A 137,147-nucleotide genomic window follows, 5' to 3' on the forward strand; every position below is an offset into this window, starting at 1 on the left:
TCCTCTCAAGCACATTTTGTGACTGACAGTGAAATTCCATAATATCCCAGCAACATACATTTCACTTGTGTATATTGTACACTATCATCTACAGATCTTTCGTATGAAATAGAATAGAATGGGGCTCTTTTCCATTTTTTTTATTTTTTTTTTACAGTATATACACCATACAACACTTTGATATTTACATTGTTTTCCCAACAGCAAATCAGGTGATGATTTGAGTTGTTATGTTGGCTTTGGGACATTACCCTTGTGGCTATATGACATACACATTAAGTCCAACTTGTTAACTTCCCTTTTTTGTTGTCTTTTTTTATACAGAGAATATGTGTTGGTATCAGTTTGATACACATGCTGCCTCCTCATTCACTCTTTTGTTTCAGGAAGAAAGGGAAGGTTGGTGGGAGGAGCTGCAGAGGATAGGGTGAGCTGAGGACAAAGAAACTACAGAGGGGAAAAGAGGGAGGTGGCAGCTGCAGATTTTGGGGCGATGGCTTTCTAATACTGTATGTAACAGGGCCAAAGGTCAAACATAGAGGACTGCATGTTTTTTTTTTTTTTTTTTTTTTTTTTTGAGAGCTTCTGTAGCATTGTAGTCCAATTGTTGTGGTGTAAATAGCATAGTGTGGGTTATGCATATATTATAAAGTAATACAAGTCTCTGTGATGTTTTGTAGAATAAATGAATATAAAGGTGAAGAGAGAGTGATGATGGTAGACAAACCATATGTCATCTCAAATAAAAGTGACACTAAAGAGAGGGAACTTTAGCCAAACAGTCAGAAGATTTACAGCCACTGCAGAAATTAAGACCTCTCTGTGTCCCTGTCAAGTAAAACTGATATCCTTGAAGAAACAAGTGTTCTCCTTCTTGGGATACACAGCCACAAAATTCAACTTGATATGAATAGCAACAAGTCAACATATAGTCCTCAGTATGTATGTAATCATTTAGCATTATACAGTGTTCCTGTATGTGTATGAATGGCTGTGCATTTCCCGCCACCAGTGCAAAAAGAGTGTCTGGAATAAAACAGACCGTCCTCTGTCAAGGTTTAATGCAGTAGGATTTTCCTCTCTTGTTTCCTAATGGAATTGCTTTTTGCTGGCATCCTCCATCACTAGACATTTGGCAGATTCTTTGGTGCAGCACCAACTTAGCTGAGTAAAAAAACTCTGATTATGGCCAGTGATGTGAAGGAGAGTGAGCCAGCAGGAAAAACACAGGACCTTATGAGGACACACACACACACACACACACACACACACACACACACACACACACACACACACACACACACACACACACACACACACACACACACACACACACACACACACACACACACACACACACACAAAAACACACACACACACACACACACACACACACACACAAAGGCTTCTGCTATCTACTTACTATCCGTCAATTTGAAAAAATAAATACCAAAATGCCATTTAATTCTATCTTTGCCAGATGTTCTTTATTGTTTTACAATCTACCAAGGTGGGAAACTACCAGCAATTTCCAAAGTTTGTTCATTGTCTGTCAAAGGGCCATCTAAGAGGGCGTCTCTCAGATGACACGTACAGGTAGTAGGTACATTGTGGAGAAATTACATCATCTATCAACCAACCTATAAAGGAAACAGTTGTACTAATACACTTTTATTCTAAAAGAACATCCTGATTCGCCAATGCTATTATCTATAGACTTCATACACTTATTGCTGACTCATCCGGCCAGTCATGAAAATGAGTAGTAACTTCAAGTGTAGTGAATTGAGTAGTACAATAATACCAGCAATTCATGTTTCATGTCTTTATTTGTGTTCAGTACTGTACATCATGGATCCCACTAAGAAGATTTGGTCTAAGGCATTTCAAATCAAGTATTGAACACAAAGGTGTTCTTATAGGCATATTGTGGTGACAGAAAAGCACATAGGTTTTTCAAACAAATATTTCACAGGCTAATACAATACAGTATTTGCTCACAAAACTCCACACATGCTCTCTCTTGTTTTTCGCACCCAATAATTAAGCAATCATATTGAATTTATTTTGATGTATTTCATATACAGGTATTTGCTTTTTATTGTTCTGAAGAGCACCTTGCAGGCACACACATGCATACACTCTCATGCTCTGCTTCACTCAGTGTACAGCCATACTGTTTATTTGAACTCAAACATAAAGGCCTCTGCTGTATATACAGTGGTTTCCTGATTGATTGTACTGAACTGATCTATTTATAGAGCACCTCGATAGGGAACAATCAATGTGTCATTCATTCTTGATTTAAATATTTTGGTCTTTTGGCTTCTCTTTTTCTTCTTCTACTTCCTTTTTGCTTTCTTCCGCTTCTCCCTTATCATCCCCTTCTTCTGTTTCAGTGGCTCCATCCTCCACTCCATCTCCTCCTTCTTGGCTTTCATATTCTCCATTTTCTTTAGGCTCCCCTGCTTCCTCTTTCTCCATATCTCCATTGTCACCTGTAGAGACAATGTGATTAGTTGTTAACCGTTGTAAACACTGAATGTGACAATTCAAAACCTTAAAAAAAAAAGAAGTGAAATCACATTCATTCAAACTCTAGACAACACGGACCTGCTTTTTGCTCTTCTTCCTCTTCCTCTGCTTCCTCGACTCCCTTCTCCTCTTCTTCCCCCTCTTCTTCCTCCTCTTCTTCCTGACGACTTGACTCAGCAGGCTGTGCTTGACTGGCAGCTATAATCCCATCTGCAGAGGAGAATGATGAGCTGTACATGCGTAGGTAGGGAGCAGCAGAGCTCAGGCTGGACTGCATGGAAAACATGGGGCGGTTGTAGGATGGGGCAACACTCAGGCTTTGGGAGTAGACACTGTACATTTCCCCTGGTCCTCCAGCACTGAAGCGATTCTCCTCCCCTTCAAGCAGCTTCCTGGAAACAGAATAGATACATAGATCACAAGAGATGGCCCTGGTTGGCACTCAGTTAAATTTGTGTTACTGTAAAACACATATAATCCAATCTATGATCATATAGTAATGGTATAATTACAAACGTCTGCAGGAAGTTCCTCTCTGTGAAGTAGACACAATATGCATGTCTAATTTTATGAGTTACAGACCTGTAAGCTGCTATCTCGATGTCCAGAGCCATCTTAACGTTCAAGAGGTCTTGATAGTCCTTCAGGTACCTAGCCATTTCATTCTTAGTTGTCCTCAACTCGTCCTCCAGCTGGCCAATTGATTCCTATTTTGGAGAGATCATTAATATGATTAATGAGGTGTTTATTGTGGAATATATCTGATATGTAAAAGTTTTTCCAAACATCATGACCAAACAACGTATTCTATAGGCCAGAACTTACTTTGTTGGTGTAAAGGATGCATTACACAGCATTTCTGTAGAATATTCATTGTGCGCATTTGTCTGAAGGATTAGGCTCAGCAGAGTCTGCTACACTACTTATACTAATGCAGATATTTAGACAGGTTACATTTTTCATTCATGCTGCTCTGGCACTGACCTGTAGGGCTGCGATCTCAGCACTCTGTTTCTCCTCCACCTCTTGTAGCTGATTCTCCAGGGACTGGTTCATCCCACGGCATGCTTCAATCTCCAGGTTCCGTGTTTTGATCAGGCGCCGGTACTCCCCGGCCTCGTCTTTGGCACTGCGAACGTTGTCTGTGTTGCGGGCGGTGCCTTCTGTCATCACACTCACCTTGCTGCGGAACCATTCCTCGGCTGACTGGAGGTTGCGGTGTGCCAGTTTCTCATACTGGACACGGATGTCTCGGAGGGCTGTGGACAGGTCTGGCTTGGCCACTTCCATCTCCACTGACACCTGGGCATTGTACTGCACCTGGGCCTGCAGCTCCGCTATCTCCCCCTCATGGAGACGTTTCAGGAAGGCCAACTCATCCAGCAGTGTCTCTGTCCTTTTCTCCAGCTCAACACGGCCCAAAGCAGCCTCATCTGCCCTCTTCCTTGCATCCATCAGACGGCCTTCTACCTCTTCTCTGCTGACTACCTCCTCTTCATAACGGCCCTGTAGACTCTGCAACACCTCCTCCATCTGGTCCCTGTGGTTCTGAGCAGCCTGTTTCTCATCGCGGGCCTCCTCCACAGCAGCACGGAGCTGGCGGATCTCGTGCTCATATAGGGACCTGAGGTGGGAGGGCTCGCCATGCTTCTGCCTGAGGATCAGCAGTTCAGCATCCAGCAGCCTGTTCTGCTGTTCCAGCTCGTGGACGCGCTCAATGAAACTGGCAAAGCGGTCGTTCAGCTCCTGCAGCTGGGCTTTCTCCTGCGTCCGCACGGCCTTGAACTCAGTGCTGACCTGCACCGCCTGGCTTATGTCCAGTTCAGCAGTGGCAGCAGAGCCAGAGGCAGATAGCAGCATGGAGGAGCTACGGCTGTATGTTGGGTAATGCAGCCGGGATGACCCATGGGATGAGAGGGGGGCAGAGAGGCTGGAATACACCGACCTGGATGTCATTCCTCCTGCACTGCCTCCATACCCTCCACTGCGCAGCGTCACCCTCCTCTTGTGGGAAGAGGAAGGATAGTAAGGGTCGTAACCAATGGAACTCATGACTCGTGAAACAGGCAGCTCTATGTTTGATGGAGTTGCTGGGTCGACTGCACAGTGGGATCTGCATCACCTTGGCTTTTATAGTGCTGTAATGACTGTGACGCAAACCTTTTTTTTAAAGCACTGACAGCAGGGATCAATGACAGCGCCAGCCAGCCAAGTCTGAGCTGTTAAGAAAGGGATTGAGAGATAGGGTGAGAGGAAAAGAGACAGATGTAAGGGGCGGGGATAACCAGTGGAGAGAGAGGGAAGGCAATGAGGTCAGTCTGTAACGACAAAATGTAAATTTTGCTGTGAAGCATGTCTGTCTTACTGAAACAGGATGAGTAGGAAATGTTACTTTTAGCCCTAAAAACAAACTATAGCAATGCATCAGGTGACTGCAGTGCAGAGGCTTGAAACTACAGCGCTGGCAATTGAGGGAGCAAGTACTTTTGCCAACAATGACTCAGCACTGCACCATTTTGCCACTCCCATACAGCTGGGTAAGAGTCCAGAGCATTGCAGAGAACCTCATTCTTGTATCAATGTATCTTTTGCTCAACATTTGTATCAGTATTAGAAACCTTTGTCATTATATGTAGTCCTTAGTGCAGGCTTTATAATGACAGCACTACTGGACTCACAGGTGCACGTTTATGGGTTCAAACCTATTTGGGCTATCGCCTGAATTTGCTACACTGGTGTCACAGAGGAAAATCCCACTTATCTGGCTACTCAGACTCTAGCCTACAAAAAACACCTCTCACAGACTCCAAATCAATCTAATGCAATCTCTACATGATGGTCACAGGTTGGGGAAGTCTTTTGAACAAAATGTAAAGTTGTGAAAGCAATGGTATTCGTGTGCAAATGATTTAATCATCTAAAAACATGGATTTTGGCTACTCAGACTAGACAAGATATACTGTATCATACCAGCTTTCACAGACTTCTTACTAATATATATTTAAAGTTAATGTCTTGAGGAAGCTTTATGAAGACAATTTAAAGTTGGGAATGTAATGATATTTTTGTGAAAATGTATTATTAATATAAACAACATGAATTTTCCTGTATCTGGGTATTCAGAATAGGCACTAGATATACCAGGCCACCTCTCAAACACGCCAAACAATCTCTACACACAGTGGTCACAGCTTGGGGAAGCTTTATGAAGACAGGCTAGAGTTGTGAATGTAATGATATTTTATTTTTATAAATCATTTTGACAGTAACACCCCAAAAACTCTTTCATAAAGCTTATTCATTTCCATATGTAGTAGGAAGCTACGTGTTTGTTTCTTGACTGAAAAAGTGCCTCAGGCCTTGAAAAATAAAAAAATAAACTGATTGAAAGTAAGGGGATATCGGTGAACAAATGCCGTGGTCAAGGCTACGACGGCGCCAGTGCAATCAGTTGAGCTTACTCAGGTGTTTAAAAGCACATATCAGACCAAGAGCCTAAAAGCCGATTTATGCTTGATCTGGAATGTGATCCAGAGGCTCCATACGGAGGGTGTGACGCAATTACGGAGCCTCCAGAGGCTTGTGTTGGCCAAATCAAGCTCCGTACCACATCGCCGTGCCACTCCCAAATATTGTTACAAATGCTCTGTATAGCTACGCATTGACATAATTGTTTGACTGTAGGTGGGGGCAGTATGTCCTGTATAAGCACAAACTCACTTCTTTCAAAACAGCTCTGCTCTGCAACGCGCAATTAGTATGAATGCTCTTACTTCTGCAGAGGCCACATCGCAGTAAATGCTGTACGGCCAATACAGATGCCAGATTGACCATGAATCGGCTTTAATGCTTCTATAGTTCTTTATGAGTTTTAGTATAGAAAATGATCTTCCCGCAGAAGCGACAGTTACAGGGATGGTAAAAACGACTCGATTGCCATGGCAATATAAGGGAAACTGGGCAGAAGGGAGTGGTGCTTCAAATACAGCAGTTCTGTTGCCTGCCTCAACACATTATGGAAAGAAATTAACTGTATAGGAAGCTCTGGGGAAAGGTCATCTGGATACTGGACAGCCAATAAATTGGCAGATGCAAAGAGATTATCATCATTATCGGACAACAGTTATTGAGGGCTTGAACAAAAAAAGCAGTTTGCGATTTTGTTCATACTGGTGAACCCCGTTTGACTTGTGTGGATGCAAATCAACCACAAACAGCCCTTATCTCTGGTATATCTTGGCATGCATCATTCAAGACTAACATGCTGACCAACAGTGGCGTGTATTCATGTGTGCCAAGGGAAGCCAGGCTTCCCCAAATATTTGACCAATAAAAGAAATACAAATTATAAAATCATTAATTTCTCTTTCGTCTCCCTCTTTGTTTTCGTAATTTTACGCCAATTAGCAAGTGGCTGAATCTCACCTGAGAAATCATCTGAGCGAGGGAAACAGCGCACCTCTGTCCTAGTATATGTAGCCCATGTATCTGATGCTGTCTGGCCCAAAAGAGTATAACATCTTGAGGCCATAGCATTTGATTGATTGATGCCAGCAAGTATTTGGCCACCCTTGATAAAACAATTATAAAACAATTAACCAATCAGCATTAAGCTGGGCTCAGCTCAATGTAATTAAATACATGTTTTGCTCCATGAAGTAATCCAACAATGTGTACGCCGCCATCTTGTCTATTTCAAATCTTAATCTCTTATTGATTGAGACAGGAGGGTGTCCACCCCAAAGTGCTGCATGTCATGAGTGCAACTCCGAAATCAAGCGTCACGTTGAATGACATTCACCGTTCTCAATCTATAAGAAGATTTGAAATAGACAAGATGGCGGCTTACACATTGTTTGACTACTTCATGGAGCAAATATTTGATTTAATTTAATAACAGAAAATGTTCTAAATTTAAACGAACCACCTGCAACTAGCCATGAAAGATTAGAAGACATACTTTGTATAGCGAAGTAAAGGTTTGTAGAAAATTATCTGTGCTACACTTCACACTACCTAAATAATAACCAGTGGTGGAAAAAGTACCCAATTGTCATACTTGAGTTAAAGTAAAGATACCTTAATAGAAAAACCTCAAGTAAAAGTGATAGTGCACACAGTAAAATACTACTTGAGTAAATAAAGCTTACTTAAGTATCAAAAGTAAAAGTATAAATCATTTCACATTCCTTATATTGAGCAAACCAGATGGCACGGTTTTCTTGTTATTTTAAGTTATGGATAGCCAGGGGCACAGTCCAACACTCAGCCATAATTTACAAATGAAGCATTTGTGTTTAGTGAGTCCACCATATCAAAGGCAGTAGGGATGACCAGGGATGCTCTCTTGATATGTGTGTGAATTGGACCATTTTCCTGTCCTGCTAAGCATTCGAACTGTAACAAGTACTTTGGGTGTCAGGGAAAATGTACGGAGTAAAAAGTACAATATAAATAGTAGTGTAAAGTACAGATGACCAAAAAAACTTTACATCACTGGTAATAATGCCAGGATTGTAAACTGTCATGGTCAACACATACTACAGTAGCTAAGATGGGGAGAAGTCTGTCCATAATAAAGTGCTGCTCTGCCTTTTTAACAACACTATCAACAAGGCAGGTCCTACAGGCCCTAGTTTTGTCGCATCTGGATTATTGTTCAGTCATGTGGTCTGGTGCCACAAAGAGGGACACCAAAAAATTACAATTGGCTCAGAACAGGGCAGCACGGCTTGCCCTTAAATGTACACGGAGAGCTAACATTAATAATATGCATGTAAATCTCTCATGGCTCAAAGTGGAGATATTGACTTCACCACTACTTGTTTTTGTAAGAAGTGTTGACATGCTGAATGCACCAAGGTGTCTGTTTAAACTACTAGCACACAGCTCAGACACCCATGCATACCCCACAAGACATGCCACCAAAGGTCTCTTCACAATCCCCAAGTCAAGAACAGACTATGGGAGGCACACAGTACTACATAGAGCCATGGCTACATGGAACTATATTCCACATCAGGTAACTGATGCAAGCAGTAGAAGTATATATATATATATATATTTTTTTTTAACAGATAAAAATACACCTTATGGAACAACAGGGACTGTGAAGAGACACACACACGGCACAGACTACGCACGATAAGACACGTACGTACACATAGATGTTGAAGAGAAATTGTAGAATTAGGTTTTGACTTTGTGGCTGTGTTAACTAGCTGGTAACAATGGGGCAGAGATACCCGTCTCTGTTTTAGGTAAACTCGTTTTGCAAGCCAACGCGCGCCGGGGTCTGAACGAAGTGACGGAAAGAGAGCAGAGAGCGTGCACCAATGGCGTGCAATCAACGGAATATCAGATATTATGATTGGCGCTTTTTTTTTTTATGGTCATCCTATTCGGAATTCCAAGTTGGAAACACACACTTCCTTTTTAGAGTTCCTACTTTCTGACCTAAAGATCACTAACATAATGATATGACCAAAGGCTTCCTGAGTTCCCATTTGTCTGGAAATGCCGCGTTCAAAACAACTGGGAACTCGGAATTCCCTGACTTCAGTGCGTTCAAGACAACTGTGAACTCTGAAGAAAATGAGGTGCGACTGGGAAAAATCGTTTTGAATGGTCACCCAACTTGGAATTCCAACTCGGGCCTGTTTCTAGAGCTCAGACTTTTCGACCTGAAGATCACTGACGTCATGATTTGCCCTCGTTCCCAGATGTCTTGAACGCACCACAAGCACTATTTTTCCGCCTGAGTTCCCATTTGTCTTGAAAGCACATATTTTTGGGGGGTCAAATCATGACATCAGTGATCTTCAAGTCGGAGCTCTAGAAAGATACCAGAGTTTCCGACTTGGAATTCCAAGTTGGATGAGCTGTTTTTTTTCTTCAGTTCCCAGTTGTCTTGAATGCACTGAAGTCAGAAGTCTGAGATTTGAACGCGGCAATTCGTTCAGGGTATCGCTAGCTACCCTGATTCATAGGATTATCACAATGACTGTATAAATGAATGGACAAAGCCATCGATCACGTGACACCATTCATTCCTACAGTATATAACACATTATCTTATATATTATATTATTATATATTATATATTATATTATATACAGTATATAACACTTATATCCCTCACTAGCTTTAAGCACCAGCTGTCAGAGCAGCTCACAGATTACTGCACCTGTACATAGCCCATCTATAATTTAGCCCAAACAACTACCTCCCCCCTACTGTATTTATTAATTTATTTTGCTCCTTTGCACCCAATTATTTCTATCTCTACTTTGCACATTCTTCCACTGCAAATCTACCATTCCAGTGTTTTACTTGCTATATTGTATTTACCTCGCCACCATGGCCTTTTTTTTGCCTTTTACCTCCCTTATCTCACCTCATTTGCTCACATTGTATATAGACTTATTTTTCTACTGTATTACTGACTGTATGTTTGTTTTACTCCATGTGTAACTCTGTGTTGTTGTATGTGTCAAACTGCTTTGCTTTATCTTGGCCAGGTTGCAATTGTAAATGAGGACTTGTTCTCAACTTGCCTACCTGGTTAAATAAAGGTGAAATAAATAAAATAATATGAATAATATGAATAATAATGCTGCGTTCACGTCGTGTCGGAAACTCTGAAATGTCTGACTTGTTAACCTAGTTGGAAGAGTCGGATCCCGAGTTTCCCACTTGGGAGGTACCAGAATCAGCCAATAGGAAGCTCTACGCAAATAACTTACGTTAATTTGAACTCGCACACAGTTTCCGACATGAGGTGAACGCTACATCAATAGTGCATTTGAAGCCCAGGAAGTTGGTTAAGATGGCATCTAATGGGAGATTTATGTAGACTTGTGCCACATTCAAGACAACCTGGAACTTGCGGCAACCGACTTCAGTGTGTTCAAGACAACTGGGACCTTGGAAAAACGAGCTCTGACTGGGAAAAATTGCTTTGAAAGGTCATTCAACTCGGAAACTCGGCCATCTTCCTAGTGCTCCGACTTTCCGACCTAAAGATCACTGATGTCACAGGCTACTAAATTATCCTCATAACTTCTGTGTGCGATTAAAAGAATTGACTCAGCTAGCTAAATAAATATTATTATTATTATCATTATAGTTATTGAGATGAGCGAGATGCAAGCTTTTACACAGTCACACACAGTATCTGCGCATATGCATGGGTTCGCTTCACGCTGTTCACAGCATTGTAGCCAGCGCACCAAAAAAGTGGAGAAGTTAAGGCTCGCGCTTCAATGCTCTTAGTTGTTGTGGAAATTGACCCACTAGGTGGTTTACTTTCTGCATGTAGACTATGTCATATGACTAACTTAAAAATAATCGGTACAAGGACATACAGTACCAGTCTAAAGTTTGGACACACCACACCTCAGGGTTTTTCTTTATTTTTTACTATTTTCTACATTGTAGAATAATAGTGAAGACATCAAAACTATGAAATACCACATTGAATCATGTAGTAGCCAAAAAAAGTGTAAATAAAATCAAAATATATTTTATTTGAGATTCTTCAAAGTAGCTAGCCTTTGCCTTGATGACAGCTTTGCAAACCCTTGGCATTCTCTCAACCAGCTTCATGAGGTAGTCACCTGGAATGCATTTCAATTAACACTTGGGCCTTAAAAAGTTAATTTGTGGAATTTCTTTCCTTAATGAGTTTGAGCTAATCAGTTGTGTTGTGACAAAGTGGGGGGGGGGGGTATACAGATGATAGGCCTATTTGGTAAAATATCATATTATGACAAGAACAGCTCAAATAAGCAAAGAGAAACGACAGTCTATCATTGCTTTAAATTTCAAGAACTTTTAAAGTTTCTTCATATGCAGTCAGAAAAACCATCAAGCGCTATGATGAAACTGGCTCTCATGAGGACGGCCACAGGAAAGGAAGACCCAGAGTTACCTCTGCTGCAGAGGATAAGTTAATTAGAGTTACCAGCCTCAGAAATTGCAGCCCAAATAAATGCTTCACAGAGTTCAAGTAACAGACACATCTCAACGGCAACTATTCAGAGGAGACTGCGTGAATCAGGCCTTCATGGTCGAATTATCTATCATAATATTTTCCAGGCGGTTTCCAGGCGGTTTCAGGGGAGACAGTTGCTGTTAATATTCAAACATGTATTTGTTTTTTTGCAGTTGACTTGCTTGCTGTTCATTGTGATTTAAGGGTAAGAATGCATTGTTTTAATTGGCGAAAAGCATTTTGGACTTATTCTCAGGTGGAAGAATATGGGAGAGAGCCTCCTTGCCATGTACAGACATCAGACCACCTGTGAGCCGCCATGCCCAAGCCTGGGCCGCAGGATCAACCTGTCCCAGTAGCGCAACCCCAACTGCCTCCAGGCCTTGCCTCCTGAGCCCTGCCCTCCTCCTGTCAGTGAGATCCAGACCATCCCCAGCATCTCCCTGCCTCCACTCCCTGTCCCTGAGCCATCAGCACTGTCCCAGCCCTCTGGTTCAGATCACACAGACTACAGTGTTGGTCAATACCTTCTTTTCATCTAATTAGGCATGTCAATTCCATTGATTTGCAAGCATGAAACCATTTAGACAACATCAAATTGACTGGTTATTGTATATTCTGATAATGCGTTTTATTGCCCTCACAGCTATGGAAACCTCGCTCACTGAAAAGGAGGCCCCTGAGAGGAGACACTGCCAAGTGCCGCTCTGGTCGGGTCATAAACACCAAGTGCAAGGAGGAGAAGATCGACTTCCAGGAGCTGCTGTTCAAATACCTACCGTCCAGGTATTGTCATGAAACCTCAAGAGGAAACTATCAACACATTGCAAGTATATATTCTTATTGGATAATAACTAGGCTCTTCCGTTCCACTCAGACTGAAGAAGTTTGACCTTGAGGATGATGACGAGAGCCTGAGTAACCTGGAGGCCCAGTGTGAAATCAAGCTGGACTTCCAGCTGCTCCATGGCACAAGCTGCATGCCTTTCAGACTACTGAATATATGGAATCGGGTACATGTCTTATGTAAATGAGGTCACGCTGCTTGCTTAGTGAGTACAGCTTTCTCCTGATTCGGTTTATACTGAGGCTCGAACCCAGGACCTCTGCCTCACAAACTGCATCATGTAATCGCCCTCCTGAGGCATCTTACCCATTCGTCCCTCTGAAAAGCTAGCTATTCAGCAGCGCAAGTGGAGTGAGTTTCACAGTTCCCCATCTGCAACATTTACACAATTCTCTGACTGAAATGTAGAGTCGGATGTCGAACATCTCATGGGATTTACATTGTCTTACTCTTTCCTCATCCCCAGAACAACAGGATATCTCCTGCTCAATAATATGAGCAACGGTGGGATATTAGAGATGACGATGCGCTATCTGAAAGCGGTGGGTCAGAGGTTCATGGAGGAGTGGCCTCGTGGGCTGACTGCAGTGGTGCAGGAGGTGTATCATAGTTGGAGGAAGCACAGTAGTGGCCTGCCCAACCCTCTACTCCGCAACTGCAGTAATCAACACAAATGGGTATAGGACATCTATTCTGACTCTTCTGATTTATTACTTTATTGACAGTGTTTTTATTTGAAAAACTTACATCTCTGCCTGTGTTTTTTACATTCCACCTAATGCGAATGTCAAGCTGTCTGTAAAAGAGTTGTGATTGGTGCTTTATGCAGGAAATGTCGCTGATGAGCCTATCATGTCTGGATCTTCAGTTGGAGCAGTGGTCTCACAGCAAAGGCAAGAATGGTACGTGTCAAACACATTGGTGTACTTTGGTATTCTTTATGAAATACAGTTTTCTGTTGGTTTCTTTCTTTTACATGAACCATATTGGTATATTCCTTTCTGTGTTTTTATTGTGAAGGGTCCCCAAGAAAGTGCAGTGGGGGCCAGAGCAGTGTTGGGTGTGATGCAGAGTTCCCAGGGCAGCACTCTGAAGGGGACCTGTTACAGCTGGGGAACCTGTTTGAGGAGAACTGGGTGGCTGTGGTGGTGCGTGTTTCCTTGCTCAAGGCATGCTTCTTGGCCCTGCAAGTAACCTTCACATTCATCCTGCAACATAATTTACCCATGTTTCCTTGACTATTTACCATAACACTTGAATATTTGTTTCTAGTATGATACTGAGTTGATCTCTTTCCTCATACATCTCACATATTGGTTTCAATGATTAAGACAAATCAATCTGATCTACATTTTCTATTGACATATGTAATCCATAACCTAAGTCGTGCTTTGAAGGCTTGTGTCATCTCACAGGGAGACCTGGACCAGGCCCTGGAGAGCTATGATGTGTGTGTAGGCATGCTGCAGAGATTCACGCACGGACCACAGAGGAGGAAAGGTACACCATCTACCTGCCCAACCTGCGTACAGATGCAGCCATCTCGGTGGAGGAGGTCAGTGGAAGGGCTGAACAGTAAAACTATAGCACAAATAGTCTATTTGAATAACATGCACTTGGCCCTCAACCATCCCATTAGAGCGTGTAGTTCCCCTGTGGTTTTGAGTTGTCTGGTTCATCAGAAAGCGTTCCCTTCTCCCCATTGCATGGACAGATTGATAAGAAGCTGGTGTCTCTGGAGCGTTGTCAGTCCCTGGCGGAGATCCAGCATCTGAGTCTAGGGACTATGAGTCTGTGGCGCGGCTGCTGCAGCCCACCCTCAGCTATGGCTCTGGGCGGGTCAAGCCTCTGGAGTTTGTCCAGCTGCTGCTGCAGTTTACCTTCTGGATTAATACAGCAATAGATCATTTTGTAGATGTACTGTAGTATTTGTCTTTATATGGTTCTTTTAGTTTCAACAAGTCTTTCTCTTTGAGGCATGGCCGTCACTACTAATCAGTGTAGTACCAACGTAGGAAAGCAGTATTAAATGTACAATATGTACCATGATTACATTTTTCCTCTTTTCTTGGCATCTCTGCCCCAGAACTCCCTGTTGAAACTGAAGGACTACCGCCAGTGTCTGCAGTGCACCGAGGTTGCCCTGAATGAAGCCCTGCAGCAGCTCAACTCTGTCCCAGTCAGCTCTCACACGGCAAAGGAGGAGTGGTTCTCTACCATCACAACGCTGCTGGGAGGCTTCGAGGTCTGCTTCACAGAGGACCCTCAGCTCCTGAGCAACGTCAACCACTACACCAGCATGGCCCGGCTGGCTAACAACCTCATCCGGGTCAACACTCACACTAATATACCTGGTAGACACAGAGTGTGTTTGGAAACAGAAAATGATATATAAATGTGTGCTGTGTCCAGCTCAGCCCTGCCCTGGATTCTCCTGCACCACAGCATCAAGCACGAGGAGGCTGCCTTCAACTGCCTGCTTCGCCAGCACATATATTTGTAGGGGATGATGAAGGTACATTACATGACCAAAAGTATGTGGACACTGCTCAACGAACATCTCATTACAAAATCATGGGCATTAATATGGAGTTGGTCCCGCCTTTACTGACATAACAGCCTCCACTCTTCTGGGAAGGCTTTCCACTAGATGTTTGAACATTGCTACAGGGACTTGCTTCCATTCAGCCACGAGCATTAGTGAGTTCGGGCACTGATGTTGAGCGATTAGCCTGGCTCACAGTCGGAATTCCAATTCATCCCAAAGGTGTTCGTTGGGGGTTGAGGTTAAGGCTCTGTGCAGGCTAGTCAAGTTGTTCTTCACCGATCTCGACAAACCATTTCTGTATGAACCTCGCTTTGTGCACAGGGGCAATGTCATGCTGAAACAGGAAAGGCCTTCCCCAAACTGTTGCCACAAAGTTGAAAGCACAAAATCGTCTACAATGTCATTGTATGCTGTCGGGTTAAGATTTCCCTTCACTGGAACTAAGGGGCCTAGTCCGAACCATGGAAAAACAGCCCCAGACCATTTTAAACTTTACAGGTGGCACTATTTATTGGGGCAGGTAGTGTACTCCTGGCATCCGCCAAACCCAGATTCGTCGATCAGACTTTTAGATGGTGAAGCGTGATTAAAAATAACCAAATCAAATGTTATTGGTCACATAAACATGGTTAGCAGATGTTAATGCGAGTGTAGCGAAATGCTTGTGCTTCTAATTCCGACAGTGCAGTAATATCTAACAAGTAATCTAACAATTCCACAACAACTACCTAATAACCACAAATCTAAAGGGATGGAATAAGAATATGTACATAGAAATATATGGATGAGCGATGACCGAGCGGCATAGGCAAGATGCAAGAGATGGTATAAAATACAGTATATACATATGAGATGAGTAATGTAAGATGTGTAAACAGTATTAAAGTGGAATTATTTAGAGTGCATTGTATAAAGTGACTAGTGATCCATTTACTAAAGTGGCCAATGATTTGAGTCTGTATGTAGGCAGCAGCATCTCTGTGTTAGTGATGGCTGTTTAACAGTCTGATGGCCTTGAGATAGAAGCTGTTTTTCAGTCTCGGTCCCAGCTTTGATGCACCTTTACTGACCTCGCCTTCTGGATGGTAGCGGGGTGAACAGGCAGTGGCTTGGGTGATTGTTGTCCTTGATGATCTTTTTGGCCTTCCTGTGATATCGGGTGCTGTAGGTGTCCTGGAGGGCAGGTAGTTTGCCCTCTGTGATTTGTTGTGCAGACCGCACCACCCTCTGAGGAGCCTTGCAGGTGAGGGCGGTGTAGTTGCCGTACCAGGCAGCCCGACAGGATGCTCTCAATTGTGCATCTGTAAAAGTTTGAGGGTTTTAGGTGACAAGCCAAATTTCTTCAACCTCCTGAGGTTGAATAGGCGCTGTTGCACCTTCTTTTCCACACTGTCTGTGTGGGTGGACCATTTCAGTTTGTCTGTGATGTGTACGCCGAGGAACTTAAAACGTTCCACTTTCTCCACTGCTGTCCCGTCGATGTGGATAGGGGGGGTGATCCCTCTGCTGTTTCCTGAAGTCCACCATCATCTCCTTTGTTTTGTTGACGTTGAGTTTTCCTGACACCACACTCCGAGTGCCCTCACCCACCTCCCTGTAGGCTGTCTCGTCATTGTTGGTAATCAAGCCCACTACTGTTGTGTCGCCTGCAAACTTGATGATTGAGTTGGAGGCGTGCATGGCCACGCAGTCATGGGTGAACAGGGAATACAGGAGGGGGCTGAGCACACACCCTTGTGGGGCCCCAGTGTTGAGGATCAGCGAAGTGGTGTTGTTTCCTACCTTCACCACCTGGGGGCGGCCCGTCAAAGTCCAGGACCCAATTGCACAGGTCGAGGTTGAGACCCAGGGCCTCAAGCTTAATGATGAGCTTGGAGGGTACCATGGTGTTGAATGCTGAGCTGTAGTCAATGAACAGCATTCTTACATGGGTATTCCTCTTGTCCAGATGGGATAGGGCAGTGTGATGACGATTGCCTTTTCTGTGGATCTATTGGGGCAGTAAGCAAATTGAAGTGGGTCTAGGTTGTCAGGTAAGGTAGAGGTGATATGATCCTTAACTAGCCTCAAAGCACTTCATGATGACAAGTGAGTGCTACGGGGTGATAGTCATCTAGTTCAGTTACCTTTGCTTTCTTGGGTACAGGAACAATGGTGGCCATCTTGAAGCATGTGGGGACAGCAGACTGGGATAGGGAGCGATTGAATATGTCTGTAAACACACCAGCCAGTTGGTCTGCACATGCTCTGAGGACGCAGCTAGGGATGCCGTCTTTGCCGGCAGCCTTGCGAGGGTTAACACGTTTAAATGTCTTACTCATGTTGGCCATGGAGAAGGAGAGGGGGGGGCCTGCAGTCCTTGGTAGTGGGCCGCGTCGGTGGCACTATTATCCTCAAAGCGGGCAAAGAAGGTGTTTAGTTTGTCTGGAAGCAAGACGTCTGTGTCTGACGTGGCTGGTTTTCTTTTTGTAGTCTTTAATTGCCTGTAAACCCTGCCACATACGTCTCGTGTCTGGGCCGTTGAATTGCGACTCCACTTTGTCTCTTTACCGACATTTTGCTTGTTTGATTGCCTTGCGGAGGGAATAACTACACTGTTTATATTCAGCCATATTCCCAGTCATCTTTCCATGGTTAAATGCGGTGGTTCGCGCTTTGTTTTGTGTGAATTCCGCCATCTATCCACGGTTTCTGGTTAGGGTAGGTTTTAATATTCACAGTAGGTACAAACTCTCCAATGCACTTTATCACTTCAGAGAATGCGTTTCCACTGCTCCAGAGTCCAATGGCGGCGAACTTTACACCACTCCAGCTGACGCTTGGCATTGTGTATGGTGATCTTAGGCTTGTGTGCGGCTGCTCGGCCATAGAAACCCATTTCATGAAGCTCCCGAAGAACAGTTATTGTGCTGAAGTTGCTTCCAACGGTAGTTTGGAATTTGTAGTGAGTGTTGCAACCTGACATCAGATGATTTTTAAGCGCTACGTGCTTCATCACTCGCCGGTCCCGTTCTGTGAGCTTGTGTGACCTACCACTTCGTGGCTTAGCCGTTGCTGCTCCTAGATGTTTCCACTTCACAATAACACAGCACTGCACCGGTCCACAGCACAGTGGACCGGTGCAGCTCTAGCAGGACAGAAATTTGACAAACTGACTTGTTGGGAAGGTGGCTTGTTAGAAAGTCACTGAGTTTTCCAGTAAGGCCATTCTACTGCCAATGTTTGTCTATGAAGATTGCATGGCTGTGTGCTTGATTTTATATATCTGTCAGTAACGGGTGTGGCTGAAATAGCTGAATCAACTAATTTGAAGGGGTGTCCACAAACTTGTGTGTGTATATATACAGTGGGGCAAAAAAGTATTTAGTCAGCCACCAATTGTGCAAGTTCTCCCACTTAAAAAGATGAGAGAGGCCTGTAATTTTCATCATAGGTACACTTCAACTATCCAGAAAATCACATTGTAGGATTTTTTATGAATTTATTTGCAAATTATGGTGGAAAATAAGTATTTGGTCAATAACAAAAGTTTATCTCAATACTTTGTTATATATCCTTTGTTGGCAATGACAGAGGTCAAACGTTTTCTGTAAGTCTTCACAAGGTTTTCACACACTGTTGCTGGTATTTTGGCCCATTCCTCCATGCACATCTCCTCTAGAGCAGTGATGTTTTGGGGCTGTTGCTGGGCAACACGGACTTTCAACTCCCTCCAAAGATTTTCTATGGGGTTGAGATCTGGAGACTGGCTAGGCCACTCCAGGACRTTGAAATGCTTCTTACGAAGCCACTCCTTTGTTGCCCGGGCGGTGTGTTTGGGATCATTGTCATGCTGATATATATATGTGTGTATGTGTATGTGGTGGTGAAGTCCATCCTGTTCATAACTGCTATAATGCCCTATTTAAATCTATGCTGGAAGCCCTAAAATGTCTTGCTGTTTCCTGTGACTCTCTTCAGATAACTCTAACACCCCCATTCTGCCCTCCTCCCTGATGCTGCTCAACACGGCGAGTACCTGGGCCACCGCTCCTGGTGCTGCAACTCAGATGGAGCTCTGTTCAGGTGCTATGTGAGTCGGTCAACAGAGCTGAGATTGTGTGGACATCCTCCGTCAGCTCAGTCAATTCTCTGTTTTTGTTTTCCTATGATATGGTTTTAATTAGTTTAGGTCAAAGTTTAATCAGGATAGAACTAACCTCATTGTTGTCTTCATGTTCATGGTTCAGGTTCGTGTTCTGGAGAAAGAGCGGTCTCCCTCTAAAGCGGAGGATACTCATCCCTACAAAGAGGAGATGGAGATGGGCTTGGAGCAGTGCCTCTACTGCCTGTATGCTTACCCCAGCAAGAAGATCATGGCCCGCTATCAAGAGGAGCACTCTGCTCAACTGGTCAAACACCCAACCCTCTTAATGTCATATTACTGACTGTCAATCTTTCAATGCCATTCACATTTCTGAGGATTAGCTAATAGAGATCATGTAGTGTGTTCAACTGGCCACTAGGTGGCGGTCAATTTCACATTAGGTTGTTTACTCACTGGGATTGGCTTGTAGTGTAACTGTGATACGCTGTAATTGCATGATGAATAGACTCTGTTCCAAAGGGACAAGGTTCATTAGTTAATGAATGCAGTCCCCCGACTAATTAACTACTGGTTGGTCCACTGAGTCATACGACCCAGGAACTCCACTCGAGCAGGTCAATACAGGAGGAAGAAAGCAATTGATTCACTTTCAGGGAGTTTGAATGAGATTAATTATCTGACTGTCTCTGCATCAGAATGTACCAGCCTGTGCTGTTAGTCCCTTATCATGCTAGAGGGAATCACCAGGGTTTCACTTAGGAAGAGTTGAATCTTAGGGCAAACTCTTTGGTGGCGAGTTTTTAAAAGTGTGTGCATGCGTGCGTTAGTACTAGGATTGTTTTAACAGTACACTATAAATGTTTTGCTTATCATCATAACTAACTGTGTTTTTCTATGGAGAGCAGGTGGAACTCCTTTGGAGCCACGCCCTCTTCATGTTCCAGTACTTTAAGCCCAAGAGTGCCTCAGTTTGATAGCTACAAGATAAGCACGGTGTCTGCTGACCTGGCTAACCTGCTGAAGAGGATCTCTGGCATTGTGTCCTACAGTGACACTCCCATCCTCACTATGGATGAGGTGTCCGCCTACACCGAGGGCACGGCTGGAATCAAATCAAAGTTTATTTGTCACGTGCGCCGAATACAACAGGTGTGGACCTTACAGTAAAATGCTTACTTAACCAATAGTGCAAAAAAGGTATTCGGTGAACAATAGGTAAGTAAAGAAATAAAAACAACAGACAGTGAAAAATAACAGCAGCGAGGCTGTATACAGTAGCAAGGCTATAAAAGTAGCGAGGCTACATACAGACACCGGTTAGTCGGGCTGATTGAGGTAGTATGTACGCGTAGCTATGGTTAAAGTGACTATGCATATATGATGAACAGAGAGTAGCAGTAGTGTAAAGAGGGGTTGGCGGGTTGCGGGACACAATGCAGATAGCCCGGGTAGCCAATGTTAGCACTGGTTGGTCGGGCCAATTGAGGTAGTATGTACATGAATGTATAGTTAAAGTGATTATGCATATATGATAAACAGAGAGTAGCAGCAGCGTAAAAGAGGGGTGGAGGGGCACACAATGCAGATAGTTCGGGTAGCCATTTGATTACCTGTTCAGGAGTCTGATTGGGGGTAAAAACTGTTGAGAAGCCTTTTTGTCCTAGACTTGGCACTCCGGTACTGCTTGCCATGCGGTAGTAGAGAGAACAGTCTATGACTGGGGTGGCTGGGGTCGTTGACAATATTTAGGGCCTTCCTCTAACACTGCCTGGCATAGAGGTCCTGATGGCAGGCAGCTTAGCCCCTGTGATGTACTGGGCCGTATGCACTACACTCTGGAGGGCCTTGCGGTCGGAGGCCGAGCAATTGCCGTACCAGGCAGTGATGCAACCAGTCAGGATGCTCTCGATGTTGCAGCTGTAGAACCTTTAGAGGATCTCAGGACCCATGCCAAATCTTTTTAGTTTCCTGATGGGGAATAGGCTTTGTCGTGCCCTCTTCACTACTGTCTTGGCGTGTTTGGACCATTCTAGTTTGTTGTTGTGGACACCAAGGAACTTGAAGCTCTCAACCTGCTCCACTACAGACCCGTCGATGAGAATGGGGGCGTGCTCGGTGCTCCTTTTCCTGTAGTCCACAATCATCTCCTTAGTCTTGTTTACGTTGAGGGAGAGGTTGTTATTCTGACACCACCCGGCTAGGTCTCTGACCTCTTCCCTATAGGCTGTCTCGTCGTTGTCGGTGATCAGGCCTACCACTGTTGTGTCGTATGCAAACTTAATGATGGTGTTGGAGTTGTGCCTGGCCATGCAGTCGTGGGTGAACAGGGAGTACGGGAGGGGACTGAGCACGCACCCCTGGGGGGCTCCAGTGTTGAGAATCAGCGTGGCAGATGTGTTGCTACCTACCCTCACCACCTTTAAAGGTCAGTGCAGGGCATTTATGAGTCACAAATGCTAATTGACTGGATGTAGCCACAGCCTGACTTTACATGTCATGTAGAACTGTTTAGCAGATTTGGGGTTAATTCCGTAAATTCTATTAGAATTAAATTCCCTCTACCTGTAAATTCAATTTAAATTCCAGGTCACTCTGAATTCAATTCCCAATTCAATATTATCCACAAATCCAAATTCCCTCAGGCTTTCAGGCCGATTATGTCACTGTTTAGATAGCCTAGCGATACTAGAAATATAGTAATACAAATTGAAATGATTTTTAAACATATCCAGAGGTCCGTTTTTGTGCATTAATTCCATTGACTGTGAACTGTACAAATATTGAATTCCAAAGATGACTTTTTTAACTATTTCAATTTCCAATTCAAACACTCAGAAGTCTCATTCCAATTCCGTAACTTAAAGATTGTTGAAATTTGAATTGATTTCAATGTAAATTCTTCACTTCATGAGTAAATTTATTGGAATTGACCATAACCCTGCTGTTTAGGCCTATACATCACGTTATGACCATTCATTATAGGTGATGACACTGTACAAATCATTATGCATTGAAATATATAGGTAACTGCCAAAATAAAGGAAACACCAACATAGTGTCTTAATAAGGTGTTGGGCCACTACAAGCCGCCAAAACAGCTTCAATGCACCTTGGCATAGATTCTACTAGTGTATGGAACTCTATTGGAGGGATGCGACACCATTCTTCCACAAGAAATTACATAATTTGGTGTTTTGTTGATGGTGGTGGAAAACGCTGTCACAGGTGCCGCTCCAGAATCTTCCATAAGTGTTCAGTTGGTTTGAGATCTGGTGACTGACTGACACCTACACACTTTAAACCCCCTATGCTCCTTTTGAGACCCCGCACTGAGATCTCTTCTACCCATGGTAGCCAGAATAATGGGCAACTGGGCATTTTTTTTATACATGACCCTAAGCATTATGGGATGTTAATTGCTTAATTAACTCAGGAACCACAGCTGTTTGGAAGCACCTGCTTTCAATATACTTTGCATCCCTTATTTCCTTTTATTTTGGCAGTTACATGTCTGATTTACAAATTGAATGCACCTGCACACAATAGCTGGAACCTTTATAAATCACACATTGATCTAAATGGGAGACTTGGGAGTACTAGTCAGAACCCATCATCTCAAATCAGGATTAGAGAGGATCGCTACATGTATCAGATTCTAGTTGAATCTGTAAGACTGCTGTCAGACCTGACAGTAGCAGCATAGTAGATCATCCAGTCGTTGTGTTCCCACCCAGGAGCCGGTACATTGCCTTCCTGAGAGGGGCGCTCCAGCACCCCCTGTTGTCAATGAGATCTACCTCCTGGCTGACTACTACTTTGAGAACAAGGAGCAGTCCAAGGCCGTTAAGTTCTATGTGCATGACATCCAAACAGGTCAGTGTCAAAACAGGTCAGGAAGTCAATTGTGGTTGTGCTTTTTAAGATACTCATATTACCTTGAGTTGCTTTAAGTATTTTACCTTACAAGTGAATTTCATGTCATGAAGATAATGACATTTCCTTGGCATGCTCAATGCTGTGTGTGTGTTGGGGGGTGACTCGTGGGCTGGCATGGCTCTGGCGAGGGCCAGCCGCATCCAGGACAAGTTAAACTCTATTGAACTGAAGAGCGATGGCCCCATCCAGGACAAGAAACTGCAACGAACTGAAGAGCGATGGCCCCATGTGGAAGCACTGCTTTAAGAGGGCCCTGGAGATGGACAGCACCAACCTGGCTCTGTGGATCGAGTACGGCACCATGTCCTACACCCTGTACTCCTTCACCTCACGCCAACTCAAACAGTGGAGGAGCGAGCTTCCCTCCGAGGTCATCAAACCAGTGCAGTGGACAACCAGTGTATAGAATACTCATATGCACTGTTTTGTGTTCTACTTTTCTAAACTTAATGGATGTCACTTCTGGTCATGCTGTGTGAGTTCATTGTTCAGTAAATTGAACTGTCTAATAGAGAGAACTCACACTATAACCGCTACTGTCAACAGTGTGTGTGTGTGTATTTCAGATGGAGGAGAGAGACCATGCTGGAGACGTGTTTCCAGGGGGCTTCTCGGTGTGAGGGGGATGAGGAAGAGTGGTTCATTCACTGCATGCTGGGGAAGATGGCTGAGAAACGCAAGCAGCCACCCCTGGAATACATCCAGCTCTACAAACAGGTGCACAGCAGGGGAAACGATCTGTGGACTCAAGTGATTCATAGGTCTGCCTTGCAGACTAGATTTATACAGACAGGGGAGCCCTAGGGCTCAACGGAGCAGACATCTTCATGGGGGTCAGTACAGTGGAAGAGGGGGAAGGGGATGTGAATTATAGGGAAACTGGGAAGTCAGAGGTCCGATGAAGCAGCTCTGTCTGTATGTGTTTCCCTGTTACCTTCACTGCTTATTCACCTCCAGACCCAGTACTTCCATTCTATAGCTTACACTAGAATCACTATATATCTGTTTGTTTTTCCAGTACATTAAAGGCTGACATTTGACCATTGAAAGATATTGACCATGGCAACCAGCTTTTCAGCCTGTGTTAGTAACAGCCATCAGATGAGGATCTGATGCTCTCTCGTCTCTTTCTCTTCCCATGCAGGCAGCACATTATCTGCACAAGGAGGCTTCCAGATACACTACCACAATTCCCCTGACTTGTCTATGGAGGCCTTGGAGGTACACATGTTTTAAACCAAAGGGTTTCTAGGTCTAGTCTTTTGTTCAATAATAGATATATAGAGAGAGTATAACTCTATTAAAGCTGTGTGACTCTCTGGCATCTCTCTCCCCCTAGCTGTACTTCCATCTGAGCGCCACTCTCCTCAAGCTGCTGGAGTCTGAGGAACCGGACCTGGAGCATGATCTTCAACATCCTGGCTGAGGTGGCCACTGGACCCTTTGCCAGGGGGGAAGAGAAGGGCCGGTCCAGGTCCAATGAAAAGTGAGGGACCTTAGCCTGGGATCTATGCTCTTTCTTATAAAACTCATTCTGTGACTCGACTACAAACCAAAAGGAAACGCATGAAATTCCCCCCCTCTGGCCCAACCTTTTGTTTTCTCCCCACCCCCTCTCACCTCAGGGAGATAACCCTCTCCATGATGGACGAGGACTCCCACTGCTCTGTCATCCAACGCCGCAGGTCTGACGTCCCCACCTTACACGGCCAATCCGGTCGACCACGATTACACCAAACGTAACACCCTGCAGCAGCAGACCAAACGCAACACCCTCCGGCGGCAGCAGCAGACCAAACGTAACACCCTCCGGCGGCAGCAGCAGACCAAACGTAACACCCTCCGGCGGCAGCAGCAGACCAAACGTAACACCCTCCGGCGGCAGCAGCACACCAAACGTAACACCCTCCGGCGGCAGCAGCACACCAAACGTAACACCCTCCGGCAGCAGCAGACCAAACGTAACAGCCTTCGGCGGCGGCAACAGCAGACCAAACGTAACAGCCTCCGGCGGCGGCAGACGAGGAAACAGTAGGGGGAGCTGCAGGCTGATGGTACAGTCCCAGTCCTAGACTCTGGGGTTGGGCCGATTCTTCGCTGGGTTAGAAGGATAATCACTATGATGATTCTGGTTCCAGTAATGACTCCATTAGCACTGGGTGATTGGGATATCATGGGGAAATGGGCAATATGGCATCTCAGGTTATTTGGATATTGTTTTACTGCTCTATAAAAATGCAACAGCATTTAGTTTAGGCAAACAGAGGTGTGAAGGTAGAGTTTGGCAGAGGGCGTCCTGGCCTGTGTTAATATATAGAAGTTTGTGCTGATCACCCTCTTTTCCTTTCCCATTTCCCTTACTTCTCCTTTTGATGACATCATTGTTTTCTATTGTAACTTCAGCAGAGCTTGTCTCCATGTGTAACCAGTGTGAAATGGCTAGCTAGTTAGCAGTGCGAGCTAGTGGCATTTCAATCGGTGATGTCATTCGCTCAGACCTTGAAGTAGTTGTTTCCCTTGCTCTGCAAGGGCTGTGGAGTGATAGGTAACAATGCTTAGATGATGACTGTTGTTGCTGTGTGCGGAGGGTCCCTGGTTCAAGCCCAGGTTGGGGTGAGGAGAGTGACGGTTCTCATCACCTCTTATGAAGCCATTTAGATTGAGAATAGGTCTTCTTGGCTTTTGATTTGATAAAGTTTTGATTTTAGCTTCTAATTTTAAAGACCAATGCAGTCAACTTGATTTTCCTTTGTTTTATATATATCCACACTATTTTTATTATTTATTTTATTTAACTAGGCAAGTCAGTTAAAAACAAATTCTTATTTACAATGACGGCCTACCCCGGCCAAACCCGGACGACGCTGGGCCAATTGTGCGCCAACCTATTGGACTCCCAATCACGGCTGGTTGTGATACAGCCTGGAATCGAACCAGGGTCTGTAGTGATGCCTCTCGGGAGCACCATGAGATGGGAAATTGTGATAATTTCCTTTTTTAGTGTGAGTTGTTTAAAAAGAGCCTGCAATTTCAGGCTATTTTGGTGGCCTGCCAATAAGAAAGAGTTCCAAACCTCTCTGCCAATAACAGTTCACTTTCAGTTTTCCCCTCCCTTTTTAGACCACTCCTGGACAGTGCTAGCAGCATTCTTGCTTGAGAAATTGCTCTTTGCTACAAAGCTATTTTTGTTTCTCATTTGAATTGAACACAATCACAGTAAGATACTTAATTGTTACCCAGAAGTGATTTGATATTGAGATAAAACCGGATGCACTGGACCTTTTTTAGCTATTGATTTCATCAGGTTTTTCTGATGACTATTCTTACTCATCAAATCATAGCAGGGCAATTATTTATTTATATTATTTATAGAAAAGAATGCAAGCTTGCTGGCTATCGCTTTAGACTTGGATATCGATATGTTCTCTGTGAGATGTGGTGTCTTTTAAATGGGGTAATGGCCAGTAAAAGATGGCTCTATTCTGGACACAGCAGGCTTTTAGTGTGTTGACTCTAGACTCATATGACCAACACAGAGCCACAGGCAAGACACAGCCAGGCTTCCGTTGAGAGGTTTTACCTGATCCCAGGGAACAGTTGTTGCATTGTTCTGGCAATGACATCTCACTACAGGTTCACTTGAAACGACTGAGCTGAATTTAAGATTGTCACACTGACAGGACACTTAGAGGGAGGCAGTTTACTTGTCCCAAGTTTGTCTTGATATAAATATTATGTGTCAAGGAACGTTTGGTAGCTATTCTGACACTTTTAACTGAACGAGGGACAAGGAACTGGTTTCTGTAATATGCCTCTCACTGTGTGAAGTTTCATTACTAAACCAAAGTCTAGTGCTTGTTTTGCAGTGCTGCTTGAGTGTTACCTGTCAGTTGGGATAGTAGGGAGGGGTGGAGAAGGGGCTGCATTTAGAGTACACATTAATGTCCTGTTTTAAAATACCAGAGTGGGGTGAATCACTCACCTTGTAAAGAGTCATTTAAATTCTTCTACTTTACTAGACCTATACTGTCCAAATATAGACGATATTGACAGACAATATAAGCGCAGGGTTACAAATCCTTCAGTATAAAAGAGGTAGCTTTTCAAAATGAATTACCAACACAATATGATATCAGTTAATGCACTGATGCAACTTTGCTCTACATTTTAGCACTTAACATTGCATGATGGTAGTGTGATGAGGGACACACAGTTTACTCTTACCTCCCAATGTTTGGTGGTGAGCTGATTTTCTCCTTCACCACAGTGTGTATTCTGCATCTTTTAAATGTGCCACATCTCAGTGCACTAAACCTACGGTTCAATTTATGAACCATTTTTAAGAGCATATTTTACAGAGGGGAAGCAATCATGTAACAACACTGTACAAATAAGTGTGTTTGTGTGTCAGTTCAAACTTAGTAGGAAATGAGGCCAGATTTGCCTAATATGTTCCTGAAAAAAGCTGAAATGCAATGTATGAAGCAGTATTCTTAGTAGCTTTTCCCTTAGAAACATAGGGCTACATACAGTAATGTACAATTGGCTCCGGTTACCTTTTCTCCAGTATGTCCCATAACTGAAATTATATTCACAGCAGCATTGTGTATTGTTTACATTGTTGCAAAGACGTCAAGGGTGAACACAAATATTTGCCACAAGTGAAACGATGTCATTAAATAAATGCTGTTGTGTATATTGAATGCAAACTGACCATTCATTACAAATGGCTTTGCAAAATATTTTTCCACTATACTGTAAAAACAGCCTTTGGCATTTTGTTTTTCCCCTATGCCCTGTCTAGTTTGAATGTCTGAATAATGCAGCCATATTGCCCATGTTGCCAGTTTTTCTGTCACCCTTTCCGGATTCTTTCCTGCCTGCTTGTTTCTGCCTGTAGATCCCAAGGAATAATGCTGTCACTGGACAAATTCAGTCCTCTCTCAAACGATCCACTGAATGGTGTGCCGTGTAATTTGGACCGTGGGCTACTATTTGACTTGTGTTTTGGTGTTGGCTTACGTTTGCAACAAAGATCTTAACCTATTTGATTGTATTTGAAAACAATGCTATAGTTACTGTGTTTTCCATTGAAATTGTGTTCAGTTGATATGATGATATAACGCCAAATCAGTCAGAATGTGTTTGACACCTCATTGGCACACATCCTTTGAGCTAGATGGCAGAAATGAACCACCTTGTGCAGGCAGGTTTGCCAGTGGGTGCCAAGCCCTTCTTGCTTAATGCCTGTTTGAAACGCGTCATGGTAACAGTCAGCAATTACGAGGAGTACTATTGTCAAATCAGGAATGTAGCTTTTTTTGGGGGTGTTTTAAAACAAACTCCCGATATCTTTTAAGTCACCCCAGAACTTGACATGATTCCCAGGTGTCCAATGTGGCTGGTATCCCTGAATTGTACTGAACTTAAGTCCCTCCCACAAACTGCTCTTATATCCATCTTCAGGACATTAGTGATATGCACAATTTTAGGGGAAACAATTATTCAATGTAAAGGTGTCCCGAAATGAGTTCCACAATGTTCACAACTTCGTCACTACCCCACACTTTCTTTTTAAGGGGCAATCCTTCTTGCAACACCTCTATTGGCTACATTTTTGGGCTAATTACAGGAGGCCTTTAACAAGTCCCCAGAGCTCCTTTCATAGAACTGTTTCCCTCCTGCTAATTTGATTATTGTCTGCAGAGGACTGCAGCTTCTTGCTGAGGTTGCACAATGTGCTTAGGAAGAAGGCAGGCACCTAGTTCTTCATTGGCTTGGGTGCTGACTAAGGTCTAGTGCTTTTATGTTTGTATGATTACTAGAATGGCTCTCCTGCTGATGATCCTGATGTGTATAGAGAATTTACACTACTATACACACTTACCCCCTTTCATTCTTGGGATCCACATACCTATTTTATTCCTGAATGGTAACCTTAACAGCTTTGTGATTGATCCCTTGAGAACCCAGAGGATGGGCCATGGGTGTGACTGGCGGCCAGGCCAGGCTCAGTTGGCCACATGACCTGTGTTTGTTACTCCTGGCAGAGCGCAGTCAGGACAGCGTGGTGGTGACGCTGTCGGACTCCAACTCCACCCAGGATGCCTTCACAGACCCCGCCAGCTCCCAGGACAGTAGCCATGTTAAGCTTCAGTCTGGGAAGGGCAGTGCCTCTTCATCTGAGAACATCACCCCCATCAAGGAGGGCCAGCCTACAGTTGAAGACATAGGTGGATTTTGTTTTATCCTGAAATGCAGTAATGGAAATGCATTCTACCCGACCACCAGCTTTATTATTTCCTAAATGGGATGTTCTTTAGTGATATTGTGGAAGTCAATAAATGTTGTGTTATAGAGAGGGTAGGACATATTGAGAATGGGTCATGTTAATGTTTGATAATCTCTTTAAACCCTGAATTCCTCAAGGTTCACGTTGGGGGGAAAAAGCAACGAGGACGGGACGTAATCTTGCTGGAGGACCAAGAAGTAGTAGACACCATGTCAGTGACAGTTCCTGAGGCTGATGCGCTAAAGCCAACCATAGATCCCTGCTCTCATCCACTGCCTGTTCCATCCACCTGACCAAAGGCCTCGTCCTCTCACCAGCCCCCCCCCCCCCCCCCCCCCCCCCCCCCCCCCCCCCCCCCCCCCCCCCCCACCCCCCCCCCCAACGCCCCCCCCCCCCCCCCCCCCCCCCCCCCCCCCCCCCCAGACTCCTACAAGCGATTGGAGGAGCCGCTACACTAGGTGGCCAGATCCCCCTCCAGAGATGGTCGAGGTGCCAAAGGCCCTCCCTACTGAGCATTGCCCGCATGCTGGTGGACATGTGTGTCCGTAGTGTCTTCCTCTTCCTGAGCTGCTTCCCTCAGCACGACAAGAACCTCTACCGTCTGGCCTTCTACATCAACAGCAAGACCCAACAGGTTAGTTTGTCCACCCTCCCTCCATATCATGCATGGTTCGCTAACATTCATTCACAGAATGTTTTGACAGGAATATTCACCCCTACTCTTATCAGTGGCATTTCCTGCAATTAACTTTGACATTTAAAACCCTCAGATCTGAAACCATGAATCTAGTTTACACCATTTCCTCAGGTATGGTATATTGGTATTCAAATAGATGGTGTTTTTCTAAGAACTGTATGTCTGTAGTTTGTTTGGCTTGGACTCTGACTTCCTCTTATCAATTGTGCTAGTTTGCCTGTGGGGTTAATGTGAAACGGCAGAGTGTGCATTGGACACAAGGCTCTGTGTGCAGAGGTGTGTGTGGGTGGCAGCAGCACAGTGCTCTCTCAGCCAGGTTTGGCACAGCGAGACTGTTTAGTGTCGTGACGCCCTACAGTCAGCACTTTGCCAGTCAGACCCTCCTATGGGACTGCTGATCCCAATTCAATGAGGTTGGGTTAACCAATTTCCAGGGCAGAGTTTTGGTCATTGATAACAGATTAGTGAACTGTTGTTCTCTTTATGAACCTATTGAGACCGTTATGTAGCTGTTGTCAGAGCATGCTTTTCATGTTTAGGTTAGGATTCTTTCAGTCAGGTAGACTGACCTGGGCCCCTGACTGGCTGTAGTTTACTGCCCCAGTGTTTTAGGCTTGACAAAAATGGATGAAGAATCTCAATCACAGAGCTTGCACCTGTTTTAAGAAGTGAGTATGTCCTAAAGGTAAGTGAAATAAATAATTTCCTTTTGGAGTTGAATGAAAACAAGGAGTTGAGCTGTTCTGCTAAATTGTCAAGTAACTACCCACTGCTCAGCGTTACAGACCAGTGGCAGCATTGTGGCTGTTCAGGTCTATAGCCCTCTTGGTTAATAAGTGACAACCCTGTTTGTTTTTCACTACAAATCCTACTTCTTCTGGGGTTTGAATTACAAGCTAATGTTATCGTACGTTTCTCAGCTAATACTAAATTCAGGATATGGGTTATTATTGGGCAAATTCCACGGTAAGAAAGTGATGCAGAGTCATTTATTTTTTAAACTTTGCAATCATTGGTTTTTGTTTGGTTTACATTTTTAAGTGAAAAATCTGAGTCTCAGCATCATCCTGTTACGTTGAATTGCCCTATTGTAACAGGAATGTGTGGTGGATGGATAGTTGAGAAATTAAATAGCCTACCTCTGATTTCTTTGTGCAGAACCTTTAAAAAATTCAGATGGCTTTCATAAATTTGTCATTAAATATGATCATTTACATCTGTCCACATCACTTGACTTTGGTATGGAACTTAATGTACAAGGCCTTCCCTGCTGAAACAGATGTCTGCTGATCTTTCCTGATAGCTGGTCCAGGAGAGATGCCAAATGCCTGGACCAACTTTATTGCTATGATACATTATTGAAACACTGAAAATAACACTATGATGTGGCCCTGTGGGAGAATCACAGTTGTACGAGGGTGAACTGCACCCTTCTACTAAAGCCTCTGCATGTCTTTTGCTCCCAGAAACAGTTAGGCTAAACCTGCATTGGCTGGGACCGTCAGTGTGAGACTCATTAAGGAAGTCAGGGATTGGCAGGAGGGCCTGTAATCTCCGATCATTTGGCACTGGGTTTTTACAGCTTCACATTGTGGCTAGAGTTGGCCAGCTTTTCAAAAAAGGCAGTGGTGGAAATGTCTTGTCAGCGATTTGTTCTATCTGAATGGCCATTCCTCTGCCTAACCCAACCTCTCCACTATCTAATAAAAACATCAGTGCTGATTTAAAAGGAGTACCCCTTGCATGTCAACAAATTGACTTCAGCTACAGTCACTTTGTACTGTTAAACTACAGTTAATGGCCATTGGAGCTGCTATGACAGAACAAGGTAACAATACAGTGATGTTAGGTACTGTAGTGGATGATGCATCTGAAAATGATTGATTCAATGAAGCTTGTGGTATGATGTAACATTTTCACCTTTTTTCTTTGTCTTGTGTTTGTGGTCTCGAGGGGCATCCCCCTACGTTTTCTGATTTATTTTTGTGTTTTCACAGAATCTGCGGTACCAACGTGATGTGTTGCTAGGAAGCAGTGTCCCATGGCAACAGCTGAAGCATATGCCAGCAAGAGGACTTTTCTATGAGGGGAACAAGACAAACCTGTTCATTGTAAGTTCCACAGTTCACCAAGCCAGCTCCGCCATCAAGGTTCTGCTACCCTGGCTGGCTCACCTGGCTAACATTACTATGCACTAGTCCTGGTTGTTAGTTTGTTAATATTGTTTTTAAACAATGACTGATAGCATGGCAAAGTCAGGCGGGGGTTCCGAGATCCTTTTGCAATAAAAATCACGGTCCTTATCCTTGATATTATACCAACTATGGGGGTATGTAATCTCGCTGAGACCTACTTCCCAGGCCTCTGATAACTCTATAGGCTTTGGAAAATTGGTTGTATAATTCGAACTTTGGTTATTCATATATATATGTGCAGATGCATTACTGGGGAGAGTCAGGTAGAATCCATTGTGTTCCATGATGCACTTCTGTGTACACGGGAATGATGGTGTTTTTATCATGCCTGAGGGTTTAAGTTAACCCCTGCTGCCTCCACCACATCGTGCTCTAATACCCAACTGTTGAACTTTTGGGGCCAGTTTTTCCAACAGACCAACACCCATTTTTACATTTTTCTCTCTTTTGATCCAGAATCTCCTCCACGTGAAAGACTGTCTTTACCCATCTGTACCTTCTGTAGTTCCTTCTCATAAAAAGATCCCTCTATAAGCTCCCCGTCATAATCTTTTAACTTGTAGACAGGGGGTATACGTGGTAGACATTCGGTAACTGTGAACAACTCATTGCTTTAACCTTGCTCATATTTTGTCAAACACCCCTCAACTTGGATATATGTACCAAGTCCCCCACTATGAATTTAAAATCAATTATTTTCTTACGGTGAAGGGGGAACAAACCATACAGATGACTTAAAGAGTTTTCATAAGAGACCTCGGAGGGCTTCATCCGTATACTCTTATGGTAGTTGTAACCCTTTACTAAATCTTGAACTATATCGATATATCTGTGTTGTGAGCTGTAAAGTATTTCCACATCCTCTCCTTCAAAGTTCTGTTAAAGCGTTCCACAACTGAAGCTTTCAAATCCGAACCTGTAGCAAAATGTACGATATTCTGCATTTTCATGAGTTTCTGAAAAGTATTATTAAAAAAAAAAAATCCGCCGTCAGTCTGCACTTGTGTGCTCCTCCTTCCTTTAAGATGGTCAAAGGCCCGGGTCACCTCTGCCCCAATTTTTTTTTAAGACCCTTACTATTTTAGAGAAAATGTCTATAACTGTTAGTATGTAGCGATTTCCATCATTTTTATCTGCAAGGGCCTGCATGTCACATAGATCTACCTGAAACTGGGACAAGGCATGGGTAGAATTTTTGTTTTCGCACAGGTTTATGCAGAGTGTAAGCATCCTGCTCTGCTAGCCATTCATTCACTTGAGCAGCGCCTAACCTGCTACCTGTTTCTTTGGCTATAGCTCTCTGGAACCTCTTCTTCCCCCCCATAAGACCCTGGGTTAGAGGGGGGTATAATAAATGTTTTTCCAACATCTGCTCCGCCATCCTCCTTGCCTCTCTGATGTACAATAACATTAATGAGCCCCTTTCAAATAACGACAACTTTTCATTTTTATTTTTGCAAACATCAAGTATTACGTATACAGACAATTCAGGGTATGTAGCAGGATATTACGACCCATGCATGCAACACCTTGTATACTTGGTTTACATTTACAGGCTTGTATCTGAATTTTTAAAATGCACACCCGTTATAAGTATATAAACAACAAATATGATACATGTTACAATTTTAAATGGTGTTTCAAACAAAGTAAAATCTTAGACAAGGATGTTTCTAGTTCTTCAGAATCATCCACAAGACAGGATACCAGTTGTGTCCATTGTAGACTCTTGCACGTATGTCTTACATGATTTTCTCAATTTTTAGCACACGCTCTGCATTAGCCCATGTATTGTGGGTTGTGTAGAATGATACATTGTTCACTTTATTTTCAATAATTTGCTGCATAACATTTGTAAGTTCTCTCAAAAAAAAAACATGTATTTATTCTCTCTAACATCGTATGCATATAGTTACCCATTGCTTTACATCTAAATAAAAAATATTCATTATTACTCGTTCTCTTGGTTTATTGAGCCAGAAAGTCACCACATCCACCAAAGCTTCCTTGTATTTGTTGTCGTCCACCAGTGTGTGCTGGATTTCTTTGAGTTTCTCGTGGATGTAGATCACCTCCTTCAGTTCATGTAGGAAAGCCTCGGTTACCCCGTAAACTCTGGGAATAGATGGCACAAGACCCATAGACTCCACGGCTCTGACCATCGAAGGTATAAAGCGGCTGGACCACAGTCTTTTCACCAGCTCCTCAAAATGGTTGAAGTAGTACCGGAGTGGGTCATATAAACACGGATGTCGTCGTTGGCTGGGGTGATTGATCTCACAACCGATGCATTTTTCTCTTTTATACTCCAATCACCACGTCTAAAAGTGCGGCTAGAGGCCTTAATGGTGTCCACAAAAATAGTACTGACCACCACATCAAACACCTCCTCAGGCGGTGTACATGTCGGGGGGCTTGCCTGGGGGGAGTAGAATGGAGGGCTGTGAGGCATGGAATCCTTAGGGTCTGGTACCCATGACGTATCGGAGTCCTGGTATGGTATATGAATATCCATGGTATATGATGAACCGGTGGCTTTATGGTCACCCCTTTTATTGTTGAACCATTCTTTTGGTATTGGGGCGTGGTTCACGTAGCAGCGCGTACTTAGTTTTCTTCGGGGGCTGACCCTTCTGAGGATGAACCTTCTTGGGGTTCCTTTGAATCATAATCCTTAGGATTCGTATATATCATGCACTTGCTTAGCCGAACAATGCTCTGCCATTGTTGGCTCTGTACAAAAAGAGCATCCACTAACTAACATTTTCAATTCCATTATATCCCAACTTTTACAAGGAATAAGCATACGCAACCTAAAATCCCCAGTCACTGTTTTGGTTGAGGATTTTCTCGTTGCTGATATAGAACTCCACGCACCCACATGGAAGTCCATTCTTTCTTTGTATTTTCACCCTGTGAAATATTCTTCCTGAGGAGTCAGGGGCACCTTCCCAACGGGTCTCGTAGCCCGTGAACAAGCTATACCCCTTTGTGATAACTCTCAGTTCGGGACACACCACCTTGCGAAACACCTGCCAGTTTTCAAGCCTGTAGTCCACTTCTAAAGTCTGGTCTGTATATTCTTCTCCTTCGGCTACGGTATAGAGTTTGTCTACAGGCCGGGTAATGAAACAGAACCCCATGGCTGTCCATTAGACATCACTTGATCTTTCAGGGCAGTTGCGGGCGGTATTTGGATTCTATACATATTTAGAAACTGTTTTTTTGGCGCATCGTATATTGATGCTTTATACTCGGACCTTTCTCTGTTTCAACCGATGTCCTGCTTCCGTTACGGTCACTGAGTCACTGTGAGTCACTGATCACAAAATCCATGTTTAATTTCTTTAGTGGTTTATCGTGGTCGCTTGTTTGGTGTTCTGGGGTTTATTTATAATGCGTCTGCCCTCCAATAACCCCGGACATTCCTGTTTCATAGACAACAGCCCTAAGGTCACTACAACGGGGGGGGGGCCATACTCTTTGAAATGTTCAAACACATCCCCCAGTTCAACGAGGTCCCTACACATCAATCATCATGACAGCTTCAAAGAAACAGATGCACTATCTGGTTAAATAAACACCCTCCCCCTACCGTGAGAATGGAAGGCAGGATGTCCTGCAGGATGCCCATATATGGGCATACACACCTGACCCATCAAGTAGGGTCATAAATCACACGTTTGACGTGTGCCGTCTACTGTATTCTCTCTGAGGTAAACCGTTGCTTTAATCAGACCAAAATAGTTTTGGGGTAAGTCAAAGTCACGGTGAATAATTTCAGGATGACCCATAGGATAGCAAGAGGAACTCATTACATGAGGATAAAGGGATGTAAAATCTACATCCTATTGTCGGGTTGCGCTACATACCGTAATGTCAAAACATTGGTACAACCTCCATACAAGGCCTGTCGGGGTTCCAAGGGTTCTGGTGTGTCAAAGCTTTTTGAGTTCTGTCCACTCATGCTCCCACATCACATTCACTTTCAACCCATAAGTAGCCTGTAAAGATTCCAATTTGTCTTGGAACTCCTGGTACATATCCCCAAAAGTATTTTGGGTTAGGACACACATGGCTTGGGGCACAAAGCAAGATTTACAACCGTGGAAGAAACAACCGTTGTACTCAAACACTGTCTCAACACCGTCAATCTGTGTCTCCATCTACGTGATACGGCCCAACAGCCTTCTCCCTACTATTCAAAGCATGTTGAATATTTTTTTTTTAATCCTGGGCCAAGTACTCCAACCATTGAATGGACCCGCTAGAGTATGACTTGAATTGTTGTCAGGCGATGGAATAGCTATAGATGCTGGAGGTAAAAAGTGTGTACCATAGGTTTTCATGCATGCTGATGCAATAGTTGTACAACTCCAGGGGTCAATGCCGGCATCTTTGATTACCTCTTCTCTGAATCTGAGGCATCCGTCACAAAGTATAACCACATCATTGTCACAGTATGACTCCATCTCTTTATGGAAATCAAAGGTGTTATGACATACTGTCTCATAAGATCCAATATAATGTAGATTCTCCTCTGATGTGAAGAAATGAGGAAACCAACCTTTCACAGAGTTTTCAAAACCCAAGGCCTCAGGCATTTGAGCCAATCTCATGGGTAAGAAACTTAAACTGTCAATGTATCTCTGGTTGAAGGCGGGGTCTACAAAAAACAAGATTGTACTACCTTGCGCTATGACACTGGGTGCAACGCCTTGTATCAAGGGGTTCAAAATAAGATAGAGGCTCTAGAATTGTGAGCTATAAACGTGAAGTTTCTGTACTGGGGTTTTCTGAAGTGTTTTAGAAAGAGTAGTGCACAATTGGGTCCCTCTGCCGACCACCACCCTTGAAAGTCATGGTAGATACAAAAATAGGCAAATTAACCCCTGATTGCTGATTAGTCTCAAAATCATCTTCAGCCGAGGGCTGAATATAACACTCGTGTGGCACTTCTTGAACCACCTCAGCGTCTCTGCTTTTCAAAGGCCCTTTGCCCAATCTGTAATGTATGATTCCACACACGTGAGGTTTAGGGCTGTCTATTTTAAGATTGTAATGGCATTTTGGACATTTCTTGTTAATGTCACAACTGCTTACAGATTTAAATGCCTTGCGGTGCCATGTTTCAATTTTGTGTTTTTCATAGCAGTAGGCCGAACGACATGTGCGCTGACAATCCGCACAGGGTGTTAGGTTTAAGGGTTGCATCGGACAAGTTTCATCCAGACATACTGAACAGTTATAACGACAAGAGTGCCCCCTCTTTCGGGTGTAGCCTGTATGACATGGCGCTCCTAAAAACACTATGATGTTGGTAAGAGCATAATAATGGGCGTTTTGCACATTAAAGTACAGAATCTGAGGATGAGGTTGTGGGTTGTTCTGGAATTTCAAGAGAGCTGAATTAGCTCTACTATGGTACAAAACCACAATCTTGATGTTCAGAAATACCTAGACCGACGGCATTTTGGAGCTCCCTAGCCTTTTGTAAAGCCTCTAGATCAGTACATCCAGGGTTGAGTAAATGTGCTAGGCCTATTGCAAAGCATAACTGATTACCAGGATTGTGAATGTTTATGAGATGCCCTTTTGTTGTTTATGATTTCTGATTGCATGAGACTATCAAGTTTCCTTCTCTGACCCCTTCCGCCTAGGGGTTGACGTACGATTTGTACAATGAGCTCTAGGGTCCTATCAGCAGTGATGCTCAATCTAATTTATCCAAGTCATCCCGGGAGGGCTATACATTTTTCAAAATCTGCTTCGCCATTGGATAAAACAAGAGTATGCAAAACACTATCTCCACAAATGTCAAGTTGTAAGACATCACGAGGTTTGACAAAATCTGTAGCACTTTCTAAAAGTTCATTCAGAGTATCCAAGATCATCACATAAACTGCATAATCAAGGTTCTGATTCATCCATGTGAAATTAAAAAACTGTCTAATCTCTATTGCTGAATTTATTTCGGTACACAACACGAACACTTCTATCAATACCATCGCCACTTCTATCAATACCATCGCCATCAATACCATCGCCACTTTATTACACAATTTTCCAATTCCTCAAAAACGTGTGGTTGCTCAGACTCCTCGGACTTAGGAGTTAAAGGAGGTTTGTGTGTGTGTGGGACGGTGTTGAAGATGTTGTGCTCTCATTCATTTGGTTAATTAAGGATATGAGTTCTGGTGGTATTCTAGAAGGATCCATGTTACATACAGGGTTTTTAGCGCTTGTTTGGGCGTTTTTTAATCAGATTGTTGTTTAACAAGTGGGGAATTGTTCTATGCCAGAAGGATAGATCTTAACTCTGACGCTTTAGTAAAGCAACCATACGTGTGTGTAGCTGAACCTCTCTGGCTTTTAGAGCCCTGTAAAAGGCTGTGAGAAACATATCTCGATCTATTTCTACCTCAGAATTGGCTGTATCAAGCTGTTTGGCCGCCTCAAACATCAACACATCGTCTCCTTCTTGGGCCGTGGTGATTCTGCGCTGTGCACTTGTGCCAAAGTATTGCGATGCGCCGTAAATGCTAGATTATGTAGCGATTGGCTGGAGGTTCCAGGGGGTGTGTAGCTGTGTTAAAACGGCGCTTCTTGGGTTGTTTGGAGTTATGGTCAAGCCGTTTGTACAGAAAGGTACAATATCATCTGTTTCAGCGCCCCCGAAGTCGTTCAGCGGTAGTCCATAATGCTTCAGGTATTCTTGTTGGTTCTGTCCGCTGTAAACACAAGATTAGCTTTTTAAAATAGTCTACACACTTTTTGTTTTAATGTATAAATATTATTACGTATTTTATTTTTGGACTTACGTTGAAAATAGCTTGATGGTGACGGGCTGCGTAAAGAAGAACCGGCCGCTGTTTGCACCTCTGTTTCATCATCTAATGTTGGATGATCCAAATAAATTATTCCCGGTAGCAGCTGTGTAAATGTCGGGTGTTCTATAGATGTTTTTTTAAACAATATTAAAATATATTTATACGAAATATATACATTTGAACTTTTAAAAAATACATACAATTGACATAACATACCTGAAAATTCGATGTCCACCCCGTTTAGAATATCTGTAAAAACCATATATAACAACTGTTTAATATTAGAGTTCCAAACAGTGCAGTAATATCAAACATTTCCCACAAACTACGCACACAAAATCTAATATATTAATTCCAAATCCTCACCTTCAAAATTCTCCATGTGTATAGGCTTGCAGAAAGGCTGGAAAATACTTTTCAGATGAGCAGCTGTGTCCTAATGTATGGAATGAATTTACAGACCTGGGGAATTGTTTGTTGTTGACTGTTTTTTTTGTGTGGAGACAACCTGTGTGCAAATGACCCCTAGTGTTGGTATTGTTTAGAAAAAAACATTGTTTTTAAACCTTTTCTATGCTGGTTGGTGGGATTGACTTTTGATCCCCCCACATCCTCGGGGTAAAACTCCTGTTTTGAGAGCCTTATGTGCTAATTACCCCTTAATGTTGAATTGTTTCAAGCATAATTGTCTAGACACACACCCCCCGAAAACCCCATTGTTTTGAAACACACACACACACACCCACACACGCACACACACGTCTTTCCTGAAGCCTTTCTCTGAGACACACACACACTTAGAGAAAAACTGAGATTCCATTCGTTAAAGGTGAGATACATTTTTAAAACCCTTTATTTAATTCTAAATATTTAGTACAGACCTTTTAAACATGTTAAAACAATTTTACAGTGCAATATTTAACCATGCCAGAATGTTTTTATACACATACAAAAAATAGTTATACAACATATATATATGTGTGTATATATATATATATATCACTAGGGTATGTGGGACGGTAGCGTCCCACCTCGTCAACAGCCAGTGAAACTGCAGGGCGCCAAATTCAAAACAACAGAAATCCCATAATTAAAATTCCTCAAACATACAAGTATTTTACACCCTTTTTAAAGATACAGTTGTTGTAAATCCAGCCACAGTGTCCGATTTTCAAAAAGGATTTACGACGAAAGCACACCAAACGATTATGTTAGGTCAGAGCCAAGTCACAGAAAAACACAGCCATTTTTCCAGCCAAAGAGAGGAGTCACAAAAAGCAGAAATAGAGAAAATTTATCATTAACCTTTGATCTTCATCAGATGACACTCATAGGACTTCATGTCCTATGAGTGTCATTGTTACACAATACATGTATGTTCATTGTTACACAATACATGTATGTTTTGTTCGGGAAAAGTTCATATTTATATCCAAAAATCTTAGTTTACATTGGCGCGTTATGTTCAGTAGTTCCAAAACATCTGGTGATTTTGCAGAGAGCCACATCAATTTACAGAAATACTCATAATAAACATTGCTAAAAGATACAACTGTTATGCATGGAATTTTAGATTCACTTCTCCTTAATGCAACCGCTGTGTCAGATTTCAAAAAAACTTTACGGAAAAAGCACACCATGCAATAATCTGAGTACAGCGCTCAGAGACCAAAACAACCCAAACAGATATCCACCATGTTGTGTAGTCAACAGAAGTCAGAAATAGCATTATAAATATTCACTTACCTTTGATGATCTTCATCAGAATGCACTCCCAGGAATCCCAGTTCCACAAATGTTTGTTTTGTTCGATAATGTCCATCATTTATGTCCAAATACCTCCTTTTTGGTCACGCGTTTAGTCCAGTAATCAAAATTCATGAGGCGTGATCACTAGGTGCAGACAAAGTCAGTTCCGTTACAGTCCGTAGAAACATGTCAAACGATGTATTGAATCAATCTTTAGGATGTTTTTAACATAAATCTTCAATAATGTTGCAACCGGAGAATTCCTTTGTATGTAGAATTGCAATGGAACGCAAGCTAATTATCACGGCCGCACGCGAGACTTAGCTCATGGCTTTCAGCCAGACCCCTGATTCAAACAGCTCTTATTCGCTCCCCCTTCATAGTAGAAGCCTGAAACAACGTTCTAAAGACTGTTGACATCTAGTGGAAGCCTTAGGAAGTGCAATCTGACCCCATAGACACAGTATATTGGATAGGCAATCACTTGAAAAACTACAAACCTCAGATTGCCCACTTCCTGGTTGGATTTCTCAGGTTTTCGCCTGCCATATGAGTTCTGTTATACTCACAGACATCATTCAAACAGTTTTAGAAACTTCAGAGTGTTTTCTATACAAATCTACTAATAATATGCATATCCTAGCCTCTGGGCCTGAGTAGCAGGCAGTTTACTCTGGGCACGCTTTTCATCCGGACGTGAAAATACTGCCCCCTACACCAGTGAGGTTAAGATACCTTGCTATTTAAACGATTTCCTCTCCATGTCCCTGTTATTCATGAGCTGACCTGCTATCTGTATAATCAACTCAATTTAGCCAAATAGGGGATATTCTGTCATTTGTCGGAGGTTATATAGCAAGCTTAGTAATTTTGGTCATTTGACTTTTGTTTTATTGCCTATCTATGATCTATCTATGATTCGACAACGCTATGGCCTACTCGGGGTGTTTCGAGATGGCCTACTGCTGAAATGTGCTGAATTAATTGAGGAACATGATAACGCTCTGAGTGACACTGCCTGTTTTTCAATTCACAACAATGTCATTGGCTATCATTACTAAATATCAGTTTCACTTGCTGTGAAGTCTTTTTACATAGTGGAGAGCAGCCAAGACGGCAATGTGGCGCAGCGACAATCTTATTTGGGGAGAACCCTGGCGTAGTGACCATATCTTGGTTTTAAACGCTTTAAATGAGCACTTCTGATTTTTGCAGTATTTTCCGGGACTCTAGGGATAAATGTGAATTATTCCCGCTATTGAAACTTGGTAGATTTTCAGGAAAATATTAATCCTGAGTTGTGACCTTATTTTACAATTGGAAAGTGAAAAGTTATTTTGAATATTGAGAACTCAAAAGTGAATAACAACAATTTCACATCAAATCAGAAGTAAATGATTGGAAGGAAATGGTTAGAGTTCAAGTTCCGCATTCATTTGGCATGTCATCCAATAGACTTCCTCCTCGACTTATAGCAATAACATACTGCACCAAGAGACCCTTATTAATGGCTAAAACAATGGAGGGAGAACTGAGACATTCTAACATCGCATCAGTTGTTTAAATCTTGAAAATAAAAAGCGTACTTTTGGGAATGACATACTCCGTGTCCACCATCTCATTACATTTGTTGTAGTCCTATAAGATATTTCCCCATGCTGCAACTCTTTTTATTCCCAGTGATCCATGCAGCAAGTTTTTTTTAGCATGCTGTGGTATGGTTGCTTTTAATTGTGGAATCCTAGGTAGCACTGTCATGAATGTAAGCCCATGTGGAGGGAGGGCTTGCTGTATTGTGTATTAAGTATTTAACATCTTTGTTATGGCAAGCCTTAATAAGTTCAGCAGTGAACATTTGCTAAACAAGTCGCATAATAAGTTGCATGGACTCTGTGTGCAATAATAATGTTTAACATTATTTTTGAACCAGTGACCACCATTTCCCTCATACAGCGCAACACATCTCCTTGGCATAGAGTTGATAAGGTTGTTGATTGTGGCCTGTGGAATGTTGTCCCACTCCTCTTCAATGGCTGTGCGAAGGTGCTGGATTTTGGCGGGAACTGGAACACGCTGTCGTACAGGTCGACCCAGAGCATCCCAAACATGCTCAATGGGTGACATGTCTGGTGAGTATGCAGACCATGGAAGAACTGGGACATTTTCATCTTCCAGGAATTGTGCACAGGCCATTGTGACATGTGGCTGTGCATTATCATTCTGAAACATGAGGTGATGGCACGACAGTGGGATCTCGTCACGGTATCTCTGTGCATTAGAATTGCCATTGATAAAATGCATATGTGTTCGTTGTCCGTAGCTTATGCCTGCCCATGTCATAACCCTACCGCCACCATGGGGCACTGTTCACAGCGTTGACATCAGCAAACCGCTCTCCCACACATCTGCCATCTGCTCAGTAAAGTTGATACCGGGATTCATCTGTGAAGAGCACACTTCTCCAGCATGCCAGTGGCCATCGAAAGTGCGCATTTGCCCACTGAAGTCGCAGGTGAAGAAGCTGGATGTGGAGGTCCTGGGCTGGCGTCGTTACACATGGTTTGCGGTTGTGAGGCCGGTTGGACATACTGCCAAATTCTCTAAAACGATGTTGGAAGCGGCTTATGGTATATAAATTAACATTAAATTCTCTGGCAACAGCTCTGGTGGACATTCCTGCAGTCTGCATGCCAATTGCACGCTCCCTCAACTTGAGACATCTGTGGCATTGTGTTGTGTGACAAAACTGTACATTTTAGTGGCCTTTTATTGTCCCCAGCACAAGGTACACCTGTGTAATGATCATGCTGTTTAATCAACTTCTTGATATAAGGAAAAATGCTCACTTCCAGGGATGAAAACAAGTTTGTGCACCACATTTTAGAGAGATATGCTTTTTGTGCATGTGGAACATTTCTGGGATGTTTTATTTCAGCTCATGAAACATGGGACCAACACTTTACATGTCGTGTTCAGTGTACTTAAAGCTATTGCAAGGCCTGAAACTGGTTGTCTAGAAATGATCAACAACCAATTTCACAGAACTTTAAGAATTTTGAAAATAATACTGGGCAAATGTTGCACAATCCAGTTGTGGAAAGCTCTTAGAGACTTACCCAGAAAGACTCACAGCTGTAATCACTGCCGAAGTATTGACTCAGGGGTGTGAATACCTATGTAAATTAGATGTCTATATTTCATTTTCAATACATTTGCTAAAATGTCAAAAAACATGTTTTCACTTCGTCATTGTGTGTAGAAGGGTGAGGGGAAAAACATATATTTAATCCTATTTGAATTCAGGCTGTAACACACAACAAGATGTGGAATGAGTCAAGGAGTATGAATACTTTCTGAAGACACTGAACCTCCTTTCAAATTGACTTGAATGAAAGCCCCATGGAAGCAGCTATTAGTGCTTCTCTAAAGTGTGCATCATGAAATGGATATGTGGTAGCTACATTTTCGTCATGTTAGATTTTTGTTGTCACGTCGTAGCCTTATTATGGGAGAGGAAGACATTTGTCCGAATCCTATTTTTAAATCTGCATGTCCAATTTAACTTTCATGCAAGATCCTATTGACACACAAGCAATGTTTATTGTGAAGTCTAAAGTGTTATGTTAAATTAGGGTTTGGTCTTATTTTGGTATCTTGCGTTGAGCTGGTGTAGTAGGAGGGACCTCGGCTGTGGTATCCTCTCCATAAAGCTGTTGAGAACAGTGTGTGAAAGCCATGCTTAGGCTGATGGAGGGAGCATGCAGCACAGCCCTGGCTGCATCTGGACTCAGCAAGCTACCCTGCCTGGCAAACTGAGTGTTACAGTCACTGACAGTCAGACTCTTTTATTAAAGGGCACAATAAACCTTACCCTGAAATACTAATTGTAGCCAAAATAAGATTCTGAAAGCCACGCTGCACAGTTGTCAGCTCAGGGTGCCACACTCTTGTCGTTGGGAACTGTATGTGGATGGGGGTGTGCTCAATTTGCCAGACACTCCTCAATCATGAAAATAAGCAGGCGAGCCACCCTACAGCTGTTGTCTGACATGGCCTGCCCAGTAGTATCACTGAACCTCGAGCCTGACCGACAGATCAATCATTGTCGGTAATATGTGTTGTGCCTTTTGTGTCAGACAGAGGGGACAGTCATTGCTGTTCTGTGGTCCCTCAGTGACAGAATGGCCAAATGACTGGATGGGAAATGATAGCATAGGCCTACAGTACAGTGTGGCTAGATCAGACGAGATGGTAGGCTACATGATGGGACTTGGTCTTCAGTGGGTGGCCAGGCCACCTGAAATGAGTTTCTGTAGGTCACACTGTCCTATAGTGTAATGTAGGTCTGACTGGCCTAGTTTTTCTCTGGGTTCGGCTGGTGTGTTATCAACTGGGCCACCATTAAGTGTAGCCTAACCCATATTCTGCTGTTTTGACATGTTCCAGCTCAGTTGGGAGTGACTGTTGCATAATTTATTGCGCTGATCAATGCCAAGGTTTCTGTTTGACTGGTAAGCCTTCTAATAACTGATCATGTCAGCACAATAATCCTGTTGCACCAATTCCAAATGTTGTTCATCGAATAATGTTTTAATGCCGTAACTGAACAGGTTTAATTTTAACGGACTGGTAATGTTAATGTCTCATTTTAGGGATATCAACATAGAAGAGAATAATCTGTTTCTAGTTGAGCGTTTCAATCAATCGTGACATTTTTTCTACTTTTGTTGGATTTTTGTGTGATTTCCACTCTGTAATTTCCATGTCTTCTTTGTACATTGAAACATGATATTAGGCTACAAATAAATCAACCATGACAATGAATCGCCAGTGGAAACACAGCTGTAGATGGACAATAATATGATGGATTAGATATGGCATAGATATAAAGGCAACTGCCAAAATAATGTAAATGAGGAATACAAAGTGTATTGAAAACAGGTGCTTCCACACAGGTAATTAAGCACTTAACATACCATCATGCTTAGGTTCAAGTATAAAAATGCTGGGCAGGATATTATTTTGGCTACCATGTCTATGCCCTCATAGGATGATAATGGCCCCATCCACTTGGCACGAGTGGTCAATGAATGTCCGTCTCAGGTACCAGATCGCAACCCAATTGAAAACTCATATAGGACATTCTGGAGTGGTGCCTGAGACAGCGTTTTCCACCACCATCAACAAAACACCATATGATGGAATTTCTCGTAGAAGAATGGTGTTTCATCTCTCCAATAGAGTTCCAGCAACTTGTAGAATCTATGCCAAGGAGCATTGAAGCTGTTTTGGCTTGTGGTGGCCCAACGCCCTATTAAGACACTGTTGATGTTTCCTTTATTTTGTCAGGTACCTGTAGATATAACCTACAGTGCATTCTAAAAGTATTCAGACCCCTTGACTTCCACATTTTGTTACAGCCTTATTATAAAATTGATCAAATCGCCCCCCAGACTTGTCCCGAAGTCTCTCCTGCGTTGTCTTGGCTGTGTGCTTAGGGTCGTTGTCCTGTTGGAAGGTGACCCCTTTGCCCCATGTGCCTTTTGACTGAGGAGTGGCTTCCGTCTGGCCACTACCATAAAGGCCTGATTGGTGGAGTGCTGCAGAGACGGCCAGCTCTAGGAAGTCTTGGTGGTTCCAAACTTCTTCCATTTTACAATGATGTAGGCTAACGTGTTCTTGGGGAGCTTCAATGCTGCACACATTTTTTTGGTACCCTTCCCCAGATCTGTGCCTAGACACAATCCCGACTCAGATTCTTCCCTTTAAAATGCATGCCAAACAAAAACCAATGATCGCAAAGTTAAACCATGCAACTCTATGCACAAGGACTACTTAACAATTTTCCTTGTGCGTAGAGTTTTATGGTTTGTTTAACTTTGCCGTCATTGGTTTTTGTTTGGCATGCATTTTAAAGGGAAGAATCTGAGTTTCAGCATCACTCTGTTATTGTGGAATTGCCCAGTAATAAAGGCGTCAGTCCTCTGGTCTGCTCCCTCAGGCTGTGCTCTGCTGTACTGTGCAGGGCTTACTGCTCTGATTTGCTCTGTGATCCTGCAGAGTCAGTGTGCTTGCTAAGGCATGGTGTTGCCCCCACACGTATGTGCTTACATATTCATCCGCCCACACATGCACTCTACTGCAAGCTCCAGACAAAATGGATGTCATCTTACTGGATCCTAATTCAGAGGAATTACATTGTTTTCTAGTCTTTAACATTTTAAATAAATCTTGTGGCTTTTATCCTCACTTTAAACCGTTGTCTTCATTGCACCGAGATGCTAGCTAAGTGTGCTTGTGGCTATAAAAAACGAGTTCTTGAGCCCAGTACTTGTATAAACTATAGTGTTAATTTTTCAGATTGCTTTTGTACAGTAGTAGAACGTTGGGTATGTTTTGTTAGCCCAGGAGAACTAGCTGGTGTGAGCAGGCAGGGGGGGAGAAGTGTGAAGGCCGAGGAATATGTTGTAATATATGGACTATTTTGATGTGGTTCTTTCTCTGAGGTCCTATCTGGCATTGTAGCAGTTACTCCTCTGCAATGCCGTCTGTCTACCCTCCCTGCTGGAGAGCTCATGTCAGCAGATTTTGATGTTTTTTAACACTAACAACAGGAAGCAGGAAAAACAAGGTGTTTGCATTAGTGATGGAAGTTCGACTCTCTTTTTACTGACTCTGATCTTTTCGACTCGTTCAGTCAAAAGAACAAATCTTTTGACAAATTTTGTTCAGTTGATTCCATAATGCCCAGAGCCCACAGGACCCCTTACCAGCGAAGGATGAACTGAAAACGCAAGTCTTGTTCACATGTTGTTCACCATAAGGGGCTTAATGGAGCTGTCATTTGTGACTGACTTGTAGAAGTGTGCTTCAAACAATGTACATTTTATTGATTTATAGGCATACAACTAAGACTATTTCTTGATACATCTTGAAATGGCGTCTAGTTCTGGCTGCAACCGGACTAGATTGTTAACAACATTTGGCGGAATGCATTGCTTGACTGCGGTGAGGGTGATGAGCACAATATCGTTCAAACTGCAGCACCCAAAACAATTAGTTCTCGAGTTTGTTGAGCAAAGGCTGTGTGTATGTTTTGGTTCTACAAAGATGTATCCATGATATAACATTAAATAATCAATTAAATGCGTTCATTCTTGCACCATGCAATCCATAATCAGTTCTTAAACATGTTTCTTCTCTACGAACGGCACATCACTAGTTTCCATAGCATGTTTGTGGGCCAGCAGGAGATCGAGAGGAAGGGGAGGAGGCGAGGCTTGTTGTCAGTGTGCTACTTTGTTACACTGGCCTTGTGGCCACTAGTACCCTCCTGATGCAGGCATGCTTTCTTTTTAGTCCTGCAGATGTGTGCATTCGTTTGTATTGGCCTACACACTCATTCCTCTCTTTACTTACTCCTTCTCTATCCTCCCGCCTCAGCTCCATCTTACTCTTCCTCGCTCTCTTTTCCTGTTGCTCTCTTGCTGTTGCGTGAGCGTGCTATTCCCCTCCTTGTTGCTGCTCTCACTAGCGCTCTTCCTCCCTCTCCCTGTTGCTCTTGCTCTCTTTCTTCTCAGTGCTCTCTCTCCCTTCTGTTTGTGTATTGTGTGGGTGTGTGCTTATGGGTGGGAGTAAGTCAACCTGTCTCTGATTGGATGGGTACAGTCTAAAGGGGTGGGCACTAGGATGTGTATAGAGTGCGAGTGGAGGGAAAGAACCCTAGCAGGCTGGGGTCAGGGGAGAGAGAGTGCGTGGGTGTTTATGTTTTGAGATGGCATGGTTTGAAAAAGAGAGAGGAGCGAGTCAGCCCGTCTGTCACTGGCATGCTGAGTCTCTGGGCCCTGACGCCAGCACCGTTTCTCCTCTCCTCGTCCAGGCGGCTGCCCTCCTCCTCTCCTTCTCCAGCTCTGCCGTGCACAGCTCTTCTTCTCTCCTGCTCTCTCCTGCAGCTTTCGCAGCCCCAGCGCCTGCCTACAATCCACCCCCCGCTATCTGAGTGTGAGTTGCTCTGTGGGTGGGCGGGGGGGGGGGGGGGCTGCCAGGGGCTCTGGTGCTGCTACAGCCAGCAGGAAACCATCCAAAAGAATACACACAGACACGAGTGGAGTAGCTTTCGTTGGTGATGGTGAGTGTGTCTCTCTCTCGTTTTGTGCCTTTTCTCTCGCTCTCTTTCTTTCTCACTCTCTCTGTTTACTGGGGAAAGCGCACATGGTTGTATATTCTTGTTTATGTGAGTGGAATTCTTCCACAGTTTGTAGAGTTAGTGTAGTAATTCTACAAGGCATGGGGGGTGAGTCATTTGAGTTGGCCTATGGAGAAGAGTTGTGTTGAGCCCCCTGCTTGCAACAGAGATTGCTTACTCTACGCATGTCTTTTCTCAAGAATAGCATGGTGTTGTACAGAGAGAGAGAGAGTGATAAAGAAAATATTGATGGAGTGATATGGAAAACTCATTGTAAGAAAGCGCGTAGTAAAAGTAATTTCCTGTTGCTATTTCAGTGTTTCCCCCTAACTGTTGGTTTTGCTGTTCTGCAGGGTGTGAAGGTTTGATAGGAGCTAACGATGTGAGATGTTTGTTTGAGCCTGAGGTGATGTGTTCTGACATCATAAAGTAGGCATGTGGAGGGGATTAATGGGTTATGGCTTGGCTAGGGGGAGTGAGGGGAGCTGGGGAGGGAGTGAGTGGAGGGGAGGTACTCAACAAGCAGAAAATAAAAGCCAAACAAGGCAACAAACATGTCGTCCCCCACGAATAATGCAGCACCCCCCTTAGGCCAATCAGTGTAATTTTGTAAATGGCGGCTCTCTATGGCAAGACTCATTCATTCACCCAAATTTCCCTCAAAATCAGGCCAGTGGGTCTGAGATATTGTGTAGGTTAGCTAGACTACTATCCCTGAACATGTGCCAAATTTCGTCACTGAGTCAAACAGATCAAGAGATAAACATGTGCCTGTTATAGCGCCACCGGGTGGTCAATGTTCTTGCACATGTTGTCTTGACAGTGTTTGCAACATGTACCAAATTGTGTTACTGTAAGAATATCCTTTACTGGTTTTATATGCATTTATGTGCCAGAACACTCCAACGTGAATGTTTATTGGTCAATAGCGGCCATGTTGTTTTAGGTACTAGTCTGGAAAATATTGCATTGAGACCTTTGTCCATTGATGACCACGTAGCAAGTTTCGTGCAGGTCGGTCATTCGCTGCCAGAGTAGCATTTTAAAAGTTTTTCTCAAAATGGCCGAAAATCCACCTAATGTGTCCTTGAGGCAAATGTGTTCCTTGTGAAGAGAGGGGCCTATGTACATAATGTCATGTCTTTAGGTCAAACGGTGTTAGGGGCGTGACCTTTTTAGGTTAGCATTCTCAATTGCTTGTTATTGCACCACAAGCTGGCCAATCAGTGTAATTTTGTAAATGCCGGGTCTCTATGGCAAGATGCATCATTCACCCAAATTTAGTCAAAATCTGAGATATTGCGTGTGACGAACGTGCTAGTGTACGGAGATGGATCCACGATTTTATCGTGGAGGGGACGGACAATGATTGCAAAAATGACTGAACAGTAGGGGAAGTTGGCTGTAATATTTATTGAGAGGGTTATGAATTAGACTATTCATTTTGATATTGTAGGCTTCTACTGACTTAATCTACTTCTTAAATCTGGAATTTAAATCTGGAATTGACGCACTAACAAAGCGGTTACCCTGCCTGTGTTTTGGTCAAAAGCTGAGGGATGGAAGGACTGACCATGTATGCAAGGACTGACCATCCACGATAGCAAAATTATAGTTTTAACCATGTTTTGAGGCTATACAGTGTTTGTTTACATTTACTTTGTTTGCAAACATTGGAGTATAACAAGCTTATATTTTGGGTTATGGGGTACAACAGTTGAACTAAGCTCATGAGGCATTTATAAGTTATATTCTTCAAGAATTAATGTGTGTGTATACAGTGGGGAGAACAAGTATTTGATACACTGACAATTTTGCAGGTTTTCCTACTTACAAAGCATGTAGAGGTCTGTAATTTGTATCATAGGTACACTTCAACTGTGAGAGGAATCTAAAACAAAAATCCAGAAAATCACATTGTATGCAATTTTCCAGTAATTAATTTGCATTTTATTGCATGACATAAGTATTTGATACATCAGAAAAGCAGAACTGAATATTTGGTACAGAAACCTTATTTTGCAATTACAGAGTCATACGTTTCCTGTAGTTCTTGACCAGGTTTGCACACACTGCAGCAGGGATTTTGGCCCACTCCTCCATACAGACCTTCTCCAGATCCTTCAGGTTTCGGGGCTGTCGCTGGGCAATACGGACTTTCGGCTCCCTCCAAAGATCTTCTATTGGGTTCACGTCTGGAGACTGGCTAGGCCACTCCAGGACCTTGAGATGCTTCTTACGGAGCCACTCCTTAGTTGCCCTGGCTGTGGTGTTTCGGGTCGTTGTCATGCTGGAAGACCCAGCCACGACCCATCTTCAATGCTCTTACTGAGGGAAGGAGGTTGTTGGTCAAGATCTCGCGATACATGGCCCCATCCATCTCCCCTCAATACGGTGCAGTCGTCCTGTCCCCTTTGCAGAAAAGCATCCCAAAAGATGATGTTTCCACCTCCATGCTTCACGGTTGGGATGGTGTTCTTGGGGTTGTACTCATCCTTCTATTCCTCCAAACACGGCGAGTGGAGTTTAGAGCAAAAAGCTCTATTTTTGTCTCATCAGACCACATGACCTTCTCCATTCCTCCTCTGGATCATCCAGATGGTCATTGGCAAACTTCAGACGGGCCTGGACATGCGCTGGCTTGAGCAGGGGGACCTTGCGTGCGCTGCAGGATTTTAATCCATGACGGCGTAGTGTGTTACTAATGGTTTTCTTTGAGACTGTGGTCCCAGCTCTCTTCAGGTCATTGACCAGGTCCTGCCGTGTAGTTCTGGGCTGATCCCTCACATTCCTCATGATCATTGATGCCCCACGAGGTGAGATCTTGCATGGAGCCCCAGACCGAGGGTGATTGACCGTCATCTTGAACTTCTTCCATTTTCTAATAATTGTGCCAACAGTTGTTGCCTTCTCACCAAGCTGCTTGGCTATTGTCCTGTAGCCCATCCCAGCCTTGTACAGGTCTACATTTATCCCTGATGTCCTTACACAGCTCTCTGGTCTTGGCCATTGTGGAGAGGTTGGAGTCTGTTTGATTGAGTGTGTGGACAGGTGTCTTTTATACAGGTAACGAGTTCAAACAGGTGCAGTTAATACAGGTAATGAGTGGAGACAGGAGGGCTTCTTAAAGAAAAACTAACGGTCTGTGAGAGCCGGAATTCTTACTGGTTGGTAGGTGATCAAATACTTATGTCATGCAATAAAATGCAAATTAATTACTTAAAAATCATACAATGTGATTTTCTGGATTTTTGTTTTAGATTCCGTCTCTCACAGTTGAAGTGTACCTATGATAAAAATTACAGACCTCTACATGCTTTGTAAGTAGGAAAACCTGCAAAATCGGCAGTGTATCAAATACTTGTTCTCCCACTGTATATATATATATATATATATATATATATATAATATAATATATATATATGCTGTAGCAACTAAGGATTCTAGCTCCAAGGTTGGCTGCCAGGGACAAAACATAAGCAGAAGGCAAATTCTTTCGTGTCTGCCTGAATTATTGATGCAGTCATTATTATGTTGCGATGTTTAATGCCTGATCAAATGATACATTGTGAATTCCCTGTGATAGAGCTTGTGTTGTGCGTGGGCCAGGGGTGTAAACGCATCTCCATCTCTCACAGACCGTGAGAACAATAACATTTACCCCTGAACAGCTTGTAAACAATTGCCGCAGAGAGCAACAAATAAGTAGCAAATCTTGACTTCCATTAGAAGAAGAAAAATGTCATGTTGATAATCAGCGGTGCGGCATATGATTTCATTTTTGAAACTGGTTGTAATTCATTTGAGTCAAATATTTGTTTTCACTTCTACCAAGGAGGATTCATCAACATCAACAGGCGCACAAACAAGTGTTACTGGTTACCATTTTTGGAAAATTGTTAACCATTTGTGGCCGACCACCTCGATTATGTCTCATCTTGCTAAATTATTCCTTGCGCACCTTACGCATAGAAGTAGGACTATAGGCTATCAAAGTATTTCTGATTGACTTAACGCACCACCACTAAAGTAATGTTTTCTTCACCTCCAATGGCAAAAGTCTGTTTTTACATCCATTGAGAATGACAGTTCCTCAATGTTTTTGTAAAATCTTTCTGGCTCTCTCCCTTTCGATAACCACTTACCTTGAAAAGGATAAATGTCATGGTCTGATCCAGTGGAAACGTAATAAAATAGGCCTACCTGATTTTATTTCTTATTGGTGCTTGGCTTGGACTGAAATAGGTTCCGGTACTCATTTTGGGTGCTGGTAGTATTTATATTTAGGTGCAGGAGTCCATAATTCTTTTGAGCTAATATTCTATAGGAGGAACAGGAGCTCAAACAGTAGAACATTTGAGGTGCCGGTACTCAGCTCCAGTGAGCTCCTGCCCATCTTAAGCACTGCTTCTCATCCCTTGCGCCTACAGTTGTATCTGTCACAAGCTCACTGGTACGGGAAACTCTTGAGGGCCCAGAATATTTTATACAATAAAGTTCGCTAGCGTGAGCTTTGGGCCGGACCCAAGTTAATAGTTGATACAATGTTTCAAGTCCGTTGCAGACAGGCCATGCGTAGCCAATGTGATTTATAGGATATTTATTTTTATCAGGATATTTTCTACCTGCTGGCTGCAATGGTTTTTATTTGTTGGATTTATGTAGGCTATTTTTACATCGTTGGAAATGGCAATAGAAGTTACTTTTGTGGTTTTTCATTTTTGATTTGGATAGAATTTTGATTAAACATATGACAATGATATGAAGACGTTATTATAAATGAATTGAAACTGTTCCACGAAAATGTGCTGATGAAATCCTGGTTGATAATGAAACGACTGAACAACGAACCAGCACAGCAAGTAAGTGAAAGAAATAGGTTTTGATTGTTTTACTGGTAATGGGGACATATGTAAATGCCAACAAAATAACTTTGTTGTGTGTGTGTCTCAACTATTTAACTGTACTAGAGTGTTTAAAAGGCCGCTAAAATTGTAAATATCGGTATCGGGTTTTTTGGCAAAGAAAATTGGCTAAAACTGTCATATCGGTGCATCCCTAATTAAAACACATAGGATGTGTCTATATATGGAAAAATACAGACTACTTTCGGTCGACAATGTTTTTTTTTGTACAGCCCTAGTTCACACCCTCTTAAACCTTAGCCCCACCCATGTGAGGCCATCTGCTAAACAGAGTGAGTAAGGTAGTGTAGTAAACAACCAAAGACTTCAAGACTAAAAGTGGTGAAAGTAGAAGCCTACAATAAGGAAAAACTCCAGATAAAATACACTTGGCCACCTTGGCCTATATTCTAATGTGACTTTGGTGCAGATCATGTTGTTCTTCACATTACAGACTCTGGTAAACACACTATATCAAATAAAATTAAGTGTATTTGTCACATGCAGAGGATACAGAAGGTGTAAAGGTGAAATGGTTATTTACATATTTACATAGTAGCAATATAAAAAAACTAGTGTCCAGATAAAAATATTTTTATAATCATTAGATGATGCTTACCCAGACACACTTGTCTAAATGAATGGGTCATGTGAAAGAAATGCTATAGCCACCACCCAGCCACGTCTAGCTAAGTGGATGGGTCACTATTGTCTAGACATGTACACATGTTCATGAAATACAATAGATGGCTGTAATCACCCCCAGACACACCTGGCTAACTTGATGGGTCACGGAATCATCTAGCGAAGTGGAGTCTGTTGTTAAGACATGTAGCTAACTAGCTAAACAATGAACCAGGCATAATCACAACCCATACTACTAGCAATAAAAATGGATTGTCATAGCTAGCCACCATGTATGAAATGCAGTAGTATCAATCAAACTAGGTTCACTGTTAGCTAGCTGGAACCCCTTTAACTCCATTTTACTTGTACAGCTTGTTTGGCCCATGTTGTGTCAACTCACTCGGGTTGACACTGACCTTGTGCAGAAAGTAGTCCAACAACTTTTTCCCACTGATATTTGTCGATAGCGCCTGCTAAATTCAGGGCAGCAATGTTGTTGTGAGCAGTAGCCTCGGTTTTGCAGTTCTACATGGCTAACGTTATATCTTTCAAAAAAGCTGCGGTAGCAAGGATTATCTACACATACCGAGCAGCTCATGTTGAGCAGAAGCATTTCGCTACACTCGCAATAACATCTGCTAACCATGTGTATGTGACCAATAAAATGTGATTTGATTTGAGAAGCATGCTACATGGCAGACCAATCCCAACTCCTCTCTCGGCATGTCCAGCCCATCCATTATCTCAGCCAGTCATGGCTAGCGGAAAGGTTCCTGTCTTTTTACGTGGCTAAACCAACTAGGCTCGTCATTTCACAATATTATTCGTATTTACAGATGGCAAACAAGTTTGTTATTAAGTCGCATGAAAGTTCACATGGTCCAGAATGCATTTCTGCCCAAAACCACATTTTGATATTAAATTTAAAAAATCAAATGCTTCCTGAAACGTGTCACATTTTAATAAGAAATCTATAGGACAAATACATTATTTTAAGATGGATCTTTTTCTCAAATTTGAAACTCTACCCCACTCTTGATGCCTGAGTGACACATTAACGTTATGTTCCAAATTCCAAGCCAAAGCTCAAATTTTCCCTCGCTTTTCCCCTAAAAAAGATGCTTCAAAATCATTGTATATCTGCTTTATCTGTTGTGCTACAGCATAATCTGTGCAAAGCCATGGCTTCACATCTGCCTAAACAGATTTACTGTGCCCATGGGGGAACTCTTCCCCCCCCCCCCCACCTCCCTTAGATCTGTTTATCCAAGTGAGCAGAGCCCAGCTCACCCCCTCACCAGCCATACTAGTCCTAGACTTGGTAAACTGTGCATTTGGTAAACTGTGCATTGAAAGTTTAAAGGGGAGATTGCAGACTTAGGTTGCTGTTAAACATTCTGATTTGTTTGATCCTTCTAACTAAAAGTCCCAATACAACTCTCTCACTTCTCTATCACAACTCTATCACTTTGCATTTGTATTTTTTATATTTTATCTGAATTTTGAAAAGCGTTCGTAAATGTGATGTAAAGAGGAGCACTACACGAGCAGGAGTGAAGACAATGTCTACAAGACGGTGAAAACCCACGTATTGAGTCTGAGTTTTTTTTTTTGTAAAAGAAAAAGAGCCAATTTATCATCTGACCATATCCTGTGATTTCTTTATTCTGTATTAGCATAGCCGCTTTTACACCCCTGGTTTACCTCTACTAGCTAACCCGTTAGCGTTGAAACACATTACTTATTAGCGGTTCAGCACATCAGCATTTCCCGTACTGTTAAACAAAATCAAGATAAACCGTTGCCATCCATAGTATACATTGAATGTCTATAACCAAACTGGCTAAAACTCTGTTGTTGGCCGATGGTATTTATAGCTAGCTACATGCTAACCGCTAGTGCTACTACTAGCAGCAGTAAATCCAGGTATAATGGTTAACACAAACATGGGTTATTACGATATTCTGCAAGTTATATCAGCCAATGAAGATCAGGCAGTTCAGCCAAAATAAAAACATAACTTGAATTAAACAATGACATTTAATAAAATTGGTATTTGACCATTTTATTTGGTTTAGTATTCTGTTGGAGTTTTTGTATCTTGCTTGCTATCTAGCTAGTTTATTCCATCCCCAAACACCATGCTAGCTCTGTGTGAGTGGGCCAGTTGGTTTTGCATGGCCGGGTGAACTTAGATAGCTGGCTATGTTTTTTTTAAACGTTGTTTTTTAAAATCATCTACTAGCAACATGACAAAAGTCTTTGGGCACTAGTACCTATCCACCTGATTCACCGAAGCCACCCGCCCTCGAGCTGTTGTAACACCAGTGCTGTCACTGGACTTGGAGCCTACATTGACTGTGGAAACAGAACCGTTTTTTAACCTCCGCTTCATGGGCTGCGGTTCAATCTCGTTATTTTCACCCCATCAGCTCTCGCCCTCCACTTTCCCTTGGGGGAATCCCCGTCGAAACCGGATGCAGTTTGATTGCCATCTTAAGTGGCAGTCAAATTCACAAAAGTTGCCCCCTCGGCCCTTGATTTAGCTCGAGAGCGAATGAGCAACTTTGATCACTTGCGGGTTTGGTACGACCCACAATTCAATGCAAACTGTAATCACGTGTCAAACTCCGGTGGCCACAAAGTATAACATTTTATCAACATGCTAGTAAAAAAATAAAATAATGACTGATTTTAGCAGTGGCAAATGGGAATATGACGCTCAGTGGCTCAGACTGATAGTGAGGAGCCTATAAAACGTAGCTAGGTAGCTTCCTAAACACATTTTGGGGGATTTGGGAAATGTATTGGAATAAATGACTGAACTATGAAACTAGCTAGCCAGCTATGGCTGTAGCTAGATACCTGACAGGAGTGATGGCTACGTTAGCTTGCTAGGTACATCAATAGCTTTAGGTTGGTTGTTTTTAGGCTCAACTTCCAAGATTTCCACCAAGGACGTTGCCTCTCCGATCATCACTCTCCCTCACTTGGGCAAGGGACATTTAAGGTACACTCTGATGTGACGATGTAAAACGTCCTTCAAGGGTTGAGGGCCGAGGGCTGTCTACTTCACGTTTGGACCATAGCCATGTTGGAGCCACTTCCACTGTTGGTAGCCATCTTAATCGTTTGGGACAAAGTGAACCCTGCATATAACTGAAACGCCATGGGTTCCCCTGACCCAGTCTGCCCGCCTCATCTTCAAGAAGCAGTCACACATTCTTCCCATCTTCTCGCATTTCGGCCAAACATGCATGCCAGTAAACAGTATTGCAGTGCTGGCCGTTCCCTCTTTGACATCAAAGCCGCTATGTATTGTTGGTATATGAGTTTTTGATAAATGTAATTCAAATTGTGAAAATAGAAGTGTAGAATATATTTTTTATATAAACTTTTGCATAAAGACCATTTATATTGAATATCATCAATATGTTTTTAAATTTGTGGAAATATATTGTGCAACATGCCCTTTTAAAGCTCTACCTGATTGCACTACATACCATATAGTGATGGAGGGGGAAATCAATACAGTAACATATATTATATGGGTATTTGACTCCCAAGTATCGATTTGTAGCATTTTTTTTTTGTAGAGTTAGCTACTGCTAGTTGGCTGTACCTGCGCCAAAACTCAGGTATTTTTCATTCTCATCTTTTAAATAGTGAGCCAACATGTTTTCAGTGCTTTTGTTCCCCCTGACTAATCAAAACTATTTTTTTCATCGTCTCTTGTATATAGCAATACATATGGAATCGTGAGAATCACAATACATATTGTACCGCCACCTAAGTATTGTGATATCGTATCGTGAGGTCCCTGGCAATTCCCAGCACAAATAACATACACTACATGGTCAAAGGTATGTGGACACCTGTCTCATTCCAAATTCATTCCAAACCCTCCTTTGCTGCTAGATCAGCCTCCATTCTTCTTGGGAGGATTTCCACTAGATGTTGGAACATTGCTGCGGGGGCTTGCTTCCATTCAGCCACAAGCATTAATGAGGTTGTGCATGGATGTCAGGAGATTAGGCCCGGCTCACAGTCTGCGTTCCAATTCATCCCAAAGGTGTTCGATGGGGTTGAGGTCAAGGCTCTGTGCAGGCCAGTCAAGTTCTTCAACACCGGGCTCGAAACCATTTCTGTATGAACCTCGCTTTGTGCACGGGGGCATTGTCATGCTGAAACAGGAAAGGGCCTTTCCCAAACTGTTGCCACAAAGTTGGAAGCACAGAATTGTCTCGAATGTCATTGTATGTTGTAGCGTTTAGATTTCCCTTCACTGGAACTAAGGGGCCTAGCCCGAACCATGAAAAACGGCACCAGACCATTATTCCTCCTCCACCAAACTTTACAGTTGGCACTATGCATTCGGGTAGGTGGCGTTCTCCTGGCATCCGCCAAACCCAGATTCGTTCGTCGAACTGCCAGATGGTGAAGCATGATTCATCACTCCAGAGAATGCATTTCCACTGCTCCACAGAGTCCAATGGTGGTGAGCTTTACACCACTCTAGCCGATGCTTGACATTGCGCACGGTGATCTTAGGCTTGTGTACGGCTGCTTGGCAATGGAAACCCATTTCATGAAGCTCCTGACGAACAGTTCTTGTGCTGACGTTGCTTCCAGAGTAGTGAGTGTTGCAATCAAGGACAGACAATTTTTATGCGCTACACACTTCAGCACCTATTCTGTGAGCTTGTGTGGCCTACCATTTTGCGGCTGAGCTATTGTTGCTCCTAGACGTTTCCACTTCGCAATAACAGCACCTGCAGTTGACCGGGGAAGCTCCAGCGGGGCAGAAATTTTACAAACTGACTTGTTGGAAAGGTGTCATTTTTTAAATTTGATTTAACCTTTAATTAGGCCAGTCAGTTAAGAACAAATTCTTATTTACAATGACGGCCAAGCCCTAACCCGGACGACGCTGGGACTCCCAATCACGGCCAGTTGTGATACAGCCTGAAATCGAACCAGGGTCTGTAGTGACGCCTCTAGCACCGAGATGCAGTACCTTAGACTGCTGTGCCACTCGGTAGCATCCTATGACGGTGCCACGTTGAAGGTCACTGAGCTCTTCCCTACGGGCCATTCTACTGCCAATGTTTGTAAATGGAGATTTTATGTCTGTGCTCAATTTTATGCACCTGTTAGCAACGGGTGTGACTGAATTAGTCAAATCCACTCATTTGAAGAGGTGTCCACATACATACATCCAGCAGAGCTCTGATCTACAAAAGTATCACATCACATCGCCTGTCCTATTTCATCCAGATTGTCCTGATCATTACTGAAGGATGTTCATTAATATTGATAAATGGCTTTTGTCTCTTGACTGCACGAGGACTCAGGAATGCAATTTAATTTCATAAGTCTGTTATGTTTAGCATTTCTTTCCTGCCTGGCTTCTCACCAAAGGCTGTGAAAATGTCAACAGACAATGTGGACCTGTTTGGTAGGATGAGGAAGAGGCTCCCAGGTGTAGGGGCGGGCTAGTTGCTTCTGTGGAGGCATATCATGTGTTTTTGTTTCATCATGATATGCCCAGCTTCTCCTCCCTTTCGCATACACCTCTAAGCTGCTCATTGCAAAGTGTTTTTTTAAAAATTGCACATAGATCATAATCTGCGCTCAGCTCACATAGTCAGCTCTGCTGTGGAGCACCGAACCTTGCATGTACACACCTGCTGGCATGACGTGTGCACTGGGTTTTTTGGTCGTCACATATGCTGTCACATGATAACGTGTGTTCAGATCTGATTGATCGTTACCTGTGATACTCCTCGTGCTCTGAAGACTTACCAATCCTTCAGAGATATTGAAATTAAAAAGTCAATGTGTGTTTGATGTGCTGCTGCTCTCTGGTTCCCCGAACCAACCTGAACCCAGACAGAACACACTGCTAATGAGGCTGCTTGCCTGGGGCGGGATCTGATATGCCTGCCTGAAGTCAGCCCCCAGTCCACCCCCACCTCCACTCTTCAGGCACTCTCTCCCTACAGCAACTCTTTCTGTTTTCTCATTAGGGCTCCCATCTTCCAATTCCAGTTTTGGAGCAAATGAATTCCTCTTGCCTTCTTTTCACCTCCTTTTTCTCTTTCTTTCCAGTGGGTTTGTCAAATTTTTCCCCCTGTTAATTGTTTGCTGGTGTCAGCCCTATTAGCAGCCCAGTGCCTGAAGGAGTCTGCAGTAGCATTAAGCTGTGCACATGCTACATACACACAAAGAAATACTGTGGCGAGTTTCCATTTGAGATTTACACCGCTGGCAGCCGTGTCTCTCTGGGCCATGGCTCCGGCTGACCAAGGCACTTGGTACTTTTCAGCTTTCATTTACATAACAATTGCTAACTGTGATCTTTAACACCTTTTCACAAAGCAACTGTCTTGATGATGCAGAGGTTGTAGATTCTGCTCGCTCCAAGTCTGTAGTGTCACACTCCTGACGTGGAAACATAATTATTACACTAGGGCTTACATTAACATAAATCACTGGCGACACACTTGTGTGGGGTATGTCTCAGGTCGATGTGCAGCACAAAATATCCCATTTGCCCTGTCCTCCAGCCCGTGTCCAATGAATACATGAAAGAACCTATTGTTTCTCTGTAATAACACCTAAACCCAGAGTTTATTCAGGTTTGTGCATGCCATTACCTATAGACCTTAGCAGGGGTGAAAGTAGAATGAATTTCTTCCCGGTATGGGACCTTCTATGTGTGCATGTGCTTGTCAAACAGTCATTTCAAATGGCTCCTTTACTAGGCTACCCGTGCACGTTCATCTACTCGCAACATTTCCAGCCTCCAAACAGTAATGAATGGAAAGAGACCTCTGTTACACAACATACCAAAAAGTGTAATGACATTTGCCGATTGTCATTAGTCCACAACGTCTCGGCCACTCAGCTCTGCCTTGGCAAAATGTCAGTGTTCTTGTCAAACCACATCGCATTTTGGAGTGTAGGCTATACCACCTGTTTTTCATGCGGTAATTATAAATAGTGGTGTAGTAGTTTTTATATTTTTTAAATTGACATTCTGTTTTCGTTATTGTAATGGGCTCATGTTTTACCAGTACGGTGTACCCCCACTATTTATTTTTCCGGGACACCGGACCACATTACTTTCACCCCTGGTCCTAAAGGATATTTAAACATGGTCCTCTGCCAGCATGCCAGAATGTTTGCTTCATAATTCTCTATGTTAAAAAATGTGTTTTTTTATTAAAGGACCCATGCACGTGATCAGTGTTCTCTTTGTTGCGTGAGTAAAATGAGCACGCATTTAGCTGTTGCCATTACTTTCCTCTCACCTGCACTAATTCAAAAGTGCTTTCCTTGCCATCTTAAATAAGCATGCCCCATTCAAAAAATGTTGTACTAAGAACAGATATTGGTTCACCCCAGACTTGACTGCCCTTGACCAGCACAAAATCATCCTGTGGCGTTCTGCATTAGCATCAAATAGCCCCCGCGATATGCAACTTTTCAGGGAAGTCAGGAACCAATATACTCAGTCAGTTAGGAAAGCTAAGGCTAGCTTTTTTTAGACAGAAATTTGCATCCTGTAGCACTAATTCCAAAAAGTTTTGGGACACTAAAGTCCATGGAGAATAAGAGCACCTCCTCCCAGCTGCCCACTGCACTGAGGCTACCACTGATAAATCTACGATAATCGATCATTTCAATAAGCATTTTTCTACGGCTGGCCATGCTTTCCACCTGACTACCCCTACCCCGGCCAACAGCTCATCACCCCAAACTGTTATAGACCTATATCCATCCTGCCCTGCCTTTCTAAAATCTTTGAAAGCCAAGTTAACAAACAGATCACCGACCATTTCGAATCCCACCGTACCTTCTCCATTAGGCAATCTGGTTTCCGAGCTGGTTATGGGTGCACCTCAGCCACGCTCAAGGTCCTAAACGATATCATAACCACCATCGATAAAAGACGTACTGTGCAGCCGTCTTCATCGACCTGGCCAAGGCTTTCGACTCTGTCAATCATCGCATTCTTATCGGCAGACTCAACAGCCTTGGTTTCTCAAATGACTGCCTCGTCTGGTTCACCAACTACTTCTCACATAGAGTTCAGTGTGTCAAATCGGAGGGCCTGTTGTCTGGACCTCTGGCAGTCTTTATGGGGGTGCCACAGGGTTCAATTCTCGGGCCGACTCGTTTCTCTGTATATCAATGATGTTGCTCTTGCTGCTGGTGATTCTCTGATCCACCTCTACGCAGACGACACCATTCTGTATATATCTGGCCCTTCTTTGGACACTGTGTTAACAAACCTCCAAACGAGCTTCAATGCCATACAACACTCCTTCCGTGGCCTCCAACTGCTTTTAAATGCTAGTAAAACTAAATGCATGCTCTTCAACTGATTGTTGCCCGCACCCGCTCGTAGTGACTAGCATCACTACTCTGGACGGTTCTGACTTAGAATATGTTGCCAACTACAAATACCTAGGTGTCTGGTTAGACTGTAAACTCTCCTTCCAGACTCGCATTAAGCTATGTTATTGACTGTACGTTTGTTTGTGTAACTCTGTTGTTTGTGTCGCTTTGCTTTATCTTGGCCAGGTCACAGTTGTAAATGAGAACTTGTTCTCAACTGGCCTAACTGGTTAAATAAATAAAATAAAAAATATTCATTATCTTGAAACTGGCACTGCAGATCTTGGCTCATACATGGAGAGGTTTGGTGGTTAATATATTGCCTAAAACAATATACCGTCACACTTCTTTATCCCTCTCTCCCTTTCTCTTGCCCTCCTTCACTATCAGTCTGTGTAAAATAAATCCCCATGTATGTACCAAAAATATCAGGTACATTCACTTTTCAGTTGAGCTTTTGCACTTTTTAAATTATGCTGAAAACCCACCAGTGGGGCTCATGTCAGGGATCTGTTGGCCTTGTGAATGTGTTAATGGAAAATATGTTTTGAAACAGAACTCTAGTTAGCCTGACAGGTGAGGTCATACATAAGCCGGTCTCCATGACACGCTAATACCAAACAGTGTTAGTGAACTGTTGCCTCTTCTGCTCCTCCTTTTCCTCCTCCCCCTCTTCTTCCCCTCCTTCCTGCTTCAGGGCATCTGGCATATTCCAGTGGATGAGATTGATCGCCCTGGCAGTTTTGCATCTCATATGAACCGATCCATCGTCCTCTTGCTGGAGGTGCTGTCTCAGCTGAAGGACCACGACACACTGATCAAAGACTCTTTCATGCTCCAGAGAACCCCTGACCAGGGAAAGTAAGGATCTCTCATGACTCAACCATGTTTCTCTCAGTTTTTCATGGCAACCATTTGTTCTAGTGTTTTTGTGTGAATTTGTTCTTCTCTTTCCTTTCTCTCTCTCATGTCTTAAAGGAAGTATTTGCGGGATGTGGATCGTCAGGTTTTGGCCCAGAGAGCATTTTTCCTAGCTGTAAAAGTCCTGGAGGACAATCTGAACAAACTCACAGGGGTATGCAACCAAAGCACTCTACACACTTGGAGAGGAGCTGAAAGCAGCTCCGTAGTTTATAGTTTCAGCATGCTCTTGCTTGTGTTGTGACGGGCTCTGTTCTTTCTCAGGTGTCGGAGCAGCCTTCCAAAGTGCCTGCGCCCTCCATGGGGGAAATGACAACCACGGACACGTCCAACAGGCCCAGTGCAGAGGACAGCAGTCATGCATTGCATAAGAAGCCTGAGCTCACTGAGGAACCCCAGGTCACTGCCCCAGGCCCTGACTCTGGGTCCCGGGAGACCCCTCAGACACAGCCAGCCCTGCTGGCCACAGACAGAAACAGGGGGGATCAGCAGCAGAGAACTCCATCTGGGAAGGTGGAGGCTGCTGTGGGCGAGTGGGCCAGAGCAGGGCCAGAGGAGCCCATGGAGCTGGATGCTGGCCACTGGGGGCGTCCCTCCAAGACCACAGACTCTCAGGGCAGCCAACCAGACACTGAGTCCCCCAGAACTGTTCTGGTGCCTGGGGAGAAAGTAGCTGAGAGCAGCCGCGCACCGGAGCTTTCTCTGGAGGACCTGAGCATCAGCTCCAGACAGCAGCAGCTCCAGTGCCCGGTAGCTAAGGGCTCAGTGTTAGCCAGCGTAGCAGAGCAGGGACTAGCCCAGGGGGCGCTATGCAGGCCCAGCAGGAAGAGGAAGCTCCTGGATGACGTGGAGTCAGGCGAAACTCTTCTGCTGGATGCCTACCGGGTGTGGCAGCAGGGACAGAAGGTCATGACCTACGACCTGGGGCGCATTGAGAAGATAATGTCAGAGACATACATGCTCATCAAGCAGGTATGCTGTACTTTTATGAGTTATTGGAGCAAACTCCCCTGTTTACCTTCACGTTTACAGCCACATTTCTCTCTCCCATCAACAATTGATTTATAACTGTGCCATGTCATGCACACATAATATATACTCACTGAAAAAGGAAATGGGTTTGGGAAATCCCTCTTGATATTGATTTAGCAAAGAGACCTGAAACACAGAGGGGACTTTCCCTACTCATGCAACTGCTATAAAATACTGTCATAAGGAACCAAATAGCACACGAGACCACTTTTAGCCTAATCATCTTCACAGTGCTACATGTATTAACTAAGATATTAACACAAATAGCACTATTAATATTTACAGCTCATAATCATAAGTATAATCATAAAAGGGCAGCAGGCATCCTAGCGGTTAAGAGCATTGGGCCTGCAACTGAAAGGTCGCTGGTTTGAATCCCCAAGCCGACTAGGTGAAAAAATCTGCCTGTGCTCTTGAGCAAGGCACTTAACCCTAATTGCTCCTGTAAATTGCTCTGTATACGAGCGTTTTCTAAGTGACTAAAAATGTAAAATAAGTAATTATAAGCATTAGGACATCTCACCCTAAATTTAATTGGTGTTTTCATTACATTTTGTGAATCCTGACCTAGCTAATAGGGAACTGTACAAAGTGTTTATTATTCTAAATGTCAATTATACTAAATGTCTTATTTTCCAACAGTGATGGATTTGATCATTTCCGACAAAAGGTCTTCTGTATTACGTGGCCCAGTATAATGGCTTCCGTGGATTCAGACAGAGAGAATTACCCATTTATTATTTCTGTCTTTCCAGCAGATAACACAGATTTATTGCTCACTGACTAAATTACTGGTTTCCTGTTTTTCTGAGACAACCGTTGCCTGTTTGAAAGGTGAAGGTTGTGCATTTTATTTACTTTGGTTTGTCAAAACAGCAAAATGATTTTGTGCATTGTGATTGGGACTCTTTCTAGTGCACTGCTTGTGTAGAAGCAGTCTTATGTTCTTGCCCGCTCACTGACTCTGAAGCTAAACGTAAACTTCGGATTCAGTTTGGACTTCTGTTACCTAGAACTGACACTGTTGTGTAAAGTAGGTACCCTACTAGTTCTTGAGATTCAGTTTGATAGACTGAGCAAAAAGGGACATTTCTATTGCAGCACTGTAACCGGAATGTTGATTTAATTTAATAATTTCTTCCACTTGCAGAACTGATCAAATAATAGAGGGATTAGTTACTTTATGTATTGCATCTGAGCCAACTTCTCCTTTGCTGTTGGCTGGCATTGAGGGTGTTGTTTGAGCACAGCTCTCATCAGCCTCTAGACGCATAGCTAGTGATCAATGCTGACCGCGGGGAACCTGGTATGACATTGGCTATGTGTCAAGCCACAGAGATGGAGTGGGAGGCAACAGAGGATGGAGGGGCCACGACTAGGCTGAAGAGAGGGAGATGGCAAGCTACTACAACCCTTCCTCTATTTAGCTTCATTCAGTGTCACTTCTATCTCTTCTCTCTCTCACACGCACACTGACGGATGCTATTTTGCAAGTTAATAATATTGAAACCATTGGAAAGTGTGCTGAGACTTTGGCTGAGATTTGCTTCCCATGTTTTGCGACAAAGGAAAACTACTTTTTTCTCCTGTGGCTGGAAAGGGGTAACGTGACAGTGTGCCTTCTGACACACTAATAGGGCTTACATATCTCCTGAACAAAGTGAGCAAGCCTTGACACAACTTTCTTAGTACAGTTGAGTCAGTGACACTACATGCTTTTCCCTAACATGTTTTTAGTGAAGCAAAATTACAGTATTAGTGCCAAATTCTTCACCTTGCTTCTCACTTTCCAAATACAAGCCATCTCTTAGAAATTAGCTTCTAACCCAATTCCACAAGGCTTTTGTGCAGCACAGCAGTTTTGTTTCATGTCATTGGATCTGTTTTACAGTTCAGTGATGTAGCCAATAGCCATGTTCCTCTGCCATGAATATAAAGTACAGAGCAAGAGCAGTTGGCAGGTTGTCAAAAGTTTTAGTTAGCTTTGGCTCAGCTCTAATCTGACATGTTTGTGCCCATGCAAGCCCTCATAGGTCTCTTATGCTACTTCAGATGAAGGAAAGTTCTTGATTAGCCCACACCTCCACTCTACCATGCTAGGGGAGGGACTTCCTCTAAAACGTATCCAAAATGACAGCTCTCCAGTGTAACCAACCTCTGTCTCAGAGTGCTGCCTCTTGCAGTCCTCCCAGTCTTTGGCCCCCAGGTCTGCCAAGTCATTCCTAGAGCTGTTACGGTGACCGTATTACCGCCACACCGGTAGTCACGAGTCATGACTGCAGTCAAATTCCATGTGACTGTTGAGTCACGGTAACTAGGCTTCTCCAAAACTGCATTCTGATGCCACTGGACATTAGTAGCCTACCAAACTTGCTAACAGCCAGTCACTAATGGCCTGGTACTCAGCGCTCTATTATCCCTCTAATCACTATGACATCAATGCCCTTCATGAGAGCCATGTTATTCAGAGTTTGAGCGGAATAGGATCACCTGTTCCGCAACGAGAGCTAGATCATCATAGCTGGTTGATGCATGGAATTAAAGAAGTGTTCCTATAAGCCCATATATATAGCCTATGCAATTGCGTGAGAAAACAAAGTTTTTATGGCCTCTATTAAAAAGAGGATTCCATGAGCTTTCTATAGACTAGGTCTAGTATATTTATTTCTCAACTTTCCTAATATTAAGAACATTGGTTCACAACCTGAGTAGCCTACTTGGCTGGCATGAAAATGAACCGCGGGAAAAGCGTGCTACATTAGCTATTCAAGTGCATACGGATTACGTCTTTTTTCCCCCTGCCACTGTTCCAACAGGTGCATGATAAGTCAAAACAAATTTGTTATAAATATTATTTAGTGTACAGTGCATTCGGTATTCAGACCCCTTGACTTTTTCCACATTTTGTTACGTTACAGCCTTTTTCTAAAATGGATTAAATACATTTTTTCCTCGTCAATCTACACACTGTACCGCACAATGACAAAGTGAAACATTTTTTTTTTTAAATATTGCTAATTTATAAAAACTTTTTTACAGATACAGTTGAAGTCGGAAGTTTACATACGCCTTAGCCAAATACATTTAAACTGAGTTTTTCACAATTCCTGACATTAACTAGTAAAATAGTAGAGAATTATTTCTTTCTTTCATCACATACACAGTGGGTCTGAAGTTTTACATACACTCAATTAGTATTTGGAAGCATTGACTTTAAATTGTTTAACTTGGGTCAAACGTTTAAGGGTAGCCTTCCACAAGCTTCCCACAATAAGTTGGGTGAATTTTGGCCCATTCCTCCTGACAGAGCTGATGTAACTGAGTCAGGTTTGTAGGCCTTCTTGCTCGCACACACCTTTTCAGTTCTGCCCACAAATTTTCTATAGGATTGAGGTCAGGGCTTTGTGATGGCCACTCCAATACCTTGACTTTGTTGTCCTTAAGCCATTTTGTCACAACTTTGGAAGTATGCTTGGTGTCATTGTCCATTTGGAAGACCCATTTGCGACCAAGCTTTAACTTCCTGACTGATGTCTTGAGATGTTGCTTCAAAATATCCACATCATTTTCCTCCCTCATGATGCCATCTATTTTGTGAAGTGCACCAGTCCCTCCTGCAGCAAAGCACCCCCACAACATGATGCTGCCACCCCCGTTCTTCACGGTTGGGATGGTGTTCTTTGGCTTGCAAGCATCACCCTTTTTCCTCCAAACATAACGATGGTCATTATGACCAAACAGTTCTATCTTTGTTTCGTCAGACCAGAGGACATTTCTCCAAAAAGTACGATCTTTGTTCCCATGTGCAGTTGCAAACCGTAGTCTGACTTTTTTCTGGTGGTTTTGGAGCAGTGGCTTCTTCCTTGCTGAGCGGCCTTTCAGGTTATGTCGATATAGGACTTGTTTTGCTGTGGATATAGATACTTTTGTACCTGTTTCCTCCAGTATCTTCACAAGGTCCTTTGCTGTTGTTCTGGGATTGATTTGCACTTTTCGCACCAAAGTACGTTCATCTCTAGGAGACAGAACGCGTCTCCTTCCTGAGCGGTATGACGGCTGCGTGCTCCCATGGTGTTTATACTTGCGTACTATTGTTTGTACAGATGAACGTGGTACCTTCAGGCGCTTGGAAATTGCTCCCAAGAATGAACCAGACTTGTGGAGGTCTACAATTTTTTTCTGAGGTCTTGGCTGATTTCTTTTGATTCTTTTGATTCATGACACAATGACTTGTGTCATGCACAAAGTAGATGTCCTAACCAACTTGCCAAAACTATAGTTTTTGTTGACAAGAAATTTGTGGAGTGGTTGAAAAACAAATTTTAATGACTCCAACCTAAGTGTATGTAAACTTCTGACTTCAACTGTACCTTATTTACGTATGTATTCAGACCCTTGGCTATGAGACTTTAAATTGAGCATCCTGTTTCCATTGATCATCCTTGATGTTTCTACAACTTGATTGGAGTCCACCTGTGGTAAATTCAGTTGATTGGACATGATTTTGAAAGTCACACATTTGTCTATATAAGGTCCCACAGTTGACAGTGCGTGTCAGAGCAAAAACCAAGCCATGAGCTCCAAGGAATTGTCCGTAGAGCTCAGAGACAGGATTGTGTTGAGGCACAGATCTGGGGAAGGGTACCAAAACATTTCTGCAGCATTGAAGGTCCCCAAGAACACAGTGGCCTCCATCATTCTTAAATGAACCACCAAGAGTCTTTCTAGAGCTGGCCGCCTGGCCAAACTGAGCAATCGGGGAAGAAGGGCCTTGGTCAGGGAGGTGACCAAGAACCCGATGGTCACTCTGACAGAGCTCCAGAGTTCCTCTGTGGAGATGGGAGAACCTTCCAGGCGGACAACCATCTCTGCAGCATTCCACCAAATCATGCCTTTATGGTAGTGGCCAGACGGAAGCCACTCCTCAGTTAAAGGCACATGACAGCCCACTTGGAGTTTGCCAAAAGGCACCTAAAGGACTCTGACCTTGACAAACATTTACAAACACCAGATTCTCTGGTCTGATGAAACCAAGATTGAACTCTTTGGCCTGAATGCCAAGCATCACGTCTGGAGGAAATCTGCCACCATCCCTACAGTGAAGCATGGTGGTGGCAGCATCATCCTGTGGAGATGTTTTTCGGCGGCAGGGACTGGGAGACTAGTCAGGATTGAGGGAAAGATGAACAGAGCTAAGTACAGAGATCCTTGATGGAAACCTGCTCCAGAGGACCTCAGACTGGGGCGAAGGTTCACCTTCCAACGGGACAACGACCCTAAGCACACATCCAAGACAACGCAGGAGTGGCTTCTGGACAAGTCTCTGAATGTCCTTGAGTTGCCCAGCCAGAGCCCGGACTTGAACCCAATTGAACATCTCTGGAAAGACCTGAAAATAGCTGTGCAGCAATACTCCCCATCCAACCTGACAGAGCTTGAGAGGATCTGGAGAGAAGAATTGAAGAAACTCCCCAAATACAGGTGTGCCAAGCTTGTAGCGTCATACACAAGAAGACACGAGGCTGAAATCGCTGCCAAACATGCTTCAACAAAGTACTGCGTAAAGGGTCTGAGTACTTAAGTTTATTTTTAATACATTTGCAAAAATGTCTAAACCTGTTTTTGCATTGTCATTATGGGGTATTGTGTGTAGATTGATAAGGGAATAATCAACTATTTAATCCATTTCAGAATAAGGCTGTAGCGTAACAAAATGTGGATAAAGTCGAGGTCTGAACTTTCCTAATGCACTGTTTGTAAAGGCACGATTAAATCGAGAATAGTCTGATGGGTAAGAATATCATCACTATATCAATGCATTTTTTTAAACTTTCATGCATCATGTAGCAAAGGCCTAATATATGTTGATACGTATTTCTTATGACAACTAAAGTGGCCAAATAACTCTTAGCGTAGCCTATAGGCCTAGGGTCCCTGGAACAGGGTTGGAGAGCACAGAGCCCAGTGAAACGTGTTCTTATAAGCCCAGCCATTGCGCAATCGCGTATGAAAACAGAGTTTTGACTTGACATTATTTAAAAGAGGATTCCAGCTTTCGCATGCTGCTATATTTATTTATTTATTCATTCTTAAAATTAAGCACATTCATCCACTTTACAACCGGTGTAGCCTACCTGGCATATTAAAAACGTAACCTCCATTCACTATTTAAGTGCAGGCTATGGATGACATCAATCAAAAATTATTCCACACATATTAGTAGGCTATATGTAAAGACCAGAATTAATTCAGATGAGTCTGATGTACTTGTCAAATTGTGAATGAGAGACTGATGAAGTGTGTGCAGCCTGTGCAAGAAGCAGAGCGAGCGCATTCCTTTCATGCAACTTTTTTCAAATTGTCATTAGTTACATCATGCAGCCTTAGGCTACATGTTTTAATTTCTAATATATCCTAAGGTTTGTATCACAACTAAAGTTGCATAAATAACTAAATTAAGCATACAGCATATATATTTGTTAACCGCTCAACACAATAGCCGCATGTGTCCCTCAGAAATCATTTTGGGAAAAATATCCTTTCCATTTTATTCAGCTATCTTCAATTGTAGTCTTTGTACTATAAAATAATGCCACAGGAATTATAAGTAAATCTTGTAATTAACTAGTGTAAATTAACTAGTGTAGCCCTCAGCCATATGGCATAGCCAGATCAGGGCTTAACGTAAGGATTACTCAGAATATGCTATTCTGTTCCTCTGAAATAGGTAAAATGTTCTTCATATCATAGGTTGTTTCTTTAGACCTGCCTAAAAGAGACAATGGATTTATTGATGGTGTAGGCTGTATTCATTCTAGATTTTTTTCGACTTCTTAAATTGTAGATGTTCCAAAGGTCTGCATCAGTGGCTTGTAGGCTATGGGTGGACGCCCAGCAACGCTAAACTGGTTTATATTAATTAACGTCAATGACCGTGAGACTGGCAGTTATTTGCATGACAGTTACCGCCTGACAAAATGTCATGACTGTCACAGCCCTAGACTCATTCCACAGGCCATTTCCTGTGGCAGCAGCATGTTACAACCTATAGGGTTCCACCTACTGCGTGTGGTCAATGCAGAACCAAACAGCGTTTACCACCACACCACCACATAATAGTATAGCGTGTCTGAGGGAGAGGTGAACCTGGAGGCTAACTTTCATGTGGCTTCCTGACTCTCACACAGACTTCTACAGTTTGGCAGATAGAGAGCAGCCAGCCTTCACAGAGAGAGGCCTAATGAGGGCCGCCGCCTCCTGTTGCCACGGCCACATTCACTCTGAGAAAGGCCTTTTTCCATGTCTGTTAGCTGCCCAGAGCAGCATCAGTGGTGCTAAGGTGGCTGTGTAAACGGTGTGTTGCTCTGCTCTGATTGTCTCTGTTCTCTTCTCTTCCCGCATGGTGTGGACAGGTGGATGAGGACGTGGCGCTGGACCAAGCCGTGAAGTTCTGCCAGATACAGATGGCCACGTCAGCACAACGACAGGTATGGGGGATGACCTGGGCCACAAACACAGTGCACATACACATCAACACGAAGTACATTACATTTCATGCATATACCCTACACCTACATGGACCCCATACAAATACAACACTCACAAATGTAAACATTCAATATGTACATACCAGTGGAGACTGCTGAGAGGAGGACGGCTCATAATAATGGCTGGAACGGAGCAAATGGAATGGCATCAAAAGACCTCCCCAATTAAGGTGCCACCAACCTCCTGTGGTACATACACTCAGTGGCCAGTTTATTAGGTATACCACCCCGTTCACGAAAATGGTTTGCTCCAACAGACAGTGAGTCACGTGGCCGTGGCTTGCTATATAAAGCAGGCAGACAGGCATTGAGGCATTCAGTTACTGTTCGATTGAATGTTAGAATGGACAAAACGAGTGACCTAAGCGACTTTGAGCGTGGTATGATTGTTGGTGCCAGGCGCGCTGGTTCCAGGATCTCAGAAACGGCCGGCCTTCTGGGCTTTTCACGCACGACAGTGTCTAGGGTTTACCGAGAATGGTATGACAAACAAAAAGCATCCAGTCAGTGGCAGTCCTGTGGGCGAAAACAGCTCGTTGATGAGAGGTTGAAGGAGAATGGCAAGAATCGTGCAAGCTAATAGGCGGGCCAAAAACTGCGCAGTACAACAATGGTGTTCAGCACAACATTTCGGAACACACAACTCGTCGGTCCTTGTCACGGATGGGCTATTGCAGCAGACGACCACAACAGGTTCCACTCCTATCAACTAAAAACAAGAAGAAGCGGCTCTAGTGGGCACACAATTACCAACACTGGACAATTTAAGGAGTGGAAAAACATTGCCTGGTTCAACAAATTCCCGGATCCTGCTGATGGCAGAGTCCAGATTTGGCGTAAGCAGCGGGAGTCCATGGACCCATCCTGCCTGGTGTCAATGGTACAGGCTGGTGGCGGTAGTGGAATGGTGTGGTGAGTGTTTTCCTGACACACGTTAGGTCCCTTGATACCAATTGAGCAGCATTTGAACGCCACACATTGTAGAATTCATGCTACAAAGAATTCAGGCTGTTCTGGAGGCAATGAGGGGTACGACCCGGTACTACATGGGTGTACCTAATAAACTAGCCACTGAGTTGAATCAAAGCACGTTGCACAAATAGATCTGCCCCAGATATCATATTCTCATCTGTTCATCTGACTGGAGACGTCGTCCAAAGCCAGGACCTCTCATTTATACATCTGGGCTTTGATTGAAGCTATTCGAAGGATGTGTGGAGAAGTCACACAATTCCAATGAAACTTCAGGTTCATTGCCTCTTGTCTTTCCCATCCACGAGATGTTAAGATCTAAATGATCTGGCCAATCAGTGGTCTACTTGCGTTCATATTTTTTATGACCGGTATATGCTCACACCTATCTGTTGTTGGGGTACGCCCACACCACTCCAACACAAAGGTATTTTTTGTCTGTAAAACTACACTGAACAAAAATATACACAACATGCAACAATTTTCTAAGATTTTACTGAGTTACAGTTCATTTAAAGAAATCAGTCAATAGAAATGCATGCATTAGGCCCCAATCTATGTATTCCACATGACTGGGCAGGGGCGCAGCCTACCCACTTGGGAGCCAGCCCCACCCACTGGGGAGCCAGGAGGCGACTTATTGGAGAGAAATTAACATTAAATTCTCTGGCAAGAGCTCTGGTTGTCATTCCTGCAGTCAGCATGCCAGTTGCACGCTCCCTGTTGACTGCAGGAACTTCCACCAGAGCTGTTGCCAAATAATTTCATATTCATTTCTCTACCATAAGCCGCCTCATCGTTTAAGAGAATTTGGCAGTACATCCAACCGGCCTCACAACCGCAGACCATGTGTATGGTGTCTTGTGGGCGAGCGGTTTGCTGATGTCAACATTGTGAACAAAGTTCCTTATGGTGGCGGTGGTGTTATGGTATGTGCAGGCGCAAGCTAAGGACAACGAACACATTTGAGTTTTATCGATGGTGATTTGAATGCACAAAGATACCGGGAATAGATCCTGAAGCCCATTGTCGTGCCATTTATCCGTCGACATCACCTCATGTTTCAGCATGATAATGCACGGCCCCATGTTGCAAGGATCTGTACACAATTCCTGGAAGCTGAAAATGTCCCAGTTCTTCCTGGCCTGCATATACAGTGCGTTCGGAAAGTATTCAGACCCCTTGAATTTTTCCACATTTTGTTATGTTACGGCCTTATTCTAAAATGGATTTWAAAAAAAAGGTTTTCCTCATCAATCTACACACAGTACCTCATAAACTGAAATGTAACTTTTACACAAGTATTCAGACCCTTTACTCAGTACTTTGTTGAAGCACCTTTGGCAGAGATTACAGCCTCAAGTCTTCTTGAGGATGACGTTACAAGCTTGGCACACCTGTATTTGGGGAGTTTCTCCCATTTTTCTCTGCAGATCCTCTCAACCTTCGCCCCAGTCTGAGGTCCTGAGCGCTCTGGAGCAGGTGTCATCATGGATCTCTCTGTACTTTGCTCCGTTCATCTGTCCCTTGATTCTGACTAGTCTCCCAGTCCTTGCCGCTGAAAAACATCCCCACAGGGATGGTGCCAGGTTCCCTCCAGACATAACGCTTGGCATTCAGGCCAAAGAGTTCAATCTTGGTTTCATAAGACCAGAGAATCATGTTTCTCGTGGTCTGTGAGTCTTTAGGTGCCTTTTGGAAAAAGCGGGCCTCTATGTACCTTTTACCGAGGAGTGGCTTCCGTCTGGCCACTCTACCATAAAGGCCTGATTTGGTGGAGTGCTGCAGAGATGGTTGTCCTTCTGGAAGGTTCTCCCATCTCCACGGAGAAACTTTGGAGCTCTGTCAGATTGACCATCGGGTTCTTGGTTACCTCCCTTACCAAAGCCCTTCTCCCCTGATTGCTCAGTTTTACCGGGCGCCAGCTCTTGGAAGTATCTTAGTGGTTCCAAACTTCTGCCATTTAAATCAAATCTAATTTTATTTGTCACATGCACCGAATACAGTAAAATGCTTACAAGCCCTTAACTAACAACTAACTGTGCCTCGATACAATCTTGTCTCTGAGCTCTACGGACAATTCCTTTTACCTCATGGCTTGCTCTGACATGCACTGTCAACTGTGGGACCTTATATAGACAGGTGTGTGCCTTTCCAAATCATGTCCAATCAACTAAATTCACCACATGCGGACTCCAAGTTGTAGAAACATCTAAAGTATGATTGATGGAAACAGGATGCACCTAAGCTCAATTTCCGAGTCTCATAGCAAAGGGTCTGATTACTTATGTAAAAGTATTTCTGTTTTTTATTTCGAATAAATTAGCAAAAACATGTCAACTCTTTTCGCTTTGTCGTTATGGTGTGTAGATTGATTAGGGGAAAACATGAATTTAATACATTTTAGAATAAGGCTGTAAGGTAACAATGTGGAAAATGTCAAGGTCTGAATACTTTCCGAATGCACTGTATTCACCAGACATGTCACGCATTTAAGCATGTTTGGCATGCTCTGGCTCGACGCATACGACCGTGTGTTCCAGTTCCCACCAATATCCAGCAACTTCACACAGACATTGAAGAGGAGTGGGATAACATTGCCCACGCCACAAACAGCCTGATCAACTCTATGCGAAGGAGATATCACGCTGCATGAGGCAAATGGTGGTCATACCAGATTTTGACTGTTTTTCTGTTTTCATGCCCCTACTTTTTATTTAAGGTATCTGTGACCAACAGATGCATATTTGTATTCCCAGTCATGTAAAATCCATAGATCGGGGCCTAATAAATGTATTTCAATTGACTGATTTCCTTATATGAACTGTAACTCAGTAAAATCTTTGAAATTGATGCATGTTGCGTTTATTTATTTTTTAGTATATAAGAAATCTAAGATTATATCCATCTCAGGGCTACAGCTATGCATTTGGTGTGCTAACTTGCTAGCTAAGTGGCTAGATGTCGAAATCAAAATGGTTACAGCAAAGGCATTCAATCCCCTCCTGTATCAAGATAGATAGTTTTTTTGCATCAAAACATATCACCCCTTGTGTGCACATTGGGTAATACTGTTTACCCCGGTATGGTACAGAAACGGTATGATAGTATCAAATTTTATTGGTCACATACACATGGTTAGCAGATGTTAATGCGAGTGTAGTGAAATGCTTGTGCTTCTAGTTCCGACCGTACAGTAATATCTAACAAGTAAAAAATACTGCATAGTTTCCTAAGAACGCGAAGCGAGGCGACCATCTCTGTTGGCGCCATCTTGCCTTACTAAGATGAACATCTGGATACCGCTCAACCTTAAATATTGCAGTTGTCAATATTGCAATTTCGATGTGAATTTGATGAATTGTGCAGCTCTACTTGCCAGCCATGGATAGATGCCCTGGGTGAATGATACAGTACTCAATAAATATTGGAACAGCATTGATTCAGTGATTGTTAATCATGACATATTCTGTTCTATCGCCTCCTCTTTGCTATCTGGAAACAAACCGTTTTTAAATAAATACTTAATCATTTTGATGCATGTTTGTTTATTTCTAGATGTTAAAGCATGTCTGTTCCTCTACTCTGTTTGCAGTGCACATTCTATGCCATTTCACTCTTTTCCCCTAAGCCTGCTGTAACTTATCTTTTGACCCCTTTCCATTGTTTTCAAAGCACACGTTTGCATATGTGTCAGTTGAGTTTCAATTACTTTAGCCAAACCAAATAATACACTACTGGGAATGTCTGACTGCTAGTGACTTGCTGTATAGGAAAGACGTCTGTAGTAATAACAAAGATGATTTGATGACACAAGGCGACAGTTGTTTGGACCCTTTCACTGTAACCTTGTTTAGCACTGTAGCCTAACTGAGGGAGATGTGCTAGTTCTGTTTGCCCTTATTATTTGGGTGCTGTACTGTTTGATTTTGATGCCTGCAGAGCTACATGGGTGAGCAGCGCAGCAGTGACCGACTGCAGAAGAAGTCAACTAGATCAGAGTATTGTTTCCTAATGGACTCACTGGCATTCTTCTCCCTTTTCAAAGAGCAGTGTGGCCCATTTAACATGCAGTCTCTGTCTGTAGTAAGATGAGCAGTGTTCTCAGCCACTGGACTAGCTGGGTAAATCCCAGGGCTTTTGAAGTCTTCTCTGTACCAACCTGCCAGTGCTTAAAATAACCTCAGGTGCAGTAAGAATATTCCCTTTTGTCCTCTTCGTCTTCACACTTTGCAGAAATTTTTATTGGTTTGAACTGTATATTTCATTGGTATGCACAGCATTGCTTATTTGCACATGAAAGGCAATGCTACATTGAATTCTATGGGGAAAGTTTAACACAAGTTTCTTCTGCAGCCAGATGCAGAAACTCTAGACACAACAGTGATTTTCAATTCATTAAAATGAAAGTTATATCCAACGTGAAACTAGAAAAAAGGCCATTATAATAGCTTTGTTAGGTGTGATGCTAACCCTAACCTATAATCATCACAGCTGAGCTTTGTGTTCATCTCTCACATTCTTTATAAAATCATCAGTTATTTTTCTGTCTGTGGCAGTCACTGATTTTTGCCCCCCCACACCCCTGCCTCCGCATCCGGCATCTCTCATCCTGTTGTCGTGGTGACGTAAACCACACTATACTGGAGGGAGAAAACGATGGGTAGGTTACCATAGCTCGCAATTGAGTTATTTACCATAATTTATACAGATGAGGATTGTGGTCATGACTCATGGCCTTATAAAAGCTCAGTGTATGCGTGTGCATTACAAGTCATGATGTAGATACGATTTTGATGCTGGATCCAAGCAGGAGGGTTTCATAAGTGTGCATGAGGTCCGCTGTAATCAGTTTGTCCCATTTATCACACCACATCCAGGTTACCTATGGGTTTCTTCTCACTTCTCCATGTTTAGACCTAATTGACATTACCGTTTGTATTCAAGGTCTAGTCACTATTCTAGTGGTTATGATTTGGAAGGGATAATACAGCAGAGCAGAAAATGACTGTCTTCTGTGTGATCCTCTGCTCACTGCAACCTACTCCCTGTCACCTGTTTACACCTGAGACGGAAGATTCCTACAACGTAGCCTAGCATCCCCTAGATCAGGGTTTCCCAAACTCAGTCTTGGGGGGCCCCCGCTGGGTGCACTTTTTTTTTCTTCCCTAGCACTACACAGCTGATTCAAATAACCAACTCATTATCAAGCTTTCACTATTTGAATCAGCTGTGTAGTGCTAGGCCAAAAAACAAAACGGCCCCCAGGACCGAGTTTGGGAAACCTTGCCCTAGATCACGTGTCAAAATCATTCCACGGAGGGCCGAGTGTCTGCAGGTTTTCGCTCCTCCCTTGTACTTGATTGATTAATTAAGTCATGAATTAGTAAAGAACTCCCCTCACCTGGCTGTCTAGGTCTTAATTCAAAGGAAAACACAATAGATTTCAATATCTACCAGACACTCAGATTTTGTACCAGCCAAAACACACAAACTGATCAACATGTTTCTAAAACAATTACATGTATTACTAGTAAGCAGTGACTAATGTGGTATATTGTTTAATTAAATTTTTTGTGACCCGAGTCTTTTAACCAAAATATCACAGATGAGACAAAAATGTTCACCTGCCTGTTTATGGGCGGTAGATAGGTTAGAGCGTATGGACTAGCAACGAATCCCCGAGCTGACAAGGTACAAATCTGTCGTTCTGCCCCTGAACAAGGCAGTTAATCCACTGTTCCTAGGCCGTCATTGTAAATAAGAATTGTTCTAAACTGACTTGCCTAGTTAAATAAAAAAATAAATTGAAAGGGCGGGAAGTTACCGTGGTAGCGTGACTAGTCATGTTTGTGCCTGTCACCAACCTTTTCTGAGTGAAGAACACTTTCTGAGTCAAATTGCAAGCTGAGATCTACTGCTCAGATTTTATCTAAACACAAGCCTATGCAACATTAACCATTTAAAAGCAGTACTGTAGCAATGAAGATTGTGCAGTAAGCTATAGACCCAATACATTATCACCGCATATTCGCTTTGCTTGAATTGCCCTGCCGATGCATTGTTCCGGACATTTTTTTAAATTATATTTTGAAATTTGAGGTAGGCTATATGATCACACTGGTAATAGATCCATTGTTGTATTACTTGTGCGGCACAGCTGAGTGAGCATACATTTAAATAATGAGCTTTTTATTTTACTGGGCTGATGGTGTCTGCATCTGATGGTCAGTCTCAGCGGAGGGAGAGAGCAGCAGAGTGAGGGTCCACCCCTCAACATCCCTCCGCTCTCCCTTTCCTCCACTGACACTGACCAAAAAGGGACACCGTCTTCCAGCTGATGGGGAAACTTGTCGCACTGCTTTATTTAATGCTAAAATTTTGTTACTCCTATGAACAGAGAAAGTGAAATATTCCTCGATATTAAAAAATAACCAAACTGCTAATAATAACAGCAACGCAAGCCTATAAATACACTTGCCTACTCATTCATTACTGCTGCACTGCTTGTTGTAGAGCTGAGTGGAAATAGGAAGAATGCACATTTCATGGCTTATAAAAGTGTTGAATACAAAGTGTTGACAGTGCAGAGTTTATAACTTAAAGATCAACTCACTGGGCTCCCGAGTGGCGCAGCAGTCTAAGGCACTGCATCTCATTGAAATAGGCATCACTACAGTCCCTGGTTCAAATCCAGGCTGAATCACATCTGGCCTTGATTGGGAGTCCCATAGGGCGGTGGCTGGGTTTGGCCGTCATTGTAAATAAAAATTGGTTCTTAATTGAATTGCCTGGTTAAATAAATAAAAACATATCTTTTCTGTATTCCTTGACAGTTTCTCTCTAGTGATGGTTTTAAACGTTTTGAAATCTCACAGTATCAATTTTTCTGTTGCTTTCTTTTATGCCTTCTAAATTACTGCAGACACGGTGATCTGAACCATCCGATTGGCCAGCGGTAGACCTATAGTGCACTTGATTTGCTCTCTGGGTACGCAGGGAAGGCAGAGTTTGTACCTTCAGACACATGAAATTGTTCAAAATGGCAACAGTTTGCCTATCCGGCGCATGAATCGGGTGCACCTAATGCCAACAGCTCGAGACGAATAAAAAATATAGGACACAAGGCATTATTGTTTTTACATAAATGTTTGGCGATCGACTAGGTTGGTGACCACAGGACTAGTAGCAGCGTTGTCTTCTCTTCCCTAGCAGTTGAAACTCAAACATAGAAAAACAACCTAGCTGCTAAACAAAACAGTGTAAATAGCCAAGAAACACAAGGACAAAGTCTCACTTTAGTAGACTTTCGTTTCAAGTAAATTAGACCAACTTTTATGCTTGTGCACTTCTAAAATTGTATCTTTCACTTATTTCTTCACCTGAGTATAGACCCCATCCAGGCAGTGTTGCAGCGCAAGGGGCAAGGGGGATGCTGGGCTATATAGGATTCGTAGTTCTTTGACTGTGCGATTCATTCACCAGCTATAAAACAAAACGTCAGAAATACTTTTGAGAACAGCTTCTCCAGCATTTATTTTACTATAAATGTGATAATACTTGACTATTTTTATTCACAAATGCTCGAATTGTGGAGCTCTGACCAACCGCCAACGTAGCTGGTAAAATATTTTACCCGCCAACACTGAAAATAAATGGTCAAGCGTAAGTCTCCGACATGTTACGGGGAAATAGGATAAGATTTTGTTAGAATGCATCCTATTGCAAGATATTTCACAGCAATTTAGATGGTTCAATGATTCCCTACACTATTCAGTGCTTGTTTTCAGATGCCGCTCCGGCCGGAGAAATCAATTGGCGAATATCACAACACTGTAATACTGTGAAACACAATCATTCCACTATTTTTATTTTATTAACTAGGCAAGTCAGTTATGAACAAATTATTATTTACAATGACAGCCTACCCCATCCAAACCCAGACAACGCTGGACCAGTTGTGCGCCACCCTATGGGACTCCCAATCATGGCCAGATACGATACAGCCTGGATTCAAACCAGGGACTGTAGTGACGCCTCTTGCATTGAGATGCCGTGTCTGGGACCACCGCGCCACTCGAGAGCCCGAGTTAACTGCAGATATATTGACATTTTATGAAATTACAATTTAAAAAATAATCTATGTATAGCACCTTTTAAAGTACAGAAGTTGTTATTGTACATCTAGGCTCTTTGTTGAGTCCGAGTTCTTACCTGGGAAGAGGTTTGCATAAGGCTAAGTAACTCCCCTGCAGGGACCTGGGCGTTACTCGTGTGGGTGGGAGGATCTGCTAGTCGTGTTTTGAGAGGATTCATTATAATATCTTGCTGTTTCTGCCATTTAATTTACTTTGGACTTATTTGAACAAATTTGTGAGGGGGTATTTTGTGTCCGTCCATTGTTTTCCCTCACCTGTACCTCTGACCATTGTCTCATTAGTACTCTGCTCAGAGTTATGCCCTCCTTACCAAGAAGTCCGGTCATATCTCAAACACTTCAGTGCCACCTGCTGCATTCACAGACTAAGTCAAGGAATAATATGGAGCTTCGGCTCTCGAAGAAACAATGATAGCCCTCGAACTTATTTAGAGGGGCAATTTCATTAAAATATGATAATAATAAAAAGATGATCAGAACAGGAGATGACCTACACAGAACTGATAAGCTGCTTTCAAACCCCATCTCAGTAATTGCAGAAGGGACCATCCATGGTCTGAATCTGACTTTGAAACCAGTCTGGCAGTAAGCAGTCTTCATATGATACACAACGAATGGTGGAAACGAACTAGGCTACACGGAGTCTGTTGCAATGCTCTCAGGTACTTTTTCTCAGAGCAAAGGGTCTTTATTTTGTTCCAATGTTTTTATGTATAATTCCTGATATAAGAAGCTTTACAGCTAGTGGTGGAAACCTGTAGGAGTTGCTGCTGTTGGTCTGTGTTGAGCTGTGCTGTGTGGTGGGTCTATTGCAGTTGGAGTTTGGAGGGTTGGTTGGTTTGTTTGTTGAATCCCCCAGGGAGCCTTGTTATTAATGACTCAGAGCAGGATTTGACTAGAAATCCCTGCGGTGGGATCCTGAGAAGAAAATACCATTGTGGTGAGCTATGTTATCAGTAGATCAGCTGACTTATCCAGACTAACCGTTGTTTTGTGGCAACCTTGTAGCCAGGGTCTGAGTTTTACTGAGTTCTGGGCTTTTAGGAAAGTTGAATGCTCATTTACTGCATTTCTAAACAATTTAAAATCTATAAAATGCTATTTGGAAAACAGCAAAAAAAAGAAACAAGTATTGCAGCCATTATCACATTGGTTGCTTCATTCACCACAGTTGATCAACAAACACAGCCTATTAGCTATACAACTATCTGCTACACATTAACTCTGCACTGGGATTAAAAACTATAATTTAATAAGTACAGAGGGATCTGTTTGCAGAAAAGGTATTTTATTAACAAAAGTTTGCTTTACAAAACTTTTTGTTGTTGAAGTTTTACAGCTAATTTCCTGCAATTCTACACATTTTGCCATGACTTATGCCATGTTAATATGATATATTGAAGCCACGGAAGTTCAAGGTCGACCGCGGTACTGCATAGTCTTGTTAACACTAGCCTCTCTACGTCCTTGACTTGAGTTCTGGAACGGCTGCTTTGATGTGTCGGCACGAAGTGACGATAAGGAAGAGACTGTGCCCTCAGACTTCAAGGTTGAATGAATCAGGATCTATTGTTTTACATAGGACCGTCCCAGCCCTTCCGCTTCAAGCCAGCACTTCCAGGATAAGCAAACACACACAGTAGCTAGCACAACCCTTCGGAGTTTGGGCATCGTTTGCTGCTAACATGAATAGAGCACACAAATCATCACACACATTTTCAAAACATTATAACAACTTGTCTATACTAAAACGAGTGACATATTAGACAACTGCAACCTGTTAAACATTACGATCTTGCGGCTAGCAAGTAGCAACTAATGAAAAAAAAAAAATTGCAACTAATGTTACCTAGCATTGTTCAGCCCATAGAAAGCCAGCCAGCTAATTACCAGCTAGCTTGCTATCAACTCAAAATCGTCTAGCTAATCAAATGTATGTGTTAATTTATAACCAACTAGTTATAGGCTGAACATTTCCTTACCCCACTGAAGTTATTCATTTTCCTTTTCAGAATGTCCTCTGTTTACATAGTAGGGCAATGATGTTTACTCCACTGAAGTTATTCATTTTCCTTTTCAGAATGTCCTCTGTTTACATAGTAGGGCAATGATGTGAACTGGGCGGCAGGTAGCCTAGTGGTTAGACTAGTAACCGAAAGGTTGCAAGATCGAATCCCCAAGCTGATAAGGTAAAAATCTGTCGTTCTGCCCAGAACAAGGCAGTTAACCCACTGTTCCTAGGCTGTCATTGTAAATAAGAATTTGTTCTTAAATGAAGGTAAAATTAACTGTATGTTCAATTCTGGTAAGTTTCCTCGCTGCCCCCTAATTTATGGCAATGCATGAACATGAAGTACCCTAAACATTAATAGATCATAGTCTGGCCCCAAAATATCAGACTACAGCAAGTATGAACAACAAAACCAAAAGGGATATGAATAATCTTTCATCAAGTCAACCTAAAATGTATATCTAATGCAACATTTACTAATGTAAAGATAAAGAAAAGAGAGCATGCACAAAATGTACTTTATTTTACAGGATGATATATAATGTGTGAAGAAAATAGGGAATGACTGTGAAATGTGAAGGTGTAGACTCAGTGAAGGTGTCTCATCCCTCTCTGTACCCTGGTGTAGTGGACCAATTCTTGTTCAGCCTCGTAGCATGGTTCTGATTCACCCTGCATCCCACTGCTGGCTTGCCTATGAAGCTAAGCAGGGTAGCTCCTGGTTGGTCCTTGGATGGGAGACCAGATGCTGCTGAGAAGTGTTGTTGGAGGGCCAGTAGGAGGCACTCTTTCCTCTGGTTAAAAAAAATATATATCCCAGGGTGGTGATTGGGGACATTTCCTTGTGTAAGGTGTTGTCTTTTGGATGGGACGTTAAATGGGTGTCCTGCCTCTGGTTACTACAGATCCCATGGCACTTATCGTAAGAGTTGGGGTGTCCTGCCTAAATTCCCAATCTGGCCACCTAATCATCCCCAGCATCCAATTGGCTCATTCATCCCCCTGCTGTAAATGAGAATGTTCTCAGTCAACTTACCTGGTAAAATAAGATACAAAAAAAATAGCTGATCTCCTGTAAATAGTGAAAGGACATTTAGATGTCTATGGGACAGTTTACAAACATAACATTGTAAAACACTCAGTGGGCTATGAGGTTTCCAACTTGAGACCCTATGGAGGATGAATGACCCGTCGAATTACAGAAACCCTGCACTTGTTCATATGAATTTGAGACTAAAAGGGGGGAACAACTGCAATTGGACAATAGAACAAATAAGGCTGAGCTTGCTTTATGCAGTTTCCATCGTCTAGTAGTATGCACCTGTAATTAAAGTTATTCACAGAGTATACATGAGTATTGACCATTTTAAAAGGTTCTATGAAAATCTATATAAATCAGAATTAAACAACCGTTTGACTGATCCTACAGCCTTCTTAGACTCAACAACCCTTAAGAAATTATCAGTTGACAAAAAAGAATAACGGAGATCACCCAAAAACAAATATTAGACACTGTTAAAAGATTTGCGTGGGAAAAAAGCCCCAGGAATGGACGGCTTTCCCATAGAATTCTATTTAATATTTTGGGACAAAGTAGTGCCCCTATTTACACAAATGACAGCACACATGTCACTCAGTTCAGTGCTTCCTAGTTCTATGTATCAAACAGTTATTTCAGTTATAATAAAACCAGGAACATCTGGAGAGTCCCCTGCTGCTTACAGACCCAGTTTAATAAATTGTCACAATGAAGTTATTGTAAAGCTCGTAAGCAATACAATGGCAAAAGTCTTACCAGACCTCCAAGATGGCGTAGCAGTGGGATGTCTGTTTTGATTGTCTTGTCCGTCCCTTGTATTTATCATTTTCTTTGTATATATTTTTTTATCTCATTTTCCATCTACGGACTGAACATACTCTCCTGCAACCCGCCTCTTCTACATTTGCACACACTACATAGATTTTTCTATTTTTCTATTTTTTGTGTTATTGACTGTACGTTTCTTTTTGTGTAACTCTGTGTTGTTGTTTTTGTCGCACCACTTTGCTTTATCTTGGCCAAGTGGCAGTTGTAAATGAGAACTTGTTCTCAACTGGCCAACCTGGTTAAATAAAGGAGAAATAAAAAAAATAAAACCTGATACATATAATTCAAAAAGGGTTTATTAAGAATGGACCCAAACGAATACAAGAACATGTTTCAGTTTAATACAATACGCTAAGAAATGAGATATAGATTTATCAATAATGGCTGTTGATGCCGAAAAGGCTTTTGAACGTCTTGAATGGCCTTTTCTATTCAAAAATTATAAAGCTTTCAACTTTCCAGCTGAAATAATAAATAAATAAAACATATTATATAAATGTCCTAAAGAAGAAATATACACAAATAATACATCTGATGAAAATGCTTTAAAAAGGGGCACAAGACAGGGTTGTCCTTTCTGACCCCTCCTGTTTGCACTGGCAATTTAACCGCTTGCAGAAATAATTAGAGGATCCAAACGTAACAGGTATCAGTATTGGTAAACATGAATATAACCTAAACTTATTTGCAGATGATCTCCTGATATACCTGACCAATATTGAAAACTCGATGCACCCCTTGCTAAAAAAAAGAAATCTGAATACAAAAACAAATTACATTTACGTTGAATAAAACTAAATAATGGCAATAAGAAAAATAATAACTAATCTACAGCAATCCTTTAAATGGACCACAAAAATATTAAATACTTAGGATGCTTAATAAGTGACAACAAATATATAAAAATAACTTTATCCCATTACTCAACAATATGAAAGCAGATCTAATTAAATGGAACAATCTTCCCATAAATCTTACAGGTAGAATAAAGCTCTTCAGAATGGCTTGGCTCGCAAAGTTTTATATTTGTTCTTGGTATTACCAATTACCCCCACCGAAGACATTCTTTAAAAAGTATACTCGGTCATAAGACTTAATATTGGCAAAAAAGTCTGAGGGTGGTTTTAACCTTCCAGACTTGGAATTGTATCAGCTCGCTAAGGCTTTTACTTGCACTAAAGAGAGGAGCAACATGTGCATGCTCATCCCCAGAATGTTTTCACGTGTCTATTTTCAAAGGATAAAGCAAAAAACATTAACAGCTTAATAGTTAACAACACTATAACAATATGGAAGAAAATGACACGTTATTCTACAGGAACCAATATCACTCCCTAAAAGCACATCCCTATGGAACAATCTTTGGATATCTTTTCAGAATTCACGGATAAATTGGTCCACATGGAAAACTAAAGGCATAGAAACAGTAAATGACTTGGTAATAGGAAATACATTTATTTCAATTAAAGAATTAAAAATCAATTTTGGACTGATCAAGGTACATATTTTCAAGTACATGCAACTTAAATATTTTATATCACAATTTCGATGTGAAATCTTTTCGACATCAGAGCAATCTTAAGGGAATCATATTTGAGTCAGAGAAAGGATATTCGTGTAATAGGTAAGATATACAAAACCTTGCAGAGAGCCTATCCAACTGACAATCTCTTCGAAAAAATATAAACTATTGGAACCAAGACAAAAAATAACTGATATTGGCACAAGATGGAGGGAATGTTGGAACATAACTTACAAACTACAGTTATTGAAAATTCACACTAAATCCAGTATAAACTAATGTATATAATTGATTTTACAAGAGACAAAATTCACAAATTCTACAGCACAATGGCAGCCATGTCTTAAGTGTAAAACTAGCAATGACTCAATAATCCATGCCTTCTGGGAATGTTATAAAGTCCAAAAGTTATGGGCGGAGCTAGAAAGTTGGCTGTCAGAAGTATTACAATGTAAATGTACTTTTTAATCCGTCTGTCTGCGTATTTCAAGACATGGCATATTTCAAGACATGGCATATGAGGGTGCAGTGAGATACCCGATGGGTTGGATGATACTTTTCTCGTCAATCATCTTGAAAAAAACATAGATAGATAACTGGAAATCAACCAATCCGCCATAATTAACACTATGTATAGGTCAAATGCTTTATTATCTAAATGTTGAAAATGCGTGGGCGGAGAGACACTAAATGGTGCAGTTTGTGGCCATGTGGCAGCGAGTGATGCGGGCACTGGAGATGTGGGTGTGAGCAGGCAGTTCTGGGCAGTGGTGATGTTGTGGATGTTTGAATGCGTCTGCATGCTGTCGTTTGTATGTGTATGTATTGTGTCGTAAACAATTTAATTGCTTCTAATACACCAGATGTACACTGAGTGTACAAAACATTAGGAACACCCTCCTAATATTGCGTTGTTGTACCCCCATTTTGCCCTCAGAACAGCCTCAATTCTTTGGGGTATGGACTCGTTCAACAGTGTGCTGGCCCATGTTGACTCCCATGTTTCCCACAGTTGTCAAATTGGCTGGACGTCCTTTGGGTGGTTGACCATTCTTGATACACACGGGAAACTGTATGTCATAGAAAGAGCAGGTGTTCCTAATGTTTTGTACACTCAGTGTATGCCCTTGAACCGATTATTTTTAAATCGCAGTGATAAGGGTAATTTAGTCCGGTCGGCCTTCAACTTGATATGTAGCTACGGCCGTGATTGGTAGTCACATTGACACAACTTGGAAATAAGTCATGATACTATTATATACTTCTGTATATCATTATCAGTGCCCTGCCTCTAATTCCTCCTTCCCAGTTATCCAATGTCTCCCTCATATTCGGCTACTTTTAAAAGAAGATATGGTATTCAGTTCAATGCTCTCCTATTTCAGAGGGAAAACTGAACAGAATCTGTATTCATGCCGTTTGCCATTGGCTGTGTTCTTCCTGGTTGCCATGACAGCAGTTGTGAGAGCAGGGCGGCTGTTGTCACAGGTTGTTTGTGCAGCTCTTGTGTTTATGAGTGGTCCTCAAAACATGCCAGAAGATACCGACCATTTACACTGAGCTGCACTGGGGACACAACGTAATCATGGTTACTTTAAGACACCTTGGAGCCGGCATGAGATATGGGTCGGAAAACGTACTTCAGTGCAGGGATGGGATATGCCACTGTACTCCAAATGTTACCTTTATCTACATTGATGCATTGAGAAGGTACAATTTGGAGTAAAGTGGCATGTTCCATCCCTGCATTGAGGTACGTTTTCGGACCCATGTCTCGCACCGGCTCCACGGTGTCTTAATGTAACCATGACTGTGTTCAGACCCGGTAGGGTCGGTGTCTTCTGGCAACACAGAGAAGTAAGACCTCCACAGGACACTGCTCCAGCATAAAGCCAGTGTAATAGTACCATCTGACTGTGTAAACAGTGAGATGGTATCAGCTATGATGACTCAACCTATTTCTACGGTGGTTCTATGTCTGGGACATTTTCCCTCCAGGGAAGCAGATATGCATTTCTCAGTGTTCTATCTGCGCTCTATCTACAGTATCTGTACAGAGGAAAGAAGATTATACTGCAGATGGGCACTCAAGGTCAGGCGCTCCTCTCCTTATTACCACACTCTGTCTTTATCTTTCTCAGTCTGCCGGCGATGCCCCGACAACACCCAAGTACACTAAGGATAACCACGACATCTTCTTCCCTGCCTCTCTGCCAACCCCGGTCTTGCTCAGCCACACTGCCTGCCACCCTCTGCCCATCCAGATCCAGGACAGCCAAGCCAAACTCCAGTACGAGCCCCTGGGCAAGGTGCCCAGACCTCCAGCCAGCAGCTCCCACGAGCAGCCCCAGCACAGGAGAGCCCCCCTGCCCATCCACCCTGCTTCAACTATGGCCTTCAACCCCCAAACAGGTCAGTTTCATCCCTCCTCATCTCAGTACATTTCACAATGCACAGCAGTGAAACTGCCTGTTCTGTTTGAAAACACTCTAAAGCAGTTTAAAGTATGCTGCTACAAAGAGGACATGATCATCAAACATTTTAAATACAATTGCATAGTTCCTCTTTGGAGAATATAGTGTAATGTGAATTGATTTGTAACACCCGCAGTAATTACGCTGCAAACTGGTTGTGTTCACTGTGCTGTATCTGCAGTTGATGATTCCCTGCGTGGTACCTGCTGCTCTAGGGGAGAAGGATAAATGAGACTGTCTAAGCTGCTCTCTCTTGCTGTAATTATATAGACAGCCAGCAGGGGGCACACTTGCCCACTCAGAGCTGTGTTACGTAACTACTGTACACTATAAACTGGTTGAATGGTTTCTGTTTTAGTAAGTCACTTATGTCTCCCTAGTACATAGTACATCTGTTGACACTTACAGATGGAAGTGTATAAAATAATGATTTGTCTTTAACTTGGAACACTGTTCTCCTGATGATGCATTGTTTCTGTATGACACAACTGTGTCAAGCCTCTTTAGTTTACAATCCTGATTGTTGAGTACATTAAATATTTAAGGATTCAAGAAGGATATCATCCACACACACACACATACATGAGGTTAAGGAGATCAGTGCTCAGCATCGGGCAGCTTGGCACTGCAATCTACCAATGGTTTCCCAGGCAACCTGAATGAAGAGTTTCGGTAGAGAGGGAGTGGGATTATTGTATCTGCTGTCAGTGCTGCTATTGTACGTTGCCACATGGGGATGTTATTCTCACAGGCAGGTAGGCTGAGGCATTACCCTCCCTCATATATCCTATCTGCCTCCAGCGTTCATTGTGGGGTCTGTTATGGCAGCCTGGAACAATATTTGAAACCAGTGTTTGTATATAGAAATTACATTTATGTTCCAGTAAGTTAATGTTGGTCATTACAAACATTGTTGTTATAGTATAGTGCACTGCATATTAAATAGTCTGAAATTGATTATTCTGCTAACCCCAGAAGTATGAGTGAGAACCTGTCATCTTGTCTTTCTTCTCTATGCTGGTGTGTTTGGATGATGTATGGATTGTGACCCAGCCAGGTCATGTGACGTGGCTGTTTCTCCAGATGAACTTGAGGAGCCCGCAGAGGGACTGTCCTACAGACAGCAGGAGTCTCATCTTTGCCAACAGATGAAGCTGGCCACTGTGTCCCCAGGGCAGGAGGCTGCCGGCTGGCACCATGACGAGCCTGCTTCCTGTAGTACCACACAACCCTGCTCAGGTAAGAACATTTACAACCAGGAAATACCAAGCGGGAAAGTAAGAATTCTAGTAAGTGGAGGAGAGGATTCTTGTTAGAAGTTCTCATAATGTTTCTATATCTCTAATGTTCAGACCAGCAGCTGTATGGCAGCAGTGAGCAGTCTAAGATGTTGGACCCCAGTCGTGTCCGCTCCCGCATCCCCCCCAACATGCCAAAGCTCTATATCCCCTCAACCGTCACCAAGTTCCCCCCGGAAATTACCGTCACCCCGCCTACACCCACCCTGCTCTCCCCCAAAGGAAGTATCTCAGAGGAAACCAAGCAGAGACTCAAGGTACTTTCCCGCTTCCTCTCTCTCTCCCCTTCTATCGATTCCATCAATTGATCTATCTCTGGCCACTTTCTATCTTTTCACGCTGTCTGTTAAACTGTCTGTCAATCAGACTAAACCCCTCCTGTTCTTTGTCCCCTGTTCCTGTTCCTATCCCCTGTGCAGAACGTGATCCTGTCCTCCCAGTCGGCGGCCACAGTGAAGAAGGAGACGCTGAGCCAGCCAGCCCTGGAGGTGCAGGAGACCTCCAGCCAGGAATCCTCTCTGGAGAGTGAATCAGACGATGGGGATGAGGAGGATGATTACATGGACATCTGAGCTACTGACCAGCTGTGCCCCCCCCCCCCCCCCCCACCCCCTTGTCCCCTTCTCACAGCTACAAGAGTGAACAAACCCAGGCTGCTCATTTGAGCTAGACCTGACTACCACCAACCCTTCCACCTTGTCTTGAAACAATGGAATGGTACATGTCACTGCAGCTAGTGTCTCTGTGTTGGTGCAGTTGGTCTATCTTGTATTGAATGGGAAAAAGCTCTAGAAAGTCACACTGTGGATGACTGGGGATGTTTTTAGTTCAACAACAATTTAGCAAAGTGCCATTTTACACTCATCACACCTGCCAGGTAGCCACGGTCTCCATAGTCTTTCACATGAAAATGGGAAAGGGTGTAGAATGATGACCAACACTTACTGTAAGTTACATAGTAAGAATTTGTGGATTGTTGCTATGCAGACACATTCTTAACCTGCAATGCAATTGGCATCCTTGGCTGTGATTATGCATCTTTCACAAGTAATGGGGACAAAAATTCAGCCTGCTTTTACTATATTTCAACTGCAGCTACATCCTTGTTGGTGGGATGCAACATCCTACACTGAGGTACTTCAACATATGTGCCATGGCAACATATGACTGTTGCCAGCCAACTTTTGTCCATACACATTGATATAAGAACCTAAACTGCAAGAAACCCACATTTGTATGTGACCTGTAATTTCATGGACACTACGATTTACTGAGGACCATCAGCTGCAAACCAGGCTTTTATATGGGCCTCCTAACGCAATGTTGAGGAACCTACTTCTCCAAAGCGTATTAATAACCTGTAGCAGATTGGACATGTTTGCACTTTCACGTGTGATGTCTTTGATTCGTCTTTTGTTTGTTCTATTTTTGTACTCCACTGTATTATTTCAAGTCTCTTTTGATTTTGTCCTTTGTTTCTGTGTGGATTTGTAGCTTGGAGGAGTCTTTACCAGGAAGAGGTCTTGTCACCAGCATTGCTCAGGATAATAGACAGAGAGATGTTTTGGATTAGCCTGAATTAGCTTTTGTACATCACACTTAAAACATATTTTCCAATGAGGCAACTCTTATAGGGTTCGGGTGTTTATTTAGCATTGGGGTCAAGTACATCTCCATTCTAGTCAATTTAGGAAACAAATTCAATTTAACTTAATCAGTTGTGCTTCAGTTTATTAACTGAATTCACTGGCATTGTAAGGGAAGGTGTGGATGTTCCTAATTCAGACAAAATGCCTTCCCGATGGATCAGTTTTGGTAAATAGGTTTAAATTCAAAGTAAACTCGGAAAGGGGATAGCTAGTCAGTTGTACAGAAGACAATATAATGTTTTTTACAGATTGTTTTCTATAAAAAGAAGGATATGTACTGTATGTTTACTGTCAAAAACAAGACTTTTTAAAAAGGAAGAAATTATGAATTAATAATTGTAAAGGACATTGCCCAAACAAGTCTTGCTTGACTGCCTGTAAATGGATGTTTGTATTTTTTGGTGTAAAATACTGTTTTGTATTTCTACTGCTGAGCTTCTTATGGGAATATAGAATGGCTGAAAGGTGACTTTGGGTTCAAGGCTTTTCTTCTGCTCTTCAACCTTAGCTCAGGCTGGGGAGTTGTTCTCTACATATTGACTTGCCACATTAAAGATGTCACAACAAAAATATACTTGATACACTCATACCTGGTCTTTGCTCTTTAACTCTTATTTCCATTACTTACATTTTCTGTTTGTTTTCATATTTAGTTTGAACTTCAACCTCTGGCAGCTGTAATGGTTATGTATTGGTTGCAAAAGCTGTATGTATACAGTAGTCTAGACCAATTGGCAAGACAACCTCAATGTCATTTAGTTCTACAGACTACAATTCCAGACAAGTTTGACCTAAACAAAACAACCTGTGGCAAAGTGTCACTCTTTCCACCAACATGTCCCCTGTGTATCAATCATGTTTTCTATCTCCACAATCTCCTCTAGCTGAGACCACCTTGTCTCTCTCTGACATTTTAGTCAAAGGGCTCGTACACTTCAGTGTGAAGTCTCTGACACGAGGGAAGTCATTAGCCTTCATTAGCAACTTCCAGAAGTTTCTTATGAAGTGCTGTGAGTTTGTCATTTGCCCCTTTGTCAGGAAAGCTACATTTGAGGTTTGTTTTCTTATGAGGTGGACCAAATGTGTGATCCCCATCCCCTAAGTTGTCGTTTTGAGATCTCTCTTCTCCAAGCCTTGATAGGGCAGAGGGGGTTGGTAAGTGATTTGTTCAGTCTTTTCTGTCTTAACTTCTTCCTGTTGACAGACAGATAACTACAGTTGAAGTCGGAAGTTTACATACACCTTAGCCAAATACATTTAAACTCAGTTTTTCACAATTCCTGACATTTAATCCGAGTAAAAATTCCCTGTCTTAGGTCAGTTAGGATCACCACTTTATTTTAAGAATGTGAAATGTCAGAATATTAGTAGTGATTTATTTCAGCTTTTATTTCTTTCATCACATTCCCAGTGGGTCAGAAGTTTACATACACTTAATTAGTATCTGGTAGCATTGCCTTTAAATTGTTTAACTTGGGTCAAACATATCGGGGAGCCTTCCACAATAAGGTGTTCCGCAGGGTTCTATTTGGGGCCCACTGTTGTTCATTTTGTATATCAACAACATTGGGGATCTTATTGAAACAGCGGATGTTAATTTTTATGCAGATGATACTGTTCTTTATTCAAGTGGTAGTAGTTTATCTTTAGCTTTTGAAAATGCCAAAAGAGCATTTAATATCCTACAACAGAATCTGTATGATTTAAAGCTGGTTCTAAATTCGGGTAAAACAAAATGCCAGGCATGTTACTAATCATGTCATTGCTACATTGGCTGGACATACTATAGAGCAAGTTAAAGTGTACAAATATTTGGGTGTGTGGATTGATGATAAGCTGAGCTTCACTGTGCATGTAGAGAACTTGATAAGGAAGCTCAAGCTGAAAATAGGTTTTTATTACCGGCATAAGGCTTGTTTTTCTTTTGAGGCCAGGAAGAAGCTGGAAGAATGTACATTACTGGCAGTTTTACATTTTAGTGATGTTATATATATGCAGGCCTCAGCCACTACTCTGAGAGCACTTGATTCAGTATAACATGCAGCCCTCAGGTTCATTACAAATCAAAAATGTCTAACACATCATTGTGAGCTCTACAGCGCTGTTGGCTGGTCATCATTGACCTTGCGTAGGCTTAAACATTGGTATACACTGATTTATAAGGCCATATTGGGTAAAATGCCATTTTATCTCTGTTCTTTTTTAGTCAGGTCGGTAAATAAATATAAATTACGGTACCATTCTCTTATGCTTCTAACAGTACCAAAAATTGGAACAGGTCATGGTAGAAATAGTTTTAGTTACTTAGCTCTGTGGTCCTGGAATTCTCTCCTGAACATTTAAAAATTTGATGATCTAGTTTCGTTGGTGGAGTTTAAACACTTGATCGATGTATATATCATAGAAGAGTGTAATTGTTTTTAGGCCAGCTGTTTTTGGTCAAGACTTTCGTGCTTTAAATGTAAAATGTTTTTGTTGTATTGTATGTGTGCTTATAGTTTTCTTTAATGTTGTGTTAGTGTATGTAAGTTGTTTTGTCTGAAACGTTGTTCCCCCTGCTGCTATTGGACCAGGTCTCTCTTGGAAAAGAGATGTTATCTCAATGAGAAAAACCAGTATAAATAAAAGGTAAAATAATAATAAATAAATAAGTTGGGGAATTTTCGCCCATTCCTCCTGACAGAGCTGGTGAAACTGAGTCAGGTTTGTAGGCCTCCTTGCTCGCATACACTTTTTCAGTTCTGCCCACAAAGTTTCTACAGGATTGAGGTCAGGGCTTTGTGATGGCCACTCCAATACCTTGACTTTGTTGTCCTTAAGCCATTTTGCCACAACTTTGGAAGTATGCTTGGGGTCATTGTCCATTTGGAAGACACATTTGCGACCAAGCTTTAACTTCCTGACTGATGTCTTTAGATGTTGCTTCAATATATCCACATAATTTTCCTCCCTCATGATGCCATCTATTTTGTGAAGTGCACCAGTCCCTCCTGCAGCAAAGCACCCCTACAACATGATGCTGCCACCCCCGTGCTTCACGGGTGGGATGGCGTTGTTCGGCTTGCAAGCCTCCCCCTTTTCCTCCAAACATAATGATGGTCATTATGGCCAAACAGTTCTATTTTTGTTTCATCAGACCAGAGGACATTTCTCCACAAAGTACGGTCTTTGTCCCCATGTGCAGTGGCATTTTTATGGCAGTTTTGGAGCAGTGGCTTCTTCATTGCTGAGCGGCCTTTCAGATTGTGCTGACATAGGACTCGTTTTACTGTGGGTATAGATACTTTTGTACCTGTTTCCTCCAGCATCTTCACAAGGTCCTTTGCTGTTGTTCTGGGATTGATTTGCACTTTTCGCACCAAAGTACGTTCATCTCTAGGAGACAGAACACGTCTCCTTGCTGAGCAGTATGACGGCTGCGTGGTCCCATGGTGTTTATACTTGCGTACTATTGTTTGGACAGATGAACGTGATACCTTCAGGCGTTTGGAAATTGCTCCCAAGGATGAACGACTTGTGGAGGTCTAAAAACCCCCCCCAAAAAACAGGCTGATTTCTTTAGATTTTCCCATGATGTCAAGCAAAGAGGCACGGACTTTGAAGGTAGGCCTTGAAATACATCCACAGGTACACCTCCAACTGACTCAAATTATGTCAATTAGCCTATCAGAAGCTACTAAAGCCATGACATAATTTTCTGGAATTTTCCAAGCTGTTTAAAAGCACAGTCAATTTAGTGTATGTAAACTTCTGACCCACTGGAATTATGATACAGTGAATTATAAGTGAAATAACCTGTCTGTAAATAATTGTTGGGAAAATTACTTGTGTCATGCACAAAGTAGATGTCCTAACCGACTTGCCAAAACTATAGTTTGTTAACAAGAAATTTGTGGAGCTGTTGAAAACCTCCAACCTAATGACTCCAACCTAAGTGTATGTAAACTTCCGACTTCAACTGTACCTACCTATAGCCCGGTCCATAATTGTCACCCTTGATAAAAAATTAGCAAAAAATATTAAAATAAATAATACAAATATTGAGCTATATTGCATGCTCAAAAAAATGTATACATATTATTTTATACTAATACAACTGCTCAGAGAAGATTTTGTTTAAAAGTATATTGTTTTCAGTACTCTAGCACCCTACAAAGAAAACAACAGCCTTTTTCTCAAACGTTTTTTAAAATGTAACCTTTATTTAAGTCAGTTAAGAACAAATTTGTATTTACAATGACGGCCTACCCCGTACAACACTGGGCCAATTGTGCGTCGCCCTATGGGACTCCCAATCACGCCCGGATGTGATACAGCCTGGATTCAAACCAGGAACTGTAGTGACGCCTCTTGCACTGAGATGCAGTGCTTTAGACCGCTGCACCACTCGTTTCCAATGGGGTTCATGGTTTCCAATGGGGTTCAAGTCCAGAGACAGATGGCCATTGAAAAATGTTGATTTTTATGATAAATTAACCATTTCTTTATGGATTTTTATATGTGTTTAGGGTTATTGTCTTGCTGGAAGATTCACTTGCGGTCAATTTTCAGCCTCCTGACAGATGCAACCATGTTTGGGCTAAAATGTCCTGGTACTTGGTAGAGTTCATGATGTCGTTGACCTTAACAAAGACCCCAGGACCAGTAGAAGCAAAATATCCCCATAACATCAAAGATGCACCACCATATTTTACCATATGTATGAGGTACTTTTCTGCATATGCTTCCGTTTTTCGACGTCAAACCCACTACTGGTGTGTGTACGTGGCCAAAAAAGCTTGTTTTTCACGTCATCTGACCATAGCACCGTCTGGAGTTTGATTAACGACATTGGCACTTGGATTGGAACCGGTGCTATGCTCAGATGACATGACAATACAGCTCTTTGGCCATACACAGTAGTGGTGGGTTTGGTGTTGAAAAACAGAAGCAAAATCTCTTTCAGCAATTGTATTATTATAATATAATATATTTTCCCAAATGTAATGAGCATACAATATATCAAGGGTGACTAATTATGGGCCTGACTGTATATTATCTACTGTATTTATCTAAAGAATGCAAATGTAATTCACCAAAACATTGCATTTTAAACAAATTCCGAAGTGCCTCACTGACAAAGTTGTCTTCTGTGCTCAGTGTTTTGCAGAGAAAAAGGGAGTGTTGTCACTATGTTAGATCAATGTAATCCTTTGAGAATGTATCCTGTGTTATTGTGCAATCATCTTTAAGATTCACTGATTAAGAACATCATAGTCGTTATTGTTTATAGCTGAAACATTAAACTGCACTTGAGATGAAATTGTCAGCCAACAATCACAAAATGACTATGTAATAGCCCTGATGTCAGGTTTAACAAATGTGAGTCTTTCCAGTGTTTGAGGTGATGTAGGCTGAATCAGAAGGGATTGGAGCACCACTGACATCAGGTTGTCTTTAGCCAGTGACTGCTACCTATACAAACCCCTCAAAGTAACCAATTAAGGCATCAAAAGGGCATGCTGCATAGTTAATGTGGGCCAAAGGTGTGAGATTTCTCGTCGGCCCACTGCAGGGGCTCTTTATTGGGCTGGAGGATAGCCGTCTGATCCTTGGGCCCGGCTGTGTATTGGCAGCTGTTAACTATTCAGCACAAGGGGATCTGCACAGTTAAAACAAATGGCCAGAGACTGACACCTGGGAGGTAGAGCATCAGTGGTAAAGGTTATCAGTGAGCAGACAGAGTGGCCTGGACAGCGGCCCCGCCATACACCGCACTGAGGACCAATGCTTTGCAGGAAGGTTGGGCCCTAGTAGACTCATCGGACTTGGAGAACAGCCAAGAAACATTAGCTCTATTGACACAAACTTGGTGAGTGAGCATAGTCACTTGGAGCATAGTCACTTTAATAACTCTACCTACATGTACATATTACCTCGACTAACCGGTGCCCCCTGTATATAGCCTCGCTATTGTTATTTTACTGCTGCTCTTTAATTCTTTGTTACTTTAATTTTTTATTTTTGTAGGTATTTTTCTTAGCTGCATTGTTGTTTAAGGGCCTGTGAATAAGCATTTAACTGTAAGGTCTACACCTGTTGTATTCGGAGCATGTGACAAATAAAATTTGATTTGAGTTCATTTTTATATACTGTAAATTACTGTTTGCCTTCTCTGAATCTCTATGCCATGTCTGCTATGGCAATGGTATTACTTTCTACAACTTTATTACATCCAGTGTAGAGATCATGTTAGGGATGGTCTTTTCATACGTTATGCTGAGAATAAAGGGAATGTTTGTTGTTTGACATATTTTGTCATAGATCTACAACCCAGTGCTTCAGTGTTGATTCATTGAAATCATTCAGAGATTGAATAACAACTATTTGGGTCACTTCACTGTGATTATAGTTAGCTACACTAGTTCTTAACTCAGTCATTGTCTTCAAGGCCACAATTCCCCTGATGTGTTACCCACGTTACCCACCCTGACTGGCCTGTATCCTCTGCCACGGACAACAGCCTGGCTATCACACCTGGCTATCACCTCCATCTTCACTGCGTAATGGGATTGACACCGCCACCACTGAAATGTACACCTTAGCTCTGAAAGTGACATGCTCACATTAGCCTTCCCTGTAAGCCTTTAAATCATGATTACCTAAAATATTCCACATCAAAATTGGTCCCTTCTCCATTTCCTGAAATAGACACACTCTTGTAATCACACAAAGAGCTGCGCCATCCTTGTTTTGATAGCTCATGACATGGCTCTGATAGGACTGATGCTGGGTGACTGGTAGTAAGCCCCTGCTGGAAAGCTCTCGAGAGGGAGACGGCACAAGAGGCCCTGGGAATATGCATGTGTCCTCAGAAGTACAAAGTGAGGAGAGCAACACTGAACCTGTGATTAATAACTCCTCAGCAACAATTGGTTTCACATATAAGGAGAGTGAAACCACATCACACTTCCTAAAGCTCAGAGTGCTACTAGCAGGCTGGCCCTCTATGCAGGGGGATTGGTGGAACCAGTTATGCATGTGGCATCTGTCTTTCCCCCCTCCAAAATAGCCTTTTAGAGTCAACGTGAGGACCTGTGCTGTGAAAATCCAATGCAGGTCTCTCTGAGTGGGTCTGTTGGAGTAATGGGAGAAATATACACTGACTCAACATAAGCTCTTTAAACTAGCGAGTCAATATTCTCACAGCCCAGGCTTTCTAGTTGTAAACCTCTCCTGTGGCCTGTTTAACTGCTATTCCTTAGAGGGATGTTTCTCTAGTTGCCAGGTTTAATACAGCCATTTCCAAAGGAAACTTTGGAACTTTATGGCCCTTTTAAGGTATCAAGATCAATTTTGAATGATTCTAGTATTTCTCACAAATGGGGTCCATATGTATGGTCTCCCACATGATAACATAGGCTTCAGTAGAGGCTGCTGAGGGGGGGACAGTTCATAATAATGGCTGGAACAGAGTAAATGGAATGGAATCAAACACATGGAAACTATGTGTTTGATGTATTTGATACCATTCCACTGATTCTGCTCCAGCCATTACCACGAGCCCGTCCTCCCCAATTAAGGTGCCACCAACCTCCTGTGATAGGCTTATACAGATTCACAGACGCAAATTACAAAGACAATTGGGCTCACAATAATACTATGGAAACTTGGACCATACAATACTACCCCTGGAGGAACTGTATGCAATATGCACACATAAGCATACAATGAGAGACTGACTAATTGTATAGGGACTGTATGAAAACTGCTTGGTTTTGTAGAACAAAGCTGAGTGAGACATGTTTGTAGATCTATTGAGGGTATTTGAGGTACTTTAAGTGCCAGAGGAAGTGGAGATGAGGAGGAGCTCTGCTGAAGTGCTGCGAATGGTTCTATGTTTAGCATTTGTTTAGCCTGTGGTAACAGAGGTGAATACAGGAGGACACATAGCCAATGGACGCTTGTGGATTTGCCTGGAAGATGGCGATTGTGGAAGGGAGGGCTCCTTTGGAATGGAGGGGAGGTTGTGCCCAGCCTTCATTCTGTCTCTGCCTCTGTCTCTTTCAAGCTGTGGTGTCTTGGCCCTGTGGTGCTAACTGACTGTTAATTGCTGGCCCATACAGTGCCTCTCCGCATGGAGAAACTGTGGCCTGCAAGGGAAACTGCCCTAATGAGATTATCATTCGGAGCATTGTCCTGTCTAGACAGATCAATACACAACCCCGGGGCACTGCCTCCAGCCCCAACACCCAACCTGGCTCACCCCCAGGTAAGACTCACCTGGAGAAAGACACCGGTATTATTGTAAGTTATTACACCATTATAGGTTTATTGGTCCCTCACACACTCCTCACTTTCTCAGATGGAGAATGAGACATGGCAGAGACCCTGTTTGGACAAGATTAAGTCATTGTTTCAACCAATAGTGCAAATGATATACGTATGACACGTGTGTATTTTACAGTTATGTTATAACTGTGTTGGAAGAGTGACTCAAGATGGGATAGCATTTCTTACATTTTATTGTCGGAAGCACACAAGTTCAAAGTGAACAAGTTCATTCAACAGACTATTTTGATCATCATAAAAAAAAGGAATTAAAGCTACATTCAGCAAAAGTTACTGCTGTTCAATGGTAATTTCAATCAATGATATATACCCATTAATTTTGGAAGAATATAACTGTCTTACCCCATCAAACCCAAAATACAAGGTTACTACATTATTTGTAAACAATGTCTTTGTTAACAAGCTATATATAGCTTCAAATATGCTCAAAACTATAATGTTGATCTCATGAACTGTCACTCTATGAATTTGAGAATGGTTCAATTTCTCCAGCCCCATCCCTCAGCATTATAGTAAACAAAGTGTCTGGGCTGGTGTTTGGCAAAAACATGAATTAAGGAATGTTGCAAAGGGAGGGTATATATACACTGCTCAAAAAAATAAAGGGAACACTAAAATAACACATCCTAGATCTGAATGAATGAAATATTCTTATTAAATACTTTTTTCTTTACATAGTTGAATGTGCTGACAACAAAATCACACAAAAAGTATCAATGGAAATCAAATTTATCAACCCATGGAGGTCTGGATTTGGAGTCACACTCAAAATTAAAGTGGAAAACCACACTACAGGCTGATCCAACTTTGATGTAATGTCCTTAAAACAAGTCAAAATGAGGCTCAGTAGTGTGTGTGGCCTCCACGTGCCTGTATGACCTCCCTACAACGCCTGGGCATGCTCCTGATGAGGTGGCGGATGGTCTCCTGAGGGATCTCCTCCCAGACCTGGACTAAAGCATCCGCCAACTCCTGGACAGTCTGTGGTGCAACGTGGCGTTGGTGGATGGAGCGAGACATGATGTCCCAGATGTGCTCAATTGGATTCAGGTCTGGGGAACGGGCGGGGCAGTCCATAGCATCAATGCAATCCCTGTCTCTTATACACATCTAGATGTGTATAAGAGACAGGGGCTGTGCGGCCCCCCAAAGAAATGCCACCCCACACCATGAATGACCCACCGCCAAACCGGTCATGCTGGAGGATGTTGCAGGCAGCAGAACGTTCTCCACGGCGTCTCCAGACTCTGTCACGTCTGTCACATGTGCTCATGTGCTCAGTGTGAACCTGCTTTCATCTGTGAAGAGCACAGGGCGCCAATGGCGAATTTGCCAATCTTGGTGTTCTCTGGCAAATGCCAAACGTCCTGCACGGTGTTGGGCTGTAAGCACAACCCCCACCTGTGGCTGTCGGGCCCTCATACCACCCTCATGGAGTCTGTTTCTGACTGTTTGAGCAGACACATGCACATTTGTGGCCTGCTGGAGGTCATTTTGCAGGGCTCTGGCAGTGCTCCTCCTTGCACAAAGGCGGAGGTAGCGGTCCTGCTGCTGGGTTGTTGCCCTCCTACGGCCTCCTCCACGTCTCCTGATGTACTGGCCTGTCTCCTGGTAGCGCCTCCATGCTCTGGACACTACCCTGACAGACACAGCAAACCTTCTTGCCACAGCTCGCATTGATGTGCCATCCTGGATGAGCTGCACTACCTGAGCCACTTGTGTGGGTTGTAGACTCCGTCTCATGCTACCACTAGAGTGAAAGCACCGCCAGCATTCAAAAGTGACCAAAACATCAGCCAGGAAGCATAGGAACTGAGAAGTGGTCTGTGGTCACCACCTGCAGAACCACTCCTTTATTGGGGGTGTCTTGCTAATTGCCTATAATTTCCACCTGTTGTCTATTCCATTTGCACAACAGCATGTGAAATTTATTGTAAATCAGTGTTGCTTCCTAAGTGGACAGTTTGATTTCACAGAAGTGTGATTGACTTGGAGTTACATTGTGTTGTTTAAGTGTTCCCTTTATTTTTTGAGCAGTGTATATATATATATACTACTGGAAACTTTCAAAGTTTACCAGTAAACTACCAGAATTTTGGTATCTTTCAAGGATTTTTATGTCCTTTTTATGTTTTGGAGTTCTCGAGTGGCGCAGCGGTCTAAGGCACAGTATCTCAGTGCTAGAGGCATCACTACAGACCCTGGTTCGATCCCGGGCTGTATAACAACTGGCCGTGATCAGGAGTCCCATAGGGCGGCGTACAATTGGCTCAGCATCGTCCGGGTTAGGGGAGGGTTTGGCCGGGGTAGGCCGTTATTGTAAAATAAGAATTTGTTCTTAACTGACTTGCCTAGTTAAATAAAGGTTAAATAAAAAATAATAAAAAATCATACACATAAAATTTCAATAATGCACAAAATAATAATTGTTGATTAGATGCTTTTTTAATTATTAGGTTATTTTCTCTTGAACCATATGGTCTATCTACTAGAAACTGATGGACAATATGGACACAGATACAAAAATGAATACTATATATGGATACATTTTTTTTACTGAAGTAATTATTGTTATTATTGATAATTCTGGAAAATTATCAGTAGCTTTGCAACCCTAATTTTATCAGTAGCTTTGCAACCCTGACTCAAATGTTATAATTTGTGAGGGTTGATCTCATTTCCCTGAACTTGTATTAACTGTGTCAAATGAATTATAATGGCTATTTTACCACATTGCATGAGGACACTAAATGGACTTTCTGTGTGTGATTACGTCTGTGTGAATGATATTTACACAGATTTTGGTGCCGCTGCAGGCCCCGTTCTCCAGTGGGGAAGCCCGTCCATATTTGTTTAAAAGTCTCTTAGCAGTTAATAAAAATGCATTTCCTCCGTCCCCCTTCCTGTGGAGACGGTATCAAGGCCCTGTTAAGTCCCTTTGATTTCCACAACCCTCCAATCACAGTGGGACATTGACTCATCATTGTGCCACTTCAAAGCCTGGGAATGGCTCTCTCTTCTGGCCACTCCCACCCCTGGGATCTCCTTAAAAGTCAGGGACACCTTGTCCTCCAGTTGAACAGTTCTAGTGCCCGAAGTGATTGCTGTTAGAACACTATTGGACCTACCACCCCTCAATTTATGCTTCCGGCACCAGTGGAATATACTGAAAGCCCAAGACAGATGTGCAGCACCAAGGAGGGACTGTGAACTACTTTGGATATCACTGAACCAGTTTACTGATACATGATATTTTTTGGCGCACCTCTTCTTGTTGCACCAACTCGTCTAAAGAATGCAGTCCATCAGAGGTGAGTGTTGGTCCTCGAGCTCTTTTTTTTGTCATCAAACCTCCCTTGGACTCCCAATGGACATCACACATTCAAGTCATAAGCTCTCATTGCCTATATCAATAGTTTGGGTTGTATTCTTAGTCTACTCTGGGTATATGAAATGTTCCTCTTTATCCCGGCATATTCAGTTCTCATCTTGCTCAGCTAGTCATCCATCAGTTTTGGTTTATGACTGCGTCTTAATAATGGTTTCCACATCTACATCTTAGACATGAAGTCCAACTTTATTGCTCCACCCTCATCCTCTATTCCCGGTGGTCCCGACGCCTATCACCAAGGCAACATCAGAATGACTCTGGAGGACCCAGAACTCTGGAAGTCTTTCCATGAAATTGGAACAGAGATGATTATCACTAAACCGGGCAGGTAAGATAACCACAACTTCCAATTCTATCTGCCATGATCAATTACAATGTACTTGATCAAAAATGCTTCAAGAAGTAGCATTTTTTGTTGGGCTGTCATGATAATGATTATCCTTGTATTTTACAGGAGAATGTTTCCACACTGTAAAATCAACCTTTCTGGGCTGATGGCTTGTTCCAAGTACATCTTGCTGGTTGACATGGTTCCTGTGGATGGTTTCAGGTATAAGGTAAGAACCTTTAGCATGTTTGCACTTTAATACATATCCATTGTCTGTCATGAGCAAAATCATTGAAATCAGGGAGAATTTTACATTTAGAAATGACACAACCCTGGCTTGTAAAAAACAATCTTGACATTAGCGATAGCTTTTCTCTAATGGCCAGCATCTCCAGACGAGATACAGCTCCACTCCACCCTCTGCTCATCACCCCTCTGACATTGGACATCACAGGGCATTATCTCTTCCTGTTGTTCTATCCCCTGCTGTTTTCCCCCTTCTCTCTGTGGGTGGTGCAAGCCAAACTATCACTCTCTCTTTTAGCCTCCTTAAAGTTAGGCAGGGATCCTCTGAAAATCACCTCACCCTCCTTGTATGACAGATAAACTTTGTTTATGTTTTAACTCAATTTCTTGGGCTCCTTCCAGTGGAATAAAGAGAAATGGGAAGTGGCTGGGAAAGCGGAGCCACAACCCCCTTGCCGGACGTACCTGCATCCAGACTCTCCAGCCCCTGGGAGCCACTGGATGAAACAGACCGTGTCCTTCCTCAAGCTCAAGCTTACCAACAACACCCTAGACCAACATGGCCATGTAAGAAGGCATTGTCAAGCTCTGTAATAATAGATATAGACTTCTTCTATAGAGCACTCGCAAATTATTTAACTTTGATATTAAGTGTTGTCATTGTTCCAGTGACTAAACTAACTGTGCATCTCTATCTCTATCAGATCATTTTGCACTCCATGCATCGCTACCACCCGCGCTTCCACATTGTCCAGGCAGACGACATGTACAGTGTACGCTGGAGTGTATTCCAGACCTTTACCTTCCCTGAGACCTCCTTCACCTCCGTCACTGCTTACCAGAACACTAAGGTCAGTCTCACTGCAGTCACTGGCAGAGCAGGGCACTACCCTTTATTTCCCCAAGCAAGCATCTGGTAACAAGGCACTATGTGTTTAAAGCAACTCTTTCTCCCCTAGATAACCAAGCTGAAAATCGACCACAACCCATTTGCGAAAGGCTTTAGAGACGAAGGAACTAATACAAAAAGGTAGAATAGTTACTATAACTATTGTTCTATTATATGCTTGTCTTGAATATAAGTTCACTGATGATCGGCCCTATTATCTTTCCCGCTGCAGGCGCGCTAACAGAAACCCAGCCTGCCCAGAGAAGAAAGCAAAGAAAATTGATTGTCTAAGCAGAGAGTCAGATGAGGACAGTCCTCCTGGTATTGGATTTCACCACTTGGTGACCAAATTACTCATCCCTTCATGTAGAAATTGTTATTCCCTGAGCTTAGTGGGTCTGATGTCATGTATGTTTTTCAGACTTCCGCAGGTCATCATTTGAGGGATACGAAGGAGAGCAGGCAGAACTCCCCAAAACCAAAGAGGAGGAAGTGGTGAAAGAGGAACGCTACTCCCCCTGGGGGCCTGAGAGGGAGCATGGCCACCACGTCCGGACAGATTCACCCCCTGGACCTGACGCCAGAGAAATGTACAATGCAGAGCAGCTAGTACCAGCCCCAGCTTCATACCAGCCTTACAGGTAGGCAGCACAGCATGCTATCTGTCATGTTCATTCTGCTGTATATCTCACTGCCACATTGTCATCAAAGCAGATAACACTGACCACCACCCTGCCTTCTCTTCTTTCCTCAGGTTCCATGAATACGGGAAGTCTCCATCTCCCTCCTCCAGCGTAGGCAGCAGCAACGGGGGTTCTGGACGGGCCAGCTTTGAGTCCAGAGTCTCTGATGTAGCCACAGTCCCAGAGCATGAGGCCTCCAAGCCGTCTACCCATGAGATCGGACCATCTCCCTGTGGCCCCCAGCCCTCTGCAGGACATCACCAGGACTACACAGGGGTTCTCAACATGGCCCAGGCAGGCAAGCCAGGGGTCCTCAGCCACCACATTTACACTCCTTACAGCGCCGAGCAGACCCTGGGCCAGTGGAGCGGCCCCAGCCCTGTCCAGTACCCCCCCCCTCACCACCTGCCCTCTGACTACAGTACCCCGGCTGTGCACCACGGATATCACCATGGCAATGTGGCTGAGTGGAGCCAGTACCCACTCTTCTCCTACTCGTGCTGGTGAAACAATTTCCTCAGTTTCTCCCAAAAGAGAAGGACTGCAGTCTCACAAGTGACTCAGCGAGACCTCATAAATGCTACTATGCCGTCATACCTGTGTTTCCTCTGTCCCAAGTCCAGCACCACACCCTGCTGACTGCTGATCCAGAGCACACGGCCATGCTACCGTATGCTGGGGCTGAAAGAGAAGGACCTGGGTCAGGAGAAACGCCAACCAGCAGAGAGAATAATGGAGTGGAACAGAGACAATATACTTCAGAATGACTTGCCAGAGTAGTGGTGTGGATTGGTCTGATATCCCAGCTGGCTTTAGGCCTAAGGCCTGAAAAATGTATGTGTTCTTCCCAGTGAAATGTGTGTTTATTGCTGAATTGTCTATTTATTTCATGTTTGGATTTCGTTTCTCCCTGGTAAATATTTTTGTAAAAAATAAAAACATTTTGTGTGTAATAAATTGCTTTACTGATATGTTAATGTCATCTGTATGGAATAAAAAGAAAATCAACAAGTTATAACTGTTTTTCACTGTTTACTTCAAAGCTAATGAAGCATACATTTTTTGGGGGCCTGGTGCATTATAGTGCATGACAATACAGTAGTCAACGCAACTTTTAAAGGCATTTTCCTTAACGTTTGTGGAGATCACATTAATGGTAAACTCTGCGCAGGTCGGCTCAAGCATAAATTACCTTTAAAAAAGTATGTCATAGCGCAATAACGCGCCTTGAACTGAATCTGGGCCTTGATCAATCTCCCTTGGGATATCAGGATGTTCCACTGGCTGTTTTCTATGAGTTCAGTTATCTCGGATTTCATTATTGCTGTCAGATTTTGAGGTCAAAATGGATGACAGTTATCTCGGATTTGATTATTGCTGTCACCTGGACTTGCTGTAAAGTCCAGGTTGATAGGATATAGAATTAAGGATGGTACACTGTTATCCACACTCCATAACCTTGTTCATCTGTGTCTTTGCACTTTTGAAAATCACATAGCAACAGTTCCTACACTGGTGTTTGTATTTTACCTTTGAGACCTAACGAGGACCACACTCCGGTTTCCTTTGGCTCAGCATGCATTAAAGACCCTGCACTATTGTGCCTCTGGCCAGGGGAGTGACTTCACCTGCTGAGGTTTACCCACTTGCGTAATAAAACATGCCACGGTCATCTTTCTCCCTCTGAACGAGCGTTAAGAACATGAAAATTGGTGGCAGTTGGCTTCCTTTCACAGCAGCAAGCACAGAGCAGCCTGATGGCTCTTTTTCACGGATGTCAGCTGCTAATGACTGCCGTAAAGCCGGGGAGGGAGGGTGGGAGTCGTCCTCCAGGGGACAATGCTGCCAAGGGCTTTTACTCAGCTCAATTCATTAGTAGGCTCTTTGTGACATTAGTGGGGCAAATCTTCGGCTCCCTTTCTCCCGCCCCTCTCCTGATGAACACTCACTCTACCCAGCTGATACATGATGCACATGTTGTTTACCCTATCTGACAGTGTTGGTGTCGGAAGAAGAATAGAGGACGTTCTGTATAAAGAAGGTCCCAATTTAACTTTAGAATTGATCTCCCATCTCAGTGAGTCATGTCACAGTAGTCATCCCAGTCATTACTGATTATTTGATGTGGGGGAAATGTGGTGGCAGAGAAGATCACTGTAATGAAATTAAAATATCCTGGACAGTCATAGATCGCTGGGGCCCCAGCTATCAAATGAGATCCAATCCAAGTGAGAGCACTGTGGAGCGAATTGCAACATTATTTGATCTATTCTCTGGTCTAGTAGAGATATGCCAGGAGCATATTCCATTCCCCATCCTTTATTCTAGGAGGAGACGCTGAGTCAGCAGACTGTTGGTACTTGAGGGTGGGAAATGGTTTGGGCTATGGCTGACTGAGGACAATACAGGAAGAAGATTTAAAAAAAAAAAGTTTAACTCCCCCAATATCCTGTTTGTGTTTTTTTTGTCAGGACAGGGCTATCAGAAGTACCACAGACATAAGTACGGGTATGCACAGCTACTGGAATTAAAAACAAATACTGATTTAAGAACACCTTTTCAATATACTAAATTGATTTACCATGATGAAAATGAACTTGGAAGTCAAAATACACAATGTTTTAGGTTCAATAACCAGAGTTCATAGGGAGTGCAGTGGAAAACGAAGTGACCTAGTGTTGCATAACTGTGACCCAAATCTCCACAAAGAATTACTCCCCCAGTGTTCTCATTTTACAAATAATATTAGATTAGCAAGCAACATCTGTGATGTTAAAGAACTGATAGGGCACTTGTCTTATTGGACGATAATCTAAATACTGTTCCCATTTCTACAGCCAAACAGCTATCAATGAACCGTCATACAGAACACATGCCCTGGGCTGTATAGTCGACTGAGATAATCAGAAGACAGGCTGATGATAGTTTACATCCATGCATGCTCCTCAACATGACCTAACTGGGTGGAGAAGTGTGATGTTCTGGGGGTTGGACTTAGGCCCGGCCCACTTCCTCCCCTGACAGATGTCAAATGGTCAGCAGGACCCTTTGTGCAGAGCTGCCTCCCCAGGTCTGTCCCAACCTTCCACTTTCATCACCAGCAGTAGGACAGGACAGGGCTCAGAGCACAAACACTTATCTTATGTAACAACCCCCAAGACACTCAGGTCCAACATTCCACTCTGCATAAACTGTTCAAGACAGCATCACCCAGGCAATTTCAGCATTTTAATAGCTCTGATAATGGACAAGCAAAGAGCTCTAAATCGACCTTAACTCTAAAGTGTGTAAAGGCCTCAGCTCTCTCTGACAATGCCAAATACGTGACATATGTCTTCATTATTCCCCAGGTGGTCAGTGGTGTCAGAATGAATAGATTGCTGTTTATGGACACCATGAAAACATAGCAGTTTGTGCGAGCTGAGCTGGATGTCCAAAAGAAGAAGGCACATCAGCAGACCAAAACGACACACCAGGGACTGGCATGACAGTGTGAAATAAAGAGGGAGGCACTGACTGGGGGATGATGGGGGTTTGCAGATGCAGATGAAACAGCCTTGGAGAAGAAAGCAGCAGTCAAGCTTCATAAAGTCAATGGGCTATAGGACCAAATGGAGAGGAACTAGCTGAGACTGGGAGGGATGAAGGATATAGGCAACAACAACCACGTTGAGAGGACAGACAACCACTCAGGCCTGGTCAATACCATGTAAATCTCAGTATATAGAAGAATTCCTTTGGACATGAAGGGAATTGCAAATAAATAAATGATTACTACATGAATTAGTAGTAATTATTCACTAAATCATTCTCTACAATTATTTGCTGCTCTGTAAAAAGTCACATATATAGTCAAACGGTTGTCTTGTGGTTTAGAATATGATCTTATTTTTATTACTGAGATGCAGGGTAAAATATTCTGGATGATTTCATGTGTACCAACTGTAGTATAATCACATGTTTACTACATCTTTATTCAAATCCACTGTCAACAATTAGTGACTTTTTTCATCAACAACAATTTGATAAACTGTGATAGAAGAGGCACATTATTAAAGGCCCATTTCCAACCAAACAAGAAACCCTGTCTTAAGTGTAACAGAGAAAACAAGGCACAGTGTGGAAATAAGACAAATTAATCATTATTCATTTTAAGTGCATGATGAGTAAATGCCATTCTCATGATATCATAGTAATAACCAGTGGTTATAAGGGTCAATATTGGAACATAAACCATGAATCAGGCTCAACAGAACTAGACAAACAGTTTCGGTTTCCAAGCTGGCAAATGAATGGCCTGTTTCCTTCACAAGTGCAACATTAAACAAATGAAATATTATATATCTAATGATACTGTAATAGCAAAGGTTATTATTAGGTCTAAAATGTCAAACTAAATATGAGATTATAGATTTTGTTAACCGTGATCACTTTCGAGTACTCCTCATCAAATTATTGCATAGTCAATGAATATCCCTCTGTGCCTCATTTGAACTGGGTGTAATGTTAAGTTGAAGAGCTGTGAAACATTTGTATGATTTTGTGGAGGAAGTGTTCCAAAAAAAGGCTATTTCTTTCTTCTCCTCTTTGTATAAAATAAAGGGGGAACAGCAGTGATAGACCAAAGTGGTAAAGTCACCTTAATCTGTCAATCTGGCAGACACACACGCAGAAACGTCTTCAGGTCAAAGTGAGGGCAAGCTGCAAAGACGGGAGAAGGCCTACAGAAGTACAGATGTTGGAGCAACAACACAAGAGAAAGAGGCAAAAGGTTTTTGTTAACACTTTGGTTCAGAGGCACTCAGCGTGGTCAACATGCAGGGAGAGACTACCCTCCCATCACCACTGTATCAAACAAGCTAGGGAAATACCACATGGATTCATTCAGCCTTGCATGCAAAATAAAAGATTCAGCAAATAACAGATTCCCCTCAGATTCAGTTCAATGCCACCTCTGAACACCGCTCTAGTCTCCTCCTCCACAGTCAGGACCACGTCAGTCAGTCAGTCCTCAGAGTTGTCCAAATCCACCTCCTCCCAGGATGCCTTGGTGCGCTGCTCCCAGTTCTTGGCTTGATCAATCACAGCACGGGAGAGGAGGACCACGCAGGCTGCCAGGCCGGAGATACGGTCGTCGAATGCTGTCCCACTCTCCCAGAGGTCTGCCTCTGTGTTATACACGTGCACGTATTTCATACGGTTGCTCTTGTCATGAGAGCGCCCACCTAGTATGTAGATGAGGCTGCCGAGTACTGCCACACCGGGCTCCCCATGACCAGCTGGTAGAGGAGTCATCACAGACCAAGAGTTATCTGCTGGGCTGTAGCATGCCACCTGGATAAGAGACCAGTAACTTAGTACATTACTTTACATCTTAGCCTTTGTTGCATTACAAACTGTTGCTCAGTCACTTTGAATACCATTGGTAAGTGGAGGTACGGTACCTGGAGAACATCTCGGCGGTACCCGCGCTCATCATTGCTGCCACCAATGACATAGACTCGTCCATTGACAGCAGCCATACCATGCCATGCCCGCTCCACCGGCCCCTCTGCACACGCTGCCCACTGGTTGTGCTGGGGGTCATAACAGTATGTCTCTCTCAGGTACGCCATTCCCCGCCGCCCACAAGTGACGTACATCTTGCCATCCAAGACTGCTCCGGCGTGTGCATACACCTAGAGGGAAGACTAGACTAGTATTCAGGCATAGGATGGGCACAACATAAAAAAATAAGAACAAAGGGCCACGGAATATCAAGAATAGCTCATTCAGGGAGGAAAACCATTCTCACAAATGGTGAATTGGTCCTACTTGTTGTTTATCTCAAGGGAAGGTTCCTCATAAATCCCCTTCTCCCTCCATACTTTGATACACTGACAAATATATATCAGTGAATATCTAGCACCCTCTTATGGACAATATGAGTGCATACTTAGAGGTTTTGCTCTTTATGACGTGATTGTACCTCTCTCCTGAGGGCTGCCACATATTCCCAGGTGTTGGTGTGTGGGTCGTAGCGTTCTACACACTCCAGTTCATTGCTGTAGTCGCGCCCCCCAATAGCGTAGATGTGTCCGTCCAGCACACACACACAGTGGTCTGCATGCTGCTGCTGAAGGGGCTTGATGGAGCACCAGATGTTGTGGCGAGGGTCATATCTGAGGAGGAGACAGTGCTTGAGATCAAATATCACGTCTTTTCATTAATTCATGTCAAATGTCAAAAAGAGGACATGCTAATTAATGGCAAAAAGAGGAATGCTAATTAATTGGCAATTAGTAATATTTTGAACGTACATTTGTGATATTTGTCATGCAAAATTATTGCAAAGTTTCAACTGCAGTGATTTAAATCCAAAGAAAAACAAGATTTCTGACTGTTACAAGGACAAATTAAGTCAGCAGTAAACAGACTTTTTTGAGGAAATTAGAGTTCAAATTCAATTACATGGGAACTCAACACAGAACAACTTATCAGTCAGATGGCATTTTGAGCTGACACCCGTCTGTTTTTATACATGTAGCCTACTCTTTTATGATAGGAATTCATATATATTTTTTAATTTACTAGACAAGTCAGTTAAAAACAAATTCTTATTTACATTGACGGCCTTGGGTTAACTGCCTTGTTCAGGGGCAGAACGACAGACTTTTACCTTGTCAGCTTGGGGATTCAATCTAGCAACCTTGCCCAACACTCTAACCATTAGGCTACCTGCCGCCCCTATACTGCCCTACCAAGCAAAAAGGCAGTAACTGCACATTTGGTTGAAATTGAGTTAGTCATTTTTGCTACTTTAAATACATGCTTAATCAGGTGGACAAGTATCCTGCCTCTATTGTATTGTGTTTTGGAGAAAATGGGGGTCATTTTAGCAGTAACTGCATTACTGTGAAACCAAGGTAAATAAAAGCATTTTTCTCCACGCTATGAGCAGTTATTGCCTTTTTGCTCAGTAGGGCAGAATACAGTTTTACTTCTATACAGTGGCTTCTTTCATTGTTAGACACTGCATTCTGCTCTGTATGGTAGATAGTTAAGAGAATCACACAGTAGATCATGACAGCAGGCCTAATGATCAGATCGATACTCTGTTAGAGTGGAACTGCCTATGCTATTGGGTCTCACCTCCAGCAGCGAGTCTCTGCACGAAAGCCGCTGGTGTTCTTGTCTCCCCCAATCAGATAGACAAAGTTGTTCAGCACAGCGATACCTTGGTTGGACATGCGGGGGGCCTGAGCAGCCGCGAGTGTCCTCCACTCACCCCAGCTAGGGTGATAGACCTGGAACAATTCTTCGCTCTCAGTCAGTGAGCCAGAGGAGAACATACCTCCGAAGCCAAGGATGCAGTTGAAGTTGGAACGGGGCTGGGTGAGGGGGCCCTGCAGGATGGGCTGCCAAAGCTCCTGCTCGTGGTAACGCAGTGCAGCTGCCACAAAGTCCTTCAGTGGACACCGATTCAGCCGCCCAAACAGTCTCTGCAACACCTGTTTGTCCATGAGGCAGAAACGCACTGCCTCAAGCATCCTCAGATTGTCCTGGGGGAGGGGGAGAATGAGTAATGGTACAGAACAGTCTGTTCCACACATCCCTACACAAAGGCCCATCTGAGTTTGTTCATCTCTGATATCATGGTGCCATTCACTAGCCATGTATCTAGCCATGTACAAGCCTGGTGGTCAAACGTGACACAGCTTTCAAAGTTATTGAATTTTCATATAATACAAAATTGCCAGCGGAGGGCATGCATTCTTTTACTGCTTCTGATATACGGCAGTACCATGGGCAAACAGCCTCAAATGTCTCAAAGCGAGTGACTAACCGGCTGGCCTTACCTGGAGGGACACCTGATCTGTCTCCACCTGCTCTGGGCTGTAGTGGTAGTGCAAAGCTGCCTCGTACACCTCGTTCTCTGAGCTGACCTCCAGCTCGTCACTGCTCAGCACACTGAGAACCTTCTCTGGGGGAAGCTGGCGGTACACCTCTGTGCGAGAGAACGTCTGAATGTTCCTCAGGATGTAGGAGTGCACCTTGGCCCCCAGCTGCTGCAGCCCATACACATCAGCCAGCTTGTCAACTTCCAAGATGTTGCTGTCATCCAGCCAGGAAAAGAGGAAGTCACAGCAAAAGCCAATAACCTCCTCAATCTACAAAATATTAAATCCAAAGGTCACCGGGGGATACAGCCCAAGACATATATATGACTTTGATCCAAAGGACGCAAAAAAAAGAACATACCTGTACAAGAGTGGCAGCAAGCAGGACCTCCTGCACGTTGTCCAGGTCTAGCTCAAGCTCCGATGTGTAGATGAAGTCCAGAAGTTTGGTCATGGCAGTGTAGGTCACCCCATGCACTGGAATCTCTGTCAGCTGCGTCTCTCTGAGACCTCCAGCAAACATCCCTCTGGAGAAAACACAGGCATCGTTAGGGGAGAAATAGCCTCTCCCCAAAGCAAGACGAGGGGAGAACTGACTAAAGTCTTGCAGATGGAAAGTAGTGTCAGGCAGACAGGCCTACCTGAAGTAGTCACATGCGGCAGCCAGGAGGATACGATGGGCTTGGAGGGGCTTGCCCTCCACCATGAGCACTACGTCAAACAGGATGCCACCCTGCCTCAGGCCAAACAACCCATCCAACAGGCTGCGGGAATGGGCACAACTTCGATATGTCTGGCGACCAGATGAGCTGGTGGGGCTCCCCATTTGGTTCAGCTCCCCATCATCGGCCATTGCTGATTATTCCTTGTCTCACATTAGGCACACTAGTACTAGCTAATACTCACTCTTCCCATGATGTTTCACATGCTGATGTGGTTGGGTGAGATGAAACATGAAAGGGAAAAAATAAAGACAATCATGTAGCTACAGTTGCATAACTAGCTAGCTAACACCCCATGCACACATCATGCTAGATACTTCTTCCATTTATAATCATATATTAGGCCTATCTGAAGATCTAGCAAGACGAATGTAAATCACGAACTACACTGGTAGTAGTAGTGTGACAGACCACCAGGTTAATAGCTAGTTATCTAGCTAGTGAATAACATAATTGACTTCTTATGACTAGCTATATTGAATTCCTATGATATTCCTCTCTGATACCCATCACGACACCAACATAAACAGACATCACGTGACAAATGGTAGAGCTACCCAAAGATGGTCTAGCTATATACTGTATACTACCTAGCTAGTTCATGAGTCATTATTACACAAGCACGCTGTGTAGCAGAACTCTCGAAAAACAGACGTTTCGAACGTAGCAGCAAGCTACCTAGCTAACATGAACACAGCTCTGCGATATCAGTCTTCTGCAATTACAAGTCGGTTGAAAAATAGTTAAGTTGTTTTCACTTTCGATTAGTTGAAACTAAAGCAATATTACCATTTGAACAATGTGGTTAAATAACTAGGGGGAAAAACAAACAAAATACCTAGCTAGCCAGCCGTGTTTACTGTTTCTTTCAGGTATTCATGCGCCCATTTCGTGTGAGGTCATTTCCGTGGACAATATTATTTCTGCGCGCACTAATGTCAATGGATGATAAAGCATGACTATCTTAAATGTTTGTTTTACAGAAATAATGCATAGCGTACCTATTGTGCTGGATTTCACAGTGATTCGTGCTAATGTTGTGAAAGAAACTGAGGGGAGACTGTCACCTGTGCACTATACAGGGTATTATGTAATGTGAGTAGGCTTGTCTGAAATGTAAATTAAGCGACACAATATGTGATTGTCTCACTGAGATATAAAAGAACGGATAGCCTACAGGAAATGTACTTCTTGTTTGTGGCAGATGCGGAATAAATGTAACTTATGCCCATTAGTTGACTTACCAGAAGAGGGCGCTCTTTCCTCAAACAAACGTCCTCTCTATCAACCCTGTGTTCATGTCAATGGGTGTGTTCGAGCATTAAGCCTAGACAAAAATTGTCAGTGAAGTCGGGGGAGCTGCATCTGTGACTGCCGAAAGTGGGACACTAGTGATTTTCCAACAGCAAACCTCAAATCAGCACGGCAGTGTTAACATTGTTGATAAAAGTGCTTCTTTATAAATGTCGAAATAAACTTTTCTATCACCCCATACCACACACTCACAAACTGAAAACAATGTGTGTACAATTTATTGGTTAGAGATGATTTGTATACCTTGTAGCGTCAGAATCGGGGCAAAGTTGGTTCCTGTTTCAGTCACGTTTTTGGCCAACTTCTCATTTTGAATGGATCTTTTTGGTCAACATCCGGAAAAGAGCCATTCATTTGGTTCCCTGATTTGCATACTGCTACTACTGCTTTTTGAACTCCAGACAACGATTATCTGTGGATAAATTAGAAAAACACTGTGAAGATGTTAATTACTCACTGCAGGAACAATAGGTAGTGAGGAGAGCGACTCATTTTTCATGTTTCTTCATCCATTTCTATGCACTACTGAACGAAGACCCGTGTAGGAGCCAAATTAACTACTCTTTTAGGTGAAAGTATCTAAAAGATCCAGCTCATCGAAAAGACTTGGAATGCCCGTCCCTAAAAAACACTCTAATGATTGGTTGACAAATAGTGCACCCAATAATGCAGGTGATGGCTGCATGGTAGCGACTTGAAGGTGACTTCATCAGAATCTGCATGACCTTTGATCACATGAATTTTGTAAAGTTCATGCAGTCGACGAGTAGTCGGATGTCGGACCATTTTTTTTGTCCATAATGCAACACACTTTAAAAGGTGGCGACCGACGATGGTCAACGTCTTGACAACAGTGATCCGCTCAAACGCGCCCAATGGCTCTATTTTAGACAGGGCATTTTTGAGATTCTACCCATTTACTGGAGAATTTCCACAGAAATGTAAACAGAATGACATGCTTTTTATGATCACATGATGGAAGTCTGTTGGAGTGAACTTCTGTGGATTTAACTAATGTTTTTGTTACAAATGTAATTTAAAGAAAAAGAAAAACGGACATTTAGCTAGATCATTTCCAAAGAAAGAACCTGTTGCTTACAGCAAATATGGTGGTACAGTTATTGTGGACTGTAATCAACCTGGCAACTTTGTATGGCAAATGATATTCACATCCATGTTTACTGTGTTATGAATACCAATGTTCCCAGCTGCCTCCATTGGATTCAAGACAGAAGTTGCCATTTCTATTTCACATCCAGAGTCCAGACTATATCCCTTGAGATCTCATCAAGTTCCCACAGAGCTAAAGGTTCATTCTATATATGTCACATCCTCAATCTCTCATGACAAATATGTTCTCTAATCTCCATTTTACTGATCAATGTAACTGGAGAGAGATTTATTTATGTTTTATTTGAATGGTCAGTCAGTGGTCATGGTCAGTCAATGCAATGTTTGTAATGATAATGATTAACAATATGGCCTGTACACAATCTGAATTCATAAGTGCAATATCAATACTGCATGTATTAGTCATGTATTAGTTGGATCACAAATGTAAATAAATACTTTTAATTTCAGAAAGATTTTATCTAACTGTTTAGACATTGTAGGTTGTTCTAGCTTGATAATGAGAGCTCAGCTCTGCACAAGCTCATACAGAGGTTTCCTAAGGCTGCTTGTCCTGTTGTATCAAGGTATTATTGCTTTGGTTTTACAATCTCATTCATCTTCTGGGGAAGCTTTCATTTGCATACAGTTTACATTGTTTCCTGACATGTGAGACAGACATTTTCCAACTGATTTGGCATGATCCATCATTTAGTTCTAGCCCTCAAACAAAGTCCTCATCTGGTATATTTCTTTCTTCAGCATATGTCCCTATGCTTACTTTATTCTTAGTTTAAGCATGTATCAATGTAATCACAGCTCTTATCAGTTGTATTACCATTTATTTTCCCATGGCCTTGATTATGCCATTGCTTTCCCAGACATAATGCTATTTATACTCCGTCCTATGTCCTATTCTTGTGTGCTATGCGAGAGAGTTAGTACACTGGTAAAATTAAACCATTGTTTAATCAGAAACAGAATCACCAATGACAGAAGGGTACATGATTTTATCAACATGAGGCAATTGTAATCTGTTTGTCTGTGTGTCAATTGTCAGGTTATCTCGCAGTGAAATTAGAACAAATGATGTTTCACAAAGAGACATTTATAATGTATTTTCCAAAGATAACCATTGCTCCATTCATCCTGATTGTGAAATGTTGGCTCATTATGTTCAGCCTCTGACTACGGTCTGTGGTTTACAAAGATTGATGGCAATCCAAAGGTTTGCTGTATCAGGAAGCACAAACATTGTATGCTACATGTAAACAGTTATGATTATTAAATGCTCACTGGTTTGAAATAATGACACCTTAATTTTATTTTTGTACAACACAGTACACAACACCATACACGTTGGTGGTCTTCAATTGTTGGTGGTCTTCAACCTTATCAGCACACTGGTTGGTTCTCTGTCTCATTTGATCCATTTCCTTCCCACCTCTCATCCTCTCACTGTAACAGCTTGACACAGTCTTCTGTGTCACCATCTATAGTTGTAGGAAGAGAGGCCAGAGGTAACAGAGGGCATTGCAAAGTATCCTGTCAACCAATATTCCAGCCAATAGACCCACAGGCAATGTGGTAGATGTTATTCATAGATTCGAGATGGCTTGAGTTGGCCCACAAAAATCCATGTCACATTAATAAATGATGTTATGCTGATTGCATTGAAACTGAAAGGTGAAGCTGATGCAGCTCCACTGGATGGATCTGCCTTCCTCACAGGTGGTTGATTGAACAGTGCCTGAATAATTACTTTAGAATTATATGGGTTGACATTGGTCCTGGCTTGGCTGTGTCAAACACTTCAGCAAAATAAAGTAATTCTGAAAGTCAGACTACTAGACCGAGGAGAGGACTCTAATGTTATCATGGCGTTTGGCTTCTCCCTCGTCTTATTGTTTTATTTGACTTGTGAGAATGTGGACAGGTTGTTGTCGTCGGGCCTGTCTCAAGGTCATATGTCTGGCAGAGTCATTAATGAGAGTACAGTCCAACCAAGCTGGTAAAAATATCATCAGTTGTCAGGAAGGGCAGTTCAGCTTGTGTACAGATGCAGTTGTTGTTGGAAAATAACTGTACAAGTGAAAGCTATAGGAACAGTGAGCCAGAGATCAATTACATTCAACTTCAAGGCTATTTATTTGGCAGATGCTTTCCAACAAAATAAGCCATTGTTTGAGCTATTAACTGCCAATTGCTTTGCAAAATGTTCAACGTTTTGTGCTGAAACTACTATCTCTTGTAACCATGTGGATAATGAACACCTACTGTATAGAATGCCCTTCAGCCAATCAGATTGGATTATTTAACAAAGTTATGGTATAAGAATATAATGGCGCTATAGAGACTGTAAATCTGTGAAGTGTCTGTCACTGTTCACAAAGTGTAAATTCTGGAAATAAAGGGCTGGTTTCCAGGACACAGATTAAGCCTGATCCAGGACAAAAAAAAGCATTTTTAACGGAGAATCACCATTGATCTCGCTTTTTAGTCCAGGATTAGGATTAATCTGTGTCTGAGAAAACACCCCAGAAAGTTAATCTATTCATAATAGGCAACTACGGCATGCAAAGAAAATGATCAATTTCACATAATGATTGTCTGTCAAAATATTGCTATCATCAGGTCCTCAAGCCTTTACAAGTTCTGGTGAAAATAGTAGAGGAGTCTGCAGCATCACCTGCCAGTTAAACATACAATAGAAAGTAATGAGGCGTATTACTAAGGCTTGTTGAAAGGCGGGTGAACCAACCGCGCTTTCCTCTACAACACGGTGCGACTATATTTCAGTATTTGACTGCGAAGTCTGAGGAACTGGCAGATCTGTGGACAATACAACTGATTAGCACAGGACAGGTGGGTACCAGCACTGCCGTTCACACACAGTCTTCAAGCCATAGAAGATGGTTTCCATGCAAACTAGTCACCCGTGTACAGGAGAGTTGGCATAAGGACCCAGTATTACTGTACATTAGAACCCATGTTCAGTATCAATCAGTCACTGAACCCGCCAACCATCTCTACTTTTAAATGTTGTAACGTCTTGTGTATCTGAAGATCAGTGGAGGCTGCTGAGGGGAGAACGGCTCATAATAATGGCTGAAATCGAGTCAATGGAATGGCATCAAACACATGGTTTCCATGTGTTTGATACCATTCCACTTATTCTGCTCCAGCCATTACCACGAGCCTGTTCTCCCCAATTAAGTTGCCACCAACCTCCTGTGCTGAAGATCCATATTTGAAAGTCATTGACCTGGTCCACTGATGATTTTAGCAAATAGGCCTAGTCTAGTGCTCATTTGTTTCACGGAGTGGAATGATTGGAATGAATAAACAGAGCCCAATATGCTTTACAATGGACCAATTTTCTTCCCTGTGGTGGTGTAAATCAGAGGAATGGTTAGGTAGAGACTGAAGTATGACCCTGGCAGCTGCAATTTTGCTGTGACTGCTCGGTGATTACGAATGTGCAATCAATTCTCCTCCACAACGAGATCCTATAATACAACAGCTCAGAGGACCAGTGTTTGATGAAGCCTACTCTGTCTCAGCTGGCTTTCTCCGAGTGATACATAATTCTCTCCCTCCAAGTTATAAACTGTGGGCTTTTCCTCCTCTTTTACTGGGCCATATCAGTCTTGATTTGGACAGATGCATTTGCTACATTTGTCATTGTCATAAATCATTGTGTAAAAACAACTTCTGTTTATCACGGGTATTCTTCTGGAAATAGCTATGGTATCTGTTTAAAAAAACATTTACAGTTTTTTGTTCCGTGTTTAAACTATTGGAATTACTTATCTCTTTAAACTAAATTCACAAAAAGTCAGTTCAAGTAAATATTTGAAACAATGTCTGACCTGAGTGTTTTTGACACAAGCCATCATGCAGAACTATGGTAGCTCACAGGCTCCAGATGATAGAAATAACAGTACTGCTGTCTTAGTCTCTCTGCTGTGTGTGCTCCTTTGGTTAGCTTAGAGGTCAGTAGCAGAGGTTAGTGTCAGCTTTGGAAAGGCTAGGACATTTCCATGACTCACAGCGGAGTCAAAGCCAGGAGAGGGGCAACTGTAAAGATCAGAGCCATCGAATGTAAGAACGCACAAACACTTCTTCCAACAACAACAAGCTTGATGGCTCATGGTGAATATATTCACATCTGAGGAAGTTTGTGGGATTGTCTACTCAGTCCCCTCTTGTAGTATTTCGTAGAAGATAATCAGATTGTCAAGTGAGGAAGAAGACAAGGTTTTGACACTACTTTAACAAACCTAACACCATTTTAAATCTAATCGCTGGCGGTAGCACTATAGGTCTGGGGAGTGTCAGAAATATTTTTGCTATTTTCACAGCTGGAATTATGAGTGCAATAGCCGGTGGTGGTTGAAAGGGCTGGGTTTTGATGAATAAACAAGTAGGTGTGATGAGGGCTTGGCCACTCACTGGCCAATCAACACGCTTCATGCCTTAATACTGCATGCAAGTTCTGTAGGTTATTGATTGTCTTTGCTTTATCATATACTCCAATTCGGCCATGGGCACGGAATATTCTTGTCCTGATCCATTGTGGATTGATACTACAGTTGATTAAATAGCATAGGCTACAGTAAAGTGTAATAACAACAGTTCAACAAAAAAATCCAGCGTTTGCTCAATAATGTTTGGAGTGTTGGCAGTCAACATTGTTGTAATTGGCTTCAACGAGCCAAGACTTGCCTTCATAAAACGCATCACGCTTCTCCTTAATAAAAAATATTAGGCTCCCAAAAATGGTATTGTATGTGTGAGGCACGTCCTTAATAAGCAAAATATAGCCTAGGTCTACCTTTGATACTGCATTATTGGACCAAATAATTTAAAGGGGCAAAAAAAACAGAGGCATGGGGCTGGAGAATCATCCATGATATTGAAATGATAGTTTTACCCATGTTTTGAGGCTAGAGTGTTTGTTTACATTTACTTTGTTGACAAAAATTGGCATAAAACAAGCTTATATTTTGGGTTCTGATGGGGTGCGACAGTTGAACTAAACTCATGAGGCATTTTCACGTTATATTCTTCTAGAATCAATGGGTACATACAATGGTATGTGGACACCCCTTCAAATGAGTGGATTTGGCTATTTCAGCCACACCCGTTGCTGAAAGGTGTATAAACTCGAGCAGACAGCCATGCAATCTCCGTAGACAAACATTGGCAGTAGAATGGCCTTACTGAAGAGCTCACTGACTTTCAACGTGGCCTCATCATAGGATGCCACCTTCCCAACAAGTCAGTTCGTCAAATTTCTGCCCTGCTAGATCTGCCACAGTCAACTGTAAGTGCTGTTATTGTGAAGTGGAAATGTCTACAACAAAGGCTCAGCCATGAAGTGGTAGGCAGAACGGGACCGCTGAGTGCTTAAGTGCGTAGCGCGTAAAAATCGCTTGTCCGAGTTCTAAACTGCCTCTAGAAGCAATGTCAGCACAAGAATCGTCGGGAGCTTCATGAAATGGGTTTCCATGGCCGAGCAGCCGCACACAAGCCTAAGATCACCATGCGCAATGCCAAGCGTCGGCTGGAGTGATGTAAAGCTCGCCACCATTGGAGCAGTGGAAACGCGTTCTCTGGAGTGAATCATGCATCACCATCCGTCAGACAAATCTCAGTTTGGCGTTTGCCAGGAAATCGCTACCTGCCCCAATGCATAGTGCTAACTAACGTTTTATGGAGGATTATTGGTCTGGGGCTGTTTTTCATGTTTCGGGATAGGCCCCTTACTTCCGGTGAAGGCAAATCTTAACGCTACAGCATACAATGACATTCTAGATGATTCTGTGCCTCCAACTTTGTGGCAACAGCTTGGGGAATGACTTTCCTGTTTCAGCATGTCAATGCCACCATGCACAAAGCAAGGTCCATACAGAAATGGTTTGTCGAGATCGGTGTGGAAGAACTTGACTGGCCTGCACACTGCCTGGTATGGCAACTGCTCTGCATCTGACCGTAAGGAGCTACAGAGGGTGGTGCGTACGGCCCAGGAGCGCCAAGTATAGTACCAAAAGGCTCCTTAACAGCTTCTACCCCCAAGCCATAAGACTGCTGAACAATTAATTCACCCGGACTATTAACATTGACCCCCCCCCCATTTGTTTTTTTTACACTGCTGATACTCGCTGTTTATTATCCATGCATAGTCACTTTACGAATTACCTTGACTAACCTGTACATTGCACATTGACTCGGTACTGGTACCACCTATATATATAGCCTTGTTATTGTTATGTAATTTTCTTGTGTTACTTTTTGATTTTATTTATTTATTTTCACTTTAGTTTATTTAATAAATATTTTCGTAACTATTTCTTGAACTGCATTGTTGGTTAAGCATATCACTGAATACTGTTGTATTCAGCGCATGTGACAAATAACATTTGATTTGATTTGATTGAACACATTTGGGATGAATTGGAACACAGACTGCAAGCCAGGCTTAATCGCCCAACATCAGTGCCCAACCTCACTAATGCTCGTGGCTGAATCGAAACAAGTCAAAACATATTTAACCCCATACTTCCATTCATTTGTATGGATTACCTTTAGATGAGTCCCGTGACATTGTGGGGGTCGTGAGAGTCTCCTCTTTCTACAGTAGGGTCATATTAGTTTGTAGCCAAAACGGTTTGGATGCTACAGAAGTTTTTGTGAGAAGACCGATTTTCTGGATGTCTCAGCAGATACGGAACTGCAACATAGGCGGACTGAGATGCAGACCATGCAAAAAAAAACAGATATCTCTAGCATAAACAGCCTTTTATGGATATGCTACTTTGCAAGGCCAACATAAAAATTGAATGACCGATTGCTGTTGAACAAAATGGTGTGTGATTGCGGCCCGCAATTAGGGGCGTTCCTGCATGTTGGTATCGTCCCCCGCCTCCTCCCCGAATTGTGGGCCGCAATTGCACCGTACTCATTGAACCAGCCTTAGTAGCCTAGGGTAAGGGTAGCCTATGGAGGGCTTGATATGAAACGGAAAACAAGCAATCTGTTTTTTAAAACAACAATATTTCTAAATAGGATGGGGTCAGAAGCATGATATCATAAATCGCTCCTCTCGTTCCATGGCACAGTGTGCACATGTAGGCCTAAATGTCTTTACGTATAACATTCACCTCTATACAAAATAATAGGCTCCTGTCAATTGTATCTTTGCCTATTTCAAGGCAGATTCTCAAATAAAAATCTGCCGTTGATATGGCATTATAGGAGGAATGAATAGTTTGGACTTTAGAGGAGTGTGTCTTTGGAAATCGGATGAGGGGCGCTGCATGAAGTATGCAGGTATGTGATTTGTGTATAATGAAAAAGCAAGAGGGCAAAACTTCAAATATTTCAAAGCACTATCAGTACACCATTTAAAACCCCTGTATTCATATGCTACTTGGCTAATGGCCAGGATAAAGACACCTACGATGCTGCTAAACCAGCCTTGATTAAGGGGAGGGGAGGCTATTGCTTGTTTTGAATCAAATTAAACTAAACAGTTTTTTAAATGTTTCTAAATATTAGGTTCACTGGCACAAAAGGCAAATTTCTCCTTATGTGGGCACTTTGCATCATGACTGGATAGGCTGCGCTCCCGCTGTTAAAATCCATTATCAACTGTGTTACCATTATGACCTGCTTTTTGTGGGTCTTAAAACTTCCCATTAGCACTGCATGAAATTGTCACTTTTGTGCTTGTTTTTAAGGGCACACCTCAAATATTCCCACCCCTCCCACCTCAGCCCAAGCGAGCTGATGTTACACAGATAAATTGCCGAACCTGGCTTTAGGGCTGTAAAATGTCAGTGTGCCAGTTTTTACATTACGAAATTACAAACTAACATACGTTTGACACTTGCACCTTCTTAGCGCCAGCCGAAAATAGAGCCCATTGTGCCATTAATGTGCCAGGTTACCTGATAACAGTGTTGCTATTGTTTTTATCTCTGTGTTGTCCTGCTGTTTCCCTGTGCTAGGCTTCCACGTCCCCCTACCAGCCTTTTCCATATTGCCTGCTCTGATTATAAATTGTTGTGCTAGTTTATGACTTCCCTGAGAGACAGGCGCTGTCATATGTGGATGGCTGATGAGTTCTCCTTTAGTAAATTTCCGCACGCAGGCACCATGTGGTGGCAGGAAAATGACATTTCCCAGTGGAAGTGTTAAAGGAATTACTTAGGGCTGCCTGCCTGCAGTCAGCAACACTGCTCTTCTCCACAGCAACAGGAGTCTGAAAGGGATTTGGACTCTGTGTCTGCATGTGTCTGTAGAGGAAAAGGTACATAACGTGGTGGGGTCAGGGAAACTGTGAAGACAATGACTGCCAGTCTCGGTGGTCATTCTAGCTAAGCCCTGTCTTTCATGTTTTCTCTGTTGGATTGTTTTATACAGCAATAATACTCCCAAACCCTTATTTGGACCAACAATGTAATTCTCTCTATTTTTCTAAGTCATTATTTTTTAGCCAGTAATCTCACTGACAATGTAACCATTAGCAACTATTCCCTATTATCAAGCCCGTGTGCTGCTACAGACTAAAAATGATTATGAATTATGAAAATAGATGACTTCTTTCAAATCATCAGGTACCAAATTGAATAAGCTTTTAATTTGGATATTACCAAGGTTATTACTGTGCACAGGAACCTCAGCATCCAGCTGGTCATATCTGCCATGTGTCTGTGGATCTGGCCTCAAATTAAACTAGGCTGCTGAGAATCAATATTAACTTCTCCACTCCTGCTCCATCATAGTGGATGCTACCATCCGCTTCCTGCCAATTCTCACCCCTCTTTTCCCAAGAACTGGTCTATTTTCAGTTGTGAAATCTATCACCTCAATTTGGTGTTGGGATGGTGTTAATTTTTGCAGTAAACATCACCTAATTAAAAAACAGAAAATCAGGCTATTGAACATAAAGGGGACAAGGATTCAGATGAAGCATATATGACCAACAATGAGGCCAGATGGTTGTCCATTGAGCCACTGAACTGTGGATGAAACTTTATTTGACTGGAGCTGCATGGAATACTTATGTAGCGTTCTAAAAATAACAGGAAGGAGATGTGGAACATTTATATGAATTAGTTGTGTATGATCAGCAAATCTAATGCATGATAGATTGATTTCATTCTCTAATGTAATTGTGTTTTAATGAACCCCATCGTAGTTTGTACTCTCTCTCGTTCTCCCTCCCTCTCTATATCTCTTTCTCTCTCTCCTTCCCTCTCTTTCCCCCCTTTCTCTCCCTTGATCCCCTCAATACCATGGGCTCTGAACATTTTATCAATTACAGAAAAACAAAATTACAGCCTTAAAGGGCCATAAGAGTCTAAGCCCTGTCTAAGCCGGAATTGTTGGAACTGTTTTAATAAGGTCATAACAAGGATCATTTTGCTATTTGATTTAGAATTTTAAGACCCCTTGAAGTGTCCCAAAAATATAGAAAAAAAATATTTGATGAACAATTATTTTTTACCTTAGCCCATACAAACACATTGAATCAGAGCTGGAACAACAGAGTCTCAAAAGGAAGCTTGTTCTGAGATATAAGAAAGACCAGGAATTATTATCATTTATATATATTTTTTTACATGTATTTAACCCCTTATTTTTTTACTAAACAGTCTCCATATAGACTACCATACATTTTTTGGACTGGTACTGGGGGACCTTCAGACGAGTCTTGCGAGGCCTGTGGGTGTCCTAGAGTGAAACCGACATATACGTGTTCATGAGAGTCTCACCTTTACACAGAGGGGTCATATTAGTGTGTAGCCTAAACGGTTTGGACACTACAGACAGAAGTTGGCAGTTCGGCTGTACCTACTTCAGACGAGTCCCAAGACGCTTGTGGGGGTGGTGGAGCAAAACGGAGAACACCATCGTGTTCGTGAGAGTCTCATATTTCCATAGAGGGGCCAAACCGTTCAGACGATTTTTGGGATATCTCATGGTCTGACAAACACCGCTCTAGCTCTGTCACCTTTCACTGGAGAAGCGGAAGTGTTACATAGGCGAATGCGGTGGATTGAGACAGCAGCATCCAATGCAAAAAAACTGATCTTCAGCCTAAACTGACAGATTTTAACGGGGATTTTTTTATTATGCTAATTTGATTTCTGCGGGGAAGCGGACGTCGACCTGAGGGGGTTAAAGGGCTCTATATTACATAAAACTATGGAATAGAAAACTGTTTACTGTTTATGCTAATATTTTGTGTTGATATCTCTTATTTTCTGCATTATGTGTTACTTTATGTATAGACAGGAGACATAATGATGCAATGCTGGGTAAGAAACTACATTATTTGGGTGATATTTACAACATTTGGGGTGTGATCAAACGGTCACTGCTCCATTACAATGATAGTTTAGGTAAAAGGGATACATACCTATTCAGTTGCACAACTGAATGCATTCAACTGAAATGTATCTTCCACATTTAACCTAACCCCTCTGAATTAAAGAGGTGCAGGGGCTGCCACACCTAACTGACATCATCTGTGCCCAGGGAGCAGTTGTTGGCAATTAAATGCCTTACTCAGGGGAACAACAGCAGATTCTTCCACGTTGGGGAGTCGAACCAGCTCCCTTTCGGTTACTGGTCCACGCTCTTAACCACTAGCCTAAGTAATTTTCCAAGTTATATATTGGAACGATTCAGGGATCACGAGGAGTTAATGGAGGGTTGTCCAGTTGCTTCAGGAAGATCATGGGGGGTTGAGTTGCCCTGTTCTAATCCACTTGGACATGGCTTTCAGTGAGTGAGGGGACAGAAGGGTTTTAACTTGATATGAGACACTGGATGTTGAGCCCTGGCAGGCTTGACTGTCTCCTTATTCTTCTTACCAATTCAGTTAGTTAGACAGAGTGGGCCCTCCAATGCTACAATACATTTATTATTGTTTTATTTCATCCTTATCATCAGAAGCAGTTGGAGAAATACATCTCACGATTCCAAAAAGGCCTATTAGAACAAAGGAGCATCAGGGTGAGCTCAATGTCAGGCGTGATCTGTTGGACGGAGGGAGCTATTTGTCATCCCTGAGAGCCGGAGGCATTGTGGCCTCCGTTCTAGGCCAGGGTAATTTACAGCCTCATGGGAGTTATAGGATTGCGCCACAACACTGGTGTCAAGGATCACTTCAACTGAGGATTCATATGCTGCTGTTTCAGGGGGATATTACATATTGTGCTGATCTTTCCTTCGAAATAAATAGTTTTGGTACATAATTGGCATTAAATAAGACATCTCAGTCAGTCTTATTTGTTTTTGTATATACAATGCATTCGGAAAGTATTCAAACCCCTTGACTTTTTCCACATTTTGTTACGTTACAGTCTTATTCTAAAACGGATTAAACAAAAAATTTTCCTCATCAATTTACACACAATACTCCATAATGACAAAGCGAAATCAGATTTCTAGATTTTATTTTTTTAGCAAATTTATTACAAATATTTTTATATTTTTTAAATAACTTAATTACATAAGTATTCAGACCCTTTGCTATGAGGCTCAAAATCGCTCAGGTGCAACCTGTTTCCAATGATCATCCTTGAGATGTTTCTACAATTTGATTGGAGTCCACCTGTGGTAAATTCAATTGATTGGACATCATTTGGAAAGGCACCCGTCAATATAAGGTCCCACGGTTGACAATGAATGTCTGAGCAAAAACCAAGCCATGAGGTTTGGTTTAATTGTCTGTAGAGCTCCGAGACAGGATTGTGTCGAGGCACAGATCTGGGGAAGGGTACTAAAAACATTCTGCAGCATTGAAGGTCCATAAGAACACAGTGGCTTCCATCATTCTTTGGCCGACCAGGGCCAAACTGAACAATCTGGGTGAGAAGGGCCTTGGTCAGGGAGGTGACCAAGAACCCGATGGTCACTCTGACAGAGCTCCAGAGTTCCTCTGTGGAGGTGGGAGAACATTCCAGAAGGACAACCATCTCTGCAGCACTCCACCAAGCAGGCCTTTGTGGTAGAGTACTCCTCAGTAAAAGGCACATGAAAGCCCTCTTGCCAAAAGGTACCTAAAGACTCTCAGACCATGAGAAACAAGATTCTCTGGTCTGATGAAACCAAGATTGAACTCTTTGGCCTGAAGGCCAAGCATCACGTTTGGAGGAAACCTGGCACCATCCCTACGGTGAAGCATGCTGGTGGCAGCATCATGCTGTGGGGATGTTTTTCAGTGGCAGGGACTGGGAGACTAGTCAGGATCGAGGGAAAGATGAATGGAGCAAAGTACAGAGAGATCCTTGATGAAAACCTGCTCCAGAGCACTTAGGACCTCAGACTGGGGCGAAAGTTCACCTTCCAACAGGACAACAACCCTAAGTACACAGCCAAGACAATGCAGGAGTGGCTTTGGGAGAGGTATCTAAATGTCCTTGAGTGGCCCAGCCAGAGCCCAGACTTGAACCCGATCGAACATCTCTGGAGAGACCTGAAAATAGCTGTGCAGCAACGCACCCCATCCAACCTGACAGAGCTTGAGAGGATCTGCAGAGAATGGGAGAAACTCCCCTAATACAGATGTGTCAAGCTTGTAGTGTCATACCAAAGAAGACTCGAGGCTGTAATTGCTGCCAAAGGTGCTTCAACAAAGTACTGAGTAAAGGGTCTGAATACTTATGTAAATGTGATATTTCAGTTTTTTATTTTGAATAAATTTTCTAACATTTCTAAAAACCTGTTTTTGCTTTGTCATTATGGGGTATTTTGTTTAGATTGATGTGGGAACAATTGAATATATTTTAGAGTAAGGCTAACAAAATATGGAAACAGTAAAGTGGTCTGTATACCTTCCAAATGAACTGTACATATTTGTAAAACTTGTACTTACTACAGCATTCTCCATTTACTATCCTACAATGAACGGGCAATTTATTTATTTAACCAGGCAAGTTAATTAAGAACAAATTCTTATTTACAATGACGGCCTACACCGGCCAAACCCAGAAGACACTGGGCCAGTTGTGCGCCACCCTATGGGACTCCCAATCACAGCCGGTTGTGATACAGCCTGGATTCAAACCAGGGTGTCTGTAGTGACACCTCTAGCACTGAGATGCAGAGCCTTAGCACGCTGCACCACTCGGGACTAACTCTAAGTCGCTCTGGGTAAGATATGCTAAATGAAAAATGTAATGTAAATGTAATATATGGGTGAAAGATGTAACGTGGCTCATACCGCGAGGATCACTACACTGCCCCCTCCGAAAAGGACTGCACGTCCCCATGCTTTGACTACTCAGTCCCCTCACACGTCCAGGGCTTGCGTTCCAACGGCCTCACGGCTACAATCCCACTTCTGACACTAATGTAGCAAACGGCAGGGAAAGGAAGCGAACCTGGGTCACTGCCGTAAAAGGCAAACACCCTACACATGGCGCAAATAAGGATAACCCACTTGGTGGGAACTGTAATGTGTCTCATATAGCGAGGATCTCTACAGTATTCTTAAACAAACAATACCAGTAATGAAGCATCTAATTATAACAGAATAATTCAGCACGTAAAGACAATGAGAGGTCTTGAAGATACAGTGAAGTCGGAAGTTTACATACACTTGGAGTCATTTCAACTCGTTTTTCAACCACTCCACAAATTTCTTGTTAACAAACTATAGTTTTGGCAAGTCAGTTAGGACATCTACTTTGTGCATGACACAAGTCATTTTTCCAACAATTGTTTACAGAACAGATGTATTTCACTTATATTCACTGTATCACAATTCCAGTGGGTCAGAAGTTTACATACACTAAGTTGACTGTGCCTTTAAACAGCATGGGAAATTCCAGAAAATTATGTCATGGCTTTAGAAGCTTCTGTAGGCTATTGACATAATTTGAGTCAATTGGAGGTGTATCTGTAGATGTATTTCAATGCCTACCTTCAAATTCAGTGCCTCTTTAATTGACATCATGGGAAAATAAGCCAAGCCACCTCAGAAAAAATTGTAGACCTCCACAAGTCTGGTTCATCCTTGGGAGAAATTTCAAAACACCTGAAGGTACCACGTTCATTGTACAAACAATAGTACGCAAGTATAAACCCCATGGGACCACGCAGCCATCATACCGCTCAGGAAGGAGACGTGTTCCGTCTCCTGAGAATGAACGTACTTTGGTGCGAAAAGTGCAAATCAATCCAGAACAACAGCAAAAGGAACTTGTGAAGATGCTGGAGGAAACAGGTACAAAAGCATCTATATCCACAGTAAAACAACTCCTATATCGACATAACCTGAAAGGCCGCTCAGCAAGGAAGAAGCCACTGCTCCAAAACCACCATAAAAAAAAAACGGTTTGCAACTGCACATGGGGACAAAGATTGTACTTTTTGGAGAAATGTCCTCTGGTCTGATGAAACAAAAATAGAACTGTTTGGCCATAATGACCATCGTTATCTTTGGAGGAAAAAGGGGGAGGCTTGCAAGCCAAAGAACACCAACCCAACCGTGAAGCACGGTGGCATCATCATGTTGTGGGGGTGCTTTGCTGCAGGAGGGACTGGTGCACTTCACAAAATAGATGGCATCATGAGGTAGGAAAATTATGTGGATATATTGAAGCAACATCTCAAGACATCAGTCAGGAAGTTAAAGCTTGGTCGCAAATGGGTCTTCCAAATGGACAATGACCCCAAGCATACTTCCAAAGTTGTGACAAATTGGCTGAAGGACAACCCAGTCATGGTATTGGAGTGGCCATCACAAAGCACTGACCTCAATCCCATAGAAAATGTGTGGGCAGAACTGAAAAAGCGTGTGGGAGCAAGGAGGCCTTCAAACCTGACTCAGTTACATCAGCTCTGTCAGGAGAAATGGGCCAAAATTCACCCAACTTATTGTGGAAAGCTTGTGGAAGGCTACCCAAAATGTTTGACTCAAGTTAAACAATTTAAAGGCAATGCTACATAAAACTAATTGAGTGTATGTAAACTTCTGTGCTGAAAGAAATAAAAGCTGAAAGAAATAATTCTCTCTACTATTATTCTGACATTTCACATTCTTAAAATAAAGTGTTGATAACTGACCTAAGACAGGGGATTTTTACTAGGATTAAATGTCAGGAATTGTGAAAAACTGAGTTTAAATGTATTTGGCTAAGGTGTATGTAAACCTCCGACTTCAACTGTAAATAGCAGGGCTGATCTTCAAGGATAAAAAAGCATGGTGTGAGATTACAGTGCTTTGATCTCTCAGGAAGCAGTGTCAATTATGGGTATCTTGGGGTACAGCTGGGATGCAATTTACTGTCCATGGGGCAGAGATACTTATTCATTTACACTGCCAGCGACACATAATTATTTTCCACAAACTCATGTCCAACGATTTATTTATGTAATAGGTGCCTCCCCCGAATATTACCTCATCTCTGGAGAGGTGATTTGTTCCAGAACAGTTGGTTGTTGATGCTGACATTATTAATACAGGGAATATTGCCCATTTTGTGGAGTACAATTCTGAGCACATTTAGTACCACTTTCGATACATTATCAATGATAATCAACATAGATGATCAACTGGGCAGGTTGTTATCAAGTGTGTATACTTCTGCTCATCAAATCTAACATAACCTTGTCTTTTTCATAGAAATCTGAAAGTTTCTCTGTACAAACACCTACTTGCAGTATTTCATAATTTCATGCTTTCATGCTTCACAAAGAATATCCACCCTTCTCCTGCCTTCCCAGTTTCTACCATGACAGAAGACAGAATACCCTTCTCCTTATCTAATTGTCAGTATAATTCGCTACAAGGACATGCTGATACCGAGGCTGAGGTTGTAATATTTGAATACAAATGGCCTCTTTCATGAATGATACCATTCCCCCTTTCATTACAGATGAGATGATAACTGCGTTGAAAACAGACTGTCCTTTCTTTGTTCACTTCTGTATGATATGTTCCAGATCCACATTGGTTTGTCAAGAGTAAAAAAAAGAAGTAGACTAACCGTGAAACTTATGGGTTCTTTTCCAACAATGCAGAGTTAAAGATAAAAAAAATATATATAAATAGTGACACAAGGAATAAATACACAGTGAATAACAAATAACAATAATGAGTAAAATAACATGGCTATATACAGGAAGTACCAGTACAGAGGCATTGTGCAGGGCTACGGGGTAATTGAGGTAGCTATGTACATATAGTTAGGGGTAAAGTGACTAGGCAACAGGATAGATAATACACAATAGCAGCAGCGTATGTGGTGTGTGTGTGTGTGTGTGTGTGTGTGTTGTGTGTGTGTTGTGGGTGTGTTGTGTGTGGCTGTGTGTTGTGTGTTGTGTAGTGTGTGTGTGTGTGTGTGCTGTGTTGCGGTGTTCAATTTAAGAAGTAGCATGTTGGCCGGTAGCCATTTGACTAGCTATTTAGGAAATGTCTTTCCTTAACAGTCTTACGGCTTGGGAGTAGAAGTTGTTCAGGGTCCTGTTGGTCCCATACTTGGTGCACTGGTACCGCTTGCCTTGCATTAGCAGAGAGAACAGACTATGGCTTGGGTGGCTGGAGTCTGAAAATTTTCTGGGCCTTCCTCTGACACCGCCTGGTATAGAGGTCCTGGATGGAAGGGAGCTCGGCCCCAGTGATGTAGTTGGCCGCACTCACCAACCTCAGGTGCTTTGCTATTACCATACCTAGAGGTGATGCAGCCAGTCAAGATGCTCTCAATGGTGCATCTGTATAACTTTTTGAGGATCTGAGGGCCTATGTTAAATCTCTTCAGCCTCTTGAGGGGGAAGAGGCTCTGTCGTGCCCTCTTCACAACTGTGTGGGTGTGTGTGAACATGAAACTCTCGACCCGCTTCACTACAGCCCCACTGATATGTGCTCGGCACTCACTTTCTTGTAGTCCATGATCAGCTCCTTTGTCTTGCTCACGTTGAGAGAGAGGTTTTTGTCCTGGCACCACACTGCCAGGCCTCTGAACTCCTCCCTATAGGCTGCATCATCGTCGTCGGTGATCAGTCCTACCATCGCCGTGTCATCAGCAAACTTGATGATGGTGTTGGAGTCGTGCACGGCCACACAGTCGTGGGTGAACAGGGAGTACAGGAGGGGACTAAGAACAAACCCCTGAGGGGTTCCTGTTTTGATGGTCAGCGTGGAAGATGTGTTTACAAATTAATTAAAAAAGAAAAGATGAAATGTCTTGAGTCAGTAAGTATTCAACCCCTTTGTTATGGAAAGCCTAAATAAGTTCAGGAATATAAATGTGCTTATCAAATAGTGTTAACCATGATTAGTGAATGATTACTTCATCGCTGTACCCCACACATACAATTATCTGTAAGGTCCCTCAGTCGAGCAGTGAATATCAAACACAGATTTAACTACAAAGGTTTTTCTCGCAAAAAGGGCACCGAGTAGTAGAGTTTTTTAAATATATCAAATCAAATCAAATTTATTTATATAACCCTTCTTACATCAGCTGATATCTCAAAGTGCTGTACAGAAACCCAGCCTAAAACCCCAAACAGCAAGCGATGCAGGTGTAGAAGCACGGTGGCTAGGAAAAACTCCCTGGAAAGGCCAAAACCTAGGAAGAAACCTAGAGAGGAACCAGGCTATGAGGGGTGGCCAGTCCTCTTCTGGCTGTGCCGGGTGGAGATTATAACAGAACATGGAGGATTCACATTTTCATCCTATCCCTGACCTGGTCTGTAATACCATCTGTAATACCAATTGTGGCCCAAGGACACCAAGGTAACCTGCCTAAATTACTATTGCCCCATCCTTTGAATGGCTGGTTATGGCTCGTGTCAACACCATCATCCCAGACCACCCTGGACTCACTGCAATTTGTATACGCACCCAACAGATCCACAGATACACTCCACACTGCCCTCACCCACCAGGACAAAACGAATACCTACAGTGCCTTCAGAAAACTATTCATATCTCTTGATTTATTCCACATTTTATTGTGTTTACAGCCTGAATTCAAAATTGATTAATACCCCATAAGGACAAAGTGAAAACATGTTTTTAGTCATTTTAGAAAATGTATTGAAATTGAAATACAGAAATATCCAATTTACATAAGTATTCACCTGACAGGGAGGTTGGTTGGTGCCTTAATTGGGGAGAACGGGCTCGTGGTAATGACTGGAGCGGAATAGGTGGAATGGTATAAAATATATCAAACACATGGTTTCCACTGACTGCCATTAGGTACCGAGATGAGATCCTCAGACCCCTTGTGAGACCATATGCTGACACATGCACATTTGTGGCCTGCTGGAGTCATTTTGCAGGGCTCTGGTAGTGATCCTCCTTGCACAAAGGCGGAGGTAGCGGTCCTGCTGCTGGGTTGTGCCCTCCTACGGCCTCCTCCACGTCTCCTGATGTACTGGCCTGTCTTCCTGGTAGCGCCTCCATGCTCTGGACACTACGCTGACAGACACAGCAAACCTTCTTGCCACAGCTCGCATTGATGTGGCATCCTGGATGAAACTGCACTACCTGAGCCACTTGTGTGGGTTATAGACTCCGTCTCATGCTACCACTAGAGTGAGAGCACCGCCCAGCATTCAAAAGTGACCAAAACATCAGCCAGGAAGCATAGGAACTGAGAAGTGGTCTGTGGTCACCACCTGCAGAATCACTCCTTTTTTGGGGGTGTCTTGCTAATTGCCTATAATTCCACCTTTTGTCTATTCCATTTGCCACAACAGCATGTGAAATGTATTGTCAATCAGTGTTGCTTCCTAATTGGACAGTTTGATTTCACAGAAGTGTGATTGACTTGGAGTTACATTGTGTTTGTTAAGTGTTCCCTTATTTTTTTGAGCAGTGTATTTTACCTCTTGGGGATGTCATTCGAAAAATAATGTTAACTTTCACTGTTATGGCAGATGACACACAGCTGTACATTTCAATGAACATGGGTGAAGCCTCAAAATTGCCCATGCTAGAAGCCTGTGTTTTCAGACATAAGGAAGTGGTGACTGCAAACTTTCTACTTAAAACTCGGACAAAACAGAGATGCTTGTTCTTAGGTCCCAAGAACAAAGAGATCTTCTGTTGAATCTGACAATTCATCTTGATGGTTGTAAAGTCGTCTCAAATAAAAATGTGAAGGACCTCGGCGATACTCTGGACCCTGATCTCTCTTTTTGTGCCGAGTTTAAAAGTAGAAAGTTTTGCAGTCATCCACTCTTATGTCTGAAACACAGGCTTCTAGCATGGGCAATTTTGAGGCTCACCCATGTTTCATTTGAATTGTACAAGCTGTGTAGTCATTCTGCATAACAGTGAAAGTTTAACATTATGTTTTTTTCGAGTGACATCCCCAAGAGGTAAAAATACACTTGCTCAAAAAAATAAAGGGAACACTTTAAACAACACAATGTAACTTCCAAGGTCAATTCACACTTCTGTGAAATTCAAACTGTCCAATTAGGGAAGCAACACTGGATTGACAATACATTTTCACATTGCTTGTGTGCAAAATGGAATTAGACAAAAAGGTGGAAATTATAGGCAATTAGGCAAGACACCCCAAAAAAGAGTGATTTTCTGCAGGGTGGTGGACCACAGACCACTTTCTCAGTTCCTATGCCTTCCTGGCTGATGTTTTGGTCACTTTTTTGAATGCTGGCGGTTTGCTCTCATCTAGTGGTAGCATGAAGACGGAGTCTACAACCCACACAAGTGGCTCAGTCAGTGCAGTTTTCATCAGGGATGGCACATCTCAATGCGAGCTGTGGCCAGAAGTTTGCCTGTGTCTGTTCAGCGTACGTGTCCAGAGCATTGGAGGCGCTACCAGGAGACAGGCCAGTACATCAGGTAAGACGTGGAGGAGGCGTTAGGAGGGCAACAACCCAGCAAGCAGACGCTACTCCGCCTTTGTGCAAGGAGGATTCACTACCAGAAGGCCCGCAAAATGACCTTCCAGCGGCCACAAAA

At 42.7% G+C, this 137,147-nt stretch overlaps 3 protein-coding genes and 1 pseudogene across 7 annotated transcripts; 2 read left to right on the forward strand and 2 right to left on the reverse strand.

The window, feature by feature from the left end:
* Positions 1–1,810: 1,810 nt before the first annotated feature.
* LOC111957483 (neurofilament light polypeptide-like) lies at positions 1,811–4,624 on the reverse strand. The gene is made up of 4 exons (XM_023978317.1): positions 3,520–4,624; positions 3,118–3,242; positions 2,614–2,927; positions 1,811–2,498 (listed from the first exon to the last, which is right to left on the reverse strand). The coding sequence occupies exons 1-4, from the start codon at positions 4,585–4,587 to the stop codon at positions 2,305–2,307; spliced, it is 1,701 nt and encodes a 566-aa protein (XP_023834085.1). The 5' UTR covers positions 4,588–4,624; the 3' UTR covers positions 1,811–2,304.
* Positions 4,625–11,412: 6,788 nt separating this feature from the next.
* LOC111958142 (calcineurin-binding protein cabin-1-like) lies at positions 11,413–92,863 on the forward strand (annotated as a pseudogene).
* Positions 92,864–103,761: 10,898 nt separating this feature from the next.
* On the forward strand, positions 103,762–106,659 carry tbx16 (T-box transcription factor 16). The gene is made up of 9 exons (XM_023979062.2): positions 103,762–103,926; positions 104,178–104,334; positions 104,461–104,563; positions 104,983–105,147; positions 105,285–105,431; positions 105,540–105,610; positions 105,702–105,790; positions 105,891–106,110; positions 106,224–106,659. The coding sequence occupies exons 1-9, from the start codon at positions 103,911–103,913 to the stop codon at positions 106,657–106,659; spliced, it is 1,404 nt and encodes a 467-aa protein (XP_023834830.1). The 5' UTR covers positions 103,762–103,910.
* Positions 106,660–110,107: 3,448 nt separating this feature from the next.
* On the reverse strand, positions 110,108–116,844 carry klhl22 (kelch-like family member 22). Of its 5 annotated transcripts, none has more exons than XM_023978578.2 (8): positions 116,312–116,844; positions 114,674–114,960; positions 114,394–114,559; positions 113,991–114,302; positions 113,284–113,693; positions 112,121–112,313; positions 111,597–111,830; positions 110,108–111,486 (listed from the first exon to the last, which is right to left on the reverse strand). In XM_023978578.2, exons 2-8 carry the CDS (start codon positions 114,883–114,885, stop codon positions 111,157–111,159), a joined length of 1,857 nt encoding a protein of 618 aa, XP_023834346.1. In that variant the 5' UTR covers positions 114,886–114,960; positions 116,312–116,844; the 3' UTR covers positions 110,108–111,156. The 5 variants fall into 5 exon arrangements, with proteins under 5 accessions (XP_023834346.1, XP_023834348.1, XP_023834345.1 ...); XM_023978580.2 differs by lacking the exon at positions 116,312–116,844 and adding an exon at positions 115,999–116,068; XM_023978577.2 differs by lacking the exon at positions 116,312–116,844 and adding an exon at positions 115,756–115,848.
* Positions 116,845–137,147: the final 20,303 nt, after the last annotated feature.

Source organism: Salvelinus sp. IW2-2015, linkage group LG33 (genome assembly GCF_002910315.2).
Source record: "Salvelinus sp. IW2-2015 linkage group LG33, ASM291031v2, whole genome shotgun sequence".
NCBI classification, from domain to species: Eukaryota; Metazoa; Chordata; class Actinopteri; order Salmoniformes; family Salmonidae; genus Salvelinus; species Salvelinus sp. IW2-2015.

Excerpts from the sequence above, each read along its gene's own strand:
- tbx16 (XM_023979062.2), top strand. Across the intron at positions 104,335-104,460 it reads ATTATCACTAAACCGGGCAG|GAGAATGTTTCCACACTGTA; the intron begins GTAAGATAACCA and ends TGTATTTTACAG. Across the intron at positions 105,611-105,701 it reads GAAGGAACTAATACAAAAAG|GCGCGCTAACAGAAACCCAG; the intron begins GTAGAATAGTTA and ends TTCCCGCTGCAG.
- klhl22 (XM_023978578.2), bottom strand. The coding sequence starts at position 114,885 with ATGGCCGATGATGGGGAGCTGAACCAAATGGGGAGCCCCACCAGCTCA. Across the intron at positions 114,303-114,393 it reads TTGCTGCCACTCTTGTACAG|ATTGAGGAGGTTATTGGCTT; the intron begins GTATGTTCTTTT and ends AATATTTTGTAG. Across the intron at positions 111,831-112,120 it reads TGGCAGCCCTCAGGAGAGAG|GTGTATGCACACGCCGGAGC; the intron begins GTACAATCACGT and ends TCTTCCCTCTAG.
- LOC111957483 (XM_023978317.1), bottom strand. The coding sequence starts at position 4,587 with ATGAGTTCCATTGGTTACGACCCTTACTATCCTTCCTCTTCCCACAAG. Across the intron at positions 3,243-3,519 it reads CTGAGATCGCAGCCCTACAG|GAATCAATTGGCCAGCTGGA; the intron begins GTCAGTGCCAGA and ends TCTCCAAAATAG. Across the intron at positions 2,499-2,613 it reads GGAAGAAGAGCAAAAAGCAG|GTGACAATGGAGATATGGAG; the intron begins GTCCGTGTTGTC and ends TTGTCTCTACAG.